General features: G+C 43.1%; 1 protein-coding gene across 1 annotated transcript; it reads right to left on the bottom strand.

The window, feature by feature from the left end:
• Positions 1-37,210: 37,210 nt before the first annotated feature.
• LOC124551149 (GILT-like protein 1) lies at positions 37,211-142,044 on the bottom strand. Its single transcript, XM_047126113.1, has 6 exons — positions 141,889-142,044; positions 126,112-126,279; positions 112,029-112,202; positions 43,667-43,813; positions 41,130-41,192; positions 37,211-37,351 (listed from the first exon to the last, which is right to left on the bottom strand). The coding sequence occupies exons 1-6, from the start codon at positions 141,946-141,948 to the stop codon at positions 37,289-37,291; spliced, it is 675 nt and encodes a 224-aa protein (XP_046982069.1). The 5' UTR covers positions 141,949-142,044; the 3' UTR covers positions 37,211-37,288.
• Positions 142,045-142,250: the final 206 nt, after the last annotated feature.

The raw sequence follows: 142,250 nt of genomic DNA, 5'->3' as shown, positions 1-142,250 counted from the left end.
TTGTCATTTTGTTCGTCCTATTTGCTGTCCACATTTTACGTAACACATTAGACTACATTCGGTATTAAAATTACACCTTTAACAAAACATTTTTCATTTATTATTGATGTATACATGTTTGGACACCTATGTGTCATCTTCAGTGGGTCTATCTTCATTCCTCTAAAATACTTCACAAAAGATTTGACTGGTTTACTGTTTTAGACCTTAAAATATGACTTGTGCATTCCTATCCGAGCAAGATGACATAAGTCTACACACCTGTTACATACATTCAAAAGAGACTTCGTAGCACATAAACCACACTGCAGTTGTAAGAGTCGAAATACCTTAATGGAAAGCATTGGCTGAGATGGGAGTGAGTCACGGCTGTGGCCTACCCCTGATGTTATTCACTTTGAACACTGAGCAAGCAGTTCAGGAAACAAAGGAGAAAACTTGGAAACTGAATTAATTTTCTGACAGAAGTAACAGTGACTTGCAGATTTGCTGATGACACTGCAATTCTGCCAGAGACGCAAAAAGAATTGGAGGAGCGGTTTCACGGAATGGATAGTGTGTAGCAACGGAATGGATAGTGTGTAGCACAGAAAGTTTCCCGCTGCCACGTTTCACGTCCGCTTGAGCCATGGGCTGTTCTCACCGATACACCTGTTGGTTGATTCGGCCTTACGTCACTGCAACACGGAGGAGGACATCGACTGTGTTACTGCGACACCATGGGCAGCAGACATCATCTTCCTATCAGTGTGACGTCACTAATCGCACTGCATCGAGATAAATTTCACTTTTTGGCAGATGAACGCATCATCGTTTAATTGTTCTGATAAACCATTGTAAACATTTTGTATGAGTCTTACTACTGGCCATTAAAATTGCTACACCACGAAGATGACGTGCTACAGACGCGAAATTTAACCGACTGGAAGGAGATGCTGTGATATGCAAATGATTAGATTTTTCAGAGCATTCACACAAGGTTGGCGCCGGTGGCGACACCTAAAACTTGCTGACATGAGGAAAGTTTCCAACCAGTTTCTCATACACAAACAGCAGTTGACCGGCGTTGCCTGGTGAAACGTTGTGATGCCTCGTGTAAGGAGGAGAAATGCGTACCATCATGTTTCCGACTTTGATAAATGTCGGATTGTAGCCTATCGTGATTGCGGTTTATCGTACAGCGACATTGCTGCTCGCATTGGTCGAGATCCGATGACTGTTAGCAGAATATGGAATCGGTGGGTTCAGGAGGGTAAAGCGGAACGCCGTACTGGATCCCAAAGGCCTCGTATCACTAGCAGTCGAGATGACAGGCGTCCTATCCGCATGGCTGTAACGGATCGTGCAGCCACGTCTCGATCCCTGAGTCTACAGATGGGGACGTTTGCAAGACAACAACCATCTGCACGAACAGTTCGACGACATTTACAGCAGCATGGACTATCAGCTCGGAGACCATGGCTGCGGTTACCCGTGACGCTGCATCACAGACAGGTGCGCCTGTGATGGTGTACTCAGCGACGAACCTGGGTGTACAAATAGCAAAACGTAATTTTTTCGGATGAATCCAGGTTCTGTTTACAGCATCACGATGGTCGCATCCGTGTTTGGCAACAACGCGGTGAACGCACATTGGAAGCGTGTATTCGTCAGCGCCATACTGGCGTGTCAGCCGGTGTGAAGGTATGGGGTGCCGTTGGTTACACGTCTCGGTCACCTCTTATTCGCATTGACGACACTTTCAACAGTGGACGTTACATTTCAGATGTGTTACGAGCCGTGGCTCTATCCCTCATTCGATCCCTGCGAAACCCTACATTTCAGCAGGATAATGCACGACCGCATGTTGCAGGTCCTGTACGGGCCTTTCGGGCAGATCTCTCACCAACTGAAAACGTCTGGTCAATGGTGGTCGACTAACTGGCTCGTCACATTACGTCAGTCACTACTCTTGATGAACTGTGGTATCGTGTTGAAGCTGCATGGGCAGCTGTACCTTTACAAGCCATCCAAGTTCTGTCTGACTCAATGCCCACGCGTATCAAGGTCGTTATTACGGCCAGAGGTGGTTGTTCTGGGTACTAATTTCTCAGGATCTATGCACCCAAATTGCTTGAAAATGTAATCACATGTCAGTTCCCAGTTCTAGTATAATATATTTGTCCAATGAATACCCGTTTATCATCTGCATTTCTTCTTATATATACACTCCTGGAAATTGAAATAAGAACACCGTGAATTCATTGTCCCAGGAAGGGGAACTTTATTGACACATTCCTGGGGTCAGATACATCACATGATCACACTGACAGAACCACAGGCACATAGACACAGGCAACAGAGCATGCACAATGTCGGCACTAGTACAGTGTATATCCACCTTTCGCAGCAATGCAGGCTGCTATTCTCCCATGGAGACGATCGTAGAGATGCTGGATGTAGTCCTGTGGAACGGCTTGCCATGCCATTTCCACCTGGCGCCTCAGTTGGACCAGCGTTCGTGCTGGACGTGCAGACCGCGTGAGACGACGCTTCATCCAGTTCCAAACATGCTCAATGGGGGACAGAACCGGAGATCTTGCTGGCCAGGGTAGTTGACTTACACCTTCTGGAGCACGTTGGGTGGCACGGGATACACGCGGACGTGCATTGTCCTGTTGGAACAGCAAGTTCCCTTGCCGGTCTAGGAATGGTAGAACGATGGGTTCGATGACGGTTTGGATGTACCGTGCACTATTCAGTGTCCCCTCGACGATCACCAGTGGTGTAAGGCCAGTGTAGGAGATCGCTCCCCACACCATGATGCCGGGTGTTGGCCCTGTGTGCCTCGGTCGTATGCAGTCCTGATTGTGGCGCTCACCTGCACGGCACCAAACACGCATACGACCATCATTGACACCACGGCAGAAGCGACTCTCATCGCTGAAGACGACACGTCTCCATTCGTCCCTCCATTCACGCCTGTCGCGACACCACTGGAGGCGGGCTGCACGATGTTGGGGCGTGAGCGGAAGACGGCCTAACGGTGTGCGGGACCGTAGCCCAGCTTCATGGAGACGGTTGCGAATGGTCCTCGCCGATACCCCAGGAGCAACAGTGTCCCTAATTTGCTGGGAAGTGGCGGTGCGGTCCTCTACGGCACTGCGTAGGATCCTACGGTCTTGGCGTGCATCCGTGCGTCGCTGCGGTCCGGTCCCAGGTCGACGGGCACGTGCACCTTCCGCCGACCACTGGCGACAACATCGATGTACTGTGGAGACCTCACGCCCCACGTGTTGAGCAATTCGGCGGTACGTCCACCCGGCCTCCCGCATGCCCACTATACGCCCTCGCTCAAAGTCCGTCAACTGCACATACGGTTCACGTCCACGCTGTCGCGGCATGCTACCAGTGTTAAAGACTGCGATGGAGCTCCGTATTCCACGGCAAACTGGCTGACACTGACGGCGGCGGTGCACAAATGCTGCGCAGCTAGCGCCATTCGACGGCCAACACCGCGGTTCCTGGTGTGTCCGCTGTGCCGTGCGTGTGATCATTGCTTGTACAGCCCTCTCGCAGTGTCCGGAGCAAGTATGGTGGGTCTGACACACCGGTGTCAATGTGTTCTTTTTTCCATTTCCAGGAGTGTATATATATACAGGGTGAGTCACCTAACATTACCGCTGGATATATTTCGTAAACCACATCAAATACTGACGAACCGATTCCACAGACCGAACGTGAGGAGAGGGGCTAGTGTAATTGGTTAATACAAACCATACAAAAATGCACGGAAGTATGTTTTTTAACACAAACCTACGTTTTTTTAAATGAAACCACGTTAGTTTTGTTAGCACATCTGAACATATAAACAAATACGTAATCAGTGCCGTTTGTTGCATTGTAAAATGATAATTACATCCAGAGATATTGTAACTAAAGCTGACGCTTGAGTACCACTCCTCCGCTGTTCGATCGTGTGTATCGGAGAGCACCGAATTACGTAGGGATCCAAAGGGAACGGTGATGGACCTTAGGTACAGAAGAGACTGGAACAGCACATTACGTCCCCATGCTAACACCTTTTTATTGGTCTTTTTCACTGACGCACATGTACATTACCATGAGGGGTGAGGTACACGTACACGCGTGGTTTCCGTTTAGAATTACAGAGTGGAATAGAGTGTGTCCAGACATGTCAGGCCAATAGATGTTCAATGTGGTGGCCATCATTTGCTGCACACAATTGCAAGCTCTGGCGTAATGAATGTTGTACACGCCGCAGTACATCTGGTGTAATGTCGCCGCAGGCTGCCACAATACGTTGTTTCATATCCTCTGGGGCTGTAGGCACATCACGGTACACATTCTCCTTTAACGTACCCCACAGAAAGAAGTCCAGAGGTGTAAGATCAGGAGAACGGGCTGGCCAATTTATGCGTCCTCCACGTCCTATGAAACGTCCGTCGAACATCCTGTCAAGGGTCAGCCTAGTGTTAATTGCGGAATGTGCAGGTGCACCATCATGCTAATACCACATACGTCGACGCGTTTCCAGTGGGACATTTTCGAGCAACGTTGGCAGATCATTCTGTAGAAACGCGATGTATGTTGCAGCTGTTTGGGCCCCTGCAATGAAGTGAGGACCAATGAGGTGGTCGCCAATGATTCCGCACCGTACATTTACAGTCCACGGTCGCTGTCGCTCTACCTGTCTGAGCCAGCGAGGATTGTCCACGGAGCAGTAATGCATGTTACGTAGATTCACTGCCCCGTTGTTTGTTAAACCTGCTTCATCGGTAAACAGGTAGAACTGCAACACATTCTCTGTTAATGCCCATTGACAGAATTGCACTCGATGATTAAAGTCATCACCATGTAATTGCTGATGTAGCGACACATGAAACGGGTGAAAGCGGTGACGATGCAGTATACGCATGACACTACTTTGACTCAGTCCACCGGCTCTCGCAATGTCCCGTGTACTCATGTGTGGGTTCATGGCAACAGCAGCTAACACACCAACTGCACCCGCTTCTCCTGTGACGGGCCTGTTACGGACCCTTTTGCGTGCTACGACCATACCTGTTGCATACAGTTGGCGGTAGATGTTTTGCAATGTGCGGCACGTTGGATGCTCTCTGTCCGGGTACCGTTCTGCATACACCCTGCAGGCTTCAGCTGCATTTAGTCGACACTCGCCATAGATGAGTATCATCTCCGCCTTTTCAGAGTTCGAATACACCATGGTCACAGTTCCTACAACACTACACTATCACAGACGTCTGGTAACACGGTTTACTACAGTTGGTCTGCGTGCGGAGACGAATGCAGAATAACAATAGCAGCAAGCACTACATGCGGACACTGCGACAGCTAGACCAAACCACAACAGTGCACTACAGCCACACTCGTAAACACGGTCGTCATCGTAAACATGTCCTTGCAGATGCTGCTCGCAGACCGTGGCCCGTGTTTGTTACAACACGCAACTGAACGTCGGAGGTTTCAAGCGTCTACTTTAGGTTACAATATCTCCGGATGTAATTAACATTTTACAATGCAACAAACGGCACTGTTTACGTATTTGTTTATATGTTCAGATGTGCTAACAAAACTAACGTGGTTTCATTTTTAAAAATGTAGGTTTGTGTTAAAAAACATACTTTCGTGCATTTTTGTATGGTTTGTATTAAACAATTACACTAGCCCCTCTCCTCAGGTTCGGTCTGTGGTATCGGTTCGTCAGTATTTGATGTGGTTTACGAAATATATCCAGTGGTAACGTTAGGTGACTCACCCTGTATATGTGTGTGTGTGTGTGTGTGTGTGGGTGGGTGTGTGTGTGTGAGAGAGAGAGAGAGAGAGAGAGAGTGTGTGTGTGTGTGTGTGTGTGTGTGTGTGTGTGTGTGTGTGTGTGTGTTCTCTGTGTGATGAATATGATTGGATGTACCTTTTAAAATCTAACATACTTAAATTATAACATATCAAATATTTGAGACTGGCTAAATGAATAATGTCTGAAAACAACAATAAACAAAAAATGGGGATCAGTAAAAGTATAACAAGGATGATGTAATGTCGGTGAATGAAATCAGACAGTGAGAATTACACAGACATCAAAAAAAGTTTTGCTTCACCTCGGTTCGGAGGGTACCGGAACTTCCACAGAAAATTAGAATGGAGATCAACATAAACATCACTTCTGCCCTTTTATTGGTCATGAAAACCACACATTACATGTTGTACCACCACACAGCGAGATGTTCAGAGGTGGAGGTCCAGAATGCCGTACGCACCGGTACCTCTAATACCCAGTGAGACGTTCTATTTCACTGATGTATGCCTGTACTCGTCGTGACGTACTATCCACAAGGCACTTTTGGTCCAGATTGTCCCACTCCTCAACGGCGAATCGACGTAGATCGCTCAGAGTCGTTGGTGGGTCACGTCGTCCATAAACAGCTCTTTTCAATGTATCCGAGGCATGTCGATAGGATCATGTCTGGAGAACATGCTGGCCACCCTACTCGAGCGATGTCGTTATCCTGAAGGAAGTCATTCACAAGATGTGCACGATGGGGACGCGAATTGTCGTCCATGAAGACAAATGTCTCGCCAGTATGCTGCCGATATGGTTGCATCATCGGTCGGAGGATGGAATTCACGTACCGTACAGACGTTACGGCGTCTTCGAAGACCACCAACGGCGTCCATCGGCCCCTCATAATACCACCCCGAAACAGCAGGGGAACTCCAACTTGCTGCACTCGCCGGACAGTGTCTAAGGCTTTAAACCTGACCGGGTTGCCTTCAAACACGTCTCCGACGATCGTCTGGTTAAGGGATATGCGACACTCATCGGTGAAGAGAACGTGCAGCCAGTGCTGAGCGGTCCATTCGCCATGTTGTTGATTGATCTTGTAATTTTCAATTGGAGGCGCAGCGAAATCTCTATTATTACCAGTTACCACAGATGATTAATTCTTCATATCAGAATGTGTGTCTGTTTTGCTATTTTTATTTCCCAATTTATAAATTGCTTTTGTTGTTCTGGTTTCTTTGAAGCCAGTAATAAAGGTCTACGCTGTCTAAGATATTACATGGTGTGTCTGTTCTATGTAAGTCGCTCAGATAGATTTTAGACCATTCCAGAAAGCATTTGTTCTTTCCGAACGGCTATGGACTAATGTGAATACTGAAGAGCTTTGAATATCATGCAAGTATCCTTGTGGCTGTTCTAATGGTTTGCTGCAAACAAATTTTTTTTTATATTACCTTATTATTGCTGCAACAACTTTTTTAAAATATTGGTAGTTGGTTTGTTAAATGTTTTGGTTAACTTATTAAAAAGCAGTTAACTTTTATGGTGTTGGGTTAGAGGTCAGAGTAATTAATTCTACCCTGAGACTTACGAGGGTTGTCCAGAAAGTAAGTTCCGATCTGTCGCGAAATGGAAACCACTGGGAAAATCCGGTAGAGCTTTGCACATATGTGTTGGGCAGTGTCTCTAGTACGTCCGTCGATCGTGTGGCGTCGCTCTTTTCAGTTTTGAATGAACAGTGAGCACGTAAAGACGCGTATCGAATAGCGTCTCCCGCCAAGTATGACGGCCTGGTTAGAGATTTCGCCTGTGTCAGGCAGCCCACATAACTGTCGAGCAGTTCCTTCGTCGTGCCAATTCTCGGCCGCACACTGCAGGGGCAATGGAGATGCTCCTGCAACGTTTCCGACCAGAAGTATTTGATCACCCACAATACAGTCCGCAATTGGCTCCCCATGAGTCTCATCTCTGCTCACAAGAACCGCTGGCTATGAAGACAAAATTTTTCCACAGACAACGAGCTGCAGACCAGTGCAGATAACTGGCCGAAAGCACAGGCGGCTGCTTTCTATGACGAGGATATTGGAAAGTAGATACAACACTACGACAAAACTCAGTTGGAGAGGCGAAGTAGGAGGAAGGTGTACCTAACTGCTCCAAATAAACCGTTTCTGGTTTTCACTGTGGTTTCCATTTCGCGACCGATCGGAACTTACTTTCTGGACAACCCTCGTATCTATTTGATGCACAGCTGTGTGTTGGAATTCCGTCTAATGAAAATAATCTGTGCTGCGTGGAGCCGTCGTTAGTAAGTCTTTTGTCCCCCATTGCTCGTGCGTGCTACGCAGGGTCGGGCCCCGCTTACTTACGCCTCGTCGGCTTACTCAGCCAGGCTCTTCACGTCATCTGGTGTGCGTACGCTCGGCAGCCCTCGCCGCTGTCTGACCTTCTACATCTACATCTACATCCATACTCCGCAAGGCACCTGACGGTGTGTGGCGGAGGGTACCTTGAGTACCTCCATCTGTTCTCCCTTCTATTCCAGTCTCGTATTGTTCGTGGAAAGAAGGATTGTCGGTATGCCTCTGTGTGGGCTCTAGTCTCCCTGATTTTATCCTCATGGTCTCTTCGTGAGATATACGTAGGAGGGAGCAGTGTACTGCTTGACTCCTCGGTGAAGGTATGTTCTCGAAACTTCAACAAAAGCTCGTACCGAGCTACTGAGCGTCTCTCCTACAGAGTCTTCCACTGGAGTTTGTAACCTCCCCGCAAAAATGTAATAAATGAATGATGATAATAAAAATGTGTCAGAATGTTAACTTCCCTACAAAATTAAAGAATGATGATTGATCATAAACCCACAATAATATTGATTAGATAATGAACCATGAACCGTATGTAACATCTCAACAGAAATAATTAAGCCTGATAAATTTTATAAGGACAGCAGCGCTGACCTTCGGCCCTGTATTCAGAATAAAAAAGCAAAAATTCTTACCTCAATAAAAAACTGTATCTATATCTGCTCTTAATTACATTCTTCTACATAGATTCGTGCAATGCTGGCGTATATATAATTTTGATTCTTGGAGGAAATGCATAGGAAATATTCTTTAAATTGAAATGAATGTTTTTCTTTAAAAAAGTTACTTTATAAAAAAAATTATTATTGGGGCGTTTTTTGAACAAATTAATTACAATTAACATGCATTACTAGATGTGCGCAATGCTGCGTCTTTACCTTCTATAACAATATACATCGTCCCGAACCGTGACCGGAGTCGCGAGAAGAGCACGCCGCCGACGCATGCCGACTTCTGCTCAGTACAACCATCCACTCGATACTACTGTCGACTGACTACAAGTTCTCCCGACTCGCTACACACAACAACTGTTCCTGCCGAGTCGCTACATGCAACAACTGTTCCTGCCGACTCGCTACGTGCTACTACGATAAATAACTCTCTGGTCAGAGATTCTGTCATGCCTCGCCATCGCTGGTAATGAATACATACGTGTTTCATAACCCTCCACTGCGGGGGGGGGGGGGGGGGGGGGGCAAAAATTTGGAAGCGGTGGTGAGTCATTTGGACTTGCCATGAGCAACAAATTTTTCTTAACTAACTAACTTTACAATCACAGAATATACAGATGTAGAACATGAAGTAACTATAGTGCACATGCACCGAGTACAGAACATATCAGGTAATGACAAAATATATATACAATGAGTACAAAACATATTAACAAATGACATAAGTGCACATGCACTGAAAAACTCTTTAGCGTTTTCACAACAAATAAACATAATGAGTACAAATCATATTGACAAATAACATAAGTGCACATGCACTGTAGTTCAGAACATATCAGCAAATCAAGAAAAAATGTATATACAATGAGTAGAAATCATGTTAGAAAAATGACAAAAGTGCACACGCACTGTAGTTCAGAACATATCAGCAAATCACAAAATGTATAGGCCATGAATACAGATCATGTTAGCAAAAAATGATTTTCACTATGTTACAAGAATTAGGATAGGAAAGGGAAGGATTGCATCATGGTTGTAGCACTTTAGGTTGCACGCAGCTGCACTGAAAGTCCATATCTTTCTACAGAAGCACAACACCAAGTGAGACAATCTGAAGTTCTATTCCCAGAAGTATTAATCAGCGTAGCCAAGACACTGAAATGTCGTAGTAATATTCCATGTTATCATTTTGGCAGTACATTAGGTACACCAAACAGTGGGACCATGATAACATCTCCATCGCTCACGGTGGTGGACAGCATGTCAACACCACGTTCTTGTAAAGTACACCAACGTAGAATTAGTGCAAAAACCAAATATAGTGCTCCATGATCATGAGGATATACAGGACAAACGGATATTGCAGTAATTCCCGGTAATTAGGTCAGAAAGTGAAGGACATTAAGTCACATACTAGTCTTCATTGAGAATTACACTAGTAGTTGGTGGCACTCATTGCCCAGTTATTGAACATTTCTGTACCATGTATGTAGTATTACAGAATAATGTTCATGAGTCGTTTTACAGAGAACATTGGCACTCATTGCCTAATTATAAACCATCAGAAGTCATCATTGAAAACAGGAGCCAATAAATGACACAGTATTACAGAATAATGTTCATGAGTTGTTTTACAGAGAACATTGGCATTCATTGCCTAATTATAAACCATCAGAAGTCATCATTGAAAACAGGAGGTAATAAATGACATAGTATTACAGAATAATAAATGACATAGTATTACAGAATAATGTTCATGAGTCATTTTACAGAGAACATTGGCACTCATTGCCTAATTATAAACCATCAAAAGTCATCATTGAAAACAGGAGGTAATAAATGACATAGTATTACATAATAATATTCATGAGGCGTTTTACAGAGAACATTGGCACTCATTGCCTAATTACAAACCATCAGAAGTCACCATTGAAAACAGGAGCTAATAAATGACGTAGTATTACAGAATAATGTTCATGAATTGTTTTTACAGAGAATATTGGCACTCATTGCCTAGTTATAAACCATCAAAAGTCATCATTGAAAACAAGAGGTAATAAATGACATAGTATTACAGAATAATGTTCATAATTAATCTAATTATAGTAATCATTGGCATTCATTGGCCAGTTACAAAGCATTTTTTTTTTCTGGCAATGCATTGCGTTGGGTAATTACTGGAGAATGAAAATATTTGCTTTTGAGTTGTTGCTGCAAATGAAGATGTGAAACGTCATTCGTCATGACTCAGCTGTAGCAAGATTATGAAACAAGTAGAGTATATGTAATCACATTCATAAATGACATAGGTTTAATGAACAACTGCTTCTAGCACATTAATTTCATAAATAATTTCTCCTGCAAAATATACAAAAATGGATTATTAAACTGAAAGAAGAAACGCATTTTATGCTGAAAAGTAGTGAACTTCGAATTAACAGGTAGTGAAATGTGTATAAAAAAAATGTGTTCCCTAGCTGTCCTTTCCAAAACCTTCAGTCATCATACTATGCAATATAACACATACTGTCAAAACGAACTGCAACAAATTCTGAAATAACTACATAGCACAAATACATAACTTCAACATTATCCTCATCTGTAAAAAAAAAAAAAAAAAAAAAACTTCATTATCCATCACTTCATTATCTATATTATCATAACTCCATTATTATCATCACCGGTAAAGAAAAACTTCGTTATCCATAGTAGCATATTCTTCATCACTATTAATCACCATTCATTATCATCTGCAAAAAAAAGTCACTTCATTACTCATTACACAACTATTCCTTATTTCTAGCATATTTTATCACTAAAACTAAGATGTGTAGTTCTGTCTGACAGCCTGCATCAATCGCCTTGTATTCTGAAAGAAAAAATTAGTTAAGACTGCTATTCTACGATGTGTATAGTATATTCTTGTTAATGCTTGTTAATCCTGATCCATTTACTCTTCCTCACGAGCTTGTTGCATCTTCTTTCATTCATTCCGTGGGTGAAATTCCCATTTCTGTTTAATTTATTTCTTGTACACGTTATTTCTTTCTGAAAATGATGAACAAAGATTAATGTCTTGCATTTAAATCATATACTCACTAAATAAAAACTGGTTTATAGTAACATAATTGAGCATACAGCATAGCATGACAGAAAACGTAATATGTGAAAAAGACAGTGTTCAGATGCAAAAAATGTACACAGAGTATCACAATGTAGCAGCAAAAAAAAAAAAAAAAAAAAAGAAAATGTAAAAATAGTCACGATGTTGAGATATCATAAGGCAAAAATGTCAAAGTCAACTGGTGTTTGCTATATCTTAACTATTTCATATTGCATACAAACAAAACAGGAAAACAATCATACATACATAAAAAAGTAATGACAAGAAATGTGACCTTCTTTGTGTTTAGCTTGTATGTTGTGTAGTTAATAGAGGCGAGAATTAAAGACTTTAATGGAGAGAGAATTTAATAAAATTAATATGTCACTAGATAAAATTGCATAATTATTCATAAGATACGTAAGTTTCTCTGAAAAAATGTGCACAGTCTGATGTGTAATGACAAGAAGAGCGACCTGCTAACCTCACCTTGCCGGGCACTTGCCAACGAAAAATACTACAATCATCAGTAAGTAGTCACATAAATATAATTGCATAAATGGTCAATAAAATGTGTAAGTTCATCTAAAAAATATGCACGGTCTGATGTGTAACGACAAGAAGAGCGACCTGCTAACCTTACCTTGCCGGGCACTTGCCAAGAAAAAATACGATAATCATCAGTAAGTATTCATGTGAATATAATTGCATAAGTGATCATAAAAAATTAGGAAATGGCATTACAGTATGATAATTCATAAAGTATCTTCATTCAATAAAAGGTTTGATATTCGATATGTGGTGGTTTCCTTTGGATTTTCTGGTTCTCAAAGATTCGACGTGTACAACATTGGGGTGAGGAATGCTGCGAATCCGATATGGACCTGCGTATAGAAGTTCAAATTTACTGCACCTACCTTTTGCTCTATTGGATAAATAGTGTGTACGTACTAATATCTTCTGTCCAATGTGTAAGTCACGGCGTGTACAAACCTGTTTTTGCTGTCTTCTCCGGCGCTCTGCGGCACGTTTGATGTTGTTCAGCGCAATGTCAATTATTTCATGGTGTCGTAGTCGACGAGATGTAGAAAAGTTTACTATTTCTTTAATTTTGTTATGTGGTTCAACATTTTTCAGTATAACAGACGGAGATAGCATAGTAGATTAATTTGGTATGGAATTAATTACATCCTGGAATGAGAATATGTGTGTGTCCCAATCAATATGTCTTTTGTGGCAGTATATTCTACACAGTTTACCAATTTCTTTCATTAATCGTTCACAAGGGTTCGAAGAAGCATGGTACTTGGATATATAGATCGGAGAAATGTTCCTAGCTCGTAACATACGTGTCCATATAGCAGATCGAAACTGTGATCCACTGTCGGAAATTACTTTCAACACATGCCCTACATGAAACAGAAAATGTTTTATAAATGCTTTCGAAACGGTTTTAGCAGTAGCTTTGCGTAACGGAGTGAAGGTAACAAATTTTGAAGTGAGTTCAACAGCGACAAAGATGTAGCAAAAACCTCTATTAGTTCTGGGAATCGGACCAAAAATGTCTACAGCGCCCATATGTCTCAATTTAACAGGTACAATGGGATGTAATGGAGGAATATGTGAAGTTGTGTCTGACTTATCTTTCTGGCAGATTTTTACATGACGCTACAAATCGTCGTATACGTTTCTCCATGTTGGTGAAATAACAGTTCAGTCTCAGTATAAGAAAACATTTTCTGGCTCCGTAATGTGCGTAACTTAAATGAGTATACCAGATTAATTTGTTAACAAGTTCGTCAGGAATGCATAATAACCAATTGTTGCTGTCAGGATGAGAGCGGCGAAACAGAATGTCATTGCGTACAGTGTAATGGTTTCTAATCGTAACAGTTTTTCTATCTTGCCAAAGGTGTTTAATCTCTTTCCATACGTTGTCTTTACTTTGCTCTTGTGCTATGTCCTGTAATGACGACGAAATGAAATTTTCAAACGCAACTTGTTGAATGTACATGACGCTGAAATTTGCTTTGCGGAAGTTGGTTGCGATGTCTTACTAATTGTTGCTGAGAGAACGAGATAGTGCGTCTGCTACAACATTTTGTGTTCCGGGAATGTGAACAATTGTGAAATTAAATTCCTGCAAGTAAAGTTTCCATCTGCTTAATCTGTCGTGAGTAAATTTAGCCGAAATTAAAAATTGTATCGCTCTGTGGTCTGTGTAAACGGTGGTATGTCTTCCGTAAAGGAAATGCCTAAATCTTGTAAAAGCCCAAACAACACATAATGTTTCAAGTTCTGTAACGGAATAATTTCGTTCAGCAGGTGACAGAACGCAACTTGCAAAAGCGATGTTTTTAATTACTGTAGAGCCATCTTCTTCAATTTCCTGAAAAATATGTACGCCTAAAGCGGTGTTAGAACTGTCGTTGGCAATGGAAAAATTTCTAGTAAGATCTGGGTGTGATAAAAGTGGTGCATTCAACAAAGCATGTTTCAAATAACATTCTCGTGAACAAGATTCTCCGTGTCAAAATTATTGCTTGCGTTACTGGAATATGCAACCTGTACTGTATCTAGTCAAATTCTATCTGATGTGCTATTATTTTCGGGAGGATGCTGTGGCATTTCAACTATTTGTACTGTTCTGTTATTTCTTCCTGACATATTACGGTCTGGATAATACCTACTGTCTGGTTCATTCATGATAATATGTTGTTGCTGATGTTCTTGCTGCTGATAAGATTGACTGTTGTTAAATGTACGCTGAAAATTGTGCTCATTATTTTTACGTCTGTCATGATAGTCACTTCTATACGGCGCATTGCGATAGGAATTGAAATAATGTGTTTTTCTGCACGTAGTTATTTCCTTGCTGCCGTGCGTTACTATTTGTTGGAGCTGAGACTATACGTGCACGCGGTGAAACATTAAAGCTTGGTTGACCTTGTGCATTACATTGTTGGTTAAGTATGCTAACGGCTAGTTTTGATGCTGTTGCGGAGAAAAACGTCTATTGTTACCAAAATGCGTTTGCTATTGCTGATTATTTCACACATACTGATGATTACGATTTTATCTGTTATTAAAGTTACGGCGATAGTTGTCATTTCTGGAGTGTCTAATGAAAAACTGACACTGTCGGTAAAATTTGTTATATCGAGTCTTCTTGACTCATTCTTAATTCTAGATAGAGCAATAGCTAAAGAGCTGTTTTGATGGATATGAAGGATAGTAGAAGAGAAGGCAGCAGTGCAGAAAACTAAAGATGAAACAGCACTACTACGGCTCGGGGCCCTGTGCACGCTACGGCACATATTCATTAAAGCGTAATGAATCCCCTGAGGCCCATTACGTGCTGCAAATAAATTTTAGCTTTTGCGTTACAGGCAATGGCGGTAAAAATTCGAAATCAAGTTGCTGTATCCATGCTAATGCTAGTTTCTGCATTATAGGTAATAGTGGTGAAAGTACAAAAATAAATCGACGTATCCAGTTCAAAGCGTGTACCTGTGTTCTGTCATTATTAAATTCCTTAGATTTTTTTACGGATAAAAATTGCTCGTAATCTACGTTCTCGTCACTGAATTTGAGAACACGTTCAGGTTTGTGTGAGAATCTGTTTGTCTGTGTCATTTCTGATTTCAAGTTGCGTAGTTTTTCGGATTTTAAGTCGTGTAGTCTCTGTAAATTGCTTAAGTTACACTGGCTGTGTGAGTGTGACAAATGCTCGCAATGTGGCGTATTCTGTGACGTGTTATTAACTGAAATATTTTTCATTTCTGTCACTTTAATACGTTCGTCAATTTGGTTGTTCTGTTGTTCACATTTCTTATCGACTTCCGTATCCAGAGTGTGTGAAAGTTCTGGTGACTTTAAATTAAACTCGTCGCGTATCTGTGTTGCGTTTTCTGAACATTGTTCAGTGACTGCATTAATTTCATCTTTAAGTGATTCTGTTGTGCTTACACGTGTACTACTTAATTCCTGTACAACAAATGTAATTTCTTCATTACTGTTCCTAGTATGAGCCTTACTTTCTTCACATGATTGTTCTTTCGTGTCGTGACGTTGCACGGTAACTGCTGTAATCTGTTCACTAACTTGTTTGTTTTGTTCGTTAAGGTTGTCGTGTTTTTCGTTCGGCTGTTTTAGACTTTCAGAAAATTGTTTGTTCTGTTCTCTAAGTTGTTTGTTCGATTCTTTAATTTCTTTGAGAAAGTCTAGCAATAATGCTATAATTTGATCCTCAGTAATATTACCTACTCTATTCTCTGTACTGTTTGATGGCGTACCTGCAATTGTCACGTTTTGTGTGACCATTTGGTCATTCTGTAATTCACAAAAAGGTTTGCCCATCGGATGCGCACTGTTAGTCACTACCTCGGAATTAAATAAATCCGACGCATTCTGATTACACTGTTCGTTTTCATTAGAGAAATTTGTCTGTTCGTCACGTGAATTTTGCAAACCGGTTGTGTTAAGCTGGGCAGCGCTCATTGCAACAGAACGCCCCGCGTCATCAATTGTCGTTAAATTAACAGAGGACACAATTGAATTCGTCTGTTCATCACTGGAATCAAAATCATTATTAGTGGTCGGTACGCACTGATTGTCAGTAAACTGAGGATTGTCATCATTACACTGCGTGTCACAAGTACTATCGGTCAAGTTATTTAAGTCGGTTATTTCACTCATTATACCTCGCGATGTACTGTTAACAGTTTTTCGTGGATTTTTACACAAATCACAATTATTCGCAAATGAAACAAAGACAATGCAAAATCCAACAAATACTGTTACAACAAAGAACAACAAATTGCCGATGATCTGTGGAACAAAGATTGACAAATTAGAAAATACGTTGCGCCAAATGCTAATTATATTTAAGTAAATAAGAGCAGATATATGACTACTTATCAGAAGATTCACAAAGAAATACGATCCTGGCCGGATGTCGCCAAATGTAACCTCCCCGCAAAAATGTAATAAATGAATGATGATAATAAAAATGTGCCAGAATGTTAACTTCCCTACAAAATTAAAGAATGATGATTGATCATAAACCCACAATAAAATTAATTAGATAATGAACCATGAACCGTATGTAACATCTCAACAGAAATAATTAAGCCTGATAAATTTTATAAGGACAGCAGCGCTGACCTTCGGCCCTGTATTCAGAATAAAAAAGCAAAAATTCTTACCTCAATAAAAAACTGCATCTATATCTGCTCTTAATTACATTCTTCTACATAGCTTCGTGCAATGCTGGGGTATATATAATTTTGATTCTTGGAGGAAATGCATAGGAAATATTCTTTAAATTGAAATGAATGTTTTTCTTTAAAAAAGTTACTTTATAAAAAAAATTATTATTGGGGCGTTTTTTGAACAAATTAATTACAATTAACATACAATACTAGATGTGCGCAATGCTGCATCTTTACTTTCTATAACAATATACATCGTCCCGAACCGTGACCAGAGTCGCGAAAAGAGCACGCCGCCGACGCATGCCGACTTCTGCTCAGTACAACCATCCACTCGATACTACTGTCGACTGACTACAAGTTCTCCCGACTCGCTACACACAACAACTGTTCCTGCCGAGTCGCTACATGCAACAACTGTTCCTGCCGACTCGCTACATGCTACTACGATAAATAACTCTCTGGTCAGAGATTCTGTCATGCCTCGCCATCGCTGGTAATGAATACATACGTGTTTCAAGTTTATCTATCATCTCCGTAACGCTTTCGTGATTATTAAATGATCCTGTAACGAAGCGCGCTGCTCTCCGTTGGATCTTCTCTATCTCTTCTATCAACCCCACTTGGTACGGATCCCACACTGCTGAGCAGTATTCAAGCAGTGGGCGAACAAGCGTACTGTAACCTACTTCCTTTGTTTTCGGATTGCATTTCCTTAGAATTCTTCCAATGGATCTCAGTCTGGCATCTGCTTTACCGACGATCAACTTTATATGATTATTCCATTTTAAATCACTCCTAATGCGTACTCCCAAATAATGTATGGAATTAACTGCTTCCAGTTGCGGACCTGCTATATTGTAGCTAACTGATAAGGGATCTTTCTTTCTATGTATTCGCAGCACATTACACTTGTCTACATTGAGATTCAATTGCCATTCCGTGCACCATGCGTCAATTCGCTGCAGATCCTCCTGCATTTCAGTACAATTTTCCATTGTTACAACCTCTCGATATACCACAGCATCATCCGCAAAAAGTCTCAGTGAACTTCCGATGTCATCCACAAGGTCATTTATGTATATTGTGAATAGCAACGGTCCTACGACACTCCCCTGCGGCACACCTGAAATCACTCTTACTTCGGAAGACTTCTCTCCATTGAGAATGACACGCTGCGTTCTGTTATCTAGGAACTCTTCAATCCAATCACACAATTGGTCTGATAGTCCATATGCTCTTACTTTGTTCATTAAACGACTGTAGGGAACTGTATCGAACGCCTTGCGGAAGTCAACAAACACGGCATCTACCTGTGAACCCGTGTCTATGGCCCTCTGAGTCTCGTGGACGAATAGCGTGAGCTGGGTTTCACACAATCGTCTTTTTCGAAACCCATGCTGATTCCTACAGAGTAGATTTCTAGTCTGCACAAAAGTCATTATACTCGATCATAAAACATGTTCCAAAATTCTACAACTGATCGACGTTAGAGATATAGGTCTATATCTATAGTTCTGCACATCTGTTCGACGTCCCTTCTTGAAAACGGGGACGATCCGTGCCCCTTTCCACTCCATTGGAACGCTACGCTCTTCTAGACACCTACGGTACACCGCTACAAGGAGGGGGGCAAGTTCCTTCGCGTACTATGTGTAAAATCGAACTGGTATACCATCAGGTCCAGCGGCCTTTCCTCTTTTGAGCGATTTTAATTGTTTCTCTGTCCCTCTGTCGTCTATTTCCATATCTACCATTTTGTCATCAGTGCGACAATCTAGAGACGGAACTACAGTGCAGTCTTCCTCTGTGAAACAGTTTTGGAAAAAGTCGTTTAGTATTTCGGCCTTTAGTCTGTCATCCTCTGTTTCAGTACCATTTTGGTCACAGAGTGTCTGGACATTTTGTTTTGATCCACCTACCGCTTTGACATAAGACCAAAATTTCTTAGGATTTTCTGCCAAGTCAGTACATAGAACTTTACTTTCGAATTCATTGAACGCCTTTCGCATGGCCCTCCTCACATTACGTCTTTCGCGCTGTTTCCTCCAACTGCTTACTGTAGCTGTTCAAGTGAAGTTTATACTTGGAATAATTCTCGATTTGTATCCGTTAGCTTGTGAACTTCACCTTAAGCAAATTTTGACCTGTGTTGGGATGCCAACATATACCTTAATCTGTTTTAATTATTCTTGTGTTATAGAAAAAAAAGTGTTTAATCTTCAATTGATGTGTGTTCCTCAGCTTAAAACTGTCATGCCTAGATACTGGAGCTAAATTGTTTTTCATTGTTTCAAGTGTGATTCCAGCGTTTTTTTTCTAATCAGTCATGTATAAATCATGTTTTATTTTCACCATTCGGTAATTAATGCCCTTCTAATCTGTTCTCGTACTGTTGTATAAATTTACTTCTGCCTTTATTACGGCTTTACACTTATTAAATTCTGTATCTTATACAGGGTGTTACAAAGAGGTACGGCCAAACTTCCAGGAAACATTCCTCACACACAAATAAAGAAAAGATGTTATGTGGACATGTGTCCGGAAACGCTTAATTTCCATGTTAGAGCTCATTTTAGTTTCGTCAGTATGTACTGTACTTCCTCGATTCACCGCCAGTTTGCCCAATTGAAGGCAGGTAATGTTGACTTCGGTGCTTGAGTTGACATGCGACTCATTGCTCTACAGTACTAGCATCAAGCGCATCAGTACGTAGCATCAACAGGTTAGTGTTCATCACGAACGTGGTTTTGCAGTCAGTGCAATGTTTACAAATGCGGAGTTGGCAGATGCTCATTTGATGTATGGATTAGCACGGGGCAATAGCCGTGGCGCGGTACGTATGTATCGAGACGTGTCCAGAACGAAGGTGTCCCGACAGGAAGACGTTCGAAGCAATTGATCGGCGTCTTAGGGAGCACGGAACATTCCAGCCTATGACTCGCGACTGGGGAAGACCTAGAATGACGAGGACACCTGCAATGGACGAGGTAATTCTTCGTGCGGTTGACGATAACCCTAATGTCAGCGTCAGAGAAGTTGCTGCTGTACAAGGTAACGTTGACCACGTCACTGTATGGAGAGTGCTACGGGAGAACCAGTTGTTTCCGTACCATGTACAGCGTGTGCAGGTACTATCAGCAGCTGATTGGCCTCCACGGGTACACTTCTGCGAATGGTTCATCCGACAATGTGTCAATCCTCATTTCAGTGCAAATGTTCTCTTTACGGATGAGGCTTTATTCCAACGTGATCAAATTGTAGATTTTCACAATCAACATGTGTGGGCTGACGAGAATCCGCACGCAATTGTGCAATCACGTCATCAACACAGATTTTCTGTGAACGTTTGGGCAGGCATTGTTGGTGATGTCTTGATTGGGCCCCATGTTCTTTCACCTACGCTCAATGGAGCACGTTATCGTGATTTCATACGGGATACTCTACCTGTGCTGCTAGAACACGTGCCTTTACAAGTACGACACAACATGTGGTTCATGCACGATGGAGCTCCTGCACATTTCAGTCGAAGTGTTAGTACGCTTCTCAACAATAGATTCGGTGACCGATGGATTGGTAGAGGCGGATCAATTCCATAGCCTCCAAGCTCTCCTGACCTCAACCCTCTTGACTTTCATTTATGGGGGCATTTGAAAGCTCTTTTCTACCAACCCCGGTACCAAATGTAGAGACTCTTCGTGCTCGTATTGTGGACGGCTGCGATACAATAAGACCATTTTCTTCATTTGTGTAGCCTGTTGTTGTATAATTAGTTTATTAATGCTGATAATGTCCATGCAACAATTGAAATGCTTTTTCTCATCACGGTGAACCAATTAAAACATTGTTATTTGTGACTGCTTTTCGACTGTTTCTGACTTGCAGTGGAAATATGTTGTTCACATGCATGTAGTACAGTGTCTCGTATTACATTATTACATACATATCAGAGTAATCACAGTGAAACTTCTATACTTCAGATCTTGGACGCTTTTTACCACAAGAACAAAGGGATCACACCTGTGGAGATTATCCCTTTCTAAATTTTTGTAACAGATCGTACAGATACGCTAGCATACTAGGCAGCGAGAATATGACCTTACTTTACTTTCCTGCCTTGATTCTTAATCATATGATTTTATAATATTCCTTGCTTCCTTATTCACTACCCTCTGTCCCTTCTTGCGATCTGCAAACATCACGGAGACATATGGTTCAATTCCAGCGGCCAATGGCTCATCAGTTACTGAAGTATACATTTTTTTTGACAGAAGAAAAACAAAACAAAACTATGCAGATATAAATAACAGAAAAGTGTAACGTGGTAACGAAGAAAGCTGGAGCGTTTAAATGGCGAAAAACGGAACACTACCCAAAGGCAATAAAATTCAGTACACAGTAAGGCAAAATTTATCATATAATGGTCGGTATTATTACGAAAGTAGGGATATCCTAAAAGAGTGTTATGATTAGATATATTTAATTTGTTGAAATGTGCTGCTGACAAAGGCAGATCTACTTTCATGACAATGTTTTTCTAACTCCATCTCACAAGGCACACTTGGCTAACTTGTGCATTCCTCTCGCGCGCCTTATCCTCCGCTGCTGACAATACACTGACCATTGTGTTGTGCGACAGTTCAATTGTTTATTTTTCTCAATAAAAACTATTTTATTCGCTATCACGCATTGTCAGTTTGGCAAGCCCTAGGTGAGTAAACAGTATCTGGCATGTGCCTATCATTCCGCCTGAAGGAACGCTCGTCATTATTTTAATACTGCTCAGATCAAGAGAAGGAATAAAATCCTTTGGTAAGTTTCCATTCCCGTCGCTCAGTGTTAAAAATGCCATGGGTTACGGGGATTCCACCAAAATTCCAACAGAATTGCCAATCTGTTTTTGTGTGAGTTGTTAACCTTTTCTCATTCGAAGAAGCATCACCATTTATGAGTAAAGGCCACATTTCTCTTGGTGACTGGTTTAATTGTACTTCCTTTGTCACAATGTAATTTGCCAAACTCATCTCACAGCAGCTATTGAGACAGAATTCCGAAACGTAGGGCCTCATTAAACAAGTAATTGGCAATTACAGAGCTCAATAGCTTACGAAAAACCTCATAGTATCGGTTTGCCGTAAAATAAAAAAAGAAATTTCATGTTTATTTTCATACTAGGAAGCTCTTGTTTCGCTAGCTGTCGATGACTCTTAAAAAATTACAGTCACTGGAGTGAAATAAATAAAAAAAGAAGTATAAGTAGTGATATATCGCCGTAGATAAGAAAGTTCCGTGTGTTTAATAATTGGCAAAACACTCTCCTCCTTGTGTGCTATCATTCGCCAAACTTTCGTTTCGATGTCTCGAGCGATTTAGGAGATACGAGAGATGTTGCAAGTATTTCATTCTCGCAGGAGTGAGATCGGAAGTGAGCGCGCTACATGGGATCCATTTTCTCGAGATCGGAGGCAGATAGAGATCTCCTCCCAAGCCTAAACAAAAATTCAGCATGTTAGCTGAATCTCATACGCAGCAACATATGGTGTAACACGCACCAAACGCAAAGTCATAGTGACCCCTAATTTTCGTTGCAAACTTTTTGGGTTTTGCGTAGCGTCTTACTAAAATGTGTACATCACAATAAGAATGCTTATTAGCGAGGTGATGGGCACGAAGCTGACATATAACGCTACAAGTAAGGCAAAAATCATATATTTTCACAGAATAGTTTCTGTAAAATCGTTTGAGAACGGTAAGAGGTTGCGCGCGCTTCGGTTCAGTCAGTGCAGAGCGTCGCCAGTCGGCGCGTGCGAAGTATGGTGTACGCGTCGCAATATGCGCTGGACCCGCGCGACCCGTGCGGCACGTGCGTGTCGTGCTATAGTGTCGTGTCACGTCACACGTGCTATACGCTTCTCAATTTGCGCCTAGCCTGTGTGAGGACGCCACCAGTGGAACACGTGGTCCCAGCGGCCAATAGCGGCGCCCCCGAGAGCGTACTTAAGCGCCGGCCTCTCGCTCATCCAGCTCCTCCACACCTATAAATCCCTCATCCGCCCCATCCTTTGTTATGCCCATCCAGCATGGATCTCCGCTCCCCCTACCTTTTATAAATCCCTCCAAATCCTTGAACGCCATGCTCTCCGCCTCGCCTATCGCATCCGTCTCCCCTCCCCCACGCGGATCCTCTACGATCTCATCCCCTTCCCCCACCTCCTCCTTTTCCTTGAGAGGATACGGATCCTGTACACCTCCCGCAAACTCGATCCTCCTCACCCGCTCGTCTCCCCGATCCTCTCCCACCCCCGCCCGCTGCCGCGCCTGTATTCGCACGTCCCACCCGGTCTCCATCTCTCCACCCTCCTTACCCTCTCCCAAGGTGGCTTCCGCCAGCTCCCCCTCCCTGATGATGCCCTCCTCCCTTCCATCTACCCCTCCTACCAACTTTGATCCTCCCGCCCTCCTCCTGTACTTATTCCTCCGGGCACCCTCCCTCCCTCCTCTCCCTTTTCCCTCCCTCCTCCTTTTCTCCCCCCCTCCTCCCCCGGGCCTCCCCTCCCCTGTTCCTCTCCTCCTGCCCCCGACTCCTCAGCCATTGGCATCCTTTTTCTCCCCTCTCCCCCACCTCCCCCTTCTACCCCTCTTGGCAGGTCCCCGGACTCGCACACGTTACGTGGACATTCGCGCGCCGGAGGTCGCCGCCATCAGTGTTTTGTGTGTTTAGTGTTTAGTGTTTAGTGTTTAGTGTTCACCGTCCCCTCCATCGTTCACCAGTGCCATCATCATCTTCAGTGGTTGTGTGTCGTCTCATCAGCTAGCAGTGTGGATTATCGACGAGTGTGAACGGCTCCGTGATTGTCTCTCTGTGTCTCCTGTTTTACTGCCCACCGCTCTGTGACTTATGTGTCTTCTCCCTGTTTTTGCTGCTTGTGTCTTCTATGGCTGAAGAGCAGCGTAGTGTGCTGCTGACAGCCTTCCTGTTGTACAGGTTTTAAAATAACAATAAAGTAAAAAAAAAAAAAAAAAAAATCTCATTCAGCTTCCAAGACCCAGGCAATCATCGTAGGTCGTACCACTCGCTCCTTCCGGCTCCTGGATTTTTCCCTTACTGTCTGCGCCTGTCCTATCCGCCTCACCCCCACCCTCACCTACCTTGGCCTCACCATTGACCGTCACCTCACCTGGATCCCTCATCTCTGCTCCATCCAATCCAAAGCCCACAACCGCCTCCATTTCCTCAAACTCCTCACTGGGCGGACATGGGGTTGCACCCCTCTACCATCCTCCACACCTACATATCATTAATCAGTCCCATCCTCTGTTATGCCAGTCCTGCTTGGATATCTGCCCCCCTCCCCCCCATCCAGATCCTTGAGCGTCATGCACTCCATCTCGCCTTCCGTATACACCTCCCCACATAGATCAACTATGACCTCATTCCTTTCCCCCATCTGCTCCTATTCCTCGAACATATCTGCTTACTCTACACCTCCCGCCGCCTTGATCCCCCTCACCCCCTGGTTCCTCCTGTCCTCTCGAACACCCTCTGCCGCACCTTCAATGTTGTGTCGCACCTTCAATGTTGTGTCCCCCCTACCCTCCATCTCTACACCCTTCATCAACTCCCCCTCCTGGATGATACCCTCTCTCCCTCCATTTATCCCTCCTATCAACTCTGATAATCACCACCCCTCCTTTCCTCCATCCTTTCCTGGGCTCCCTCCCCCCCCCCCCCCTTCCATCCTCTTTCTTCCCCACCTACCCTCTCTCTGCCCCCCTTCTCTCCCCGAGTCCTTTTGCATTTCCCTCCTCTGCCTTTTCCCATTCCCTCTCGCGTCTGCCCTGCCCCTCCCCCCCCCCCTGCTTATGTCCTCTCCCTCCTTTGGTTGCCCCCCTTTCGTTTTTCCTCTCCTCCCTCCTTGTTTTCCCCCCCATCTGTTCAGGTCCCCCCCTCCTGCCCTTAGCTATGGTGTGTCAACTTTGGGCCGACATTTTAGTGCAGTGTTTACAGTGAGTGTTCAGTGTTGCGTGTCTTTTCGAAGTGTTGCGAACGGACGCCATTCTGTTGCTGGGTGGGATTTTTATATCTCTTGCGAACAGAAACCAGACTCTCGCCATGTTTACCTGTCTGTTTCCTGTGTATTTTATTAGCTTTGCCAACCCTTTGCTGTATATTTTAACTTCCCCCAATTTTCCGCCGTTTTACAATTTAAGTCACCGTTTTATCGCCTTTTTTATTGTTTCTTATCTTCTTACGTTTTAAAAAGTCTGTAGGCTGCAGAGCAGCGTAATAAGTTGCTGCCAGCCCGCCCCCTTGGGAGGGGGGGGGGGGGAATCGAAATTCAATAAAGGAAAAAAAAACTCATCCAGTCAGTCTAATCTCGCTTACGTCGGTTTACACTTCGCTTGCGCTAGACTGCTTTCTTCCTGGTTCGTGCACGAGGTTGTTTCCTTGTGACTCTGTTGTTCGGTCTTGTCGTATTCGTTCTGTCCTACGTTGGTCGTGTCGGTCGTATTCCGTTGTTGTTCGCGGGCCTCTCCGCGGGTCCCGCCGCGCCTTCCGTCAGTGCTACCCCGCGACCGTCCTGGTCGCAGTTACAACATAAATAATTTCTAATATCCTTCGGGAAAGAAACTTCTCTGATGGTTGACAGGAAGTAGCATTTTACAGCAGGTACTGCGAGCAGCAGCAGAAGACAGCTTGTGGATCCAAAAAGTCATTTGTTATTGTTTGTCTGCATTCATTCTGCCCCAAGTGTTGATTCTTGGAGCCTTAATGAGTACGGCATACACACCGACACTGTGAGTCCCACCAGGTATTGGACCGTAGTTCTGTCTTTCCAGCAGTTTAGCTACCCAGCACCACCGCTGCAATACCACTTCACTGACGATGTCTCGACTAACCAGTCGTAGCAGGCCAGCCGCTTCGTCCGCAGCTGCTACAAGGAAGACGGCGAAGCGAGCTGTGTCGTGCCTCACAGGGACCTCGGTGTGAGTTCGTTGTGAGCTCTGGAAGACGGGAAGGCGGCTGGACTTACGTCTGGGGACTGCAAATTGTGGAGCCGATCGGGTGAACTCGGTTAACTTCGGTTCGGCAGACTTCGGGTCTGCAGACGACGAACTCCCGCTACAACATGGCTACCACAGCCGACCAGCTGCTTCTAAAGAATGCCACCCTGCATTTATCCATTAACTACGAGGATCACAAACAAATTCTGCGAATGTACGAGAATGTGCACCGAAACGTTTGACTACTTCGCCAATGAAGTGAAGACACGCATTTATTATCTAACCACAAACTTTCAATAGCCGACAAATATATAAGAGTGCTAAATAAAAGAATGTTGATTAAAGTTTAATGTAGCATCCGTAGCGTAGAGGAAGCGCGTGTGGTTTGGGCGCTGGCTTTGGTTAATGCGCTGCGGTTCGAACCCGGTCAATTTCAAAAAAAAATTTTTAACCCTTTACGTTGTAATCCTTTTCGTTTGTTCTGTGTACAAAGTTTTATTCATAGTTTTTACATTGCATATCAAAGTATGTTTGTCAGGTGTGGCTAAAGTACCTTTGATATGCCTCATTTGCTTCACATGAAGTCACGCATCATTCGTGGCATATCAGATGTATCTTTAATCTATTTATTTCTTACTTTTAGATAATAAATCATTTCACAAAACATTTGAGCGATTTCATATTTTTCAAGTTTTGATCAGAAAGTAAGATCTTATTCACACCGCAATAGCCGTCCTAGCGTCTGCTTTTCTCGAAATGTCCTAAATTTAAAACTTGATTCGAAGGAAGCCTTTTCGACATTGCTATTTCATAAGCCTGAGGTGAAGTATTTGTTAATAGGTTGCACTGGACTGAAGAGTCAGAAGCACCTGGCAGGCTTTATGAAATAAAGTAATTAGCGTAATGAGCCTATTATTAGAGTAAGATCTACACATTACGTGTTAGTACTCGAAATATTTTAAAAATTGGACGGTCTGTTTCTATAATATCAGTAGTAGTGACATAGAAAATGTACTCGCTAAAGATACTTCGTATTAAGAAATTGGTAGCTAAGTGCAAACTGTGTTTACTGGAATTTACAAGTACTTTAGTGTAATAGTGCGAGTTCACAACATTAATTGCCTGTGCCCTCTGATTGCCATTTGTGTTTTCTGATGATAAAGAAAAAGCAAATGAAAATCATCGCTGCTAATGATAAAGGCTTTAAAATGTAAAGGAAACCGTCAAAGCACAATTTTTACGTGGTTAGAAACATGGTGAAGTAGAAGACAGTATCTTTCTTTGATAAGATTTATAATCTTAATTGCCACAGATATGCAATTTAAATTGCACATAAGACGTACTGTATCAGATTGTTCAGATGTATATTAAAATTTCATCAGTTACCATTTTGATGAAATTTGGTTTGAATTGTTGACAAGCCTAAAGTTTGGTGTGTGGGTAAATCATTGTCAACACAATTCCTTAATGGCAACATTTGATACATCCACAATTATATTCAGGGAGAATGGTTTTGAAATATAATCAGTAGTGTGGCCATGTAGATAAAACAAATCTATACTCTGTAACTTCTCAGCTGATTTTCATTCTGAAGAGTATGACAGAGGTTATGCCCTCTGTGCTGATTATTAGATTTTTTCCGCACTCCATTTACATATGGAGTGCCTCTTTAAAAAGCCTCGAAGAGTGCTGTAAAAATTTGCAGATATGTATCAGTATATATAATAGAATGAAGAATTACCCACCTTTTGCTACGTATTTCATCAATCAGAAATGGAGAGGCTAAGGAGGTAATTGATCTTGCTCCTCATATCCAATATACGAGAAAAACTTCAGTACACCAGTCAATTAAAAAAAAAATGTTTTATTTGTTTTTGTAAAAAATGTAAGAGAAGCCACTGACAGGCTAACATGTTAACTTTGATGAGAATGACTTAATACTAAACACTGGAAAAACTGTAGCTATGGATGTTCACTCAGCACTAACAAAAAATCTGATATCACCAAATCTAGAGCTATATGGACAGACAATTGCCAAAACAGCCTGTACCAAATTTCTTGGACTTCATCTACAAGACAACTTGAAATGGAAAGCACATATTAAGCAAATGAACAAAAAATTACGTACTTATTGTTTTGTGTTACATACATTAAAAAATTGTACCAGCTACAACACTCTTCAGTGCATATATTATGCAGTTGTAAACTCTCACCTGTGGTACGGGATTATGTTCTGGGGAAATTATGGAGATGCCATCAAAACACTCGGAATTAAAAAAAAAAATTTAAGAGTAATGGAAGGGATAGATAATAGCAAATCATGTAGACCACTATTTCAAAAAAGTATGATCCTCCCACTTCCTTGCATATATATACGTGAAAATATAAAGTATTTAAAGCAGAACTTACATACAAAAAGACCACTCATCACTCAAAAATCATGCAATGCACAGCTATGATACAAGACAAAAATTGGATGTGCATGTTCAAAGCGCCAACACAAAGTTATTTCAAAATGGTCTTAACCATCCTAATATCAATCTATACAATGCCTTACCAGATACCATTAAACACATACAAAACATTGGTCACTTCAAATATAAATTGAAGTTGTACTGGGCTGATGACTGCTTTTACACAGTAAATGAATACCTAAAAAAATAAATTTTTCTATGTTAACCCAATGCAGTCTCATTCAGAAAAACGTTTGTATTTTATCTCTCTGTATATAGTGTAACAACATTTATTTAAGTATTCATCATTTATTAATATATTAATGTGTTTTATTGTGTAGAAATGTATATCATATGTAAAACTGTTAATATTAACATAAAAATCCAAATATCTCTTGCACATTGTGCAGCTGTAGATGTAAATGGAACAATAAATCAATAAAGCAATTCAAGAATAATAGGGTTCTAAACATTCACTCAAGAACTGTGTATAGTCTCCATTCCAAGTCTCGATATTGAGGCTCAAGACCCCTCCTGCAAAGTGTATATCAGTCACTGCTCTATCCCTCATTTTGAGGTGTTGGTAATAGTCCAGTGACAATATTTCTTCTTTCCGAGATGTCAGGCTTCATGATTGGCACACACGTTGTTTCCCATTTCCTTTTGGTGGCCACAAACCTTTTCTGAGGCTCAAATCGAGAAACTTTGCTTGATGAAAGGGCAGGTAATTTAGTTGATGTAGGCTGCATAGCTTGAAGAGTGGGTATCAGAGAGGACAGACATTTGCTGATGACTTCACATGCCTCTTCAGATGTGGCTTCATTCAAACATAAATTAAACTGTTGCAAAAGCTTTTCTTGTTTGTGTTCCAGGCTTTTAAAGTGTCTCAGTGTGACAGGGTTTTGCAACTCCTTTATTATGACATCCTGATTATCGCCACTACCTGGCTCACAGACAATCAAGTCAGTGTCCGAGGACTCAGGTTCGCTATCGACTTTTTCAGCTGTAAATGTGCAAACTAAATGAATATGTTTGCACATGTTGAATTTGATAGCTGAATCAACGCAACTACAAACGTATTCATGAATACAAGCATTGCAGTCAGAGCAACGTAGCTCACATTTGCATAAACTGCCTTGCAATTTTTTTACAATGTATGTATCCTCATTGTTTGCTGATACTACTTCCCACTCTCTATCTCCACAAATAACATTTTCAGGTTTCAGCTGCTCTGATGATAGATGCCGTTGCCTTATGGTTGATAATTTGTTCGTCAGTTTTCCTTTATTCAAATGAATCAACCTATCACCCAACTTGTCTCGCAAGTAGCGCATAAGTGCGTGGATGGCCACATCCAGTCGCTTGGGCTTCTTTCCCTTCAAATATATGTGTTTGATCACACCGTCCATTCTTTCTAAATGCATGTTGGTGTTTGGAGTGTTGTGCTGTCGGTAACAATATGCCCAATTTGTAGATGTGGCCTTGTAGGTTTTTTCAAAATACATCCCAAATTCCGAAAGGTCCTGTTCTGTTTTCATGTAGTGTATAGCCTCTTCTAAAATTCCCTGAAAACTGTCTCGGTTGTTGTGCTCCATTAATGTTCTAATTAACTTATACACTTGCACTTGATTTTCGTGTCCCTTTACCCTACACAGATTTTTTCTCCACGCTCTGTCAACGTGCCATGAACAGAACAATCTTTGCTTAGGTGGAGTCATTATCTTGCACCAGGCATTGAAAAATACATCTGCCATGTCAGGCATCAACACATTTGTATGTACTGGGACTTGCAGTGTGTTTCTTATGACACTTAAAAAAACTTCCATAACTGGAAGATCTCCTCTATCGGAAAACATGAACGAACATGGAAATCCCTGCCATAATTCATCTAACACTAATAACGTTGTCAATTCGAACGCATAGTCATTTAAACCATGGGTGCTGTCCATACAAACACAGTTACCTCCAAATTTCAACAACATATCTTTTTGAGGTTCGTTCATTATTATTAAAATGAAATCTTCATTTTGCAGATTGTATTCTTGTGATGCAACACCTTGTGGTTTGTAGTACTGGACAACAGATCCTGTCTCCTGCATCTCCCTCACCCACGATTCCACACTAGTACAATCGTTTTTATGTCTTATAGCCTCAGACTTCAGGTTGTAACTTTGTGCTACATTGTGGATATCTTTTCTTGACAGCAAGTTATGACGCTGCAAACCACTGTCTTGAATCGGATATCTAAGGGAGTCGAGAATGTGATCAAATGGAATTTTCATAGCAATTTTCTTTGCTATTTCCTCTCTTTCAAATTTCGAAAGCCTCAAACGTCCCATCTCCTGCTGATGACCCACATGTGTGCTACAAAAGATAACTTTCACTTGGCCTGATGGATAAAGTGTCACATCCATTCTAGATGGGCAGTGACCACCAATTTTATTACTGCCCATTAGTTTTAAGTGACGCTTATTGCTTCCACGGGGTCTGTAATTTCCATCACGGTGGCATTTAAAATATAACTTGCTGCTTCTATCCGCACTTTTATTACATTGTCCTCTTGCATGTACAAATTCACTCACAGTATCTTTTTCTAATTCACGTTTCCATTCATAAAATTTACTTTGATCACAAAATTCATGATTTTCTTCGCGGATAACTAGATCATGGAGCAATGAATAATGTTGAAGCATTCCGTTTCTGTTTGAGCTGCCAAAGTCACATAAAGCACACAGTACTATATTTTTGCGTTCTGTGTTATGCACAGCATTCTCATGACGCTTTAGAGCATCTCCTCTGGGAGTGGAATACCCGCACAAAACACACGTAAATTTTTCACCAACAGCAACCGGGTGCTTGCAGCGGATGTGGCGATATAAGTTTCCATTGTTGCTATAAGTTGCAGTGCACAAATTGCAATTGTATTGCTCCATATTTCTAATGAGAACCGGTTCACACAATAACAACAACATGGTAACAACAACAAAAACAAGCGAAGTAACGAACAGTACACACAACACAGCCGAATGTAACAGCGACTGTCAACTGTAAACTGTCAAGCTTCCACTGTCTGCCACCAGACGGGCTACGAGTGGAGCAGATCCGGAGTCAGCCGAACCGAAGTTAGCCGAGTTCACCCGAACGGCTCCACAATTTGTTGTCCCCAGACGTAAGTGGCGGCTGGAACCCGGCGATACGGACTGGTGATGGCTGTAGAGTGCAGTGTTGCCAAGTGCTTGGGTGGTCAGGCAGCAATCGCAGGTTTGAGGGCCAGTCGCGGTGGTGGTGGCTGCGTAATAACACGGCGTTGCTCTCACGACAGCGACTGACACAGACTGGATGTCATGCCGTAGCCCACTTGTCTCGACCGTCACTGGTGGACCTTCAGGGAGTTTAAATACGGCAGCTGACGACGCGGAAGGAATACCGCTGCAGCATTTGTTCATGCTGTCGAGCGCTGGCACGGAAGGTTACCGAAGGGTGGTCAGTTTCCTGAGCCTTCTTTGACTCCTGTCAGGGGGTTGGCGCGCAAGTGGCTGCTCGGTGACAGATGGTTTTGTAAGCATATGTCGTTGACTTGCAGCAATTGATACCCTGAACTTCCCATTTTGTCTCTGGCGCTGGGACCTGGCTTCAGTTGGTGCCATTACAGTACGCGTACTGATATTTGGGTGGGTACACAGAGAAATTAAGTTATTTAATCAGTTAGTTACATGTTCCATGGACCATTTTGCACGACAGATTGTATTGATGTGGAACGAGTCATTCGACATTCACATTGCAAATTAGTTTGTACGTATGATTACTTTCTGAACATTTCAGAGTTTCTTTACTCAAAAAGAAAAAAAGACATACAGATGTGACTTAGTAACTCCTACCCTACCACCTTTTACATATTACTGTAACAGTCCTTTTTATATGGAATGAAAAGAATTGTCAAGGAGAAACTTTCTCAATTTGTCTTCAAATTTTACTTTGCTTCCTGTGAGACGCTTTACACCACTAGGCATCTGATAAAAATTTTTTTGTTGCAGAATTTTGCATCCCTTTTGAGCTAAAGGCAACTGTAAAGTGGCGTAATGAATGTTACTTTTCCTTTTGGATTGTAGTTATCTACCTCATTGTTCCTTTTGAACAGTACTGGATTGTTTGTAACAAACCTCATGTTGTTGTTGTGGTCTTCAGTCCTGATACTGGTTCCATGCAGCTCTCCATGCTACTCTATCCTGTACAAGCTTCTTCATCTCCCAGTACCTACTGCAGCCTACATCCTTTTGAATCTCCTTAGTGTATTCGTCTCTTGGTCTCCCTCTTTGATTTTTACCCTCCACGCTGCCCTCCAATACTAAATTGGTGATCCTTTGATGCCTCAGAACATGTCCTACCAACCGATCCCTTCTTCTAGTCAAGTTGTGCCACAAACTCCGCTTTTCCTCAATTCTATGCAGTACCTCCTCATTAGTTATGTGATCTACCCATCTAATCTTGAGCATTCTTCTGTAGCACCACATTTTGTCTAAACTATTTATCGTCCATGTTTCAATTCCATACTTGGCTACACTCCATACAAATACTTTCAGAAACGACTTCCTGACACTTAAATCAATACTCGATGTTAACAAATTTCTCCTCTTCAGAAACGCTTTCCTTGCCATTGACAGTCTACATTTTATATCCTCTCTACTTCGACCATTATCAGTTATTTTGCTCCCCAAATAGCAAAACTCCTTTACTACTTTAAGTGTCTCATTTCCTAATCTAATACCCTCAGCATCACCCGACTTAATTCGACTACATTCCATTATCCTCGTTTTTCTTTTGTTGATGTTCATCTTATATCCTCCCTTCAAGACACCATCCATTCCGTTCAACTGCTCTTACAAGTCCTTTGCTGTCTCTGACAGAATTACAATGTCATCGGAGAACCTCAAAGTTTTTATTTCTTCTCCATGGATTTTAATACCTACTCCGAATTTTTCTTTTGTTTCCTTTACTGCTTGCTCAATATACAGATTGAATAACATCGGAGAGAGGCTACAACCCTGTCTTACTCCCTTCCCAACCACTGCTTCCCTTTCATGTCTCTCGACTCTTATAACTGCCATCTGGTTTCTGTACAAATTGTAAATAGCCTTTCGCTCCCTGTATTTTACCCCTGCCACCTTTAGAATTTGAAAGAGAGTATTCCAGCCAACATTGTCAAAAGCTTTCTCTAAGTCTACAAATGCTAGAAACGTAGGTTTGCCTTTCCTTTATCTTTCTTCTAAGATAAGTCGTAAGGTCAGTATTGCCTCACGTGTTCCAGTGTTTCTACGGAATCCAAACTGCTCTTCCCCGAGGTCGGCTTCTACTAGTTTTTCCATTCGTCTGTAAAGAATTCGTGTTAGTATTTTGCAGCTGTGGCTTATTAAATTATTGTTCGGTAATTTTCACATCTGTCAACACCTGCTTTCTTTAGGTTTGTAATTATTATATTCTTCTTGAAGTCTGAGGGTATTTCGCCTGTTTCATACATCTTGCTCACCAGATGGTAAGAGTTTTGTCAGGACTGGCTCTCCCAAGGCCAGTAGTTCCAATGGAATGTTGTCTACTCCGGGGGCCTTGTTTCGACTCAGGTCTTTCAGTGCTCTGTCAAACTCTTCACACAGTATCGTATCTCCCATTTCATCTTCATCTACATCCTCTTCCATTTCCATAATATTGTCCTCAAGTACATCGCCCTTGTATAGACCCTCTATATACTCCTTCCACCTTTCTGCCTTCCCTTCTTTGCTTAGAACTGGGTTTCCATCTGAGCTCTTGATGTTCATACAATTGGTTCTCTTATCTCCAAAGGTCTCTTTAATTTTCGTGTAGGCAGTATCTATCTTACCCCTAGTGAGATAAGCCTCTACATCCTTACATTTGTCCTCTATCCATCCCTGCTTAGCCATTTTGCACTTCCTGTCGATCTCATTTTTGAGACGTTTGTATCTCTTTTTGCCTGCTTCATTTACTGCATTTTTATATTTTCTCCTTTCATCAATTAAATTCAATATTTCTTCTGTTACCCAAGGATTTCCACTAGCCCTCGTCTTTTTACCTACTTGATCCTCTGCTGCCTTCACTACTTCATCCCTCAAAGCTACCTATTCTTCTTCTACTGTATTTCTTTCCCACATTCCTGTCAATTGTTCCCTTATGCTCTCCCTGAAACTCTGAACAACCTCTGGTTCTTTCAGTTTATCCAGGTCCCATCTCCTTAAATTCCTACCTTTTTGCAGTTTCTTCAGTTTTAATCTACAGGTCATAACCAGTAGATTGTGGTCAGAGTCCACATCTGCCCCTGGAAATGTCTTACAATTTAAAACCTGGTTCCTAAATCTCTGTCTTACCATTATATAATCTATCTGATACCTTTTAGTATCTCCAGGGTTCTTCCATGTATACAACCTTCTATCATGATTCTTAAACCAAGTGTTAGCTATGATTAAGTTGTGCTCTGTGCAAAATTCTACCAGGCAGCTTCCTCTTTCATTTCTTAGCCCCAGTCCATATTCACCTACTACGTTTCCTTCTCTCCCTTTTCCTACACTCGAATTCCAGTCACCCATGACTATTAAATTTTCGTCTCCCTTCACTATCTGAATAATTTCTCTTATTTCATCATACATTTCTTCAATTTCTTCGTCATCTGCAGAGCTAGTTGGCATATAAACTTGTACTACTGTAGTAGATGTGGGCTTCGTATCTATCTTGGCCACAATAATGCGTTCACTAAGCTGTTTGTAGTAGCTTACCCGCATTCCTATTTTCCTATTAATTATTAAACCTACTCCTGCATTACCCCTATTTGACTTTGTGTTTATAACCCTGTAGTCACCTGACCAGAAGTCTTGTTCCTCCTGCCACCGAACTTCACTAATTCCCACTATATCTAACTTTAACCTATCCATTTCCCTTTTCAAATTTTCTAACCTACCTGCCCGATTAGGGGATCTGACATTCCACGCTCCGATCCGTAGAACGCCAGTTTTCTTTCTCCTGATAACGACATCCTCTTGAGTAGTCTCCGCCCGGAGATCCGAATGGGGGACTATTTTACCTCCAGAATATTTTACCCAAAAGGACGCCATCATCATTTAATCATACAGTAAAGCTGCATGCCCTCGGGAAAAATTACGGCCGTAGTTTCCCCTTGCTTTCAGCCGTTCGCAGTACCAGCACAGCAAGGCGGTTTTGGTTATTGTTACAAGGCCAGATCAGTCAATCATCCAGACTGTTGCCCTTGCAACTACTGAAAAGGCTGCTGCCCCTCTTCAGGAACTAGCCGGCGTTATTTTATTATTAAATGCTTGTTTAATCTGCTGAGTGGGCATGTAAATAGCACTCTCAGTAGAACAACCCTTTGGAAACCCAAACTGTGATCTACTGAAGATATTATCACTGTTGCGGTAAGATACTATTCTGGAATAAGTAGCATGAAAAATTTTGGAAAATGATGTCAGCAGTGAAACAGGTTGAGAGTCGTTAAAGAGTGGTTTGGAAAAGGGATATTTAAGTCTCTCTGGAAAAATGCCTTGAGTTAATGACGCATTACATATTTCAGGTAAGACTGGGCTTATTACAAGGGAACAAATCTTTAATGCTGAAGTGGAAACACTACCAAAACCAAATGAGCTTTCATATTTGAGAGAATGCGCAATTTTCTTAATTTCAGAATCAGAAGTTGCTGATACATTCATGTGATTGAATTTCATGAGAATACTTTTTCAGCATACTGCTGTGATTTTTCTCTTGAACTTTTTGTCCCTAAACTTTCTATTACATTTAAGAAATGATTATTAAATATGTTTGTTACCTGTCACTCATCATTTATTAGCCTTGCATTCAGTTCAACAGTGATACTATCTCGTTCTGTAGCTGGTCGTCCCACATCTCGTTTCAGTACATTTCATATAGCCAGTCCGAATTACTGATTTCTGTCATCATTTAGTGCATGTTCCTTGATTTTGTAATTACCTTTCCTAGTAATTTTGAGTATTTTTTGTGTTGTCCAACTACCGAAGGATCCATACTTGTTGTTGCTGAAAGATACGAGTCACTTTTCCTTTCACAAGAGACTTTAATCCCTCTAGTGATCCATGATTTTTTACATGGCTGTTTGGTGTCCTTTCTGATTAGCTCATGCAGAAAGACAACTAGGTATTGACCCATATTCGGAGATAAGAGCTTTATGTCGCTAAGTAGCAAAAATATGGGATTCAGTGATAAGTGTGGTATTGCCCCTCCCCTGTTGCCACCTAAATTAATCTGTTTCACATGCAACCCATGGTAGCGTTTGTGTTGTTTGCAGAGGGAGACCAAGCTCTGGCACCAGTAAGTCAAACTAGTCTCCTAATGACGATTACAACAACACATTTTCGAAGGGTTGGATGATGTAGTGCACCCTTGCAGTAGTCTCTGTTTTGCTTTAATTCGGTATCCTTACTCGGTCCCAGATTATATACACTGTAAGCAGTTCCATGTATTCTTTTAAAGGTTCGAATATCGCTAAATTGTTGCTGAGCCTTATGAATAATTTTATATGTAGCAAAGAATGAAATAGCAACTATGAAGTTTATAAAAATCATTTTATTTTAAACAGTTTTACAAGTTGAATTGGCAGTCTGTTGTAGACATTCAGCTCCTCGTCTTCTATTCTTCAGTGTTAGCCAATGAAGTGTCAATTGGCTGAGGACAATTTGGAGGTATCGGATCCTGAAAAAAATTTTGCACGTTGTCAGTTATTGATAGACCATAGTTGACAGTCCTCTCAGATAACCAGAATACCATCAGTAAAAATAAGGTTCCCTTATGTCTCCTACAATTTTGATGTCTCCGGTCGATTCCAGTGGAAATTAACTCATACAACCAGCCCAATGAGTTAACACACTACAATCCACCCTTTCGTTCCCTAACATTGGCAAAAACTGGATGCATTTATGCAACACTTTTAATTATTTTTAATATAATAAAGTTGGGACAAAAGTCGTGGGATAGCGATATGTACATATACAGATGAAGGTAAAATCGCGTACACAAGGTATAAAAGGGCAGTACAATGGTGGAGCTGCCATTTGTAGTCAGGTGATTCGTGTGAAAATGTTTCCAACATGATTGTGGGGAATGATATAGGAAATTAACAGACTTTGAAAGCGGAATGATAGGAATTAGACGCATGGAACAATCAATTTCGGATATCGTTAGGAAATTCAATATTCCGAGATCCGCAGTGTCAAGAGTGTGACGAGAATACCGAAATACAAGTATTACCTACCACCACGGACAACGCAGTTGCCGACGGCCTTCACTTAACGTCCAAGATCAGCGCGTTTACGTAGAGTTGTCAGTGCTAGCAGACAAACAACACTGTAAGAGATTACAGCTGAAAGCAATGTCGGACATACGAAGAACGTATCCGTTAGGGCAGTGCGGCGAAATCTGGCGTTCATGTGCTATGGCAGCAGACGACGGAAGCGAGTGCCTTTGTTAACAGCCTGCAGCGCCTCCTGTGGGCTGGTGACCATATCAGATGAACCCTAGACGACTGGAAAACCGTGGTCTAGTCAGATGAGTCCTGATTTCAGTGATAAGAGCTGATGGTAGGGTTCGAGTGTGATGCAGACACCACGGAACCATGGGCCCAAGTAGTCAACAAGGCACTGTGCAAGTTGGTGGTGGTTCCATAATGGTGTGGGCTGTGTTTACATGGAATGGACTGGAAATGGTTATGTTCAGCTACTTGGAGACCTCTTGCAGCCATTCTTAGACTTCATGTGCGCAAACAAAGATGGAATTTTTATAGATGACAATGCACCATGTCACCGGGCTACAATTCCTCGCGACAGGTTTGAAGAACATTCTAAACAATTGCAGTGACTGGTTTGGCCACCCAGATCACCCGACATGAGTCCCAGCGTACATTTATGGGGCAGAATCGATTGTGTTTACTCGTGCATTTCGTAGTATACAACCTTAATCTCGGAATGACAGTCCAAAGATAGGTTCTGTTAGTGATATATTCACGACGTTGGTTCTTGTATCAGAGGTTAACCTCAAAGAATTCATGTTGGTTCTTGACTCGACTGATTTAATACATGAAAATATTAAGTCAAGAAATGAACAGTGTTTGAATCTAGGCTTTGTCAAGCAAGTAACAGTCCAGCATGTAATGCACCCAAGGATTATAGTGTTGTTTGCAACAAGACGAAATTGAATTCGCAAAATCAGCACAAAGCCAGCCAATGGCTAGGAAGAACCATTGTAATATTAGACATAATCAAAAACACCCCAAACGTCTGTACAATCCAGATTACATTCCATCGAATAATAATAATAATGATGATGATAATAACAATCACTGGCAGAATAGATGGTAGTAACAAACAAATGAAAATGATTGAAGGAATCAGCCACCAGTGATTACAGAGGTAGTCAATGACAGTAATCAACCAACTAGCGCAAAACTGGAAGACTGAAAGCAACTGTATCTAGCCCAGATATGTTGACCACAGACTGGGGTGAGAGTTGTGTTAGGACAGTCAACTTGTTAACGAACAACTCTGGCACAGATATCCAGCATTATTGATTGTTAAAATTTTAACAGGTTATATACCAATTTTCACCCCAGAGGTCTGTCTGTATTGCTGTTTTGTTTCCCCAGCTCTGAAAGCAGATAAACAGGAAGTCAGTTGAAAATAACTACCAGCACTGCTAGTGTCAAACAAGGCATCTACATTTAAACATTAGTCAGTGCAATACCAACTATTTGATTGTTCCGTGTCTGGAATATGATGATGCATGTTCCAGGAGCAAGATTTTCTGATGTTTGTTTAAGAGTATATTGAGGATCTTGTCAGATTAGGTATCAATAATATTAAAGATCACTCTGACAAGCTGAATTTGGGGGCAGTTTGAATTAATTATTTAAATGTAAAGAGCATTTGTGAATACAAACTGACCTGCATATGTGATATGACTAACCATATTCACCTTTGTAATGATGAGATAATCAGTGGAGCTTATGTTGCAAGTTAAAGGAAACTGGTATGGAAGTGTGATGATTATCCAACCCTGAGAGACATGCTGCTAAAGTAAAATATTGTAATCATTACTATAGATCATTTGCCCTGTTAATGCGAAAATTGCATCAAATCCTGAACTTTGCATTCAAAGCAAAAAACTGTGCAATGTTGAATTCTAACAACAAAAAAACGCCATTGAACTGATGAATGTTAATAAGATTACTTGTTACAAATCTTATGAATATTAATGATTTTACAACAATGCAATATTGACTTTATATGTGTATATCGAAATCTTTTATGAATGTGAATTAAAAATACTTCCACCTGGAATCCCATCGCAACCTGATCAAAAAGAGCCAGTCCTACAAAAATAAGTTATTGCAGAAAAAAATGATAAATGTATGACCTTCAGGCAAAGGAATTGTGATAGCACTAAAATTTAACATTTAAAGATTCCTGCTCCTATTGTGGCCTATCTAATGTCTTACAAGAATTTTATGTTTTTTTTTTCATAAGTCAGAATAGCTATTGTTTGAGTGGTTGCGGAAAGAATGCAGAGTGTGCATTGTTATTGCCATTGAATTTCATCTATTTCACAATTTCTTACAAAAGAAAGTACTTGCTGTGGCTTTGACGTCATTAGGGATAGATATATTCTTAATTAGAGGCATATGCTGCCATTTTTGTTGTAGTGCATTTGTTGTATTTGCACAATTAATACTGACATTCTAGTTGTTCATCTACAACAAAGACAGGCGTGATAAAATATCAGTGGTGAGAGTAATATATGTACTCACTATTTTTATTCCTTTTCCTGTTGTATGACATTGTTTGTGTACAAGTTTCTAGTTCGTGGTACACTGCCTTAGAGCCTGCAACTTTGGAGACTATTTCATTTTGTTTTTTGCTAGTAACAATTTACACAAAGAATTTATTGACACTAACTGTTAGCCACACAACTATTCATGCATTGTATAGAGCATGAAATTATGCTAGAATTATGTTAGGAAACCTGCCGCATATCACCTGTGTTATATGTGAAGAGAAACATGTTTGAATCATCTAGCACATTGAGTGGCAGGAAATATCCAGAAAATAAGTCTGTGGTACCCTGCCCCCTCCCCCCAAACAAGCACACACTTTACATTACATCAGACAGATCCAGATCTCTTTCCTGTTTGCTTTTTGTTGACACTAGAGGAAAATTGTCTGGTTCCTACTTTCCAGATATGACGAGTGTTTGTGTGTTTTAATTGATATAACTCTACCTGATAATGGGAATATCAATAATATTGACTAATTACAATTATTACTGAATTTCAGTTAATATTCATAATAATCTCTCTTAGGTGTGACAAAAAATGTTTGCATTTAAGTATCTTTGATCTGCATTAGTTGTCAAAAGAGCAAAAGAGGATTCACTGGAACACTGATGTGCAACAGCTCAACACCAAGAATATAGCACTCACCGACAACAGCTTACAAATTTCACCCCAGAGGTCTGCCCGTATTGCTGTTTTGTTTCCGCGGCTCTGAAAGCAGATAAATAGGAAGTCAGTTGAAGATGATTACCAGCACTACTAGTGTCAAAAAAGACATCTACGTTTAAACAATATATCTGATAGTTAAGTCAGTAATTTCTCATTTGATTAAAAATAAATTGAAAAAATAAGGACTGAATATTGCTCTTAATAAGAAAATATCTGCCATATGGGCTGCACTGAAGACCCAGAACCTCTTAGTGATACACTGATTTGACCTTAAACGGGTTAAAATGCTAGAGTAGGACAAACACTAATGAACAAGTCTTCAGAGGGGAAATTTATATATGACATTAAAAATGATGTTCTTACTTCAGGAGAATGTTCTGTGAAAAACAGCATTATTAAAGATATTTTAAATTCGTCCTTGGAACTATTAGAGAATGTGCAGTTATACAGGGTGTTTTTAAAATAAATGTAAAAAAATGAGAGCGCTGGTAGGGTGGCTCATAACAAGCAAGTTTCACATAGTAACCATGTCTGCATCACTTAGTGTTCGGCACTAGGCCTCATTTAACAGTGTCACACACTGCCAGGAGGATAGGCATACAACCCACCATATGAGTCAATATGGTATCAGGTATTCCTGATGGGACAACACCATAGAGTTTCTTCTGGCATTTTCTGGAACGTGAACAGATTGCAATTGGCAGTCCAAATTCCTGTTTGGTCCAATGTCGTACAGAGGGCAGTTACTGTGCATACTGTAGAGTCTGGTTCGTCCTGTGTCAGTGTGTCAGCAACACTCTTGTGTTTCGTAGTGTGCAGAGCTGATGGGAAATGGAGCACTTTTCTTGGGAGGAAAGATCAGACATGCACTGGGCTTACAGTGTGGCAGCTGGAAATGCTCACACAGCTCAGTGGAGGAACATTTATCAGTTTCCAAATAACTGAGTGCCAGGTCCACAGATGTTCACTGCCCTCCACAAAGTCCTAAGAGAGACAGACACGTGAGGTGAGTTGTCTGGCGACAAGGTATCATAATCGTGCATATGCATTTTGGGCCTACATTAAAACCCGATGCATTAATTTTGTGGTACAGATGCAAAGGCTGCACAGACACAGTCGTCAAAGCCTGCACGGAGACCAGAGTTTGAAGAGGTGGCATTAGCACTGCTGCAAAACATATCCGCAACAACCTCGTGAAGTGTTGCTTGAGAAATGGGTGCAAGCTATTCCACTGTCTGGTGTATGCAAATGAAGATGATTTGCACCCTTACTGCCTTCAGAAACTTCAAGCCCTTAACCTAGAAGATTTGATGTATCACAATGAATTCTGCCAGTGGTTTTTGCATAAGTGGGGCATTCAGCCTGAATTCCCACACTGTACTTTTTCCAGCCGATGCATCATTTACAAGGGAAGATGTGTTCAACAGCTACAATGAACACCAGTAGGCACTGGAAAATCCGCATGCACCCTTGTTTGTAGTCACCGAGAATGCTTCGCCATCAGCATTTGCACTAGTTTGGTAGGCGAAAATCTGATTGATCCATACATGCCTCCCGACAACTAAAGGCAAATAAACATTAATCTTCTTAGGGGAAACATTGCCAAAGTTATTGAAAAATGTCCCACTCAATGGGTGACAGTGTATGTGGTACCAACATGATGGTGCATCTGCATACTTCACTCATGTGGTGCGAAATCATTTGGTGAGACTCTTGATGCGCACTTGGTAGAGCGTAATGGGCTGTTGGCATAGTCTGCACCTCCTCTCAACTTGAGGCTCCTTGATTTTTTCATCTGGGCACATTTGAATCACATGTTGAGATGGATGAGGAGTTGATAGCGCGAATTATGGCAGCATCTCATGCGATCCCCACTTCATCACTTGGCATGGCCCCTAAACTTAAACAGCTTTGTTGAGGCTCTCCAGTTGTGTAGGAATAGCAGCTCAACATCGAAGGAAACGGTGGATCCTGCTTGAAACCCAGGCAGAGGCACTTTAATCGACAGAAACATAAACCAACGTCAGGGTTTCAGGTACGGTTCCCCATTTCACTCGATGCCTAGGCGCTATTCCAGTACAGCTGGAGATCCTCTGCAAAGCTGTTCGAATTTAGCGGGAATACCAAGGGAACTGAGGCGTGAATGGGAATTTTGATTAAGGAGGGAGGTATGCTAAGGAAGTCCGTGCAGTTGTGCAAAGCTACTGTGCCAGAGTGATGTAGTGGCTAGAGCATCTGGCTAGTGAGCAGAAGACCTGGGTTCGAATCCTGGCCACAGTACAAATTTTAAATCGTCGCTTCAGTATGCACATATTCATCAGAGATGTTTGAAAAGGTTTCTAGAACCATATAGTTTCGTTTTATTCAATATCTGTTCCGTTTCATAGTTCTTACACGAACAAAGAAAGATCACCATCATCACTATAATCAAGCAATTGCACCAAAAACAAAATATTTTAAAAAGTAATTCTGGTCTCTGCCCTGTAGCCTACAGAACAGTCGGGCCGTCTACTCACCCCGTTGAGCGTGACCGTGGGCACGCCGTGAAGCGGCGGGGTCAGCTCTTCGGTCACGTCCCCGTTTCGTTTCAGCAGCAGGCTGCCCCTCGAACCTCTGGAGCACTCCAGTATCGGCTGCCAGTTGATCCCCAGGTCGCCGGCGCACTGGAAACAAATCCGACAGTGAATGACAGTAAATTTCCTTGAGGGAGAAATGCTTGTATCCACAAATCAACATGGATATCCAAAGAAGCGTTCCTGCGAAACTCAACTTGTCCTTTTCTCACACAATATAAAGAATGGTTGTAATAAAATTTTCTCTTCAAGAGAGGGCCCCCATGAACAAGGAGTGATCCAAGGACAATGAAAATTTACAGAAACATTTGCAAGGACATGCGGAAGAGAAATAACAAATGAAACACAGTTTTATTTCCACATGAGAGGTTGTTGTTGTGGTCGTCAGTCCTGAGACTGGTCTGATGCAGCTCTCCATACTACTCTATCCTGTGCAAGCTTTTTCATCTCCCAGTACCTACTGCAGCCTACATCCTTCTGAATCTACTTAGTGTTTTCATCTCTTGGTCTCCCTCTACGATTTTTACCCTCCACGCTGCCCTCCAGTACTAAACTGGTGATCCCTCGATGCCTCAGAAAATGTCCTAGCAACCGCTCCCTGCTTCTAGTCAAGATGTGACGCAAACTCCTCTTCTCCCCAATTCTATTCAATACCTCCTCATTAGTTATGTGATCTACCCCTCTAATCTTCAGCATTCTTCTGTAGCACCACATTTCGAAAGCTTCTATTCTCTTCTTGTCTAAGCTATTTATCGTCCACGTTTCACTTCCATACATGGCTACACTCCATACAAATACTTTCAGAAACGACTTCCTGACGCTTAATCTATACTCGATGTTAACAAATTTCTCTTCTTCAGAAATGCTTTCCTTGCCATTGCCAGTCTACATTTTATATCCTCTCTACTTCGACCATCATCAGTTATTTTTCTCCCCAAATAGCAAAACTCCTTTACTGCTTTAAGTGTCTCATTTCCTAATCTAATTCCCTCAGCATCACCCGACTTAATTCGACTACATTCCATTACCCTCGTTTTGCTTTTGTTGATGTCCATCTTATTCCCCCTTTCAAGACACTGTCCATTCCGTTCAACTGCTCTTGCAAGTCTTTTGCTGTCTCTGACATAATTACAATGTCATCGGCGAACCTCAAAGTTTTTATTTCTTCTCCATGGATTTTAATACCTACTCCGAACTTTTCTTTTGTTTCCTTTATTGCTTGCTCAATATACAGATTGAATAACATCGGGGATAGGCTACAACCCTGTCTCACTCCCTTCCCAACCACTGCTTCCCTTTCATACCCCTCTACTCTTATAGCTGCCATCTGGTTTCTGTACAAATTGTAAATAGCCTTTCGATCTCTTCAGAATTTGGAAGAGAATATACCAATCAACATTGTCAAAAGCTTTCTGTAAGTCTACAAATGCTAGAAACGGAGGTTTGCCTTTCCTTAATCTTTCTTCTAAGATAAGTAGTAGGGTCAGTATTGCCTCACGTGTTCCAACATTTCTGCAGAATCCAAACTGATCTTCCCCGAGGTCGGCTTCTACACATGAGAGGGTAACATTAATTATAGTTGGTGTCACAAACAATGGCGGCCGAGTTTAGGTTCGTTGTGCGCATCCACGTCACTCAACCTCCGATAGCCAACGAGCGTTGAGTAGTGTCGTGAGTGCTTTGCTGTGGATGTCGTACCCAGTGTGAGCATTAAATGTGATCTTAGCGAGTTGTTTAGCGAATTATTATTCTACTCGTTGCCAGTTGTCATAGCTGATAGTGGTGGTAAGCGACACCTTCTACGCAAGCGAGAGACATAATTTGAGGGATACACGCTTACATCCAGCGGAAGAACGTACGAGGTCTGTTCAAAAATTCCCGGAACATTCGTAATTTCGCGCCAATGGTGTGTCGGAGCGACATGCGGTTGGCATCCCTACACACGCCTGTGTTTAATGTGTAACTGCAGGAAATTTCATCGTTGCATGTCTGTTAGTTATTGTCCAGTGTTGTATTCAGTAGAACGTGGTATCACACAGACTGCGAATTTCAAGATGAGAGAGTTACAGGACTGCAAAGCGTCTGCATTAAATTTTGCATGAAACTCAAGGTAACGTGTACAGAGACACACCAAATGATGCAGGAAGCCTACGGTGATGAGTCTTAAGTCGTATTCAGTGTTACGCATGGATCACACGGTTTAAAAATGGCCGGACGGAAGTTAAGGGTGACCCTCGTTCAGGACGACCGACATCTACCGACGACGGTCATGTCAGGAAAGTCAACGTGTGTGCGTACCAATCGAACACTGACTGTCAGAGATTTTAGAAGAATGTAACATTTCAGTTGGATCATGTCATGAAATCCTGACACAGTATCTTGGAATGCATCGAGTTGTCGCCGAGTTCGTCCCACGGCTCGTGAGTCAAGACCAGATAGATCTTCGCCTCGCAATCTGTGAAGAGCTTTTAGATCGCACAGATGAGGACGAGATGTTTCTGAAGAGAATTACAACTGGTGACGAGACGTGTGCGGTCTCATGAGCCTTGTCACGGTTTGCGCGGCTCCCCCCGTCGGAGGTTCGAGTCCTCCCTCGGGCATGGGTGTGTGTGTGTTGTCCTTGGCGTAACTTAGTTTTAGATTAAGCAGTGCGTAAGCTTACGGACCGACGACCTCAGCAGTTTGGTCCCATAAGACCTTACCACAAATTTTCAAATTTCTATGGTTATGATGTTGAGACCGAGGTTCAGTCTTCATAATGGGTCGGGAAAGGTTCAACACCAAAAAAAGCTCGTCAGGTCAGGTCAAATGTCAAAACCATGATGATAGTTCTCTTTGACTTTGAAGCATTAGTTCATCATGACATGTTACGAGGAAAAAAAAAAAAAAGAAAAAACCGAAATCACTGTGCTGCCTCATCCCCCGTACTCTCGAGACCTGACCGCTACGGACTGTTTTCTTATTTCCGAAGTTGAAAACCCCGCTGAAGGGACGAAGATTTGCAACGATAGGCGAGATAAAAGAAAATTCGCAGACGGCGCTTCGCGCGATCCAGCAAAAGGCGCATCACGATTGGCTCTGGAAGTGGAAACAGCGTTGGAAGCGGTGTATGAATTGTGGAAGAGAGCACTTCGAGGGAGACCGTGCACAATGAGCAAAAGGTGAGCGCAGAAAAACTTTGTGGACAAAGTTCTGGAATATCTGAACAGACCTCGTACATGCGTCTAGCGCAACTGTCGTTTGGAACAGGCAACGATGCAATCGCGTCCGTTTCTCGACCTGCGCGAATCGTTATCTTCGTGGATCGTCCCCTAACTGCGTACCACCATGGTAGTAACTAAAGAGCCTGTACATACGCTCTCTCCTAATAACGCAACTAGTGTTTTTTTCGTTTCTGAGCAAAGAAATGTAGATGTCGCCCTCCAGAGTTGTTAAGAAAACGTCTGGGAGACTTGGAAGAAAGAAAACAGTGAATATAATGAAAAACAATATAAGATTTCCGTATGGCACGAGTACTATTGAAAAAGAGTTAACAGCAGGGAAAACTTTATAACATTGTGAACTTACCAATCTCCCATAAAAAATTTCCGAAATATAATTCTCCACTGTGTGCTGCTTGCAAATCAGTGGTAAATATACAACAAAGCCAGAAAACTAAGCTGTGAATTTCAATGATGAGAGGGTAGCAGGAATTTATTAGATATACTGCAAGTGCGAAAAAACTTTAAACTCACCTTCCCATAACTTTTGTCTTTCTTTATCCTAATATACCTTTTCTCTGAAACCACTTATCCCAGAGCAATGAAATTCTAGCAGTCAATTGTCTTAGTAAACGTGCGTGAAGTGACATTTTTTAGCTTTCAATTTATATTATAAAGGAACCGATGACCTTTTTTATTTTAAAAATTTGCCAGAAAATGGGTCATAATTAATACATTTTTCAAAACTACAATTTTACTATACGAGACTTAAAAATTTCAAGGTGTAAGCAAATTTTGTAAATGCATGTGAAAAGAATTTCAGTGTTCTACTGTTAATACTTTGAGAAAAAGTACATTGAAAACGGACAGTTTAACGTGGTGGAGATAGAAAGTAGCTTCTCGCTTTAGTGAGAGGGTTACGTTTTAAATTTTTAAATGCGGTGCTTAATTACATGTCACATTGAAAATCAAATTTTTGTTGTCGTTGGAAGCTGATTGATAGGCAACCTGCAAATGAACTGTGCACTGTGAACCACGAAGCAGTTTAGCCGAATATACTCTGGAAGGCAAAAAAAGCCACGCCAAAAATGAATTATCCGAATGGGACGGAAAACGGCGGATGTGATGTAAGCGTATGGACAAACAAATGATGACAATTTCATAAAAATGTATGATTTGATAAAAAGAAAGAGGTTGACAAATTGATCACGTCAAAGGAGATAACAGGGTGGTCGGAAACTCCCATCACAAACTTCCAGGACATGTAGAGGGTAGTGTGAGTACAGAACATTTTGAATAGGAACCCGTGTCCGGAATCTTATAGTTTCCGGTATACGACAGATTCAGTTCAAATGTGTACCTCGTCAACGTCTGCTTAAGCCGTCGGCACACGGACCGTGCTGTCGAACGTGAACGCTGAGCGTGCCAAGTTCAACGTGCTGCTGGACGCCCAGGAACGATGCGACTCGTGCACACGGTACGTGGGCCCCAACGTGGTATACGCGATCGCAACGCACTCCAGCGGCAGTTTGAGGGATGTTTCTAGTTCGTAAATCACAAAGGGCGCGCTTAAAATTCCCACGTTAGCTCTATTAAAACACACATTTCCTCCATCTTCCTCGAAAAGGAAAGTACCATTTCCAATCAATAAGGACACAGGCTTATAAAAAGTTCCATTACAAACAGTGCAGTACAAATTTGGAACACTTCTCCATATAAGATAAACATTATTTCATCATTCCCACAGTTTAGTAAAACCCCAAGGTCAGTCTTACTTGATCACTGTTCCTACCCAGTAGCAGAATCTTTGCAACATGTGAATTACGAAGCGTAAAGGAAAAAGGACAAAAATATCTTTATACAAGTAGCGCAAGCTGTCCTGTAGATAAAGCCAATCGAACAAAGTCACCCCTCAAAACAAGGTGAACTTATATTTACATAACATCAAATATTATAGTCTAATATTAAACTAATAATAAAGCATCAGAACCTAATAAAAACGCGAATGTTAGGGAAAAAAATTTGGATTTGTTGAGACGCGAACCACTGCCTCAACAAAAACTCATTATTGGACAGAGATGCCACTTCTTTTTTTTTTTTTAATTCATTTTGTTTGATATTGCTCGTAGCGTTTGGTCTGGGCGGACGTCACAAGACATCCGTTCAAGTGGATCGTTGATTCTTTGACTCAGTTTTTCTATTACAGAGAGCATGCAGCCCTCTGACCGAACACGCTGAGCTACTGTGCCGGCGAAACTCATTACGCTAAACCAACTACATGACACTTGTACTTAAACGTATTATGTTAGGGCTTACTGAAAATGTTAATTGTAGATAATTATGTTACTAACTGAAATTTAATTATAAGAAATTGTACCAAGAACGATGCGTTTTGGGTTGATCTTCAGTGTGTCGCTGCCTTCAAATAGCCTACTCTCATAATACGCAACTTACAATAATTCTTTTACCACGAATATGATGTTTCTCATTATTTTATTGGAACGAATCGCACAGCTAACAACGGAATTTCCAGTGATTCTCTATTTGCTGGTGCTCAGAAACGGCATATATACTTATAGACTTGAAATGAATGCCAATCTGGCGCCTCACAACTCTGTACTGAAGGGAGACGGCGTGCGTGTGCCGTAGGCGGTGTTGTGCCATCTCATTGGTCAACGCTCAGACGCACGCTCAGAATATCTGACCTGCCAGATATCGCTCTGCACGTTCAGAAAGGTTCCCGCACGTGCTGTTCCACGCTATGACGTCAGAAACTCGGCACGCTCATCGTTCAACGTTCGGATGCACGGTCCGTGTGCCGACGGCTTTAGGGCAAGAGAAACGTCCCAGAGTTCCCTGTCCTGGTATGCAACAGGATAGACACGATGATGTGTACTACGTCAAACGATCCCCAGATGTCACTTATTGTCCGCTTTGCTGTGAGACCGAGTCAATACCTGTGCATCAACGATAGAGGAAACATGGTGCAGTACACGTTTGCGGAATACACAGACATGCTGCTTCTGTGTGGCGAAGCTGGAGATAACGGAAGAGCTGCTAGTCGGCTGTATCACGAACTTTTCCACACCGTCACACTCCATCGCACAAACTGTCTGCCCACGTTACACAACGGCTACGAGAAACGGGTACCTTCACCGTGAGGAGGCAGGGCTGTGGTGCTCCACGGTGTCGCATTGAAGATAGCGCGTCAACGAGTTTGCGAACAATTGCGCGTGCAATGGCTGTTAGTCACAGTACCGTCTTGGACGTCCTGCACGAGCAACAATTACATCCGTACCACTTACAAAGGGTACACGCTATTGGTCCAGCAGACTTTCCACAACGCGTCGCCTTCTGCACACGGTTCCTGCACCGTTGCATCGACGCGCCCCTGTTTCCACGTCGAGTTCTCTTCACAGATGAATGTAGGTTCACAAAGGATTGTGTTCTGAATGCTCGAAATAGTCATGTCTGGGCGGACGAAAACCCTCATGCCACGCATGTTCAGGGATTTCAAGACTGGTTTGGAATTAAGGTGTGGGCAGGTATTCTGGACGGTCATGTGATTGGAGCATACCTCCTTCCATCCAAGCTCACGGGTCCCGCATATTTAATCTTCCTACGACACGTAATGGACCCGTTCTAGGAAGCTGTGCCATTGAATGTCCGTCAGGGATTAATGGTTCAGCATGATGGAGCACCACCTCACTTTTCACTGGCTGTCCGGAGACATCTCAACAGACGGTATGGTGAAAGATGGATAGGCCATGGTGGTCCAACCGCGTGGCCGCCACGATCACCGGATTTAACCCCTATGGAATACTTCTTGTGGGGTCGTATGAAGAGCCTAATTTATGAGACACCTGTACGGACAGAGGAAGATCTGTTCACACGAGTTCTGGCCGCTGCACAAGACACTGAAGAGACACCAGGTGGGATGGAGAGAGTGTACCAGAACATGCTTCGGGGGTACAGTGTGTGTAACAACGGTGGTGGTCGCCACATCGAGCCGCTGTTGCGGTACGTTGCGACTTGTGCCGTAGGTGCAGGGTTCTTGTTGTTGTCGACTAATGTAAACCATAAAGTGTAAGTTGTAATGCAAATGCGTAAGCAATAACGGAACGAGTCAGTATTCTTTTCAAACGGATTGCAGCAATTGTAGTGGGTCACGCCGAAGTACATTCCTCACGTGGGTGTGGATGAGATAATCATCTGCATTGAAACTGTCGTAGAACGGAAACGATACGTTTCTGGACATGGATTCCTATTCAAAATGTTATGTACTCTTTAGCCTCTACATGTCCTAGAAGTTTGTAACAGGAATTTCCGACCACCGTGTATAGTGCCAAATTTCGTCCACTTGGCGCGTTACATCGTCAAACTACCGAGATGACTGGAGAGCGCAACCCATAATGCTCCAAACGTTCTTAGTTGGTGTGAGATCCGGTGACCTTGCTGGTCAAGGTAGGGTTTGGCAAGCTCGAAGACAAGCAGTACAAAGTTTCGCAGTATGCGGGTGGAAATAACCTTGCTGGAATGTAAGTGCAATATGGTTTGGCATGAAGGGCAACGAAACGGGGCGTAGGAAATCATCGACGTACCGCTGTTCTGTAAGGCTGCCACGGAAAACAACCAAAGGGGTCCTGCTATGAAATCAAATGGCACCCCAACCCACTGCTCCTGGTTGTCGGGACGAATGGAGGGCAACACGCATGTTGGGGCGTCTCCAGACGCGTCTTCGGCTTGGAATCTCATTGAATGAAGTAGAGGTGTCTTCAGTGATGGGTCCCGTCTCGAATAGACCCCAAATGACCAGTAACGATGTGTTTGGATACGCCACAGACAGCGGTGAGATATGATTCTAAGTTCCGCCCGCCATACTGGCTGACAACCAGGAGTGATGGTCTGGGGTGTCATTTCATTTCATAGCAGGATCCCTCTGGTTGTTTCCGTGACACCCTTACAGCGCAGAGGTGTGTTGACGATATTCTATGACTCGTTTTGTTGCCCTTCATTGCAAGACATCTTGAGATTACATTTCAGCAAGATAACGCACGCCCGCGCACGGCGAGAGCTTCTACCCCTCGTCTTCGTGCTTGCCAAACCCTTCCTTGGGCAGCAAGTTCGCCCAATCTCTCCCCAATTGAGAACGCTAGAAGCGTTATCAGCAGGGCCCTCCCACCAGCTCGGGATTTTGGAGATCTATGCCCCAGTGGGACAGATTTTGGCACGCTATGCCGCAGACGGGCATCCAACATCTCTGTCAATCACTGCCTAGCCAAATAACTGCTTGAATAACGGCAAGAGGTGGACTATCGCGTTATTGACTTGCTCAATTTGTGAAGCTCTTTCTCTTTAATGAATCATCCAATGTTTCTGAAATTGTACCGATTTGTTTGTCTGTACATGTACACCACATCTACCGATCTCCGTCCCACTCGCAAAATTTCTTCGTGGTGCGTCGTTCATTGGTAGAACAACTAGAAGGTGCAACAGGTCTACTAAAGAGACTGCTTATTCCACGCTTGTACGCCTTATTCTGGAGTACTGCTCTGCGGTGTGGGATCCGCATCAGGTGGGACTGACGGATGACATCGAAAAAGTACAAAGAAGGGCAGCTCGTTTTGTATTATCGCGAAATAGGGGAGATAGTGTCACAGACATGATACGTGAATTGGAGTGGCAATCATTAAAACAAAGGCTTTTTTCGTTGCGTCAGGATCTTCTCATGAAATTTCAGTCACCAGTTTTCTCCTCCGATTGCGAAAACATTCTGTTGGCACCCACCTACATAGGGAGAAAAGATCATCACGATAAAATAAGAGATCAGGGCTCGCACAGAAAAATTTAAGTGCTCGATTTTCCCGCATGCCGTTCGAGAGTGGAATGGTAGAGAGACAGCTTGAAGGTGTTTCATTGAACGCTCTGCCAGGCACTTCATAGTGAATAGTAGAGTAATCACGTAGATGTAGATGTAGAGAGTGTATGTCACATCCCCTGGCTCCTATATAACTGTTTGTGTGTAGTTTCGTGGTTTTGTGTAAGCTTTTCATCTATATTTTTCTCGTCATGTATCCTTTATTTACGATTAGGCTCTCACTTACTTCCATTGACGACTCATTTGTAGCTGGCCAAATTAAGTGAAAAAGAGACAGTCATCTTCTGGGGGATGCAGAATTGAGCAGACGCAATGAGAAACGCGCTCACACCTCTGTAACCGATTTGCTGAAACAAACTGGTAACTATTAAGTTACCTTGACGTCGACTACATTTATTGTCAACCTGTTCGTTCATTTTATATTTATGTTGATAGTAGGATGTAAAAAGACAGTTATCCAATGAAGCAACGAAAAGATACACTCCTGGAAATTGAAATAAGAACACCGTGAATTCATTGTCCCAGGAAGGGGAAACTTTATTGACACATTCCTGGGGTCAGATACATCACATGATCACACTGACAGAACCACAGGCACATAGACACAGGCAACAGAGCATGCACAATGTCGGCACTAGTACAGCGTATATCCACCTTTCGCAGCAATGCAGGTTGCTATTCTCCCATGGAGACGATCGTAGAGATGCTGGATGTAGTCCTGTGGAACGGCTTGCCATGCCATTTCCACCTGGCGCCTCAGTTGGACCAGCGTTCGTGCTGGACGTGCAGACCGCGTGAGACAACGCTTCATCCAGTCCCAAACATGCTCAATGGGGGACAGATCCGGAGATCTTGCTGGCCAGGGTAGTTGACTTACACCTTCTAGAGCACGTTGGGTGGCACGGGATACATGCGGACGTGCATTGTCCTGTTGGAACAGCAAGTTCCCTTGCCGGTCTAGGAATGGTAGAACGATGGGTTCGATGACGGTTTGGATGTACCGTGCACTATTCAGTGTCCCCTCGACGATCACCAGTGGTGTACGGCCAGTGTAGGAGATCGCTCCCCACACCATGATGCCGGGTGTTGGCCCTGTGTGCCTCGGTCGTATGCAGTCCTGATTGTGGCGCTCACCTGCACGGTGCCAAACACGCATACGACCATCATTGGCACCAAGGCAGAAGCGACTCTCATCGCTGAAGACGACACGTCTCCATTCGTCCCTCAATTCACGCCTGTCGCGACACCACTGGAGGCGGGCTGCACGATGTTGGGGCGTGAGCGGAAGACGGCCTAACGGTGTGCGGGACCGTAGCCCAGCTTCATGGAGACGGTTGCGAATGGTCCTCGCCGATACCCCAGGAGCAACAGTGTCCCTAATTTGCTGGGAAGTGGCGGTGCGGTCCCCTACGGCACTGCGTAGGATCCTACGGTCTTGGCGTGCATCCGTGCGTCGCTGCGGTCCGGTCCCAGGTCGACGGGCACGTACACCTTCCGCCGACCACTGGCGACAACATCGATGTACTGTGGAGACCTCACGCCCCACGTATTGAGCAATTCGGCGGTACGTCCACCCGGCCTCCCGCATGCCCACTATACGCCCTCGCTCAAAGTCCGTCAACTGCACATACGGTTCACGTCCACGCTGTCGCGGCATGCTACCAGTGTTAAAGACTGCGATGGAGCTCCGTATGCCACGGCAAACTGGCTGACACTGACGGCGGCGGTGCACAAATGCTGCGCAGCTAGCGCCATTCGACGGCCAACACCGCGGTTCCTGGTGTGTCCGCTGTGCCGTGCGTGTGATCATTGCTTGTACAGCCCTCTCGCAGTGTCCGGAGCAAGTATGGTGGGTCTGACACACCGGTGTCAATGTGTTCTTTTTTCCATTTCCAGGAGTGTATTTGCCGCCAGTCCCAGTGAATGTATGAGAAAAAGCAAATTCAATCCATTCTCTATCTTCTGAATTTCCCCTGCTTCTATTGCCATCCACCTGAGAGTTTCCATGTCCTCTTTTGCATGTAGCCTCTCATTTTCATCAATTTTATTAATGTTCTATGTCATTGCACGGTAGTAACAGACCGAATAAGGTTGTTGTAATGAGAGTATTTGTGCTGACAGCTCAAAATACTTTCCACTTGATTCCTATGCATGTTGGGTTACTTCCCTGGGTGGCCTGTGCGAGGCGAGCAACGGAGGACGCGGCACACTGCGTTACCGGTTGGGAGTTGCAATTCTCCGAATACTGGTAGGGTCATACAATGGCCTTAACCGCCTGGCGGAACGACTGACGTCGGTCGAGTTTGGCCTGTTGTATGCAGGGCGAAACGACCTGCGAGACGTCTGAGTGTCGCCCCAGTTTATGTGTTTACCATTCCGTCGGGTCTGGAACGAAGATTCCTGGCACCGACTGACTGCATTGTCCTCTTGATTCTGCGACTGCTTGTGGGGTGTGCCCTGCTGGGTGCGACTGTCTGGCACCGGATGGCCGGTGGTCTAGGCATGTGATTTTCGTAGCCGGTCAAACGGCAACTTCAGTGCCTTCGGCTGAATAGCAGTGGCACGATTGGTCAACTTAAACTGAGGCTGGTTGACGTCATAAAGCCCTGCTCGAAATTGGAGGGAACGGTCGCTACTGGTGCGAATGATGTTCTGAGACAGTGTGGGGGAATTTTGCAATCAGAACTGAATGCTGATTAGCAGTTTTCGAGGACGGTAGGGAGTTGAGCAATGTTGGCTTCGCTCTTGCACTGTGTGGGCACAGGGATTCGGGATCTGATCTTCGTTGGAGTCGGACGGTCTTGCGACTTAGTCGCACTTTTTTTCGGGCAGCCTTCGAGGCCAGGTGTTGAAACAGAGTTGCTGCACACCAGAAGTCGGCGCCTACATCATCAGGACGCTGCCTACCGACGACCTGCTACAAAGTTCAGGATTGGTAAAGTATTTAGCGGCTCCAGCATTGTAGGACATATAAATTTTATACTGAATCCCAGTGGCATAGCGTGGTTGTAAAGGTTGGGGAGACTACAGTTATTATAGGGAGACAAAATAGTACAATAAACAATAATTTAAACAAATGAAACAAAGAGCATCAAATAAAACAACAACAACAACTACTACTACTACAACTACTACCACTACCACCGCCACTAATAATAATAATATTAATAATAATAGCCGGCCGCTATGGCCGTGCGGTTCTAGTCGCTTCAGTCCGGAACCGTTGGACTGCTACGGTCGCAGGTTCGAATCCTGCCTCGGGCATGGATGTGTGTGATGTCCTTAGGTTAGTTAGGTTTAAGTAGTTCTAAGTTCTAGGGGACTGATGACCTAAGATGTTAACTCACATAGTGCTCAGAGCAATTTGAACCATTTTTTGAATAATAATAATAATAATAATAATAATAACTAACTTGTTCAAGAAAGGATGACAAATTTGTAGAACTCCAGCTGCAAGAGAAGAAGCACTTATATTTTCTTGTACACAAGTGCAATGTGCCTGTCTTTTCTTTACATGAATAACTCGGTCTGCAAAGATCTGATCACTGGATGGCTCTCCAAGTAGCGTCTTTTCTATTTCTAACGTGCTCAAACACGACAGCCGGGTGTTGGACATTGAATTCCTTCACTTGTTTAACCCATGCTTCGTTCTATGCTTGCTATGATTGCGGGTAGGGTCAAAACCAAAAGCAGGAACTCCGTTGTTTCTTCATAAACAGAGTTTAAATCATTGTTGACAATGTACTTTAAGAGGATTCTTGGAGATAAGTGTTTTTTCTCATCAGCGTATATGTTACACAGTTCATGCTCAAGTTGTTCGTAAAAAGGATACTGTTCTAATAACTGAAGCAGTTTCAACTTTGGGAATTCTTTTTGATAGTTTGGGGAACACTTTTCGTTCAGAAGTTCAACAAACTGAATTTGGGATAAAGTCTTTAAATCTTCTTTCCATCTGAACAACTTGCAAATTCATTATCTCGTAAGTTAATGCCCTGAGAGGTGTCTTTTGACTGTCACAGGATGGTAAGTTGCTATTCAAACACAAGCTAAATTTAATGCATTTATCAAGGAATGTTTCCGTTCTTAATTGTCATAAGTTTCTCAAAACAATTCTTCTTTCATCGTGGCAAGCAATTATACTGACAGATTTTGACTGAAGAACAGTAAAGAGATGATCGACATAAACAAAGCATCCTCGGTAGAAGCAAAGCAAGTAGACAAACGTAGGATCATCCATTCGTCGTTTCATTCCCGCAGCACAGCTCAAAGATTCTGCGTCCCATTGAGACTCTGTATAATCAATTATATAACTAAAAGCGCCATATAACTCTGAGAAATGACTAAATATTGTTGAAACTGCCCTGGAACGAAAGTTTCAGCGAGTGTTGCTCGCGTACGGCAGTTTAAGTCCTTTCTCAGTTAGCAATACGATTCGTTTTGACGATTTGCTGAAAAACGAATGGAATGTAGTACTATCACTTAAAAACATGCGTACTTGTCATATGATTTTGGAGGCATGTAACGGTACCAAATTCAGGTGGTGTGCGTAACAATGAATAAACAGCACATAGAGACAGTACTGCTTCACCAGTTGTTCTAGTCCTGTTTCTCTGCCCTCCATTTACTGAAGCGCCATCATCCGTTTGACTAACCACTTTTCCTTCCACATTCCATTCTTTCAATGCTGCATGAATAATGTTTGACAAACCTTCAGCAGTTTTATCTCCAGAAACATCGTAAAACCCAACGAATCTTTCCTCAATTTTGTTTGCAATACAGTACCTGAATATTATAATCATTTGACTCTTGCATGATGTGTCTAATGTTTCATCAGCCTGAATCGAAATGAAATTGCAGTTCTGAATTTCAGATTTTATTCTCTCATTAACTGCCAAAGTTATCATTTCTATTACATCATTCCGTATATCTGGAGAAGTTCCTTTAAAGGTTAAAGATGATGGCAGATGGTCTCGGATTAACTGATCCCCTTCAACTAGTAAATCCAACAATTCAGATAGTTACCGTAGTTGCTAGAGGATTCGTATTCTCGATGGCCGCAGAAGGCTAGTTCTTGTTTACAAATAAATACAATTGCCTGAATAAGACGAGCCAATACTCTCCTGTTGGATGCAACTTGTTCATTTTATTTCGTTGCCGTCAGAGGAGCGCCTTCAGGAAGGGCGTGCTCAATTCTACTTCTGCGCAATAACTGGAATGATACTTTGTTCTGCAGGTGACGTTTTGATATCTGATGCTTTTGTGCTTTCCTGTCAAAGTTCTTTATTGTACAAATGCCCTCACTGCACCATTCGTTTTCACAACCGAAGACATATATAACAATATAATCTGTTATTAACTGCATTCGCAGTCAGCCAAGTATACTTTTCGTACCAGGCTGTCTGAAAATTGCGTTTTTGTTTGGCTTCACTTAAAACTACACTGAGTATAGGAATAGGTCATTTGTCCTTCAATTCGCACTTTTTTCGTTCGTTAATGTAGAAAAAGGCATTTTTAATAAAGATTCTATAAGGTGTTCAGTTGCTGGCTCACTCATGTTGGCGACACGACGAAAATATGGACTAAAGTCATACAAGAATGACTATGAACACAAACCGCGCGATTGTTCACTTCCGTGTTAAAAGCCAGCGTAGAAGCGGCAGAGACTAGTCTCGATATCTACATCTACATCTACATCCATACTCCGCAAGCCACCTGACGGTGTGTGGCGATACCTGCCAGCAAGTGCAGCGCACCAGCCTTCGTGGAAGAGAGAAAGTGGAGGGGAGCCGAGAATGCCACTAAAGCACAGGGGCGCACACAGCCAGGTGACGAGGTAAGGGAAGGGAGGCAGAGACTGGGAGCAGTCTTGAGTCGAGTCTCAAGCGAGCAAATACACCAATACTCAGGATGCGGCGCGGGCTACAAAACTGATGTCTTCGCACATTTAGAGCTCTTAGTAGTATTGTTCGTGGAAAGAAGGATTGTCGGTGAGCCTCTGTGTGGACTATAATCTCTCTGATTTTATCCTCATGGTCTCTTCGCTAGATATACCTAGGAGACTGGAATAGAAGGGAGAACCCTCCGCCACACACCGTCAGGTGGCTTGCGGAGTATGGATGTAGATGTAGATGTAGAACAGCATTTGTGAAGTGGTCCGCCGTGTTTGTGTGTCGCCTGCAGCCGGGCGGTAGGTAGCAGTCAATGTGGCAGCACTAGCCACAACAACAGACGTCAACAACCAATCAGTTTCAGTCGCAGTCAGTGATGTGAACAGTCCACAGGAACGACTCGTGGTTCGGACTGCACGTTAAACTATGAGTCCCCTTTGCCCTGTTGGGTAACTGTGGTAGATTAGCGACACGCGAGTCACCAAACTGGCGTCCAATAGAAAGACTCGTACATGGCTAATGAGCCACACTAGAGAAAATACGGAGTGTTCAAACAGTCTCTCCGCAGTGTCGTATGAGTGTTAGCCGCGCGTGCCGTGTCCCGCAGTGAATATACCGATTTGAAACTCACAAGGGGACCCTCCATATTGTAAATCACGGATTTTTGATGCGCTTCAAATATGTTGTAGAAGCACTTACTCTCGGTACCTGGCTACCCGGTTTTTTAGCGACGGGCCTTAGTTTTTGAGAAAATCGATTTTGAAGTTTATTGCCGGCTTTGTATACCCGTAACACTATATGTATTTCGAGCAAGTCAGAGTAGCGCAGCGGTTGAGGTTCACGGCTACAGCGCTGGAGGTAACTGTGTTCGAATCCTGGTCGTGTATTATTTTCTTTTTTCAAAATCGCCTGAATTTTTCAATTTTATTTCAATGAATATCAACAAATAGTGTAAGATGTGCGAAATTATAAAGATATATTCAGTAATTAATTTTTTCAAATATTCATTCCGTTTGTGGTTCGCAGTTGGAGTTCCAAATTTTCGTACAATAGTCGCTTCTTGTATTACCTGAAATCGGTCTCCGCCCATTATCGTCCCCTCTCCCGTGAATGCCGTTAGCCGTAACGGGAACCCCAGCTCCTAGGATAATGAGGATGCGAGTAGCATTCCTTTACGTTCGCATCTAACTACAGCGCCAGTTGCTCGCAAAGCGTCTCTAGTGCTATGTGTTAGAAAAATTCTGTGAAATGGAAGAACCAAGTGTTTCTGCAGTTGTTGTGGTCTTCAGTCCAGAGACTTCAGTCCACGAACAATACGAGACTGGAATAGAAGCGAGAACCGATAGAGGTACTCAAGGTACCCTCCGCCACACACCGTCAGGTGGCTTGCGGAGTATGGATGTAGATGTAGATGTAGAACAGCAGAGGGTCTATGGCACTACCCTGCTTAACGCCAGATATGACTTCTGTTCTCCTCGATGATTTACCGTCTATCACTACGAACTGTTACCTCTCTGTGAAGAAATGACGAATCCAGTCACACAACTGAGACGATACTCTATATGCACGCAATTTGATTAATAGTCGTTTGTGAGGAACGGTATCAAAAGCCTTCTGGAAATCTAGGAATATGGAATCGATCTGAGATCCCTTGTCGATAGGAGTCATTACTTCATGGGAATAAAGAGCTAGCTGCGTTGCACAAGAACGATATTTTATGAATCCGTGTTGGTTATGTATTAATAAGTCATTTTCTTCAAGGTGATTCATAATGTTCGAGTACAGTATATGCTCCAAAATCCTACTGCAAATTGAGGTCAGTGATAGGGGTCTGTAATTCAATGGGTTACTCCCATTTCCCTTCTTGAATATTGGCGTGATCTGTGCTACTTTCAAGTCTTTAGGAACCTGATTGATGTGCCATCTGGACCGGAAGACTTGCCTCTCTTAAGTGATTCGAGTTGTTACGCAACCCCTAAGATATCTGCTTTTACATCACTCATGATAACAGTTGTTCTGGTTTCGAATTCTGGAATATTAATTTCGTCTTCTTTCGAGAAGGAATTACGGAAAACTGTATTTAGTAACTCCGCTTTAGTGGCACCATCATCGGTAACATTTCCATCGCTATCGCGCAGTGACTGTATAGACTGTTTTTTGCCACTGGTGTACTTTATATACGACCAGAATCTCTTTGGGTTTTCTGCCATATTTTGAGACAATGTTTCATTGTGGAAACTATTAAAAGCATCTCGCATTGACGTCCGCACTAAATTTCGAGCTTGCGTGAAACTTAGACAGTCTTGGGGATTTTGCGTTCTTCTGAATTTGGCATGCTTTTTTCGTTGCTTCTGCAGCAGTGTTCTGACGTGTTTTGTGTACCCCTTGCCTAGCAGCTGCTGACGAGAGGCACGGAGGCCGAGGAGTGGTTCGTTTGGATGTGATTCTCACAAATTGTTGACTCACCGGCCGGAGATGCCGGTCACGTGTGCATGAGTTGTGCCTGAGTGATTGTGTGAATGTGTGTGTGCTCTGTGTTTTCTGACAAAGGCCATGGCCGAAAAATTAGTTGTGAGAGTGTGATTGTCTTTTCTACGTGCCTGTCTGCAGCTGAGCGATCATCTTCACGGTGAGTTGCTACCTATCCTCATTAGTACGAGGGTGAGTCAAGTGAAAACCTTAAATTTGTAATAACAAATAGAAATTTCACGCCGTTATCTTGTAAGCTGGTAAGCGTGCTACAAACAGCGTCCAGAATGCTCTGTAGGTGGCAGCATAGTGCAGTATCAGTATAAAGATGGCCGCCCCACTTGCGACTTGTACCAGGGAAGAACAGCGTTCTGTTATTCGGTTTTGGCGTAGTGAAGGTGTAAAGCCTATTGAAATTCATCGCCGAATGAAGGTTCAGTGCGGTGATGCATGTTTGTCACAGCAGCAAGTCTACGAATGGAGTAGGAAGTTCGAAAATGGTGTGACTTCAGTGGAAGATGCTCCTCGTCCAGGTCAGGCACAACGAGTTGTGACTCCACAGAACATTGCAGCAGTTGAAGCCATAGTGAAGGAAAACCGCCGAGTGACACTGAATGACATTGCAGCATGTTTAACGATTAGTCATGGGTCAGCACGCCACAATGTGCATGATGAGCTCCAGTTTCACAAATTGTCTGCAAGATGGGTGCCACGGCAGCTGACTCATGAAATGAGAGAACGACGTGTTGATGCTTGTGAAGAACTTCTTCGGCGCTTTGAACTACAAGGTGATGGCTTCCTTGGAAGAATCGTTACTGGGGACGAAATGGGTTCACTTCCACATACCGGAAACGAAGAGAGCGAGCAAGGAATGGCGCCATTCCTCATCACCAAAAGCAAAGAAGTTTCTAACAGAAGCATAAGCAGGGAAGGTTATGCTGACTCTCTTTTGGGACGAAAAAGGCGTCATTTTGGAGCATTACATGCCTAGAGGGACCACTGTCACCAGTGCATCATACACAGATCTCCTAAAAAATCATCTGCGGAATGCAATCAAATCAAAGCGACGTGGATTGCTATCAGCAGGTGTCCTTTTGCAACATGACAATGTAAGGCCCCACACTGCCCGTACCCAACAGTTGCAACAATCACAGACCTGCGGTTTGAGTGTCTTCCTCATCCATCAAACTCACCACATCTCGCCCCAAGTGATTTTCATATGTTTGGACCACTCAAAGACGCAATGGGAGGAAAGAAGTTCCGTTCTGATGAAGAAGTACGCCACGTGGTGCATGACTGGTTGCGCGGACTACCAAAAGAATTTTTTCTAAAGGAATTTATGCACTTTGTAAGCGCTGGAGGACTTGCATTGAGCGTGGGGGCGATTATGTTGAAAAGTGATACAGCTTTGTACCACTTCTCCACAATAAATAATATTTTTAAAAAATATTTAAGGTTTTCATTTGACTCACCCTCGTATTGATTCTCAGAGTATCTGTGCCAGTTATCTGCTGCACGGATTGATCGACACGGTCTCATTTCACGAACATGGTGCCTGTGACACGTGAATAGCTGGCCACACGACTGCACTTCCACGACGAGCCAAAAGCGCAGGCCATTTCTGTGGGTTTCTCTAACGGATCTGTCCTGCCGATCTGAAGCCCATCATTTCCCACTAACGTGCGGGCCCTTCCCGTTAGATCTAGTCTCACCGACATGCCTGCAGGACAGGTCTGTCTGTGTGTGGCGTAATGCGGCGGATTTTCGAGGTTTATACAGGGACCCAGGACTGCGGTGGTCTTCGGCAGGCAAGAGGCCACAGACGATGGGTTTCAGCAATTGTGACAGTCTCACCGCAAGTACATTGTACAGTGCAGAGTTTTATAATCATTTTATTTATTCTAGTACATTTTGGCACTTCGAAAATAATTTATACATTAGAAAGTATGGACGATAAGAAGAAGAAAGTTATGGCGGTCGATAGCGGTTTGTATGCTATGTACTCATATATTTCTCGAAAGAAAAGTCACATAAGCCGGCCGCGGTGGTCTAGCGGTTCTGGCGCTGCAGTCCGGAACCGCGGGACTCCTACGTTCGCAGGTTCGAATCCTGCCTCGGGCATGGGTGTGTGTGATGTCCTTAGGTTAGTTAGGTTTAAGTAGTTCTAAGTTCTAGGGGACTTATGACCTAAGATGTTGAGTCCCATAGTGCTCAGAGCCATTTGAACCATTTTTTTGAAAAGTCACATAATACCTGTAAAATAATAGATATCACACAGTGACTAATAACCAACAATACCGAACATAGTAGAACCAGCATTTTATTGGTGGTCACCTATAGTATTGGTTTACACAACTCTTCTCTGCCTTCCGGGTTCGATTCCCGGCGGGGTCAGGGATTATCACCTGCCTCAAGATGACTGAGTGTTTGTGTTGTTCTCACTATTTCATCATCATTGATGAACGTGGCGAGATTGGACTGGGCAAAGGCTGGGAATTTGTATGGGCGCTGATAGCCTCGCAGTTGAGCGCCCCACAAACATCATTATCATCTTTCCTGCCTTATACACCTCTTTCAAGAGGCCTACTTTTTTTTAGGTTATTTCTGAAACCATTGAAGGTATTTTAAATCTGTCCTACTACTCCAAGGAAATGGGTATTTTTGTCACAAATGTGTTTCGTTTTATTGAAATAAAATAACAACAGTGGTCTCAATGAAACACATATACCATTTGCCTTGCTTCCTCCATCTAAAAACTGTTCATTATAAAATATCCTGATTTTATCACTCAATATTTTTGGGGAAAGAAATATGGATGTCCTTGCATTTTTTTTTGTCAACTTATGTCTTTACTTACCCATGAGATCTCAAAATTTGTTACGGAAAAATGTTTGACTTTTCTGAAAATCAGGGAAATATCCAGGGAGTTTCACATGGGGAAACTTGTGGCATCCCTGTAACCACAACTTCGTGTCGTGCAATGTATGCGACAAAACGGCGGTCAACAACCAGCGACAGAACTAAAATCACGATCGTTTTGTTCACGCCTATTAGTGCTTACCTCTACGAGCAAACTCAAGACAGAAAAGTCTCAATTTCAGTTCTAAGCAACATACTGTAATACCTCTAGCTGACGTTGATTGTTCACCCTACCAACCGATAAGTTGTCCTGTTTGGCACTTGGTTGCAGACTGTGGACGATAAAGCAGATTCCAAACAAAACAAAAAAGCATGATAGCAAGTAAAATAAGAGCAAAAAAATGTTCAAATGTGTGTGAAGTATTATGGGACTTAACTGCTAAGGTCAGCAGTCCCTTAGCTCACACACTACTTAATCTAAATTATCCTAAGGACAAACACCCATGCCCGAGGGAGGACTCGAACCTCCACCGGGACCAGTCGCACAGTCCATGACTGTAGCGCCTACACAGTTCGGCTAATCCCGCGCGCCTAAAATAGGAGCAAATAAAAAGTCAATACGGTAATGAAAATCACTTGGCGAACTATTTGAAATAAAGAAAACTACATCTGAACTAATTAATTGATTAAAAGTAATAATGAAAGTTTTTTGATTAGATTTGGAAAAAAACAATCTAACTTAATTTGACGTGATTCAAATCTACGACCTTCTAGGTGGCAAATTTATACGCTAACCCTTGCACTATGCCAGTCTGCTTCGTGAAGCTGTTGCATTTTTAAGTATGGTGTCCTAGTAGCAACGATGAATTGCGGCCTTCAAAAATTTGTCTTCACATAATGTTGTGCGAAGCTTATAAAGTGTGTTTCCATAAGAGCGTCCAAGAATGTAATAGGACACAGACAATGCTCCACTGAGCAATTTGGGGTAGGGGACCTGCGGACGGAGAAGCCAGTTTGAGATGATACTAATAAAATAACAGTACTGCGTATTTTTTTTATTTAACTGTAGATACCATAATCGACAATGAACGTACCATTTGTACTGTATCTTACGAAATGTGCTGAAACTGACGGCGTCAAGCTCAATGCAAGCATGATATCGGCTAATAAGATTCTGACGCACACTGACAAATATCCCTGGTGTCTTTCGAATCACATCACAGGCAGCTACAATTCTGGCAACTAATTCCATCTCCGTATCGAAATGTATATGTGACACTGAATCGCGTATTGTGCGGAAGGATTCAGTAGTGTTTGGTTAGTGCTGTGTATGATACGCATTGTGTGTGTGTGTATGTGTTTTGGTGTGGTTATCACGTGTAATGAAATACAAGTAAAGGGGCCTGACCCAGGACTCGGGATGCAAACAACAATGAGAAAGAAAGCCAGACAGCTTGAACTGACCAATTGTTGTGGCAGTTTGGCAACGGCGAACGGATCGGCCGTGACTTTGAGCGCTCTGATTGGAGGAAACCAACTCCAACGCATGAAGTATCAAATAGCAAGTAATTTTAATCGAACTATAGATTATAGGTAAATTGAAAGTCTCTGTAGTTCTGGCGGGATTCGATTCCGCGATCTCTCGGTTTGCAGGCGCGTGTTTTACCACTAGACTAGGGCTGCTGATATAATATCGATATATCCCTATTTATTTCCTAAAGTATCGATTTTAGATAAAATATCGATATGAATTGCCAAAAGTTTCATCCGATATGTTGTTGCTGTTGTTGTTGTAGTCTTCAGTCCAGAGACTGGTTTGATGCAGCTCTCCGTGGTGCAAGGTTCTTCATCTCCCAGTACCTACTGCAACTACATCCTTCTGAATCTGCTTAGTGTATTCATCTCTAGGTCTCCACGATTTTTACCCTCCGCGCTGCCCTCCAATACTAAATTGGTGATCCCTTGATGCCTCAGAACATGTCCTGCCAACCGATCCTTTCTTGGAGTCAAGTTGTGCCATAAATTTCTTTTCTCCCCAATTGTATATAGTACCTCCTCATTGCTTAGGTGTCCGCCCCGACAGCTGAGTGGTCAGCGTGACGGAATGTAGTCCTACGGGCCCGGGTTCGATTCCTGGCTGGGTTGGAGATTTTCTCCGCTCAGGGACTGGGTATTGTGTTGTCTTCATCATCATTTCATGCCCATCCGGGGCGCAGGTCACCTAATGTGGCGTCGAATGTAATAAGAGCTGCACCATGTCGGCCGGAGCTGCCCCGTAAGGGGCCTCCCGGCCAATGACGCAAAACAATCATATCCATTTCATTAGTTACGTGACCTACCCATCTAATCTTCAGCATACTTCTGTAGCACCACATTTCGAAAGCTTCTATTCTCTTTTTGTCTAAACTATTTGTCGTCCATGTTTCGCTTCCATAAATGGCTATACTCCATACAAATACTTTAAAAAACGGCTTCCTGACACTTAAATGTATACTCAATGTTAACAAATTTCTCTTGTTTGGAAACGCTTTCCTCGCCATTGCCAGTCTACATTTTATATCCTCTCTACTTCGACCAAATAGAAAAACTCCTTTACTACTTTAAGTGTCTCATTTAGTAATCTAATTCCCTCAGCATCATCCGATTTAATTCGACTACATACCATTATCCTCGTTTTGCTTTTGTTGATGTTCACCTCATATCCTCCTTTCAAGACACTGTCCATTCCGTTCAACTGCTCTTCCAGGTCCTTTGCCGTCTCTGTCAGAATTACAATGTCATCGGCGAACTCCAAAATTTTTATTTCTTCTCCATGGATTTTAATACCTACTCCGAATTTTTCTTTTGTTTCCTTTACTGCTTGCTCAATATACAGATCGAATAACACAGGGATAGACTACAACCCTGTCTCAGTCCCTTTCTAACCACTGCTTCCCTTTCATAGCCCTCGAGTCTTATAACTGCCATCAGGTTTCTGTACAAATTGAAAATAGCCTTTCGCGGCATGTATTTGACCCCTGTCACCTTCAGAACATCCTCCGATATATCGATATCAAAATGGCAATATGGAGTACCGATATTTTTATTTTAAATAAATGTTTTCACAATTTTCTGTAAATATATGAAGTTGATCTTTTGAAATTGTAGTAGGACATAATTTTACTTTCATTGTGTGAACGAATCTTACTACCTTCCGCGCTTTCATGATGTCCAATCCTTTTGTTCGACTGTGTGAAGCAAGTACATGTGGCACAAAAGAAAAACTCTGATTGCACTAACGGGTGGCGGTGCGAATGGTATAACAAGATTTCCAGTGTGAAGGAATAGCACACCAGTTGCGTTAAAAACAATTTTTAACGCAACTAGTGTGCTATCTCTTCGTTTTGCAACATAACTGGTCCGCAATTACTTCACATCGGCATTCTTCAGAAACAGATGCTGAAAATGATGACCAAAATTCTAGCCGGCCTGAGTGGCCGAGCGGTTCTAGGCGCTACAGTCTGGAACCACGCGACCGCTACGGTCGCAGGTTCGAATCCTGCCTCGGGTATGGATGTGTGTGATGTCCTTAGGTTAGTTAGGTTTAAGTAGTTCTAAGTTCTGGGGACTGATGACCTCCGGGAATCGAACCCGGGACCCCGTGCGCGGGAAGCGAGAACGCTACCGCAAGACCACGAGCTGCAGACACACCACATTAGTGCCCACTCTTAGATTGGAGATTATCTAAGTTGTTGTTGTAGTGTGAACAACAACAACAACAACTTAGATAATCTCCATTCAATGCGACGGCCTGAAGCTACCATACTGGGAGGACCTGTATGCTCACTCTATTGGTCGACGCTGCATCAATAACCCCCCCACAATCCAAGTACTGTTCCCCGGTGGACTGCATCCTGCGTTGGGCCAATTAGACGGAAGGCGGAAGGTGTGAGATCCGGGCTGTAGGGTGAATGAGGAAAAACAGTCCAGTACATTTTTGTGAGCTCCTCTGGCTTGCGCAGACTTGCGTGAGGTTTTGCATTGTCACGGAGGACGAGAGGACGAAAACGCTGTAGTCGTTTCGTCATTTCCTGAGGGTGGCACAACGCACTTCAGAGTTGATCCTTGCCCTATGAGGGAGGAAATTCACCAGAGTAACCCCTTCAGAGTCCCAGAAGACCGTCTCCATAACTTTACTGGCTGAGAGTGCGACTTTGAGCTCTGTGATGGTGTGTCACCGCTCCACGAATTGCAGTTTTCTTTCCGGTTCGAATTTATGAATCCATGTTGTAAGTAGGCTGTTCAGGTTTTTATGTTGGTGACGCCACGTAGCGCTCTGTATTAAAATCGCTGAATGCGCTGTGTGCAGTCTGTGGCTTGTCGGACTCATTGTTGGAAGTTTTTAGCCAGTGTAGTGTTGGGCAGTTGGATGTGGACAGAACTTAGCGTTGGGCAGTTGGGTAACAACCTTGGGCAGTTGGAGGTGAGCCGCCAGCAGTGGTGGATGTGGGGAGAGAGATGACAAGAGCTTTGAGATGTTATTATGACCGGAGATCAGGACGCGTGCCCGTCAGAAAAAGAAATTTTTTAAACGAGATGGTCCATTGATAGTGACCGGGCCAAATATCTCACGAAATAAGCATCAAGCGAAAAAACTACAAATAACGAAATTCGTCAAGCTTGAAGGGAGAAACCAGATGGCGCTACGGTTGGCCCGCTAGATGGCGCTGCCATAGGTAAAACGAATATTAACCGCGTTTTTTTTTAAATAGGGACCCCCAATTTTCATTACATATTCGTGTAGTACGTAAAGAAATGTGAATGTTTTAGTTGGACCACTTTTTTGGCTTTGTGATAAATGGCGCTGTAATACTCACAAACGTATAAGTGCGTGGTGTCACGTAACATTCCGCCAGAGCGGACGGTATTTGCTTCGTGATACATTACCCGTGTTAAAATGGACCGTTTGCCAATTGCGGAAAAGGTCGACATCGTGTTGATGTATGCCTATTGTGATCAAAATGCCCAACGGGCGTGTGCTATGTCTTCTGCTCGGTATCCTGGACGACATCATCCAAATGTCTGGACCGTTCGCCGGATAGTTACGTTATTTAAGGAAACAGGAAGTGTTGAGCCGCATGTGAAACGTCAACCACGACCTGCAACAAATGATGATGCCCAAGTAGGTGTTTTAGCTGCTGTCGCGGCTAATCCACACACAGTAGGTGTGCACGAGTATCGGGAATCTCAAAAACATCGTCGTTGAGACTGCTACATCAACATCGATTGCACCCGTACCATATTTCTATGCACCAGGAATTGCATGGAGAACGTCGTGTACAGTTGTGCCACTGGGCACAAGAGAAATTACGGGACGATGACAGATTTTTTGCACGCGTTCTATTTAGCGACGTAGCGTCATTCACCAACAGCGGTAACGTAAACCGGCATAATATGCTCTACTGGGCAACGGAAAATCCACGATAGCTGCGACAAGTGGAATATCAGCGACCTTGGCGGGTTAATGTATGGTGCGGCATTATGGGAGAAAGGATAATTGGCCCCCATTTTATCGGTGGCAATCTAAATGGTGCAATGTATTTTGATTTCCTATGTAATGTTCTACCGATGTTACTACAAGATGTTTCACTGCATGACAGAGTGGCAATGTACTTCCAACATGATGGATGTCAGGACATAGCTCGCCTGCGGTTGAAACGGTATTGAATATCATATTTCATGACAGGTGGATTGGTCGTCGAAGCACAATACCATGGCCCGCACGTTCTCCGGATCTGACGACGGTGGATTTCTTTCTGTGGGGAAAGTTGAAGGATGTTTGCAATCGTGATCCACCGACAACGCCTGACAACATGCGTCAGCGCATTGTCAATGAACGTGCGAACATTACGGAAGGCGAACTACTCGCTGTTGAGAGGAATGTCGTTACACGTATTGCCAAATGTTCAAACGTACCTACGATCTGTATTTTAATTTAAAAAACCTACCTGTTACCAACTGTTCGTCTAAAATTGTGAGCCATATGTTTGTGGCTATTACAGCGCCATCTATCACAAAGCGAAAAACATGATCCAACTAAAACATTCATATTTCTTTACGTACTACACGAATATGTAATAAAAAATGGGGGTTCCTATTTTTAAAAAAAACGCAGTTGATATCCGTTTGACCTATGGCAGCGGCATCTAGCGGGCCAACCATAGCGCCATCTGGTTTCCCCCCTCAAGCTAGACAAGTTTCGTTCTGTGTAGATTTTGGCCCGGTCACGATCAATGGACCACCCTGTATATATCATGACTTTTGAGCACTATTAAGGTAAACACATTGTTCTCTATCAAAATATTTCATCTGCTAACTATATGCCTATCAGTAGTTAGTGCCTTCAGTAGTTAGAATCTTTTATTTAGCTGGCACTATTGGCGCCCGCTGTATTGCAGTAGTTCGACTAGCGAAGGTTTTTGTGTGGTAAGTGATTCATGAAGGGTATAGGTTACTGTTAGTCAGGGCTATTTCTTCCTTTTTTTTTGTGTGTGGTTATTGAAAGTCGGATTGCGTTGCGCTAAAATATTGTGTGTCAGTTTAGAACTGATCAGAATAAGTAAAGAGAAAACAGTCTCTGTACGTTCAGTTTCACTCTGGAGTTTTAAAATAAAGTAACTTAGAAGTTTTACCAGCACAGTCATTCTTTACATTCAAAGGGGAAGTTTCATAATGTTTTATCATCTATGACGATGCTCGACAAAAAAAAAAAAGTGGCACGATCAGCCTCATAAAGCGCAAGCAATTCCTCACAAATGGTCCCGCATCGCTGTTTATGTCTTCTGTTAGAAATCCAGCGGCCACACACCTTTGAGTACCCCAACTGGTGAACCGATGGGTCAGCACTACCAACAAAGACGTCCAGTTGAGCATCGAGGTGATCCGTTGATCATCTCGAATGGGAGCGTCCACACATTCCAACATTGCAGGAGGACAGACGCCTCGCCCAACGATTCATCGTGCTTTTGTTCACTGTCAAGTCTCCCCATACAATCTGGAAGCGCCTATGAATATCTGCGATGCTCTGGCTTTCCGAGAAAACAAACTCAATGACAGTCTCCGATTGGAATGCACCTCCGTCACCCGTCTATTCTGAAGGCAGTTCATAGCGCAGCTACCTATCGGAACGTCAAGAAACTACAGGGGTCGAAGCTGGAATATTCTACGATGTCCCACAGCAAATTCCTTATTTTTTCAACCTAAATTTGCCTAGAAAAAAAATGTGTTGCATTACTTACTGAACGCCCCTGCAGCCAGTTTATGAAATATTTCAAGTCCATGGTTCTGATTGTCGGGTATATTCCCTCTTTTTCGTTGTTTATTGTTGCTTCTTGTCAGCTACAACCAATACAGGCACAAGTTTTCTTTTGAATTTTCGTAGGGTTACCATACGTCCGGATTTCCCCACGATTTGTCCTGTGTTGCGGGAGGGGGAGACTCATACTAAACTTTCCATACTCCTTCATTGAGAACAATGAGAAGCTACCGAAAATCGACAAGAGCGTCTCTTTAATGCGCTTTACAAATCGTTCTTAGTTTCTTGTGTCATTTGTGTCATAGCTGATGCTCGGTACGAGGCGTGTGCACGCTGACTCTGTCTACACACTATGTGCCCGGAAAAACAACCAGATGTGTCTCAAATATCCGGGGTTTTCGAAGTCTGTGCGGCGTCGACAGTTTGAGTGATGACACACGTAGGTTGTTGACATCTTAACCTTGTGAAATCTCGCTGCAACCTGATATTACTGATGGTGTTAGGGCAGGTCGTTTAATGAAAATGAAGCATTATGAAAAAATAATACTCGAAAGAACTATTTTGATGAAAAATATTGCACGCTATAAATAAGATACAACAATGTAGTAAATAACTACCAATTATATAAACTTTCTAAAAAAAAAACAAAGTAAAACAAAATCAGTATTTTATTGTTTATGACAGCTATTGTATATTGGTTATTTGCTCCTCATAAATTATTAAGTGCTAAAATAATTTACATAATAGTAAAAAGGGGATTAAGCGTTGAGAAAATATCCCTTTCCGGAAATTGTGTTTTTCTTATAAATTTACTTTGGTTCAAATGGCTCTGAGCACTATGGCACTTAACATCTGAGGTCATCAGTCCCCTAGAACTTAGAACTACTTAAACCTAACTAACCTTAAGGACAGCACACACATCCATGCCCGAGGCAGGATTCAAAAAAATGGTTCAAATGGCTCTGAGCACTATGGGACTTAACATCTATGGTCATCAGTCCCCTAGAACTTTAGAACTACTTAAACCCAACTAACCTAAGGATATCACACAACACCCAGTCATCACGAGGCAGAGAAAATCCCTGACCCAGCCGGGAATCGAACCCGGGAGGCAGGATTCGAACCTGCGACCGTAGCGGTCGACGGTTCCAGACTGAAGCGCCTAGAACCGCTCAGCAACTCCGGCCGGCAAATTTACTTTGGTTTTCCTTTGTTTGACCAGTGCAAACTAATTCAGTATGTCAATGACGTCACGTTTAATTGCTGTGTCGTATTCTCTTGGCATGGTAGCTAAATATGAAACTCCACTTTCACACTTACTTTGACGTTAAGTAACTTATTGTTATTTTTAATTTGCTGAAACAGTATTCAAATGATGTTGGAATAAGTGTCTCTTACCCACAACTTAATTCTCAAACTGTATTTCTTTCTTGTGTTTTTTTTTCAGTTTTTGCGCCGTCTGTGCCTATTTGCTTTGGGGGTGGGGGGAAGGGGGACGAATGTCTATGTCTTTTTTGCTATCCTCTCGGTACGCCCCTTTGTAAGGGTCGCTTCAATATATTGACGGTTTGACAAACCAGCATTGTCAATAAATATTGGCTATAGCGCAGTGGGCGAGAGTTGACCCCATAAGGGTCAGGTAGATTTTACGCTATTTTTTGCTGTCGTGACGTCACTAGTGGACTTTCGACTATCGACTTTTGCGAGCGAGCGACTCCTGTGTGAACTGTGTGCATTTCGATTAGTCATTTACTTAGTAGTCTGGATGCCGCACTGTGCTGTTTCAGATCAATGGCGCAATGAAAATCACAAACACGTCACCTTATCATTAAGTGCCCGTTAATAACACAGCAACGACACAAGCCTGGAAGAAATATTATGATAAACAGGACTTGAGACAATAGTTGTATGGCGAAGCCTTAGCGTACGGATAATATCGTGGTTGGAGTAAAAGGATCTGGGTTCACAAATCACTCAACATGATATATGTCGCCTACAGAGGTGCGACAACACTGAGGCGTTGCCATGGAAACGTATACAAGATACAGTTACGTGATTGGCTGAGGTAGCGCGAAGCAGCTACTCCATGCTCACAGTAAACGCAAGGAATGTCGATTCCGGTTCTATAGACGCGGTTCTCTAGTCGCGCTTGAACCGTTAGCCGAACAAGCAGTCCAGCTGTTATCTGTGTGTATGCGGTCTGTCCCTGTGCCTTTAACGACCCTGCCAGCTGTTTGTCTGCTCGGGGCAGCTGACCACGACCAGCTTGGGTCTGCACGTCGTGCCAGGCCTGATGTAAACACACGAGATGATTGGTCAGAAGTATTAGTGCACCTACACTGGTGTTGTTACGCTTTTGGGGGTAGGTCCCATTTATACATAGCATATATTATTACTAACAAGGGAACCTCCGCATCGCACCCCACTCAGATTTAGTTATAAGTTGACACAGTGGATAGGCCTTGAAAAACTGAACACAGATCAATTGAGAAAACAAGAAGAAGTTGTGTGGAACTATGAAAAAAAATAAGCAAAATATACAGACATAGTAGTCCAAGCGCAAGATAGGCAACATCAAGGATAGTGAGAGGTCAGGAGCGCCGTGGTCCCGTGGTTAGCGTGAGCAGCTGTGGAATGTAAGGCCCTTGGTTCAAGTCTTCCCTCGAGTGAAAAGTTTACTTTCTTTATTTTCTCAAAGTTACGATCTGTCCATTCGTTCATTGACGTCTCTGTTCACTGTAATAAGGTTAGTGTCTATGTTTTGCGACCGCACCGCAAAACCGTGCGATTAGTAGACGAAAGGACGTGCCTCTCCAATGGGAACCGAAAACATTTGATCACAAGGTCAACCGATTCCTCCAGAGGAAAACACGTCTGATATATTCTATACGACACGGCTGACGGCATGTGCGTCACATGACAGGAATATGTTGTCGACCCACCTAACTTGTACACTTGCGAATGGGTAAAAAGGTTCTTCTACCTTGCCCGATTTAGGTTTTCTTGTGGATGTGATAATCACTCCCAAAACAGTGATGAAAACATAAGAGTTTGTCACATAAACTGCAACAAATGAATGCAACAGCTTCACAGTCGCACAGTTTTCTCTGTGCTCTGTCAAAACATACGTTTTTAACGTTTTCAAATTTTTCCGTGTGTAGACCGTCAAATCCTGCATATGTCCAAGCAAATCTGAACATGTCCTGGAATTTTGGAGAGCGAAGTTGATTATGTGTGAGTGCCTGAACTTTGATAATTGTCTGAAAATAAAAATTAAACTTTTTACTCGAGGGAATACATGAACCAAGGACCTCTCATTCCGCAGCTGCTCACGCTAACCACGGGACCATGGGGCTCCTGAGCTCACAATGCCCTTAATGTTGCCTATCTTGCGCATGGACTACTCAGTTTGTATATTTTGTAAGTAGGCTGTTTAGGTTTTTTTATTGGTAACGCCACGTAGCGCTCTGTATGAAAATCACTGGCTGTGCTGTGTGCAGTCTGTGGCTAGTTTGCATTGTTGTCTGCCATTGCAGTCTTGGGCAGTTGGCTGTTAACAGCGCGTAGCGTTGCGCAGTTGGGAGGTGAGCCGCCAGCAGTGGTGGATGTGGGGAGAGAAATGGCGGAGTTTGGAAATTTGTAGGACTGGATGTCATGAACTGCTACGTATATTATGATTTTTCAACACTATTAAGGTAAATACATTGTTTGTTCTCTATTAAAATCTTTCATTTGCTAACTATGCCTATCAGTAGTTAGTGCCTTCCGTAGTTTGAATCTTCTATTTAGCTGGCAGTAGTGGCGCTCGCTGTATTGCAGTAGTTCGAGTAACGAAGATTTTTGTGAGGTAAGTGATTTGTGAAAGGTATAGGTTAATGTTAGTCAGGGCCATTCTTTTGTATGGATTTTTGAAAGTCAGATTGCGCTGCGCTAAAAATATTGTGTGTCAGTTTAAGCACAGTCTTGTATAATTTTTCTAAGGGGACGTTTCATGTGTCGACCCTTAGCCGAGGATACCTCACTGAAATCTTCTGATTTTTTTCTTGTAGTTTGTGTAATTAGTGTAGCTTTTGTTTATTGCTAGCGCGTAATTATAAAGAGAATTTACTTTGTAGTTGTAGTTTTTCATTGTTGTACACAGTTGTGGCATGCATGTAGATTTGCACCAAGTATTTCGCAGCTGCGCTTGCAATTAACTAGATATTATTTTCAATGCTATGTTAATGTGTTTTGTTATTTTGCTCTTCAAATTGTGCTTTTCTGTGTTGTCGTGTGAAATATTGTGACAATAATGGCGTGTGAATAACGTAATACTAGGCTCCAAAGTAAATTGAGAAATGACAGTGAAGACGAAAGCAGTGTGTTAGCGCCACCGTGTAATGAATTAACTAATGTTCAGCATAGTAATTTGGTAATTGTGCATAGGGAAATGCGGCGGGCGGCAAACAATGGCGTAGACAGTGAAACATGTAGTGAACAGGGAAGCATTATCGATCGATCGGTCGGCAACACCTCGCCTCAGGAATCCGGAATGATAGGACACAATCTTGCAAATACTGCAGATTCAGGTTTTGCGTCCTCACCGTTTTCTCAAATAAGTCAAGACACATTTTTCTGCTTTTCAAAATGTGAATGTTGCCGGTGAAAATGCACTGCCAAAAAGCATAGAGAAACACATTACAGACACTAATACATTATTATTGCAATTAATGCAACAAATGGAACAAAATCAGAGAAAAACACAGCAAAAGCTTCAAAAGTTAGACACAATGGAACAAAATCAGAGACAAATACAGCAACAGTTAGACACAATGGAACAAAATCAGAGACAAACACAGCAACAGTTAGACACAATGGAACAAAATCAGAGACAAACACAGCAAAAGCTTCAAAAGTTAGACATTACACTTGAGCAAACACGTGAAGATTTAACTACTGAGTTACATAACATTGAATCGAAATGTCAAAAAGCCTGTAATGACGTAAAAACACAAATTTGCGAGCATTTTCAACCTATTTTTTCGCGGCATGAAAATGCATTACAGAATCACGAAGCAGCCATAAAAGAACTGCAAATTATTGTTCATGAAAATCATGAGACCTTGCAAGCTAAAATTGACTCAGTTGCATCTACCGATTCGGTTACACAACTTGCAAAAGCTCAGGAAAACTTAAAGGACACAGTAGATACGATTTCAACACAAATGGACACTCTGAAACTTGGTTCAGAAAAACACACAGAGGAAATAATTTCACTATCGGATAAAGTAGCCGAACTTTCAGATCAGTTCACTAACTTATCTACAAAGGAATGATGATGATCTGAATGACACAAGACCTGTAGCTTTCACTGACACTGAAGAGTATGAACAAATTAGAAAATTCAAACAAAATCAGTACACAGTACAAAAGAGCAATCCGGGAAGTACAAGATCAGTTGGCACAAGTAATACAAGAATTACATATTTCAGAGGACACTCGCTTTCAGTACGGGAAGAAGGACATAGAAATACGGAACAACCACAAAATAATAACACAGGACACTTCGGAAATTATGAAAGACATTGGCAAGGCGCATTGAATTTTGAGATGGAACCGCCGAAACGAAGTAACAATGAGCGATGTGCGACTCGCCGACACGATGATTTTGGCTATAAGCTGTTCATTACTACACGTAAATTCAAAACATTTAAGAATTCTGGCAACGACATTCATCCACGAGCATGGCTTCATCAATTCTTTCATTGTTTTCCTCCCAACTGGTCATTGTAGCACAGATTAGAATATATGTGTGGCTACTTAGAGAATGAACCAGCTGTAAGAATGCGATCGGTCATTCACGATTGTCACAGTGAAGGAGAATTTTATCATGCCTTCCTCTCAGCATATTGGTCCCAAGCTACACTAGACCGAGTAAAACATAGCATCATAATGATGAAACATTTCGAACAATCTGAATTCTCCAGTCTTGTGAAATATTTTGAAGACATTTTGCACAAGAATCAGTACCTGTCAAACCCATACAGCCCCTCAGAACTCATCCGCATTTGCTTAATCAAATTACCTGAACATTTACGACATATTATTTTGGCAGAACGTTGCAAAGACGACTCTGAAGCTTTTCAGGGACTCTTACAAGAATCAGAAGTTGACACTGATAATCGCGGAACACGAAAACAGGAACACAACAATTACAGGTCACATCCGTCGCAATTCCGCGATGAAAGAAATAATAACTGGACACGACAAGGCTATTCTCACAACACAAATCGTGACCAAAACAGACACCACCCGTATGACAACCGTTGGTAGAGTAGTAATAACTACAGGGAAAGATCACCTCTCCGCGGTAATGACTATCACAGAGACAATCAGAGAAACAGACAATATGGGAACCAAAATAAATATTATCAAGGGAGACAGAATAACTTTAGACGCAACGGACCAGCGCACAGTTACGATTCAGGGAGAAGTTCTCCACCACGTGACCGACAAGAAAGTAACTATGGAATCTACCGACATGACGACAGCGATATGATCGTAACGACAGACCTGAATTGCATCAGAACTGGCGGGATTCAAACAGAGCAGGGCCCTCTCGACAAGGTGAATTTGTAGAAGTTATGTCTCCAAATCCCAATAACGACGCACGCCAACAAAGAGACAGACAAAGACTCGCACCGCAGGCAGCCACGTACGCCGGCTGGCTGGGAGAAAAATAACGTAGCTATACTTGAGAAAAATTCCAGTACTCTTTACCGACGTATACCGCATGATAATTACGTTCAAGTTGAAACTCTGAGTACTATGAAGAGTAAAGGATTGCACCACATTTCACATGTAAAACCGTTTATTGAGAGATAATCTGCTTTTTAACTTAGTCTTTGCCATAAAATTTTTCACTTCACATTTCTAGTATGCTTTGTCAGACTTAAGAAACTGTTAACATGCAACAATGTTTGAAGTTAAATATCCAGTCAAGAACCAAGAGAACATATTTAAACAGAAATTACGAATGCATTGTTATGGTGAACAGACGACACAGTGTTATTGTGTGTGTACATTCTTGCTTGTTAGTTGCATGATTACGTAACGACTATAAGACTTACATACTTACAATATATACTGGTACTGCTAATGAGATTTTAATGCAACATTTTGGTTTACTTGAAAATACATTCTGGATTTAAAGTACTTTCTGAGAGATACCAGATGACACAATGGTTAGTTTATGTGACAGCTACACGATTTTATCACGACGCTACTAATGAGTGACAATTTACAATGTTGCTATTTCATTGTTTCTGTTTTATATCTGCACAGTTTTTCTGTATTATTCTGGAAAGTAAAACATGTTTTAGTAGTAACTTTTGTGGTATAGCTACAAGGAGACAGCCTTTTCCGTAGCACAACAATACGTTACAGCACAGTACTTTCTTCATCACGGCAATAAGCGTAATAACTAAGATATCTATACGCAAAGCATTTCACTTTTGTTTATCATGAGGTAAGTACACTGACTTCTGCAGAACTTAGCTTTCGGAGGATGATAACTACGACACTTCCACAGAGATTATCTTACAACAAGACGCACAGTTTAGCGCTACAGTACACGTATTTGAGTGATTAATTTTGTACTTAAAACATTTATTTTTAAAAATATTTGAAGTACAATGATACAAAGTTTTTCTGTGATACATTTCATTCCATTGCAATAATCTGTAACACCTGAGGGTATAATTACATTAATCCTCAGGGGGGTACACGCTTACTTTGTGTACCATGTGTGTGGCAAACACTAGGAGCCCTAGCTAATATGGTATTTGCTTATACAACTTTACACATCGGTACCATATTTCTCCAACACAGAATTACACAGCTATCTGATTACTTAACTGAGAGAGACAAACGTTTTTTTTTTACTACGTCAGTGACAGATGTTTACGCAATCAGACAGCTGGATAACTTCATACTTATGAAATTGTATTTCGTCTGTACTTTGTGAACTGTTCATATTTTTTTGGAACCATTTTGATACTATGAGAGCTCTGAATGATATATTTGGTATGGGATCACGATTTTTAAAGTATGTTTGAGGTAGATGACACTATTGAAATGAGCAGAGAATTTGTTTTAGGTTTTGAAATTATTGCAGAAAGCTACGACGATTTTGAGATTTGACTGAGGTGTTATGATGTTATTATTATGACGATGATGTGTATTATGCTGTTGAGGTATGTTTATGATCAATAAGCTCTTGTTATATGAGGAATTTGATTATGCTACATATTTATTATGATGAAATATTGAAGAAGTGTCGACAAATATGTATATGTGTAATAAGGTAAGGAGTAATAAGTAGTGGTTAGGAACCCTGACTTGTGAAAAAGGATGTTGGAAACCAAGAATCTTACTTTAAGAGTTATGAAATGTGTATAAATGCGTGAATGTATTACAATACCGACGAAAATTTTTGGACACTGTTATATTTATAGGATTTTGTTTCTACAGATTTGCAATGCAAATTCTCGAGTTGTGAAATTTTTATATGAGACTGTCACTGTAGTGCAAACTGGTGTCGTAAATATTTCGGTAAGAAAGTTAAGTGACCACCTTCACGTAATGCGTCGTGGGCACCCAGCTGCACGACAGTCGCCTGGAAAAAAGCCATTAGTGTGTGCCTTTCAGAGGCACAGGTGAAGAAAAAAAAGGCCATTATCCTCGCTATTGACATTTCTTTGTCGAAAGCATCACAAATACGACATGCTCAAACTTGAAAACATATGATTACACTGTGGAGCTCTCAATTTAAGATATTTACTAAAATGCCTAATGAAATAATGAGAAACATTTTACATCTATTGTCTTTCTAGTTGAGAGATTTTTTTGCCTTTGGAGACGCCATTTGCCTAGTGAATGACGTTTCATATGTTGCTTTATATATATATTTGCTCATTTCGTTTAATATCTAGTTTCTAGCTGCACTGCAGCATTGCTTCAAATAAAATTTAATAGATGTACTAATGTAAATATTTTCTGTCTACAGATCCATTAAACAACAATTTTATGATCTACTTTCTGAAAAATAGACATTTCCCTTCACAGGAATTGCATAAATAATTTTTTAACGATTTGGTAACTTGTCTGCTAGAGTAAATTATCGTGATGCATCACTCTAGTGTTAAGATGTGACATAGGTATTAGACATTTTTACTGTAATATTTTTTCTGCTTGAGCTTTGTCATGTTTAGATATAAGTTATTGCATTTGCTGCTGCTGTTTGCCAGGGATAGTGCTACTAAATTTCACTTTGTGTTACTGTGTTAAGCTAGTTTTACTACTGATTTATTTTTCTTGTTGCTGCACATTGGCTCATATTAGTTGTAATGTTGCATTTGCTTGGTAATTTAGATTTACTGTAGCGTGCTTTGCCAATTTCCATTTTTTTGTCATTGCTGTTTGTGTTAATTGTTTTGTGCTACTGCATTGCCTCATCCCTTAGTTTAGCATCTGAGCTCAGTAGATTTAAGTTAGCTTAAGATGGGGTAGGCTATATGTGACAACGAGTTGTGATGAATTGGAAGAAATGCAATGAGAAGCTATAAGAAAATGGTTTGGCCAAAAAAGAATTTTGAAAGAGGATGTGAACAGAATACAGAAAGCATGCTTGGATAAGATTCTTTTGGTGGAAACAAATGTTGAAATAAGGGGAAAGATCTACAGAACGAAGTTTTGGGTTGAACTGCAGTACCAAATGTCACACTGAAAGCGAACCCTGTCTTTCCTTTTGAATTATTCTGCTATGTGTTTATGTACCCTTGTGTATTTATCTTTTTCCTGTCTTTATGTGTTTAGCTAATAAGATTTATGTTGTAGAATTTTTCAAATACTATGTTATTTTCTTTGTAAAGATGTTTAGACATTATCTGTTCTGTTCTGTTTCAATGCTCATGTGTGAAGTTGATGTTTCGAAAGTTATTCTGATCTTTTATGTATGTACTTATGTCATAATTCCTGTAACACTGATGTATATGTATATTTCTATTCTTTTGTAAAGCCTGTATTACTACAAATGTTATCTTATTGTTATGTTCTTTAATGATGTATTTTGTACCTTTGTTATTGTATTCTCATGTTATAATATTGTAATTGACACCAGTTCATCAAATTAAGTAACTTGTAAGCATTCATTTCACTGCACACATTTCTGTTGGTCATAGTAATGCACAATATGTGAGAAGTTGGGGCTGTTAGTGTTTGCACGTGTGTTGATAATTCAGCAAGGGACTGGATAACAGCATTGCTGGTTCTAAGGACAATTCCAAAAACTTTGTGAGTGCACAAGTTGTGGTTTATGGACTTGATATATTGTCCGCAAAACTCTTCGATGGTGATTGTGCACCTGCACAGTCGCAACAGATGACTGCTGGCCATCTCTACAAGGACTGAAGTGGGCCTGCACCTTCGATGACTCCCCAATACAATTATTTCTACAAGGACTGCAGTGGGTCTGCACCTCTGGTGGCCCACCAATACCATACTCTCTACCAGGACTACAGTGGGTCTGCTCTGTGATGACCTACCTACCAGTATTCTTCAAAACTTCGACTGACTCTGCTGTGGGTTTGCTCTGTTGTGGCCCATTACCTGGCTGCATGTCGAGAGTCAGCACTGTCTTTCCGTTGGAAGGACACCGCTACTTCTTCAAGACTGCATGGAAATCCACTACTTCCATGTGCATTTTCGTTTACTAATGAGACTTTATGTAAGAAAATTTTAGCTTTTGACCAACATTGTATCAATAAGTGTATGGATTTGATATTTTTGTTATTGTAATTATGAAAAATTTTATCAAATCATTATTGGCCACTGCCCAAAACAATTTGTAAAATTTTTTGTGGGGGGCATGGGGACTATGTAAGTAGGCTGTTTAGGTTTTTTTATTGGTAACGCCACGTAGCGCTCTGTATGAAAATCACTGGCTGTGCTGTGTGCAGTCTGTGGCTAGTTTGCATTGTTGTCTGCCATTGCAGTCTTGGGCAGTTGGCTGTTAACAGCGCGTAGCGTTGCGCAGTTGGAGGTGAGCCGCTGGCAGTGGTGGATGTGGGGAGAGAAATGGCGGAGTTTGGAAATTTGTAAGACTGGATGTCATGAACTGCTATGTATATTATGATTTTTCAACACTATTAAGGTAAATACATTGTTTGTTCTCTATTAAAATCTTCCATTTGCTAACTATGCCTATCAGTAGTTAGTGCCTTCCATAGTTCGAATCTTCTATTTAGCTGGCAGTAGTGGCGCTCGCTGTATTGCAGTAGTTCGAGTAACGAAGATTTTTGTGAGGTAAGTGATTTGTGAAAGGTATAGGTTAATGTTAGTCAGGGCCATTCTTTTGTAGGGATTTTTGAAAGTCAGATTGTGTTGCGCTAAAAATATTGTGTGTCAGTTTAAGCACAGTCATGTATAATTATCCAAAGGGGACGTTTCAATTTTGCTTATTCTTTCATAGTCCCACACAACTTCATCCTGTTTTTTCGATTGATCTGTGTTCAGTTCTTCAAGGCCTACCCACTGCGCCAACTTATAACTAAATCTGACGGGGGTGGGATGGGGAGGTTCCCTTGTAAGTTACATTAAACGAAACTTTAAGGAGACCACACCCTGCCTATCTAACCCATGTTAATTTAGGCAAGTATTTGACCCTTTTCTGAAAAAAACTATTTGATTCAGGACCTTAATATTTTTGCTGTGTTACATGATGCTAATAGAATCAACTGTACTAAAATCTGCTTTATCGAGTTTTATAGTTTTTAAGAAATACTTTTTTAAATTTATTAACAAAAAATATTAATTTTTTTCTGTAGAAAATATCTTTTGTGAACTTCCTAATAGGGGAATATTCATGAATGTAGTACCAGAGGGGGCTTTTATGTTATGCAGAGTATCTGAAAATTTCATTCATTTATGTATGCCTAAAAATACAGTTTTAGGAGGGCGGTTCCAAATTATGCTGCTGAAACATTCATTTGGGTTCTGTGTCTGCCCATGCAGATATTTCCGTAGAAGGTCAGGATGGGCCAAGTTTCTGATGGTTCAAATGGCTCTGAGCACTATGGGACTTAACTTCTGAAGTCATCAGTCCCCTAGAACTTAGAACTACTTAAACTTAACCAACCTAAGGACATCACACACATCCATGCCCGAGGCAGGATTCGAACCAGTGACTAGTTGTCACGAGGTTCCAGACTGTAGCTCCTAGAACCGCTCGGCCACCTAGGCCGGCCAAATCTCTGAAAATAGGTTTAATTGCTGTAGTAACAGTAGCAGGAAGAGAATCCGAACATCCATCATTTTCTTCCACTACTTCCATAGCAGCCAGTTTCATGCTTTCCTCACTGAACTCACATACAGCGTTCTCTAATATTGCAGTCAGTTTTTCAAATGCATTTGGTGATTGATGTAAGTTCATCACTGAACAAAATGTTCTCCCTGCAGCCATGCCCTTGCCAATGGCTCGTAAGGCTTAAACTAATCTAGTATTGTTTTCATAAGGGCCACTGGTTTTGAAGAACTCATTTAGTGCAAATTAAATCCAAAGCAATTGCTAGGTCTTTTCTCCCACTGGCACTATCACAAATTTTCACACTCTGTGACTCACCACACTGTCTACATGGTACAAATTTAGAAATTACATCTGGTAATATTCTCAAATCTATAATAATGTTACTGCACCCCTTGTCACTTACAGTAAATTCGTTGTAACTGTTTTGAAATGGTGAGAGCTTCTTTTATGATGCACTTGTTGAAGGATCACAATTAGAAACATCGTTGCCAGGCGACATAACCTCTTGTACAGAAAGCTTTCTAAATTTGTTTCCCCTAAATTGTTGTTTCTTGAAAATGCCTTCACGTTTCGTCATCTTCAATAAACACAACAAAACACACGTAAACAAGCACTGTAAACGTAAGTATAACAACTACTCGAAATCACACTTGACAACACTAACCGCGAGTTTGAAAGCATGTTGTTTACAAACAGCAGAAACAAAAGAATACCTACCGTTGCATTCCAATGATAGCCAACACACTCGGGAGTAAAAAAAAATCCCTAACGTGCAATGTAGGGGATATAAAGATCTAAAATATATGCAGAAAAGTGGGTGACAGAAAAATTGGCGTGGCACATAAACACACCACGTGGTAGAAAAATTCCATTTAAATGCTCGAAAAAAAAATTTTTTTCAGCAAAATCCTTTTCTGAGTACTTAAATTAAACCTTGATCTATCGAAAAAATCGATTTTTTTCCACCTGAACCACGGTGTGGTCTCCTTAAGATATTCTAATGTATTAACAGCCATCAAGTAACTCTTAGTCTGACGAGTCAGTAGAAGGAGATACCAGCTGTCAAGTACTATTACGTTGGTGTATAAGTTCGTAGCATTTTTGTTTTGCGCGTTAGTATTCCGGTAGCCAAGGGTTTATTTATCGGTTGTCATTTTTTATTTGTAGTTCACTGTTACTTTTTGAGTTTACATATTGTCACTTTGTCATGTGGAGATAGTGAGTGGAACTGTGAACGCTAGAAAATGGAGAGCCAAGTGGAGAAATCGGAACGTTTCCGACATATTCTTCTGTTTTGAACTCAGTAGAGGCAGCGAAGACACCCAGGAAACATTGCGCCGTCTATGGGCGAAATGCCACTGGATAGAGGACGGCAAGAAATTTGTTCTCTCGTTTTAGGGAGAGATTTACTATATTTTGGTTCAAAATTGCATTTTTGGATCCATAAAAGTTTTTAGAATCCACCCCTGAAATGGATTTTCGAAATGACGTTTTTTCTATCGCGCGGTATGGTAACTTCAAATCTACTAAACCGATTGACATGACTCTTTGTTTCCGTCGAAGCTAACTAAACTGTCTAGGAGTTGTACCACTTTTATTCCGATCCATCAACTATAAATATTTTTACTTGGCCGACGAAGTCGAAAAATCGATGGAAAAAAGCATTTTTTTTATATCGGCGCCATTTTGTTTCCTATGGCACAAATAACTTAAGCGAGGCACAACTCCTAAAGAATCTTACATACTTGGCTACCGTCAACTCAATTTTGATTTCAAGCGAGCTGGCTGACCTGTGACATACCGCGCGTGGAGGTCTACGTCGAAATTTTGTTTCGTTCCGACAGCACTTTCGCCTTTGCTCTTCGACATTTCCGGTCGAAAAAAGATCCAGTTTTTAGAGGAAACATCAATAAACATTTTGACCAAATTTGACATTGATATCTATAACACATCCTGAGAAAAAAATTATCAAAGAACATGCTTTTTTTGGGCCAAAGATAGTAAACCTCCCCTTAAGGAGGATCGTTTTGACATTAGTGACTCTCCACGTTCAAAGAAACCTTCCGGGTCTGAAGAAGATCGTTTAAACGCATTGATCCACAATGACCCACGCCAGTTTGCTCGAGAAGTGGCAAATGTGGCAAATGTGATGAAATGTGGTCATTCCACCATCATGCGACTCGGTGTGCAAAATCTGTGCGTATCCATGAAAGATAATGTTACGCATCTGGTGGAACAGCAATGGTGTGGTGTACTACGAATTGCGTTCCCGAGGTTTAACCATCACTGCTGACATTCATTGTCAACAACTGAGGCCTTTTGCAGACGCAATCCGAAAACAACCATCAGGAAGACTACACGAAGTGCTGCTACTCCACGATAATGCCCTCCCGCATTCTGCTAGACTGGCAGAAAACACTATGCAGGAGATGAACTGGGAAGTAATTCCGCAACTACCGTATTCACCTGATCTTAGGCTCTCTATCGAACTACCTTCAAGGAATTTGCTTTCCGGATGGAAATGCGCTCCGAACATTGCTCGACGAGTTCTTCGCCTCAAAACCACGTGATTTCTACAGTCGCATAATCGAAAAGTTACCCCAGCGTTTGCAGACTGTTGTAAATGGCGAAGGAGATTATATTATTGATGACTGAAGTCTCTGTTACGTGTATCTGTTTAGTTTATTTAACGTATGGAAAAACGCTACGAACGTATACATCAACCTAATATACATTTTCGAGGTCAAAATCGATCCAAGTGATTACTCACCCTCCCAGTAGCTCCAGACTCAGAAGCCATACCGTCATGACTCACCTGCCTTGTATCGTAGGTCCAGCTCGTGAAAAACGAAACATATCACCATGTCATCTGAATCATGGCAGTAGCTGATACTAACAGAATATTCAGAATAGAATAAAAGCAAAGCAACTTACATTGGCCATGTGAGTATTCTGGAAATGAAAGCATTCTTTCGGTTGTTGCTGTTATCAGGTTTATTCAAATATGGCCATGAAGTTAATGGGCAACTGATTGAACCGGCAGAGATATATTCAGAAAACGATGTACCTAAAGCAATTTATGTTCCTGTTGCTTGCTTTCAGATTTGATGATGTGAATACTAGGATGAAAGAAGAACTAATGATCGTGCTGTTTTCATCTCAGAAATATTTCGAAATTTAATTTTTAGAGGAAAATGTTTCTCCAGCATTTATATGAAATCGAAACCTGCAAAATATGTCGTCAAGATTATGTGCCTTTGTGCGCTAAAACACACTATTTACATTGTGCTTTTATCTATACAGACAAAGCAGTTTCTAAAAGAAAAAAAATCTCCCAATTCCAACACAAAATGCACTGCACGTTGCGGAATCTTTCTCTGGAACAAATAGAAATATAACTGCCGATAACTGGTCATCTTCTGTTGAGGTGGTTGACAAACTGGTCGAAAATGGTGTGGTTGGAACGATGCGCAAAAATAAAAGGAAAATACCACCAGAAACTTTACATAATAAACGACGTGGGGTAGAAACTACGGTACCTAGTTTCGTGAAGGATAAAACATTGGCATCAGAAGTCGCAAAAAAGAATCGAAGTGTAGTGGTGATCTCATCAACTGACTGTGACAGTTCAGTCGATGGGAACAGTGAAAAATCTGACAGTTGAATTTTACAATACCACAAAAGGTTATGTTGATACATTAGATCATTCAAGTTATTCAATCTCTAGAAAAACTCGACGGTGGTCATGCAAAGTTTCTTCAGCAATACTGAATATTGCCAGCGCAAGTGGATTCGTTTTATGAAAAACGTCAAACAGTGAAAACATATGAAATGTAGACATTACATAATACAAATTGGACTAATGATAATGCCATTTATCACAGAAAGAAAGATGGTGTACTCTTCATTTTCAACAGACTTGAAAAGTAGGCTAGATAATATTTTAGGGGCAGCTGATGAACCACAAAACGGTCTATGACAAGAATAGTCATCTTCCACGAAAATGGTTCACGAAAACGACGAAGATGTTATTTATGTAGCTCTAAAACGCACATCATACAACCACAAAATGCGCTAGATTCTTTAATTTCATCTGGAAACGACATTAAAACTATATTGTGTAGCAAGTGCCACACTTACTATAGTTACTGACATCGGCAATGTTTGTAAACTTTCATGTACGGTTTCATTATTTTTGTTTCTAATTGATGGCGCACAGAGCCCCTATTTATGTTAAGGGGAAATTATGAAAAACGCCATAGTATATGCAGGGTTTTTAATTTAAGACTTTTTTATTATTATGTTGTCGCCTTCAGTCCGCCCCGATAGCTGAGTGGTCTGCGCGGCGGTCTATCACCTCGAGGAGCCCTGGGTCGGAGATTTTCTCCCCTCAGGGACTGTGTAATGTGTTGTCCTCATTATCATCTCATCATCATCAGTGGAAGGCAACGGGAAACCACCACTGGAATCACTTCCCTAGACGCTCATGCGGTCGACCTCTCTGACGAGGCTTCTCCCATGACACGACCTGCCGTAAGGCAGAACACAAAGTTTTTTTTTTTAGTCGTCTTCAGTACGAAGATTGGTTTGATGCAGTTCTCCATGCTACCCTATCCCGTGCAAGCTTCTTCATCTCTGAGTAACTACTGCAATCTACATCCTTCTGAATCTGCTTAGTGTATTCATCTGTTGGTCTCCCTTTTTCCCTCCAATACTAAATTGGTGATCCCTTGATGCCTCACAACATGTCCTGCCCACTGATCCCTTCTTCTAGTCAACTTGTACCATAAATTCCTCTTCTCCCCAATTCTGTTCTGTAGCTCAACGTAAGCGACTAAAATTATCTGTTAAATATGAGAAACAAGACTTAGAAAAAAATAACACAATGTAAAATTGTTGCTTGTTAAAAGTTGATTTACATTTGAAATCTAGATCTACATATACGTGTACTTGATTACTTTGCGATTCACAATTAAGTGACTGATAGAAGGTTCATCGAACCACTTTGAAGCTACACTGTGTGATAAAAAGTATCCGGACACCCCCAAAAACATACGTTTTTCGTATTAGGTACATTGTGCCATCACTTACTGCCAGGTACTCCATATCAGCGACCTCAGTAGTCATTAGACATCGTGAGAGAGTAGAATGGGGTGCTCTGCGGAAGTCACGGACTTCGAACGTGGTCAGGTGAGTGGGTGTCACTTGTGTCATACTTCTGTACACGAGATTTCCACACTCCTAAACGTCCCTAGGTCCACTGTTTCCGATGCGATAGTGAAGTGCAAACGCGAAGGGACACGTACAGTACAAAACCGCACAGGCCGACCTCGTCTATTGACTGACAGAGGCCGCCGACAGTTGAAGAGAGTCGTGATGTGTAATAGGCAAACATCTATCCACACCATCACACAGGAATTTCAAACTGCATCAGGATCCACTGCAAGTACTATGACAGTTATGCGTGAGGTGAGAAAATTTGGATTTCGTGGTCGAGCCGCTGCTCATAAGCGACACACCATGTCGGTAAATGTCAAACGACGCCTCGTTTGGTGTAAGGAGCGTAAACACTGGACGATTGAACAGTGGAAAAACGTTGTGTGGAGTGACGAATCACTGTCCACAATGTGGCCATCCGATGGCAGGCTGTGGGTATGGCGAATGCCCAGTGAACGTCATCTGCCAAGTGTGGAGTGTCAACAGTAAAATTCGAAGGCGGTGGTGTTATGGTGTGGTCGTGTTTTTCATGGAGGGAACTTGCACCTCTTATTGTTTTGGGTGGTACATTTTTCTTTTAAGCACGATCTTGCTTCCCATTGTTGAAGAGCAATTCTGGGATGGCGATTGCATCTTTCAACGCGATCGACCACCTCTTCATAACGCACGGCCTGTGGCTGAGTGATTACACGACAATAACATCCCTGTAATGGACTGGCCTGCACAGAGTCTTGACTTGTGTCCTATAGAACACCTCTGGGATGTTTTGGAACGCCGACTTCGTGCCAGGCCTCACTGACCGACATCGATACCTCCACTCAGTGCAGCACTCCTTGAAGAACGGGCTGCCACTCCCCAATAAATCTTCCAGCACCTGATTGAACATATGCCTGGGAGAGTGGAAGCTGTCATCGAGGCTAAGGGTGGGCCGACACCATGTTGAATTCCAGCATTACCGATGGAGGGCGCCACGAACATGTAAGTCATTTTCAGCCAGGTGTCTGGATACTTTCGATCACACAGTGTATTTCTCAACTGTTCCACTTTCGAAAGGCGCGCAGAAAAAACGAACTCTTAAATCTTTCAGTGCGAGATCTGATTTGTCTTATAATGATGATCATTTCTCCTTATATAGGTGTGCGGCAAATGAATATTTTCGGAGTCGGAGGAGAAACTTGGTGATTGAAATTTGAGGAGAAGATCCTGCCGCAGCGAAAAAGTTTATTTTTTTATTTTTTTTATTTTTTATTTTTTTTTTATATACCTGCCACCCTCAATTCACGTATCAGGTCCTTGGTGCTCTCTCCTCTGTTTCGCCAAAGTACAAAACCAACTGCCCTTCTTAAAACTTTTTCGATGTGCTCCGTCAATAGCATCTGATGCGCATCCAAGACCGCACTGCAATACTCCAGCAGGGCCGACAAGCGTGGTGTAAGGAAGCAATCTGTTTGGTACACATGCTGCATTTTTTAAGCGTTCTGCCAATAAAATGCAGCTTTGGTTTGCTTCCCCACAACGTGATAATAGACGCGTAAAACGTCTCTTGCGATTTTCTCGGAACTGCCAGAGTAGTGCACCTTATTACTTGCCCTTTATGTCATTTAATCGCTTACTTAAGTTGTATACAGTCTGAAATATATCTGTGATCCCAACGTCGTGGTCTCCCCCTGTGAGACGATACTCGGTAGGCACACAATTTGTTTAGAATACGCTTGTGACGAACAGTATCAAAAGCGTTTTAGAAATCTAAAAATATGGAACCAGTTTACATCTCCTGGCCAACAGCACTAATTACTTCGTGAGAATAAAGAGCTATGTTGTGTTTCACAGGAACGATATTTTCTGGATCCGTGTTGACTATTTGTCAATAAATCGTTTTCTTCGAGGTAACTCATGATCTTCGAACACAGTATATGTTACAAAATCCTACTGCAAATCGACGTTAGTGATATGGATCTGTAATTCAGTATTCCCGTTTCATGTGTATTCGTGTGACTTGTGCAACTTTCCAGTATTTAGGTACAGATCTTTCGACGAGAGAGCGCTTGTGTATGGCTACTAAGTATGGACTATTGCTTCAGAATACTCTGAAAGCAATCGATCTGGTATACAATCTGGACCTGATGCCTTGCCTTTATTACGTGATTTAAGCTGCTTCGCTTATATCTACTTCTAAATAATAAAAATTGTTTTAGCACGCTCCTTATGCATTTACGTATCGATTATGCCTTTATTGGAATTTTGTGGCTGATTAGAGCGTCCATATGGACCTGCGATTACATCTACATCTAGATATATACTCCGCTAGCCACCAAGCATTCGCGCCAAAGTCAAATTTCTCCCCCCCCCCCCCCCCCCCCCCCCCACCACCCACTGTTCCAGTCGTGGATCGCGCGAGGGAAAAACGACTGTCTGAACGCCTCAGTACAAGCTCTTATTTCTCTTATCTTGAATGGTGATCACTGCACGATTTGAAAGTTGGTGATAATAATATATGCTCTACATCCTCGGTAAACATCGGATTTCAGAATTTAGTGAGCAGCTCCTATCGCTTAGCGCGCCGTCTTTCTGCAAGTGTGTCCCACATCAAATTTTTTCTGAGATTTGTAACGCTCTCGCGATGGCTAAATGTACCAGTCACGAATCTTACCGCTCTTCTTCGGACCTTCTCAATCTCTTGCATCAGACCCAACTGGTAAGGGTCGCATACAGACGAACAATACTCCAAGACTGAACGAACTAACGTATTGTAAGCTATTTCCTTTGTTGAACGACTGCATCGCTTCAGGATTCTACCAATAAACCGCAATCTAGAGTTCGCCTTGCCCGTTACTTGTGTAATCTGATCATTCCATTTGAGATCATTTCGAATAGTCATACCCAGATAATTGACGGATGTTACCGCTTCCAGAGACTGGGCATTTATTTTGTACTCGTACATTAATGGGGATTTTCGCCTTGTTATACGCAGTAGGTTACACTTAATAATATTGAGAGATATCTCAGCCGGCCGGAGTGACCGTGCGGTTCTAGGCGCTACAGTCTGGAGCCGAGCGACCGCTACGGTCGCAGGTTCGAATCCTGCCTTGGGCATGGATGTGTGTGACGTCCTTAGGTTAGTTAGGTTTAAGTAGTTCTAAGTTCTAGGGGACTGATGACCTCAGAAGTTAAGTACCATAGCGCTCAGAGCCATTTGATAACTGTCAGTCATTACACCACGCATTTATTTTCTGCAAATCCTCATTGATTTTTCATAACTTTCGTGTGATAATACTTTCCTGCAGACTACAGCATCATCGACAAACAGTCTAAGGCCGCCGTCAATACCATCAACCAGATCGTTTAGGTAAATCGTAAAAGGCAGAGGACCTATTACGCTGCCCTGGGGCACACCTGAAGTTACGCTTGTTTTTGTTGAAGTCACCCCGTTCAGGACGACACACTGCTCCCTGTCTGTTAGAAAACTATCTATCCAACCGCATATGTCATCGGATAGACCGTAAGCGCGCACTTTTTGTAGCAAGGGACAGTGCGGAACTGAGTCGAACGCCTTTCGGAAGTCGAGAAATATGGCATCGACCTGGGAGCCGGTATCTAGGGCCTGTTGTATATCACGCACAAAGAGGGTCAGCTGTGTCTCGCATGACCGCTGTTTCCTAAAGCCGTGCTGGTTTCTCCAGATGAGCTTCTCACAGTTGTGTTGAGCAAAATAACGTTTCTGGTTAAGGGTTAAAGAGGCTGATTTTTATCCCGACGATTTCACGAAAATATATCCAAGCCGCGGACCCGAACTGCGCACGCAGCGTTTTCGCAACCAGTCTCGCGCTCCCTCTGTGCATCGTGGCTGCGATCCGTCCCCCACCTACCCCACCCCTCACCATGTGTGTAGTAGAATATGGACCCTACAGCTGCCCGAGGCCGCGCACAATGTATTCGGGAGGCCCCGCTGTTCGCTGTCGCTATTGTGAAACCCAACACGCTGCCAGCTGTTCCCCTTAAGGGGCCTGCACACGTTCAATATTTGACAATGCTAGTTTGTCAAACCTTCAGTATATCGAAGCGACCTCATGCTATCAGATCATTGACAAAAACTGTCAATTGGCAACACGATTTTACAAGGTTAGGATGTCTAACAGCCAAAATAAAGCATGTGCTGCAATTACAGGGTGGCGCACGAAATGTGTTATGAATTGTTTCTTTCACTATTTACGACGCAAATTAGATATCCCGCTGGGATCTCTACAGCAGTACCAGTAGAGCTTGGAAAAACAATTGAGTTACGAAATGAAGTGTAATTCACGATACTGCCGCTAGGAGACTAGTAAGCAGCAATGGCTGACGGGTAGCATTCATCTCACGCTAGGTGAGGAGCATGGAGGTAAGAATTATTCTTACCTCCATGGTGAGGAGAACCCTACGTCATAATGACGTAAGGCTACGTCATCGTGACGTAACTAACTTAAATTGACTAAATGAGTACGTACACTCCTGGAAATTGAAATAAGAACACCGTGAATTCATTGTCCCAGGAAGGGGAAACTTTATTGACACATTCCTGGGGTCAGATACATCACATGATCACACTGACAGAACCACAGGCACATAGACACAGGCAACAGAGCATGCACAATGTCGGCACTAGTACAGTGCGTATCCACCTTTCGCAGCAATGCAGGCTGCTATTCTCCCATGGAGACGATCGTAGAGATGCTGGATGTAGTCCTGTGGAACGGCTTGCCATGCCATTTCCACCTGGCGCCTCAGTTGGACCAGCGTTCGTGCTGGACGTGCAGACCGCGTGAGACGACGCTTCATCCAGTTCCAAACATGCTCAATGGGGGACAGATCCGGAGATCTTGCTGGCCAGGGTAGTTGACTTACACCTTCTAGAGCACGTTGGGTGGCACGGGATACATGCGGACGTGCATTGTCCTGTTGGAACAGCAAGTTCCCTTGCCGGTCTAGGAATGGTAGAACGATGGGTTCGATGACGGTTTGGATGTACCGTGCACTATTCAGTGTCCCCTCGACGATCACCAGTGGTGTACGGCCAGTGTAGGAGATCGCTCCCCACACCATGATGCCGGGTGTTGGCCCTGTGTGCCTCGGTCGTATGCAGTCCTGATTGTGGCGCTCACCTGCACGGCGCCAAACACGCATACGACCATCATTGGCACCAAGGCAGAAGCGACTCTCATCGCTGAAGACGACACGTCTCCATTCGTCCCTCCATTCACGCCTGTCGCGACACCACTGGAGGCGGGCTGCACGATGTTGGGGCGTGAGCGGAAGACGGCCTAACGGTGTGCGGGACCGTAGCCCCGCTTCATGGAGACGGTTGCGAATGGTCCTCGCCGATACCCCAGGAGCAACAGTGTCCCTAATTTGCTGGGAAGTGGCGGTGCGGTCTCCTACGGCACTGCGTAGGATCCTACGGTCTTGGCGTGCATCCGTGCGTCGCTGCGGTCCGGTCCCAGGTCGACGGGCACATGCACCTTCCGCCGACCACTGGCGACAACATCGATGTACTGTGGAGACCTCACGCCCCACGTGTTGAGCAATTCGGCGGTACGTCCACCCGGCCTCCCGCATGCCCACTATACGCCCTCGCTCAAAGGCCGTCAACTGCACATACGGTTCACGTCCACGCTGTCGCGGCATGCTACCAGTGTTAAAGACTGCGATGGAGCTCCGTATGCCACGGCAAACTGGCTGACACTGACGGCGGCGGTGCACAAATGCTGCGCAGCTAGCGCCATTCGACGGCCAACACCGCGGTTCCTGGTGTGTCCGCTGTGCCGTGCGTGTGATCATTGCTTGTACAGCCCTATCGCAGTGTCCGGAGCAAGTATGGTGGGTCTGACACACCGGAGTCAATGTGTTCTTTTTTCCATTTCCAGGAGTGTATATGTGTACAAACGAAGTGGTAGGAGTTGTGTGATATGCTCATTCCAGCTGAATGAATTGTTAAATGTAATCCCAATAATTTGCGATGTTATTGTGTATTTCATGAACATAATTAATGTCTGAGCGAAGGAGGCATAACGAAATAAAAAAAAAGCTTGTCATTCTTATTAAATCAGATGAATCGTCCATAAATCATGTGGACAGAAAAGTGAAGTAATTAATTATTAAGCTGCAATCCAAAGAATGTGGGATGTTATTATGTGTTTCGTGAACGTAACGAATATCTGAATGAAGGAATCATAACCATAACGAAAGTTAAAAAAGTGTCTAGTCATGTTTTCAATCCGATTAATATTGAATAAATTATGTGGGTAAAAACGTGAAATAGGAAGAAATTAAAGTGTTTCGTATTTTTATAAAATCCAATGAATTATAAATAACTTATGTGGGCAGAAACGTTAAACTGAGAAATTGAAATGGTTCTGAAGATAATTCCGAATGTTGCTAGAAACATTAAACCGTCTAGTTCCATTTAATTTTGCCTTCGTGTTGTAAATCAACTAAGAAAGATAGTGAAATCTTTCAGACTATCTTCATGGATCTGCTCGAAAGTTCTCCCATCTCTGTTAGAGCCCATGTTCAGAACGACGTACACACTAGCAACACCAGACAATAGGACAATGAAAGCACATAAACAAATAACAATGCAGATTCAAGACGCACTCAACAGTCGATATATACAGAATGCACACAACAGTCGATAGGACAGCTCGTGAAACTCATGATGACGCGTGCCTACGTCACTATGACGTAGGCACGCGTCATCATGAGTCACTATGACGTAGGCCTCTCCTCACCTAGCGGTGAGATGAATGCTACCCATGGCTGACAGTGGAAGACTGACGACACAGCAACGATCGGCAATTGTGTTACTTTTTCATGAAACGAAAAGCCTTGTTGTGACTAAGAGGCGTTTTCGACAACAGTTTAACACACGATGGGTCCCTTGCAAGAAGACCATCCACAGGTTGTACGATACATTTGTACAGGAAGGAACAGTATTGGAAGCGAAGCCTGTTTGTTCGCCTGAGAATATTGAAGCGGTACGAGTTGCTGTACAGAGAAATCCCGGGAAATCGTGTAGAAAGGCAGCAGTGCAGCTGGGAATATCCAGACGCTCCGTTCAACGCATTCTTAAAAGTTAAAAGTAACCTCCATATGTACCCATACAAGATGACCTGTGCACAGAAGCTCACTGAAGAACACAAGCAGCAGAGACTCAGTGGGCGCAGGATAGGGAAGAAACTCTCAAGAACGTTTGGTTTTTAGACGAGGCGCATTTTCATTTAGACAGTGTGGTTAACAAACAAAATGTATGCTTTTGGGCCACTGAAAACCCACAAGTGCTTCATGAACGATAACATTATGCTCCGAGGATTACAGCGTGGGCAGCAATTTCCAGTCACGGACTTATTGGACCCTTTTTCTTTGAAGAAACTGTGAACAGCGAGCGTTATTTGAGCATGTTTCGCAATAGCTTCATTCCACAGCTTCTTGCTACTGCCTTGCCCTTCAACACGCAGTGGTTCATGCAAGATGGAGCAAAGCCACATACTGCAAACACTGTGATGGAGGTTTTACACGAGCTTTTCGACATGCGGATCATTTCACTTAGGTTTCCAAGTCGCTTCAATGACGGACAAAATTGCTCCCCCCGGCCCCCCTCCACCCCATTGGCTAGACCTCAATTCATGGGGGCACCTAAAGGAAAAAATTTTCCCGAAACGTCCACGTGATTTAATGGAGCACAGAAAACTTATTCTTCAAGCTTGCAGTGAAATTACGGAAGACATGTGCCGTAGGCTAATCACTAACTTCAGTGTTCGTTTGAAGGAAGTTAGGAAACGAAATGGTGGACATATTGAGCATGTGGTGAGTTAGAACAAATCTCCATGGACGGCTCTTTATTGTAGTATATGTTCCTTTCAGATTGTATTGACAATAAAGTTTATATTCAAAAACAAAATGATAACACATTTCGTGCGCCACCCTGTATATTAGCTATAGTTTGGAAGCAACAGAAGAGGGAATGCGTCCGCAATTGGTTGACAAAAGGTGCAGTCACGTGTTAATTTACTGACAAATCAGAATCACGCACCCGAAAAATTTCATAAATTATTTTCCGATGAATTCTGCATCGTATGACAAGTTACCAGGGTTGATGATAGATAAAACAGAGAAGCAAAATACAGAGTGTATCAAAAAGAATCAACCTATTTTTAAAAAATCATAAATATTATGTTATTTCAGATATGTTCATGAACAGCGTACTGTTGGAAAGAGCAAACTCTCGAGTTTTATATGGTTCCCGCTTGCTAGCAACAATGTGCGCCCACGTTAAGTTCTACTAAAAATGGTGTCGGGACAACGGAAAGCTTTTTGTGTTCTACGTTTTCAGTAGTACGGGTCAGTAATAACTGTCCGGCGTGACTTTCGTATTAAGTATGGTGTGGATTCTCCTGCAGCACAGAGCATTAGACGATGGTATGAACAATTCCCCAAAACAGGTTGTTTGTGTAAAGGCAAATCAGCCGGCCGTTGTGGCCGAGCGGTTCTAGGCACTTCAGTCCGGAATTGCGCCGCTGCTACGGCCGCAGGTTCGAATCCTGCCTCGGCATGGATGTGTGTGTTGTTCTTGTTGCCCTTCTCCCCCATATATAACCAACTGTAGCAGCTAACTAAACTAAGACTTTTCTTGGAACCATTTTATTTTTAAAATGATAAAAGGTAAAGTACATTCAGTTTGCGCGTGAGTGTGTTTTAGAATGAATGACGGAGGACTTCGTGGTGCTCCGCAAGTGTTGCCCACAACTCCTTCTCAGATAAGAAAGCTAACTACCTACACTGGGGTAGACACTTGTTACAAAACATGCTTCCCCTGCATTACTGCTCTCCACTGCGATACTTGCTTGACCTCCACACTGCAACCTCATTTAAAATCAAGCAAGTTCAGATGTGTGCACTGTTCGTAAATCACTTAATTGCTGCTCCCCTTACTCCTGGAGTGGCTGAAATTGGACGACTTCCGGCTGTCAGTGCTCTGTATCTGACCACAGCCACTAATAGTAATAATAATAATAATGATCGACATAAAAGTTTTCTGGGTATGGCACCGCGTCATAATGTATAAAACTACTGCTGCTGGAGAAAAACCAATGTTTCGCCCACAGTTGCAGTGGCCTTCTTCTGGGTCATACCCAGAAAACTTTTATGTCGACTGACTCTTGCCGCGTAAGCCTAGGCAATTATAAATAATAATGATAATAATAATACTGTGTACAGCACTATGATAGCCCTTATTCATTTATTGCTATGTCGTGATGTCTATTAAGGGGGGTAGGACGTCAAACGGGCCGACTGGGCGCAGGAGAGGCACCACAGGACATTTTATTTTCTACTGTCTATACTTTTACAAATAAATTCATAAAACTTTGTCAGCATGACCAGGAAGGATTCAGGATTCACACTCATAGCAGTGGAAGTGCAAAAACATAACAAAATAGTTTTTTTAGATATGAAATATCATTATTTCACTTACTGCATTTGTTGCTATAGGTACATTTTTCTTCACAAGTAAGAGAGATTCTTTGATGAATTTTGCACAGCATACGAACCATACTTACAGGTGTATGAAACTCTAGAATTTTCCAAATCTATTAAAAACTGTGGTAAAAATTGAGCTAATTAACTAGAAAATTTGATTTTTTTCTAAACATAAAGTTTAAAACATAACAGCTCATTCATTTTTTCATAAATTAAATAGATTCTAGAGTTTCAGACACCTGTTAGTATGGTTTGTATGCTGTGCAAAATTCATCGAATAGTCTCTCTTACTTACGAAGAAAAGTGTACCTATAGCAACAAATGCAGCCAATAGTAAATTTCACATGTAAAAAAAATATTTTGTTATGTTTTTGAACTTCCGCTGCTACGAGTGTGAATTCTGAATCCTTCCTCGTCATGCGGACAAAGTTTTATGAATTTACTTGTAAAAGTATAGACAGTGGAAATTAAAATGTCCTGTGGTGCCTTTCCTGCTCCAAGTCTGCCCGTTTGACGTCGTACCCTCCTTAATTCATTTATCTGTTTCGAAGCGAGTAATGAAGCAATTTCAGGACTACTGCAGTTATTGTCTACAACTTGCAGAAGATATTTTTTGAGACATTTAGCATTTGTTATGTATATGTCTCACTTTTATCAGCAGCGATGTACAGGACCAAGCACAACATTTGTATGTAGTGGATGGACTACTGAGAAAAAGCAATTATTGATAATTTGTACAATCAGTATTAGGCTCTTACAAAATTCTGATGATAATAATAATGATCTTTTGAAAATAACTTGATTTCGTGACTTGATTTCGTTCAGTTTTTACCCCTACAAAATTTCATTTTACGACTGAGGGGGTAATTACGTCCTGGTAGTGAACCACTGATATGCATCATATGTGTAGTAACCAAAAACTGTACTATAAAAGTGACAATAACGTCTAACTTGCAACCAAAAAGTAATTTCGTGATTTTTTTTTTCGACGTAGATGTAATCGTTCGTCCTCAATACACCCTGTGGGCCAAGGGATGAGCTTTCTGACACCTTCGTCAAACGAAGCCCCCTACTACCTTTCTGACCCATCACTCGACAGCACTCTGGTACTCATCGTCAGTAGAAAACTAGTTTCACTCACAAACAACTTCAGAGCTGTGGAAATATGAGAATCTGAAGAAGCCATATCGGGGCTGTGAGTTGGGTGGTTGATGATGTTCCAACCGAATAATTCCAAGAATAGCTCAGTGGCGTTACCTGTGCGGGGAAAAGCACTGTCATGCGAAAACGACGCTCCCTTCATTAACAGACACCTTCTTTAGCTCTGCATCGGCCTACGCCGTTTTTTAAGGACTCTGAGCACTGTGCATTATTAATTATTTCCTCCTTTGGTACTATTTGAGAGGTGTAGGCTATGTGCTGGCAAAGCATTTCACCCTTTCTCTTCTCTCACTATCGTACAACACAAACCTAACACCAAAAAATCTCCCTCATACAGCCTTGCCACTCGCGGATAATGTATCTGCAGTGATGAGAACTCCCTTGCACAGTAGGCTGAAGGCCTAACTAAGTCCTTCACAGACAGGCACTACCCACCAAACCTAGTGCACAAAGCAGATTTCCCATACCTTGGCACAACTGAACTATATCCTTGTAGGGCTTTGGTTATCTCTCATCCTCCCCTGAAATGAGGGACGTACTGCTCAAGGTTCTTCCTACCCCTCCTAAAGTGGTGTACTGTCGCCCGCTGACCTACATAACATCCTAGTGCATCCCTATGCTGCTCTCACTCCCAATTTCTTGCCACATATCCTTGTGGTACACCAAGGTGCACAACCTGCCCAGTCCACCCACCTAACACCACCTACTCCAGTCCTGTCAAAAGCTTGTCCTATCTCAGCAGAGGCTGGCCCACTGCTGCAAACACTGCACAAATTTTTATGTTGGTGTGACTGTGAATTAGCTGCACACAAGGATGAATGGCCAGAACAGAGTTGACCACTAGATGTCACAACATATAGCGTAGCATAATATGCTCAGTTTCAATGGCTGCTGCACAACCGCTCCATCTGGATTCTCCCCTCCACCAAGAGCTTCACTGAACTACACAGATGGCAGTTATCCTTACAACACTCCTTTCGCTCCCGTAACCGTCCTGGCATCAGTCACCCTCAACCTGGAAGTTTCCCCTTCCTCCATCCTGTCACCCCCTCCCAATTCACGTGCCTACACCAGAGTGTGCGCCGCTCCTCACTGGCCCCTCCAATCGTGCTTTTCATGCATACCCTACATACCTGCCATTCCTCTCTACCGCATACCTAACCCACAAACTGGCCACCTGCTGCCCAGCCATTAGCCACCCTGTCCAGTCCCTCTCTCTGCCTCTCATCTCCCTCTCCCTCTATTCACCCCATCCAACACTACCCCACCACAACCTGTCCTCATGCCAAGAAACAAAGGATTGACATTATTAGCCCAGTTGGCACCAGGCAGGGGCAGAGGTATATATATATATATATATATATATATATATATATATATATATATATATATGTGTGTGTGTGTGTGTGTGTGTGTGTGTGTGTGTGTGTATGTGTGCGCGCATGTACTTACTCTAGCCCATCAAGAATTATTCCAAAATCTAGCAGGTTTTCTGTCTTTTGTGTGTGACTATCAACAGCTCAGTACTTCTGCTTTTCGTTTAGTGGTATCCTTTAATCCAAAACTATTTACATTATAAAAGAACTTTATTACAACGAACATAATATTAAACTATGCATGCGTCCATTACACTCAACTACACACCACAAATACACACATAACACGACTTTCACATATCTGCAAGGAGAGAGGCCAGTGTGTGCGTGTGTGGGGGGGGGGGGGGGGCGGGGGAGAAAGGACACCTTTTCCACTAGGATCCTGAAGCCATCCTGTGGGATATGACAACAATACCAAATGACACTTGCATTGCATACAATCATTTTTTCCTCGCTTTTTACGAGGAAAGACTAGAAAAGAAAATCGATAATATTAGTGCAATGCACACATTGCATGGTAGCTTGTGGAGTATACAGTCTGTTTGAAACAAAGTGTCACATATTGCTATAAGTAGTAGTATTGATCAAAACTAGAAGAAAAGTTCTTATATTGATACATCTGTAAATAAATTCTTGTTGAGATGTGGGACAAATATTCCTCTCATTCCCAACTGTCTGTTATGTTAATGTATAAATTATCACCTGTGCTGTCATGGCCAGTTCAAGAACATTTCTCCAATGAAGCAACTTCTGAGCTGCACCCCCCTTACCCTTTCCCTTTCCTAATACACTTTCATACATGTCAGTTTCCTATACTAATTCTGACAGTAGTGGCACCCCTGGTGCCCTTCTCAGCTTGGCAACCCAAGTGGCAGCTTGTGTCACTTGGGCTTAAAATGAGCCCTGAGTGTTGCATGTGGTTACCAAACATTGTGACAAATCCTTAAATCCTTCTTTGTACTGAATCACACATTCTACCAAACACATCTGGCTCCAGTTCGATTGCATCACATGCATTCCTCTTGCACTCCTGTAAGTTCTGCACATTAATGGTGGGCCAGGTGTACACCAATACCTTTAAGTGTCCCCACATTGAGAAATCCACAGATTCAAGTTTAGCGAATGGAGAGCCCATAGTACTGGACCACCTTTCCTTCCCTTTCCTTTCCTTTTCTTTCCATTCCTTTCTGCACATGGGATGTTGCAGTGAGGCACTGTTGCTTGATCCCTAGAAAATTGGGTGGTACCTCGACGTGCATAAATCACAACTATTGTCTTTCTGCAAGAGTAAAATTCTCCAACAGCAGTGGTAATTCCTTGCACAGAAATCGGTGGTACCCCACAGCACCTGTTTAATCTGTTTGTTGAAGTGTGTGGCCCTGTGAGTCTGTCACTCACAATTCCTGGCCATACATTGATACTGAAGTAATACTGATGCCTCACCTGTATGACTGCTTGAGGATTTACGTCTGCCTAAACATGCATATTGTGGTAATTTACTGTGTCAGCTCTTGTGAACCCTGCCTCATCTGTTAATAAAATGCACATTACGTCACAAATAAAATAGCCCATTTCTCAACAGGTATTAGTTTTCGGACATAATCATATTGCAACATCCCTTCTAATTTTGACGAATATTTCCTCTTGTAGGAATATGTGTCACTCTCTTTTTCAACACCTCATACATGTCGATGGAGACTGCAGTTGTAGCTGTCTCTGATTATCTAGACATGAGCCAAAGTAATACCACTCCCTTCATACTGGTAATAAAGAGTGCAGGTAATCAGTGATCAATTCAGAGGGAGGCATGGGAAGAAAGATTCCCAAGACATTATATATCTCCATCCCCCCTGAGAAATTCGTATCTATCAGTTACACTGATCAGCCAGAACATTACGACCACTTACCTAATAGCCGGTACATCCACATTTGGCACCGATAAAAATGGCGATGTGCCGCGGCATGGACGCAATGAGGCCTTGATATGTCGCTGGAGGGAGCTGTCATCACATCTGCACACACAAGTCACCCAATTTCCATAAATTCCAGGGGGGGGGGGGGGGGCGATGAGTCTGACGCCAGATTCAGTGACATCCCAGATACATTCGATCGGGTTCAGATTTGGCGAGTTGGGGGGCCAGTACCTCAACTGGAACTCATCAGTGTGTTCCTCCATCACACTCCTGGCCTCATCACATAGCGCATTATCTTGTTGAAAAATGCCACTGTCATCAGGGGACATGATCGTCATGAAGCAGTGCATGTAGTCTGCAACCAGTGATGCTCCTCGGCCGACTCGGTGCACTGCACGAGCTCCGTGGACCCAGGGATGCTGACGTGAATGCTTCCCAGAGCGTAATGGAGCCGCTGCCAGCTTGTCTCCATTCCGCAGTGCAGGTGTCGAGGAGTTGTCCCCTTGGAAGACGACGGATTCGCGCCCTCCCATCAGCATGATGAAGAAAGTACCGCGATTCATCAGTGAAGGCAACGCTCTACCATTGCGCCAACGTCCAGTGCCGATGGTCATGTGCTCTTCAGTCGTAGTTGCCGGTGTCGTGGCACATGCGTGGGTCGACGGCTGCGGTGGCCCATCGTTAGGTGTGTTCGGTGCAGTGCCTGTTCAGACACACTTGTACTCTGCCCATTATTAAAGTCTGATGTTAGTTCAGCCACTGTTCACGGTCTGTGCTGTTTTACCAGTCTCCCCATTCCTGGGTGTCCAATATTGGTTTCTGATGCACAACTGCAGGTTTACTCTAACCCTTGGACCTTCACATTGAAGATGAAACACAGACATTTGATCGGGATTGAATACAAAAGGCACCATGCTAACTTCTGTCCAAGGGAGTAATGCTAGAAACGGTCTGTGGTTTGATCTATTCCTGGGAGTCCAGTAGTTGTTTCCGATGCACCACTGCAGGTTTACTGTAAGCCTTGGACCTTCACATTGACGATGAAACACAGAAATTGCACCGGGATTAAATACAACAGGCACCATGCTGACTTCTGTCCAGGCGAGTAACACTTCGAACGGTCTGTGCATTGATCCATACCTGGGAGTCCAGTAATTGTTACCGATGCACAACTGCAGGTTTACTGTAACGCTTGGACCTTCACATTGACGATGAAACACAGAAATTGCATCGAGATTGAATACATCAGGCAAGTCCGCAGCTCGTGGTCGTGCGGTAGCGTTCTCGCTTCCCACGTCCGGGTTCCCTGGTTCGATTCCCGGCGGGGTCAGGGATTTTCTCTGTCTCGTGATGACTGGGTGTTGTGTGCTGTCCTTAGGTTAGTTAGGTTTAAGTAGTTCTAGGGCACTGATGACCATAGATGTTAAGTCCCATAGTGCTCAGAGCCATTTGAACCATTTGAACAACAGACAACATGTGTACTTGGGTCCAGGGGAGTAACGCTTCAAACGGTGTGTGTTTGATCCATTACTGGGAGTCCAGTATATGATTCCGATGCACAACTATAGGCTTATTGTAACTCTTGGACTTTCACATTGACGATGAAACACAGAAATTGCATCGGGATTGAATACAACAGGCACCATGGTCACTTCTGTCCAGGAGACTAACGCTTCAAACGGTCTTTGCTTTGGTCAATTCATGGGAGTCAAGTAGTTGTTTCCGATGCACAACTGCAAGGTTCACTGTAACCTGTGGACCTTTACATCGACGATGAAACACAGAAATTGCATCGCAATTGAATACAACAGGCACCATGTGGACCTCTGTCCAGTGGAGTCCGACGTCTGTAATGAGGTGTGACTGCCCAACACCTCGATGTCTGGACGTGCTTTCACCTCGGTTTCGTCACTTGTTGAAGTCACCACAGCACTCCTCGAGCACCCGACAAGTCGTGCAGTTTCCGAAATGCTCGTGCCATGCCACCGAGCCATTACAATCTGCCCTCGGTCAAACTCAGATAGATCGCGATCCTTCCCCATTCTACACGCGGATAGCATGTTCACTGATGCACCGTGCATGTGTCTGACTAGCACCCATCCTTGCCAGCTGACGCAGCTATCGTCTGGACGGGTTTATATCGATGGTAGGTCGGTGATCATATGTTGTGGCTGATCAGTGCATGTGTAATATTAAAAGTCAAAATAATGTACGAATTTAAATAATCGTCGGGTCTGATGTAATGTAACAACTAATAAGCTTGCATTGTTTTGACAAATTTCAAGTGTACCGGCAGCAGCTGTATAAGAAGTTTGGAATCAACAATGGACATGTCGTGATAACTCTGCGTATAAATGGTACGTGCAAGAAAGATCCGTCTCTATACAAAGACTGGAGCTAGCTATAGACTTCGACAGTTGTTGTAATTCATTTCTCTGATTAATTTAACCTTCTTGTATGTGATGTATGTTAGTCAATAGCTTACTGTGGAAGAGTGATGTGATTATGCAATCTGCATGCGGTCTTCATCAATTCGTCGGATGAAATGAAATGTCGTGTGACGAGGGCCTCCCGTCGGGTAGACCGTTCGCCTGGTGCAAGTCTTTCGATTTGACGCCACTTCGGCGACTTGTGCGTCGGAAATGAAATGATGATGAGTGGGACAACACAACACCCAGTCCCTGAGCGGAGAAAATCTCCTACCCAGCCGGGAATCGAACCCGGGCCCTTTGGATTGACATTCCGTCACGCTGACCACTCAGCTACCGGGGGCGGACAATTCGTCGGATAAAAAAGAACCGCTAGTGGCGAAATACAATGTCGAAACAACAAACTTCATTTGCTTTCTATTCTAATAAAGGGCAGCGGAAGAAACAGACCAATGTGAGTCTAATGAAAGAAGTACTAGTGAATGTGATGGTGAATTGCTTACTGAATATTCAGTTACTCTCACTGCGTTTTCGAGCGAAAAACTGTTGAACGCGAGGAAAACCGGCAGAAATGGGAGTGAAGCTTCTTGCAAATTGTGAGAAATGCACAAAAAAATAATGTCGAAACTCTACAAAAAAACGGGAGGAATGTTCATTTCTGATCGTTTCACCAAATGTAGGAAAGCTGCGGGAAGTGCAGGAAAACCGGAAAAGCACGCTTAGTCAGAAAAACATGCAATAGCTGTTGTCCTTTAAAAGTGTAAATTTTTTGCTATTAAACACTCCAATTCATGTGCAGATAATCAAAAAAAATTAAATTGAAAAAGTATTAAATCGCCAAACAGCGTCTTTAATTGAAGTGTGTATTTCCTCAGTAAGGAAGAAATACCCCACACAACAAAATATGAGCCTTTGTTTCATAAGACAGTCGGTTAAATTTCAGCGTCGAAGGGCCACACACGTTAGCAAATATAATGCTTCAGAATTATTAAATTGCGCTGGAGCTGTTCTAGACAGTCAAAATGAAACCATTTTCCACGATAAATACTTTTCCTTTACGGCAGATCAATCAACAGGTGTTTTTAAAGAGAACTGTTTTTGCTACTTTGTTAAGATGCGCCATCCCCGTCTTTTGGAGTGAAGGGAAAGATTTTACGTCTGATTGAACTGAAGAGTACAACAGCTGAATCTATATTTACAACAATTGATAATGAACTAAAAAACGAAAACTTTCTTACGACAACTACTAAGATGCTCTTTCGATTGTGCTGCTAATTTTAGTGGTTCTGTCACTGCGGTATGTGCTCGGTTATCAGATGTTTATGCTTTTCAATTGCTGTCACCAAATGTAGAAATAAACACTCTATAATGAAATGCACGTTACATGTTGTTAAGCTCATTTTGAAACATTTTCATGCTTCACCTAAACGAGAAAATGTATTGTGTGAAATTCAAAGTACTTTAGAACAAACGTTTTTAAAAATACTCGAAGCTATCCACATCAGTTGGATGAGTACCTATTGCACAGTTCGTGCTATATTCCTGTGATACAGGTCCATTATGATGGCATGTAAACATATGAACAAAAAATGTTCAAATGGGTGTGAATTCCTAAGGGACCAAACTGCTGAGATCATCGGCCCCTAGACTTACACACTACTTAAACTTATTTACACTAACTTATGCTAAGAACAACACACGCACCCATGCCCGAGGGAGGACTGGAACCTCCGGCAGGAGAGACTGCGCAATCCGTGACATGGCGCCTCAAACTGCGCGGCCACTCCGCGCGCTAACATATGCAGAAGGACGGTGTGGATTTAGCAAATTGGCGAGAGGAATCTTGTTAATTACAATTTCACTTTGAGTGATATATTAAATGCAGTCTCAAACTTAAGTAAAGTTTTGCAAAAACAACTGCTCAGAATTTCACAACTCCCTCTACTTGTTTCTGTCTCTGGAATATTTAAGACACATCGAGTCATCGGCTGCCTTTACCATTGCGATGAATATAGTGCGGAAAATGCAAAACTAAATAAAATTAAAAACTACAAGTGTACCCAACAGAAGTTAACGGTGTGCCATTCACGCAGAACAAGGAACGAACTATGAAAAACGTAAAAAAAAAAGAACAAAAAATACGGAAAGACTTATTAATGAAATTGAGCAACTGTTCAATGAAAAGGCTCTGAAACTGATAAAACTAGAGGCATATTTTGAAAGTTTTAAAACATTTCAAGAATTTAGTGATAATGATTGTAAAGATCTGTGTTTGATGTTAGGATTTAAAAATGTGGACGCTATTATTGCAGAATTGCATTCTTTGAAATATATTGCTCATAATAAGTCACGAGATTCGTCTTCTGATATTGCTTCTTTTATCGTAAGGTCGGACATTGGCTATCAAGTGCTATCGATAATCGTTAAATTTGTGCTGTGAATTCCTATTTCCAATTCCAGTGTAGAAAGGTCATTCAGGGATGATGACAAAATTAAGAAATAGGATAGTTCAGGATATGTTTCGAATTTGTGTAACGGTGTCAGCAGAAGGGGACAAGGAGCCCACAAAAGCTGTTATTGTTGATGTGACCAACAGCTGTGCTGTAAAAAAGTCTTGTCACATAAATTTGCTGTAAATGTAAGTTTCCATACGATAGTATTATTTTACTGATTCTCATAATTTTATTCTTTAAGATAATTACCTTAGGCTATACCTACTTAGTACCTACACATAATTTCATTAAATGTTAACGATTTAGAGAATTTTTTACATATTAGTCCCGATGTCACTAAAATTTGAAACCTACGGCATTCATCCCGCCCCCCACACCCTACAAATCTTAATGTCCACCCCCCACCCCACCCCCCCCCTCCCCTTCTACAGACGAAAGGGTCTGTATTCATCACAGCAAATAATGTAAGGGGAAATCTTATATGCAGAAAACCAGGTGTAGAGTATGAAACCGGAATTTCCCTATAGATTAAATTTCCTTTACTTTACGTCTATGGTCACAAACTTATCTCAACAGATTACCAGTTGCGGTCTATAATGATCATCTTCAGATCTGTTTTTATAAAACAGACCTGAAGATAGTCATTATAGTCCGAAACCGGTAATCTGTTAACAAAAAGGTTGTGACCATAGACGTAAAGTAAAGGAAATTTATTTTATATTCGGGTCACTGTTTTATTCGCGACAATGTACCAGCTTGTGTTCTCTATAGGTGGTGCTAGCCGTCAGTGTACAGCCCGTGAGACCGCGTCTGCAGCGCCATCTGCTTCCTGTAACGGCTGACGATGAATGTCAGCACACAGTAACCCAAGTTTCATACATCGGTGACTGTTTCAAACTCGTAAACATATCGAGTTTTGTGCCCACGAACTACGATTTGCGAACAGCATTGGTTTTCTTGTTATCAGTTGAAGAGAACTGCTGCAGAGTCGCATCGAGTGTTTGTCGAAGCTTTCGGCGAACATACTCTTGCGGAAACATAGTGTTTCGAGTGGTTGAAAAAATTCAAAAGTGGTGATTTTGACGCGAGAAACGACGAGCGCGGGAAACGACCGAAAAAGTTCTAAGACAACGAATTGCAGGACTTATCGGATTAAGGTGATACTCATACTCAACAGGAACTCTCGGAACAATTGAATGTGACGCAGAAAGCCGTTTCTCTTCGGTCGAAAGCTATGGGAAAGATGGAGAAAGTGGGAAAATGGGTTCCGCACGAACTGAATGAAAAACAGCAAGCAAATCGAAATACCATTTTTGAAATGCTGTTCGCCAGATACAAAAGAAAGTCGTTTCTCTATCGAATAGTTACAGGTGATAAAAAATGGATATATTTGGAATCCTAAGTGTCGTAAATCATGGGTGGGTGAATCCAGGCAAACCATCGACATCCACTGCAAGACCAAATCGGTTTGGAAAGAGTACAATGCACTGTATTTGGTGGCATCAGAAGGGTGTCATCTATTAAGAGCTGCTAAACCCTGGTGAAACCGTTGACACTGATTGCTACCAACAGCAAATTATCGATTTTAATCGAGCATTACATGAAAAACTACCGGAATGTGGAAAAAGGCAAGACAAAGCCATATTGCTCCATGATAATGTCCCATCACACACAGCAAAGCGGGTTAGGGAAACGGTCGAGGCGTTCAGTTGGGAATTACTAGGGCATGCGGCTTAATCCTCAGACTTGGCTCCGTCTGATTATCATCTGCTTACATCACTGGGAAACACTCTCACTGAACAGCGCTTCAGTTGGTTTGAAAATGGCTTGCTGAGTGGTTTGCTTCAAAAGAGGAACGTCTTTTTTGGCGCGGCATTTATAGCCTGCCGGAGAGGTGGGAGAAATGTATAAATAGCAATGAAGATTATTTTGAATAAAATATTGTTTATCAGTTTCAAACAACAGACGTGTAATTATTGCAACCAAATTCCGGTTTCATACTACTATACGTGGTATACCCACCAAAACGTCTGTTTATGGCAGCAAAGGAACCGGAAGACGAGTTTTCTGTCATCGAGTGCTCACTGTATGATCACAGCCAAAGTGAGTCGATTGAAAGGTGTAAGACGTATGCGTTGCCGGCGATGGGCGAGGCATGGCAGAGTCTCTGACCAGAGAGTAGTATGTAGTTAGTTGTTGCTTGTCGCTAGGGCATTAGTCTTGAGTAGTCTGCGTGTCGACAGTAGTCGGCGCGTGCCTGCGCGTGTCGGCAGTCAGCTCTGGTCGGGACTCTGGAGGATGAGTATTATTGTAGAAGGTAAAGAAGCAGCCTTGCGCATATCTAGTAATGTATATTAACTGTCACTAATTTCTTTTTAAAAAAATGCCCCAATAATAATTTTTGTTATACACTCCTGGAAATGGAAAAAAGAACACATTGACACCGGTGTGTCAGACCCACCATACTTGCTCCGGACACTGCGAGAGGGCTGTATAAGCAATGATCACACGCACGGCACAGCGGACACACCAGGAACCGCGGTGTTGGCCGACGAATGGCGCTAGCTGCGCAGCATTTCTGCACCGCCGCCGTCAGTGTCAGCCAGTTTGCCGTGGCATACGGAGCTCCATCGCAGTCTTTAACACTGGTAGCATGCCGCGACAGCGTGGACGTGAACCGTATGTGCAGTTGACGGACTTTGAGCGAGGGCGTATAGTGGGCATGCGGGAGGCCAGGTGGACGTACCGCCGAATTGCTCAACACGTGGGGCGTGAGGTCTCCACAGTACATCGATGTTGTCGCCAGTGGTCGGCGGAAGGTGCACGTGCCCGTCGACCTGGGACCGGACCGCAGTGACGCACGGATGCACGCCAAGACCGTAGGATCCTACGCAGTGCCGTAGGGGACCGCACCGCCACTTCCCAGCAAATTAGGGACACTGTTGCTCCTGGGGTATCGGCGAGGACCATTCGCAACCGTCTCCATGAAGCTGGGCTACGGTCCCGCACACCGTTAGGCCGTCTTCCGCTCACGCCCCAACATCGTGCAGCCCGCCTCCAGTGGTGTCGCGACAGGCGTGAATGGAGGGACGAATGGAGACGTGTCGTCTTCAGCGATGAGAGTCGCTTCTGCCTTGGTGCCAATGATGGTCGTATGCGTGTTTGGCGCCGTGCAGGTGAGCGCCACAATCAGGACTGCATACGACCGAGGCACACAGGGCCAACACCCAGCATTATGGCGTGGGGAGCGATCTCCTACACTGGCCGTACACCACTGGTGATCGTCGAGGGGACACTGAATAGTGCACGGTACATCCAAACCGTCATCGAACCCATCGTTCTACCATTCCTAGACTGGCTAGAGAACTTGCTGTTCCAACAGGACAATGCACGTCCGCATGTATCCCGTGCCACCCAACGTGCTCTAGAAGGTGTAAGTCAACTACCCTGGCCAGCAAGATCTCCGGATCTGTCCCCCATTGAGCATGTTTGGGACTGGATGAAGCGTCGTCTCACGCGGTCTGCACGTCCAGCACGAACGCTGGTCCAACTGAGGCGCCAGGTGGAAATGGCATGGCAAGCCGTTCCACAGGACTGCATCCAGCATCTCTACGATCGTCTCCATGGGAGAATAGCAGCCTGCATTGCTGCAAAAGGTGGATATACACTGTACTAGTGCCGACATTGTGCATGCTCTGTTGCCTGTGTCTATGTGCCTGTGGTTCTGTCAGTGTGATCATGTGATGTATCTGACCCCAGGAATATGTCAATAAAGTTTCCCCTTCCTGGGACAATGAATTCACGGTGTTCTTATTTCAATTTCCAGGAGTGTATAAAGTAATTTTCTTAAGAAAAGCATTCATTTGAATTTAAAGAATATTTCCAATGCATGATCATTCCTTCCAAGAATCAAAAAAATATATAGCCCAGCATTGCACGAAGCTGTGCCGAAAAGTTTTTACGTAAGAGCAGATTTATATTCGCAGTTTTTATTGAGGTAAGAATTTTTTCTCTTTTTTATTCAGAATACAGGGCCGTGGCGCAGCGCTGCTGTCGTCATAAAATTTACCAGGTTACTGAATTTTTTTTATTATTTCCGGGTTTAGGAATTGAATTTTGTGGTTACATTAAATGTGAATGCATTTCTGCACAGAGATTACAAATGGGAGCCAATTTTGTTCAGAAGTTACAATATATAAAATTCATTTAATTATTATTTTTGTGCGGAGGTTACACTTGGTTCTTGGCTACTAATTTAAAATAATTCTGTGGGGAGGTTACAAAGGAACTCGGTACGGATGAGTGAATAGCTTACCTGCTCGCCAATGGCTTCAGGAAATGTCTCGTTTCGGATCGTGCACTCCACCAGCTTTACCACAGAGGTCTGGTCCTCGACGATGTCTATGGCACACGAGTGGATTTTGTTTCCCTCGCACTCCCGTGGACCGTGCTGGCAAGAGAAATTGTATCCTTCTGGCGTTTCAAACGTCTGTGGAAACCAAAGCAAAAGTTGAGAATACGCACAACGTGAAATAAACACATGTAAATCAAAACTGTAGAAATTAGCAATAAAGTCATTAAACTAGTCAATGAGTTTTTATATTTCGAGTAATTTTTTTTTCGTTTTATTTCGCTGCCGGCCGCTGTGGCCGACCGGTTCTAGACGCTTCAGTCCGGAACCGCGCTGCTGCTACGGTCGCAGGTTCGAATCCTGCCTCGGGCATGGATGTGAGTGATGTCCTTACGTTAGTTAAGTTTAAGTAGTTCTAAGTCTAGGGGACTGATGACCGCAGATGCTAGGTCCCATAGTGCTCAGAGCCATTTGAACCATTTTTTATTTCGCTTCCGGAGTTTGTTCTCTGTTTGGCCATCTAAAACACATGTTTACATTGTATACCGGTACTTAATCGCAAATTCATGGAATTAGAAGCTCAACCTGTCGCAATTTTTCAACACAAAGTTTTAATAAATACCACGATACGCAAATTACACAAATTTGTGTTATCAGTTCACACTATTTCTTAAATTTAAACATGAGCAAAGCATAGAAGTGAAAATATGAAGATTTTACCTATACTCTAAGGCACGGATGGCCAAGATTTCCCGTGCCCCGGTACGAGTGTCAAAGAGCGCAACCTCGCTGCACATTTCCCCCACCAGCACGGCACGCTAATTGCGCGTCGAGGGAGAAGAAGGGAAAACCACAAACACGCCGCATTTAAATGGCAGTGCTTGGTTTTATATTTCAGATACACTGAAGCGCCAAAGAAACTGGTATAGGGATACGTATTCAAATTGCAGAGATATGTAAACAGGCAGAATACGGTGCTGCGATCGGCAACGTCTACATACGACAATAAGTGTCTGTTGCAATTGTTAGATCGCTTACTGCTGCTACAATGGCAGCTTATCAAGATTTAAATGAGTTTGAACTGATGCTAGCCGGCCGAAGTGGCCGTGCGGTTAAAGGCGCTGCAGTCTGGAACCGCAAGACCGCTACGGTCGCAGGTTCGAATCCTGCCTCGGGCATGGATGTTTGTTATGTCCTTAGGTTAGTTAGGTTTAACTAGTTCTAAGTTCTAGGGGACTAATGACCTCAGCAGTTGAGTCCCATAGTGCTCAGAGCCATTTGAACAATTTTTTTTTAACTGATGCTATAGTCAGCACATGAGCAATGGGACAGCATTTCCGAGGTAGCGATGAAGTGGGGATCTTCCCGTATGACCATTTCACGAGTGTACCGTGAATATCAGGAATCCGGTAAAACATCAAATCTCCAACATCACTGCGGCCGGAAAAAGATCCTGCAAATACGGGACCAACGATGACTGAAGAGAATCGTTAAACGTGACAGAAGTGCAACCCTTCCGCAAACTGATGCAGATTTCAATGCTGGGCCATCAACAAGTGTCAGCGTTTGAACCGAACCATTCAACGAAACATGATCGATATGGGCTTTCGGAGCCGAAAGCCCACTCATGTACCCTTGATGACTGCACGACACAAAGCTTTATGGCTTGCCTGGGACTGTCCACAGTGACATTGGACTGTTGGTGACTGGAAACGTGTTGGCTGGTCGGTCGAGTGTCGTTTCAAATTGAATCAAGCGGATGGACGTATACGGGCATGGAGACAACCCCATTAATCGATGGACCCTGCATGTCAACAGAGGTCTGTTCAAGCTGGTGGAGGCTCTGTAATGGTGAGGACTGTGTGCAGTTGGAGTGATATGGGACCTTAGACACGTCTAGTTACGATTCTGACAGGTGACACGTACGTAAGCATACTGTCTGATCTCCTGCATCCATTCATGTCCATTGTGCACTCCGACGGACTTCGGCAATTCCAGGAGGTCTGAGTTTAAACACTTCCGCTGCCAACCATACTCTGAACATTATTGAGCTTATCTGGGATGCCTTGCACCGTGCTGTTCAGAAGAGATTTCCAGCCCCTCGTACTCTTACGGATTTATGGACAGCCCTGCAGGATTCATGGTGTCAGTTCCCTCCAGCACTACTTCAGACATTGATCGAGTCCATGCCACATGATGTTGCTTCACTTCTGTGTGCTCGCGGGAGCCCCACACGATGTTAGGAAGGTGTACCAGTATCTTAGGCTCTTCAGTGTAGGTCACAAACAAAACAAATTGTCAGTATTATTTAAGGACTTTTGGGTGAGTGAAGACATAATTTTTATGTGTTACAAACTGTCAGCATACGTACAGACACAGATAATTTCACAGAGCTTAGCGCTCAGGTTCCACGTAGTCGTGGCTTATTTAGTTTCATAATCGAAAAAAAATGTTTCACACAAATATGTCGATCGAACTACTTCAGCACTTTTGCAATCTGATTATGGAGACTTGGAAACGCTACACGAGGAAAGCAATGCAGATGTCGTAGACAGTTTTAACGTAAAAAGGTTTGTCATTAAAACTGGAATTACCGTGCGGGTCAATCAGTTAGATCGGCGCATGCACTGTGTGGCACTTTCAGTTGAACAGCCAAACGGTCTCGAAAGCGGTACGGAAAGAGGTGTAAGACTTGTCCTTCTAATTTTGTCAAGACCACAATGAATTGTTCAAACTTCGTGTTTTCTTTATCGCCGATGAGTTTAGGGAAGTGGGTTGTTTTTGACAGTCTACAGCGCGATTTTCTTTTTAAATGCATCCCCATCAAATCAGAAAAAGTTACCTTGCAACGTCTGACTGTGGACAGTTGCAGTCAAGTCCACTTGCAATGCTAAGTCTGCAATCCATTCTGGGTGTTCTAATTATCGATCCTGCAGTCGTTTCTCCTTCATACACTACTGGCCATTAAAATTGCTACACCACGAAGAGGACGTGCTACAGACGCGAAATTTAACCGACAGGAAGAAGATGCTGTGATATGCAAATGATTAGCTTTTAAGAGCATTCACACAAGATTGGCGCCGGTGGCGACACCTACAACATGCTGACATGAGGAAAGTTTCCAACCTATTTCTCATACACAAACAGCAGTTGACCGGCGTTGCCTGGTGAAACGTTGTTGTGATGCCTCGTGTAAGGAGGAGAAATGCGTACCATCATGTTTCTGACTTTGATGAAGGTCGGATTGTAGCCTATAGCCATTGCGGTTTATGGTATCGCGACATTGCTGCTCGCGTTGGTCAAGATCCAATGACTGTTAGCAGACTTGACTGGCTCTGAGCACTATGGGACTTAACATCTGTGGTCATCAGTCCCCTAGAACTTAGAACTACTTAAACCTCACTAACCTACGGACAACACACACATCCATGCTCGAGGCAGGATTCGAACCTGCGACCGTAGCAGTCGCTCGGTTCCGGACTGAGCGCCTAGAACCGCTAGACCACCGCGGCCGGCGACTGTTAGCAGAATAGACTGTTCGCAGAATATGAAATCGGTGGGTTCAGGAGGGTAATACGGAACGCCGTGCTGGATCCCAACGGCCTCGTATCACTAGCCGTCGAGATGACAGGCATCTTATCCGCATGGCTGTAACGGATCGGATCGTGCAGCCACGTCTCGATCCTTGAGTCAACAGATGAGGACGTTTGCAAGATAACAATCATCTGCACGAACAGTTCGCCGATGTTTGCAGCAGCATGAACTATCAGCTCGGAGACCATGGCTGTGGTTACCCTTGACGCTGCATCACAGACAGGAGCGCCTGCGATGGTGTACTCAACGACGAACCTGGGTGCACGAATGGCCAAACGGCATTTTTTCGGATGAATCCAGGTTCTGTTTACAGTATCATGATGGACGCATCCGTATTTGGCGACATCGCTGTGAACGCACAGCGGAAGCGTGTATTCGTCATCGCCATACTGGAGTATCACCCGGCGTGATGGTATGGGGTGCCATTGGTTGCACGTCTCGGTCACCTCTTGTTCGCACTGACGGCACGGTGAAAAGTGGACGTTACATTTCAGATGGGTTACGAATCGTGGCTCTACGCTTCATTCGATCCCTGTGAAACCCTACATTTCTGCAGGATAATGCACGACCGCATGTTGCAGGTCCTGTACGGGCCTTTCTGGATACAGAAAATGTTCGACTGCTGCCATGGCCAGCACGTTCTCCAGATCTCTCACCAATTAAAAACGTCTGGTCAATGGTGGCCGAGCAACTGGCTCGTCACAATACGCCAGTCATTACTCTTGATGAACTGTAGTATCGTGTTGAAGCTGAATTGGCAACTGTGTCTGTACACGCCATCCAAGCTCTGTTTGACTCAATGCCCAGGCGTATCAAGTCCGTTATTACAGCCAGTGGTGGTTGTTCTGGGTACTGATGTCTCAGGATCTATGCACCCAAACTGCATGAAAATGTAATCACATGTCAGTTCTAGTATGATATATTTGTCCAATGAATTCCCGTTTATCATCTGCATTTCTTCTTGGTGTAGCAATTTTAATGGCCAGTAGTGCAACTATTATGTAGTTTATTTTACGTTGACGCTGTGTAAGCGTTTAAGGAGACCAAACAGCTGAGGTCTTTACTCTCATACTCGCCCTCCAAGATGAAAGCAGTGTACCCACTACGTGTATACAGTAAATACTGGGTGCAAGTGTGACAAAGTGTTCTAATTATATGCGTAGAGTGTATCTGATGCAGAACATGCGAACCAGGTCAGCATTCTCCTCGTGGGACGTGGGAAACCGCCTAAAAACCACACCGGCTGGTCAACGCACCGATACCTCGTCGTTCATCTGCTGGCTGGATTCGATCTCTGCTGGCATACCTCTCCGTCCCGGAAATAGTCACGTTAAGATCTGCGGCTACCAAGGCGGGTTTTATTTTACGAATATGAAAATCCAACTGGGTGAAATAGAGAGTATGTCAAAGGATATTCAATAGCAGTTGGAAAAAAGGTGGGCTGCATTCTGCCTTGTGCAGGTCTCAGTATTATGACAATGGCAAGTGTCGAGTGTACATGCAGGAGTACAACGGAAAATTCGAGAAGTCAGTCAGAAAGCTCTATTCACACCCTGCGCTAATAATATGCATTCTCTAGTCTTCCCTCTAGCGTGACCTGTTTTGGGACTGTAGAGAAGTTATAATCATTGTTCTCGTCTTCTACATACAGATGGGAATTACTTGTTGAAAAAAAAAAGAAAAAAAGCTCGCTTGTAACGATTGTTTGGTACGCATTGGAGTGCTCATTACAATTCAGCAATAGCAATAGAAGGAAACTAGGAAACAGTTTTGAGCAATTTGGAAGATGCGCAAGATCCATTCAATTCATACATTGATACAAGATTTGCAGCACGCTTGCTCCTTCCATCTATATGTGATTTCACCTTTTTGACCTACATACGCTTTACGTACATGATACTGAAGGAAATAAATTTTGTCCAATGATATGTACAATTTCCAAAGATAACTTTGTATAAAGGACTCGCCAAATTGAAAATCCTGAATGAGGTTTTAATGACGGAACGAAGAACTATTACAGACAATGGTGTTACTTTTTGCACTAAAAATGCAATCATATGGATATTAACACTGACCGGACGAGGAAAAAAAGAGTAATTAAAATAATGGTGGGCGAAGTAGCTAATGACGTTGGATTACCGATACAGGAAGAAGTTCGTCGCTCAATGTCTGAATGCACAGATCAATTTATATAAGAATATTCGCACCGTGAAGGAAACCACCAAAAGTTTCCAAATTGTTGAAACAAAATTTGTGCTTAAAACTTCCGATGACGCCTTGGCTGTAGCATTAGGGAGCCTGGTAGAGATTTACGATGAGTACCTGCGAAACTACTGATATTATAATAGTACAAGCTTTGTTCCGAGACATATGAAATAAAAGGTACTTTTATTATTTCTTTGCTCTCTACCTGCTGGTTGCTGTGCTAAACGCTGATTCGTATTCTCAGCTATATCTTTATGTATGTATGTTACCACAGCACGGAGTACACACATTTTTTTTGCCAGTCTTTACTTCTGTGCCATTGATTTTTTACAAAATGTACAATGCAAATACATGAATTGTTAAGCAGACGCCGCGCGGGATTAGCCGAGCGGTCTGCGGCGCTGCAGTCATGAACTGTGCGGCTGGTCCCGGCGGAGGTTCGAGTCCTCCCTCGGGCATGGGTGTGTGTGTTTGTCCTTAGGATAATTTAGGTTAAGTAGTGTGTAAGCTTAGGGACTGATGACCTTAGCAGTTAAGTCCCATAAGATTTCACACACATTCCATTCCATTAACCAGACGTTAGGAGCATTGTTCACGTATGAAAGAGCTAAAGATGACGACATGGCGATCGTATTGGTTTTCCCACAATGACACGTAAATTCTATTTATGTCGTATCAGCAGCTACCTTATGTCTAAGTCATTCCCGTTTCCTTTACATTAATAGAGGTAACTTACGTAATAAGTAGTGTGTAAGCTTAGGGACTGATGACCTTAGCAGTTTTGTGCTTAAAACTTCCGATGACGTTTTGGCTGTAGCATTAGGGAGCCTGGTAGAGATTTACGATGAGTCCCTAAAGGAGCAGATCCTGCAAGAAGTAAAAAGGTGTTACAGGCATCTATGCGCATCAGATAGAAGTGTGTACGTCTCTGTTAGATATACAGCCATCTAACTAAATGGAAATTCAGTGAATCATTACCCTGCGGCAATGTTGTTCTAGAACATTCCATCCAGTGGAATCTTCGCTTGTACATCTACATCCATACTCTGCAGACTACTGTCAGGTCCACGGTAGAGGGCACTTACCACTGTACCTGTTATTACGGCTTCTTCCCGTACCATCCACGAATGGGGCGCGGGAAGAGTGATTGCTTGGTAAATGTCTCTGTGCGTGTTGTAATTAGTCTAACATTGTCTACGAGATCCCTATGGGAGTGATATGTAGGCGGTTGTATATACACACATCGGCAAAAGTGTTGTATCATCCCGACATGTGCTGCTATTGTGACTGTTCCTGTAATTATCGGAAGGTCACCGCTGACATTGTTTGTAAACATACACACAGTTACCATGAGCGCTACCTACGGTGGAACACCGCACTCGAAAGCAAATGGCTCTGAGCACTATGGGACTCAACTGCTGAGGTCATCAGTCCCCTAGAACTTAGAACTACTTAAACCTAACTAACCTAAGGACAACACACACATTCATGCCCGAGGCAGGATTCGCAGCTGCGACCGTAGCGGTCCCACGGTTCCTAACTGGAGCGCCTAGAACCGCACGGCCACTCCGGCCGGCACTCGAAAGCACTGAAACGTTTCAGTTCAAAAATTGTTCAAATGGCTCTGAGCACTATGGGACTCGACTGCTGAGGTCATTAGTCCCCTAGAACTTAGAACTAGTTAAACCTAACTAACCTAAGGACATCACACACATCCATGCCCGAGGCAGGATTCGAACCTGCGACCGTAGCGGTCTCGCGGTTCCAGACTGAAACGCCAGAACCGCGCGGCCACTTCGGCCGGCAAACGTTTCAGTTGAAAGTAAAGCACCAGTAAGGACGCATCAGAGACACCTGTGGAGCAGTGTAGTGGACATCCTTCATGCCACGAAAGTCAGTCGTGACCAATGATCGTATCCGCATCATAATATTACGCGCTGAAGAATCATCTATTGGGGAAGTCGCTCGACGTGTGAAAGTGACGTGTGCGGTTGGTTCCAATTTACGAGGTGCATTCAAGTTCTAAAGTCTCCGATTTTTTTTTCTAATTAACTACTCACCCGAAATCGATGAAACTGGCGTTACTTCTCGACGTAATCGCCCTGCAGACGTACACAGTTTTCACAACGCTGACGCCATGATTCCATGGCAGCGGCGAAGGCTTCTTTAGGAGTCTGTTTTGACCACTGGAAAATCGTTGAGGCAATAGCAGCACGGCTGGTGAATGTGCGGCCACGGAGAGTGTCTTTCATTGTTGGAAAAAGCCAAAAGTCACTAGGAGCCAGGTCAGGTGAGTAGGGAGCATGAGGAATCACTTCAAAGTTGTTATCACGAAGAAACTGTTGCGTAACGTTAGCTCGATGTACGGGTGCGTTGTCTTGGTGAAACAGCACACCCGCAGCCCTTCCCGGACGCTATTGTTGCAGTGAAGGAAGGAATTTGTTCTTCAAAACATTTTCGTAGGATGCACCTGTTACCGTAGTGCCCTTTGGAACGCAATGGGTAAGGATTACGCCCTCGCTGTCCCAGAACATGGACACCATCATTTTTTCAGCACTGGCAGTTACCCGAAATTTTTTTGGTGGCAGTGAATCTGTGTGCTTCCATTGAGCTGACTGGCGCTTTGTTTCTGGATTGAAAAATGACATCCACGTCTCATCCATTGTCACAACCGATGAAAAGAAAGTCCCATTCATGCTGTCGTTGCGCGTCAACATTGCTTGGCAACATGCCACACAGGCAGCCATGTGGTCGTCCGTCAGCATTCGTGGCACCCACCTGGATGACACTTTTCGCATTTTCAGGTCGTCATGCAGGATTGTGTGCACAGAACCCACAGAAATGCCAAATCTGGAGGCGATATGTTCAACAGTCATTCGGGGATCCCCCAAAACAATTCTCTCCACTTTCTCGATCATGTCGTCAGACCGGCTTGTGCAAGCCCGAGGTTGTTTCGGTTTATTGTCACACAATGTTCTGCCTTCATTAAACTGTCGCACCCACGAATGCACTTTCGACACATCCATAACTCCATCACCACATGTCTCCTTCAACTGTCGATGAATTTCAATTGGTTTCACACCACGCAAATTCTGAAAACGAATGATTGCATGCTGTTCAAGTAAGGAAAACGTCGCCATTTTAAGTATTTAAAACAGTTCTCATTCTCGCCGCTGGCGGTAAAATTCCATCTGCCGTACAGTGCTGCCATCTCTGGGACGTATTGACAATGAACGTGGCCTCATTTTAAAACAATGCGCATGTTTCTGTCTCTTTCCAGTCGGGAGAAAAAAAATCGGAGGCCTTAGAAGTTGAATGCACCTCGTACAGGTAGTGTTGAGGACTTATGCCGCTCAGGCCGTCCACGTTCGACAGGAACACAGGATGTTCGATATCTACGATCTTAGAGTGATACAGACCAAGGGCAATGTGGTCCAGAATTGAATTCGGCGTCAGAAGAAGCTACAGGACGTCGTGTCTGACATCAGAGTGTTGGGAGACGATTGTATGATGTCATCTCCGCTTCTGATGACCACCAAGTCGTATACGACAACGCCATGGACTGCGTTACAGATGGGCAAGAATTCGTGCAGACAGGACGCTCCCGGAGTGACGTCGGGTGTTGTTTACGGACGAAACTCGGATCTGTTAGTACCCTGATAAATCACAGACGACATGTCCGGAGATAACCCGGTAATATCGGACGCCTTCAACTCTGTGACCCACATGAAAGTGGTGGTGGAGTAATGTTCTGAATGGCATTACACGGGGCACCGTACAGCTCTCCTCATAGTTGAGGGTAATGTCACTTCTCCGTGGATCAGGAACGAGGTTGTGCAACCAATGTTGGGACCATATCGCCAACATTTTGGCGAAAATCTCATCTCGATGGATGTTAACTCGCGTGATCATTGCACGAGGGAAACTAAGGTTATAAGGCATGTAGCTTCAGCATGGAATGTCCGTGGGGGAAGTTGGTACCACTGCCACGTCGTGGAAAGCGAGCGGAAGGAACGGGCTTTCCCAACAATCAGTAGCTCGTCGATTGCTGTCGTGGTGACTGTCAGAAGTGAGCGCCATCATTCCGGCTCCCGCCAAGTGTGAAGTGCGCTCAGTAATTCGCTACCTAAATGCTAAGGGCATGAACGCCGCTCCGATTCATAGCGAAATTGTTTCAGTCTGTGGAGAGCACGAAATGTAAAGGCAGCATTTGACGAAATATGTACGGAATTTCAATTCTGGAAGGACGGAAATTCACGGTGAAGACAGAAGCGGAAGGCCGTCTGTTGCGACTGATGATTTGGAGCAGGAAATTGGACGCCTCTCTGATCGCCGTACGACAACTGACGACCTGCATGCAATTTGTCCCAACATTTCACGAACTGTTGTTCATGAAGTCGTTACTGATCGACAAAATCATCGCAAGTTGTGCGCGCGATGCTTACCGAAGCACACAAAATGAACAGTCAGTGCTGCTGGCGAATTTCTTGACCATTTTGAGAGTGAAGGCGAGGCTTTTCTCTACTCTATAGTGACAGGGGATGATACTTGGGCTTATCACCGTACTCTAGAGAGCAAACGACAATCAATGTAGTGGCGCCATACTCATTCTCCTTCAGCCAAAAAGTTCAAAACTCAGCAAACAGCGAGGAAAATCATGGTGTCAGTGTTTTGGGACTGGATAAGGGTTCTGTTCGTTGGTTGTTTTGGAAAGAGGTGAAACAATAAATGCTGCAAGATACTGTGAGACCGTGGAGGAACTTCGCAGAGCCATACAAAACAAATGTCACTGTATGCTAACAATGGGAGTCAGTCTCCCTCGTGACACTGCTTGTCCGCACACCGCCCGTGTAACACAAGAGCCATTGGTTGGGAAGTTTTTAGCAACCCCTCTCACAGCCCTAATCTTGCACCTAGTGACTGTTTACTAAATTGAAGGAACACTTTCGTGGAAAACACTTCTCCGACGACGACGAGGTGAAAATCGAAGTGAAGAACTGGCTGGAAAAGGAAGCGGGAGATGTCTAAAACTCAGGATTCAAAAAACTCGTCCCACGGATGACAAAATGTATTTAGGTAAATGGTGACTATGTGGAAAAATAATGCAAGACCTATACTACAATGCATGTAAATTTTATTAAAATACATTTTTTGTACTTCAGTTAATTCTTGTAACCTCACTGAGCCGTGCGCCGGCTGGTGTGGCCGAGCGGTTCGAGGCGCTACAGTCTGGAACCGCGTGACTGCTACGGTCGCAGGTTCGAATCCTACCTCGGGCATGGATGTGTGTGGTGTCCTTAGGTTAGTTAGTTTTAAGTAGTTCTAAGTTCTAGGGGACTGATGGCCACAGCAGTTAAGTCCCATAGTGCTCAGAGCCAATTGAACCAATTGAATTGAGCCGTGCACGGCTCGCGTTTATCCCACTTATTGTTTGTCATCTTGTATTACGGTACTGCCGCCTCGTCTTCTTATTCCATTTACTGGCGTCACTAACTTCCTGCCTTACTTGCCCGTGGGCGGCAGCAGCAGCGCGTATCGATAAGTGCAATGTCGTACCATCGCTGGAGCGACCAATAGTGTTTCCGGGTCGCCGTGTGTCTGGAGTCAGTTCGGGACGGACCAGCAGTGCAGTCGGGATGCAGCAGCAGTGAAGTCGTGGACGGAGCGCCGGTGAGGCGCCGACAGCCAGTGCTCGCTGACCCCTGGCGACACACATGAACTGTCCGACGGAGGGAGATTGGAGCGAGACGACCGTTGGTTGGTCGTTCGGTTGGTCGGCTCATCGGCCGACCGTTTCCAGGCCTGGGCAGTCGGTCGGTTGGCCTGGAGCAGCGAGGGATTCTCCGCGGGACGTAGTTTGGCCGGGGTCCCTGGCGGTCTCTACGCGGGTCGGAGTGTGTAGGGCTGTTCCCACTGCTACGAGGCCCGTGGCTCACCGATGCCAGACACGAAAGTTAAGTCTTTACTTAATCTACCAGCCAGCCCCAACTGTTCACATTGAGTCGTTTGAGTTTCGTTGTGGGCTGTTGGGACATCCTGTCGCTTGGTCCGTTGACTGTCGGTCAGTTGGGTTGTCGTCGGATCGTGAATGGTTGGCCCGACTGCCTATCTCACCTAAGCGAGCGTTAATGTTTGAATTCCAGGCCGACCCTCGAACATATGAGCGCTCTTGGGTGTACTGCCTTTTTTATTTGTTCTTGTTGTTTGTAGTTGAATGGCTTCTAGCCGATTTTTTAAAATTAAGGTTGTTTTGCCCTCAAGGTATAAGACTTTTTAGGCCTTCAGCCTAATTTAAAGAACTGTTTCACGTAAGACCTTTGGCATTTTAAAGGTTCTAATGTTGTTGAATTTTAAGTGTTGAGCCTTCAGCCGGTTTTGAGTTTGAATTGTTTTGCTCCTAGAGCCTTCACCCTAGTTCGAAGAACTGTTTCAAGTTAAGGCCTTTGGCATTTTAAAAATTTTAATGTAGTTGAATTTTAAGTGTTGGGCCGTCTGCCGATTTTGCGTCCCAAAGATTAAAAATAAAGGTAATTTTTCTCTGTAAGCTTGTGAGAAACATTAAGAACAACTCGTTGCTCGCCATTAACGTTGTACCTCGCGCACGTTTTACTACGAAGCAGGAAGCAGTGTCATCCATTTGCACGGTACGTATGAACAGCGGGACAATCAGAGCAAAAGTAGCGTTTACGGAGATTGGCACTGTAAACGATTTTTTAAATAAAAATTTCGTAGCTAAAGTATGATTACGAAAACCGTTGATGGCTGTTAATATTTCAGAACGTCTTAAAGTTTCATTTACAATGACATAGTAATAAGATATCTAATACGTAAGTAGGACCTACTCCCAAGAGCGGCACAACGCCAGTGTAGCAGAGCTACGGCTGCTGACCAATCATTGCGCTTGTGTTTGTTTACATCATGTTTATTCTTATGACGAACGAACTGTAGTATCTCCCAACCCAATTATTCAACAGGCCAAATGGACGCTGTGTGGGTGTCCATTGTCGAGAAGCAATATCACGCGTTTCCTTTGAGATCCACGACGTTTTTCTCTCATTGATGGCTTTACTTTCTTCACAAGCGTGTCTGAGTAGCGGGCATTGTTTCTTGTACGCTGATCTTCGAAATAACTACCAAAGGCTGCACCTTGGTCACCCCAAAAGACGGTCAGCATGGCTTTTCACGCCGCTGATTGCGTTCTGAATTTCTTCCGGACAGATGAGCTGGTGCGCTTCCACTCCCTGCTTTGTTTTTTGGACTCTGGTTCGAAATGGTGAACCCAAGTTTTATCACAAGTTCAACTATTTTTTGAAAAGGGTCACCTTACCTTTCATAGCGTTCTTTCAAGTCTGCACGCATTTTTGGTCTTTTTTTATGTTGTGTTAAATGTTTCGAGATGCAACTTACACCTTTTTTTCTGAACTTGAGCTTGTTACTCACAACGCTACGAAAGGTACCAACATTTACTGCAACTGGTTTCGCTATGTGTCTAATTGCAAACACGCCGGCTTCACGAATATCTCGTCAGTGCCGGTTTCAAGGGAAGGAGTTGACACGAATTGGCTGACAAATACGTTGCTCGTTAGTCGCTGTGGTTCGAGTGTTTCTATTTGTAAAAATTTCTGCCGTTTATACAGCTTTCATCATACTATAAAACCATTCGAGAAAGGACTTAAGTAGGATTTTCACCTTCAGACCGCAAAAAACGAAAATCATTCGAGGAAAGATTTCAGTCAGATTTTTACCTTGAGAAAAAAAACTGATCACTGAATGTTTTTCAACTAAAGTGGAAATTTCAAGTGGACATATCATCGCTAAATGCAATTTTGAAGTAATAAACAAAACAGTTTTTATCCGTCAGCTGTTCTCAGCTCATCCCAGTGATACCAATCTAAACTCGAGAAAGTACAGACCTCCTCCTACAAACCATTTCATTTCTACATCAGTTTGTCTCTTTCATTATCGAACGACCCTCGTACTTAACTACATCATCTGCCAAAGTTTGCGAGGTCATTAACATACGACATGAACAACAAGGGTCCCAACACAATTCCCTGAGGGACAGCTGATGCCTCTTCTACATGTGTCAACAACTCTCCGCATCTAACAAGAAATCCTCAATCCAGTCACGACCCTGTGATGGACGCCGTGAAATAAAGCCGTCTGTGCTGAAGTTAACAGTTTCAATCATCTGAAATACGACGAGCAATAGCTATTAAAATATTGAAATGGAGTAAATATTACTTACCTCAGCATTTCCATACGGGACCAGTTTAAGCTTGATCCGGTCTGGAGCTTTTAGATACGCCGGAAGCAAGTGCTCGATGACGAACCCCCGGCAGTGCGGGCAAAGCGTTTCATAGTAAAGGCCGACCTCCACTGGACTCGTGAGAAGTGTTGTGTTTACAGCGGACGCCTGTAACACAATATATGCCGTAACGACTGGTAATATACTGAGGTGACGAAAGTCATAGGCTAGCGATATGCGCATGTAGGATGGCGGTAGTATCGCGTAAACAAGGTATAAAAGGGCAGTGCATTGGCGCAGCTGTCATTTGTACCCAAGTGATTTATGTGAAAAGGTATACGACGTGATTCTGGCTGTAAGACAGGAAATAACGGACTTTGAACGAGGAATAGTACTTGGAGTAAGACGCATGGGACATTCCATTTGGGAAATCGTTAGGGAATGCAATATTCAGATATCCACAGTGTCCCGAGAGTGTCAAATTTTAGGCATTACCAGTCACCACGGATAACGCACTGGCATCGTCCGCAGCTTCTCTCTTGGGCTCGTGACCATATCGGTTGGACCCTAGGCGACTCGAAAACCGTGGCTTTGTCAGATGATTCCCGATTTCATTTGGTAAAGAGGTGATCGTAGAGTTCGAGGATGGTGCAAACCCTACGAAGCCATGGATACAAGTTGTCAACAAGGCACTGCGCAGGCTGCCAGTGGCTCCATAATGGTGTGGCTGTGCTTACATGGAATGGACTGGGTCCCGTTGTCCAATTTATCCTATCATTGAATGGAAGTGGTTATGTTCGGCTACTTGGAGGCTTCATGTTTCCAAACAACGATGGAGTTTTTATGGATGACGATGCACCATGTCACTGGGCTACAATTGTTCACAATTGATTTGAAGACGTTTCTGGAGAATTAAAGTGAATGGTCTGGCACACAGATGGCCCGACACGACTCTCGTCGAACATTTATGGGGCGTAATCGAGAGCTCAGTTCGTATACCAAGTCCTGCACCGGCAACACCTTCGCAGTAATGGACGGCTTTAGAAGCAGCGTGGCTCAGTACTTCTGCAGGGTACTTCCCGTGACCTGTTGAGTCCAAGCCACGTGGAGGCGCTGCAGCACGCAGGACAAAAGGGGGTCCGGCACGATGTCAGGACATGTTCCGCGACTTCTTTCACCTCAATGTAATTAGCAGCATACATATAGTGATAAGCTGCCTTACAGGTTAAAACGCACTGCAGAATGGCAAAGCCAGGGGTCTGAAACTGGGTTCCCTAAACTGATGCCGTGTTCCTTGGCTTCTGGAAGATATTCGGCACAGTTCCCACGATTGCTTAGTGAACGAAAGAAGAGTTTCCCCAGTATCCTACCACATACCTTTAGGTACGATGATCTTAAGGGAGCAAAACTCTCGAATTTCGAGTCCGCGAGAAAAATCTATACACACTTTAAGGAACGGAAAGTATTATGTGTTTATTTTACATTTAACACGAGGATGAGTCAAATGAAAACCTTAAATTTGTAATAACAAATCGAAATTTCGCGCCGTTATCCTGTAGGTTGCTAAGCGTGCTACAGACAGAGTGCAGAATGGGCTGTAGGTCGCAGCATAGTGCAGATACACACATACCGTCTTAGCATCAGTATAAAGATGCCCCCCCCCCCCACTTGCTACTTGCACCAGGGAAGAACAGCGCTCTGTTATTCGGTTTTTGACGTAGTGAAGGTGTGAAACCTATTGAAATTCATCGACGAATGATGGTTCAGTATGGTGATGCATGTTTGTCACAGCAGCAAGTCTACGAATGTAGTAGGAAGTTCGCAAATGGTGTGACTTCAGTGGAAGATGCTCCTCGTCCAGGTCAGGCACAACGAGTTGTGACTCCACAGAACATTGCAGCAGTTGAAGCCATAGTGAAGGAAAACCACCGAGTGACACTGAATGACACTGCATCATGTTTACAGATTAGTCATGAGTCAGCACACCACATTGTCCATGATGTGCTCCAGTTTCACAAAGTGTCTGCAAGATGGGTGCCACGGCAGCTGACTCCTTAAATGAGAAAACGACGTGTTGATGCTTGTGAAGAGCTTCTTTGGCGCTTTGACTGAGAAGGTGATGGCTTCCTTGCAAGAATCGTTACTGGGGACAAAACCTGGGTTTACTTCCACCAACCAGAAGTGAAGAGAGCGAGCAAGGAATGGCGCCATTCCTCATTACCAATACCAAAAAACTTTCGAACAGAACCATCAGCAGGGAAGGTTATGCTGACTCTCTTTTGGGACGAAAAAGGCGTCAGTTTGGAGCATTACATGCCTAGAGGGAGCACTGTCACCACTGCATCACACACAGATCTCCTAAAAAAATCATCTGCGGAATGCAATCAAATCAAAGCGACGTGGATTGCTGTCAGCAGGTGTCCTTTCGCAACATGACAATGCAAGGCCCCACACTGCCCGTACAACAGTTGCAACAATCACAAACCTGCATTTTGAGTGTCTTCCTCATCCACCATACTCACCAGACCTTTCTCCAAGTGATTTCCATATGTTTGGACCACTCGAAGACGCAACGGGAGGAAAGAAGTTCCGTTCTGACGAAGAGGTACGGCACACGGTGCATGAGTGGTTGCGCGGACAAATCAAAAGAATTTTTTTCTAAAGGAATTTATGCACTTTGTAAGCGCTGGAGGACTTGCATTGAGCGTGGGGGAGATAATGTTGAAAACTGATATAGCTTTGTACCACTTCTGCACAGTAAATAATATTTAAAAAAATATTTAAGGTTTTCATTTGAATCACCCTCTTAATTGATCACACATATTCTACAACCTTCAGTTTAGCAAATGGTTACTTTAAATGTTCACCGTTGGCGGCTATACACATAATAGAACGACAAGCGGTTGTCGCAACTACGTTAGTCAGCATTACAGTGGAGATCGCCCCACATGTCGCTGTAATCTCCTGTTGAAGTTCCTCCAGCGTGCATGGCTTACGTCGATAGACGTTATCTTTCACAATTCCCCACAAGTAAAAGTCCATAGGTGTTAGATCTGGCAACCGTGGAGGGAACTCAATGGACCGTCTTCGTCCATTCCAACACCCCAGAAAACTGTCATCCAGGAAAGCTCGCATGGCTAAGTGGTAATGTGGTGGCGCCCCGTCCTGTTGGTAGAAGACCTCTTCATCAGCTCCATAATGCGCACGTATACCTGGCAAAATTGATGTGCATAACATTTCCTGGTACACTTCTCCAGTGACAGTAGCATCAAAGAAAAAGGGCCCTACTAAGACCCTAGATAATAGTCCACACCACACATGAACCCCTGGTAGGCTGACCGTTTTATCCACATAAACATGCGGATTTTCAGGTGCCCAGTACAGAATCTTATGCCGATGCACGGTTCCATTAAGTTTAAATTGTGCCTCGTCACTCCACACTACCTTCATCACTAATTATTCGTCATCAGTTAAATTTGCTGATACCATTCGCAAAATTGCATTCGGCGGTCAGGATCGTCATCATTAATCGCGTGCAGTAATCGTGGAATGTTAACTTTCCACTCTGCAGCTTTCAAAATTCTTCGTACTCTTGTGCTGCTAACCCCCACTTCACGTGCACGTTGCGTAGCAGACTTCCGTGGAGAATTAACAAACGTTTCCAACACGAGAGCCGACGAAGCAGGACTTGTAGCTGTACGCTGTCTTCCTGATCTTCCCTTGTGAATATCACAAATCGTTCCATGCAGGTCAAACTCGGCAATGATGCGTTTAATTGTTAGGCGGGTTGGCGGTTCTGTTTCAGACTCCCGCCTCCACTGACGTTGCACTTCAATCGCATTGTCAAACTTGAAAAACCATTTCACAATAAATTTTCCCTACTCGAATGTCAAGTGTGCTCCAGCTATCTCGTTTTCTCAATACTGAGATGAAAGTACTAACATCTGCTGAGCCAAAGACTATACTACAGCACACTCGTAACTCAAATCGAACGACAATATCGGTATCTCGATAGAGCCTGACAAAGAGTGTATACATTTTTCTGGCGGACTCTGTATAAAAACAATCCAAAGGAGCGTGAAACGCCTGTTTTAGCTACTCATGGTTTTGAAAGCTGGCTGCGGCAGCTAGTACAGGCAATCAAAAATGCATACCTGATCAAGAGTATCTGGAGGTCCCTATGCACTGTGAAACTGATCAGTAGGTATCACGAGTGCGAACCCGGTAGTATCACAGGAGGGGTTTGGGGGAGTGTTGTGATGTGAGTAGAGGAGCAGCAACGACAGAATTGGTTGGTCAGGAAAGCTCAGTGACTTCGAATGCGCACTAATCTTTGGATGTCACCTGGATAACAGATCCATCAGGGACATTTCAATCCTTTTAAGGCTGCCCAAGTGGATTCTTGACGACGCACATGTGAAGTGGACACGTGAAGGAACGACAACCCAAGACCAGGCCAGCCTCACGTAGTGACTGACAGACTCAGCATTGCGGAGGATTGCTCTAAAAAACTGCATGAAATCAGTGGGAGGAAACACTCAACAGAATGGCGTACAGTAGTGGAGCATCTTCTAATAGTCAACGGTAAGCGGCGTTTGAGGTGGTCTAAAGGGCAATGAGCAGTGGATGACTGAAAACATGAGGTTTGGAGCGATGAGTCACTCTGTAGTCTGTGGCAATTCGATGTAGAGGTTTGGGTTTAGCGAATGTATGGGTAACGCTACCTTCCATCATGTGTAGTGCCAACAGTGAAGTGCACAGGCGGTGGTGTTACGTTATGGGGATGTTTTGTGTTTAGGGCATGGTCACCTTACAGCGCTTAAGAAAACGCAAAATGTGGAAGTATACAAACACATTTTACAGCATTGTGTTCTGCACAGAGGAACAGATGGGAGATGATGATGACAATGCACCCTTTCACAAAGCAGCATGTGTGAAGCAATGGTTTGTGGACAGTTATATTCCCGAAATGGATTGGCCTGCCCAGAGTCCTGACATGAAACAAACGGAACACTTCTGCGATTAATTAGGACGTCGACTTCGTTTTCGGCCTCAAATCTTTTCTGGCTTTGGCTCTTGAGGAATAATGGCCAGCCATTCCTCCACAGACATTCAGATATCTCATTGAATTTCTCTCCTGCAGAGTTCGAACCGTGATAATGGCGAATGGTCGACACATACCATATTAATGTCAAATAACAGATGGGGGAGGGCACCAAACAGTCAGGTCGTTCAGTTCCAGTACATTAGGGAAGGATGGGGAAGGAAGTCGGCCATCATTTTGCAAAGGAACCATCCAGGCATTTGCCAGAAGCAATTTAGGGAGATGACGGAAAAACTAAATCAGGATGGCCGGATGCGGATTCGAACTGTCAATAGTGGAACAAAGTTTGTACGAGCGCATTTGTTAGTGTGGGTTGCATACATTTGGGGCAGGTATGCACTCAGGGGCAAACACATTCTTCCCCTTTAACAGGTACTTAACTATTGTTCTCCTTTGACTGACAGGTCCTTAACCTATTGTTCTGCTAAAAAGATCCTTCCTTTTGATTGACAGGTCCTTAACCTATTGTTCTGCTAAAAAATCCTTCCTTTTGATTGACAGGTCCTTAACCTATTGTTCCCCTGCCCCCTCCCTCCCACCTCCCTCACACTCTTCAGGTAACCTCGCTGCTATAAGTATACTTTCAGGTCTGAGTTATTGGAACAGACAGTCTCATTCTTATCAATTTGATTGACTACTCAATTAAATTGATCAATTAATTAACCTCTCCCCTTCTAGTAAACCCCTCCCCTCCCCTCCTGGAAATTGGCGGGAAAAAGACTCAGTTGATCGGTCATTTGGAGGGAGTTCGATTGTAGTGTATGAAATATTGTTTAAACAATTTAGAAAACATGTGGATATTGTATATTTAAATAGTATATGGGATTCAAGGCAGTGTATGGAATATATGGAAATTGGGAGCTCTTTGGTGGAGATGAAGAATCTCATAACAGGAAATACAAGGGTATATTATTTATTTACAAAAAAAAATCAGTTTGTGGGGGTTGGATTTCTCTTGCTCATCGTTCTCTGCTGTTTGGAAACATGTAGGTCTTGTAAGAAGTAATTACATGGGGCAAACATTTTGCATAACCTCATGTTCGGCACTGTACTGTAGGTGTCTTAACCTAATGTTTGGCCCTTTGTCGACACTTAACCTAATGATCTGTTAAGTGGTTTCCCATGTCACCCCCTTTTCCTTAAACTATTGTACCGCCTTTATTACCAAATTAAGCAATTAGTTATGTCCTCCCACCATTTTCTGGTACACTTTTCGAATTTCACATGCTTTTGAAAGCCATTTCTGGCACATTTTTCTTTGTCACTCACCCCTCTTAAACTACTGCACTGCATGTTACATAAAAATTATGCAAATTAACCTAATGTTCTGTACATAACATGCTGTTCAGCTCCATGTCACCCACTCACACACGCCCTCCCCTTAACTATTGTACTGCTAACACCACGTTGATATAAAAAATTTATGCAAATTAATTAAATCGATATTCTTCACATGTATGAGGTACTATTTCTTTAATTCACAGCATCCTATTAGTCAGTGAAATCGATGTAATATAGTTTAAACAAAAGATCGCTAGTAAAAACACACCCTGTCACCCGATGCCCGACACCGATGTCGACGCTCCCAACTCCGAACACGTCCCCAGGAGTCGAAGTGCACCCGCAACCATTGCGTAGTGACGACGCGGTCATCAGCTGCAGAGTCACATACAGGTGTCTGTTCAGGTCCCACAAGCATGAGGTGGCGACATCCCGTTCATACTCAAAAATGGTTCAAATGGCTCTGAGCACTATGGGACTCAACATCTTAGGTCATAAGTCCCCTAGAACTTAGAACTACTTAAGCCTAACTAACCTAAGGACATCACACACACCCATGCCCGAGGCAGGATTCGAACCTGCGACCGTAGCAGTCCCGGGGTTCCGGACTGCAGCGCCAGAACCGCTAGACCACCGCGGCCGGCCCGTTCATACTCGACACCTGAGAAATTCCTGTCAAAATACATGTTCACCCAGGCACTGTTGCTGGCGTGATGATGCCGAGCTGCAGCTCCAGCGCTATAGAAATCTGTTCCAATGCTTCCCAGAAAACCGCACGGTGCATTGTTCCTAGCGATCGTAACAGGACATGCGAGACACGTCGGCTGCACGCTTGTGTTTATGTGCCCAGAGAGGCTGACACATTGCCACGAGTGTGTTCATAGTATGACTGGAACTTTTGGTGTCCTACAGCTACTGGTCTGGAGATGTCCTCATACCACAATGTTGGATGAGGGACAGCATCACACCAGAGATGGATGGTCTGCTTTAACTTGTCTTTGAACATATGAACAAAGAATACATCACCTTACACTCAGAACATACTATAGATAAACCCACAAAAGTTGTCTACAGATCATCAAATACATACAAGACTCATAAGAATATTGGGAACTAGGAACATATTTACCAGTTTAATTACAATTAAATATTATGATTGCTGCTGCAGTCTGACATCAATCGATGTACAGGTAATGTCTCCTCTTGACGGCTGTGCTTCTGTAACAAATCTCTGTATCTATAGTACACATAATTTTCCACATAAAAATCTCTCTCTCATACCCTCAGCGTTATCGATGTGCTGAATCTGCACAGTGCCCAAAAAAATTATGGTATGCCTACACTCACACCGACTATATGTCTCAATTCTCCTCAGTCCTAGGAAATTATCTGACAAAGTCTTCGATACATCACTTCTGGAAGATGCTGCATGCAGCCAAGTTTCTCTCAAACAAGTGTTATGAATGGCAGGCGTCCAGCAGTATGTGATAACGAATAACCTTCCACGCAGACGTAATGGCTGAAAAGACAGTGTACTGTAATCAACATCACTATCAATAGACCAACAAGGAAAGTGGGAGTGTATGCTTAGGGGTGTCGATGAAGGGACGTATTGTTACAGCCAAATTGCCCATCCTGTTTGTACACTATAGCAGATCCAGTTGAACACTTGCATTGCTACATTGTGCAACTGTTTACGAAATGAATCTATCACCACTTCCGTTCGGTTATACTCCTCAGAGTGTAGAAATCACAAATCTCCAATCTATCCTCCCATTACGACTAGACATATGTATTTCACTTTGTTTTCAGGTGAATAGTAGTTTGATTACTTCCCACAAATGTGTGTCGGAACATAAGCCACGGTACCTTTATGTTCAAGCAGCAGCATAACATTTTTGAGTATCAATTGCAGGTGAATAAAAAAATTGTGATACACTTGCACTAGCTGGGTGTCGTTTCCGCACTGCAAAAAAGCCTCCCACCATTACGTATTTGTCAATGAATAAATGGTATAATTACAATTTTAAAAAGTCCTAGAGTCTTTTGGTTTATCGATTTCACCACTTCCACGAAACCTTTTGGTATTTTCGATACTTGTATACTTTTATATATATTCAGACCGCCAAGTCGGGGTTTGTGTCAGTGCATACCATGCATAGCTTCCACCACACAGATCACACAATTTTCCCCTGACTAAGAAATCATTGTGAGCCATTGAGTAACTAGAAACTTGGGACATCTACAAAGCCACTCTATGCTGGCTGCATTTACAAGTATCGAAAATACAAGAAATACCAGAAGGTTCCGTGGAAGTGGTGAAATAGATAAACAGAAAAGACTCTAGGAGTTTTTTTAAATTGTAATTACATCATTTATTCATTGAAAAATACGTAATGTTGGGAGGCTTTTTCTCAGTGCGAAAACGACACCCAGCTAGTACAAGTGTGGATGTATCATAATTTTTTTTTATACACCTATAATTGATAGTCAGAAATGTTATGCTGCTGCTTGAACATAAAGCTACCGTGGCTTAAGTTCCGAGATACGTTTGTGGGAAGCAATCAGACAATTATTGATGTAAAAACAAAAAGAAATACGTATGTCTAGGCGTAATGGGAGGATAGATTGGACATAGTGAATTGTGATTTCTACACACTGAGGAGTATACTGAACGGAAGTGGTGATAGATTCATTTCGTAAACAGCTGCACAATATAGCAATGCAAGTGTTCAACTGGCTCTGCTATAGTGTACAAACAGGACAGCAATATGACTAACAATACGTCCCCTCATCGGCACCCCGAAGCGTACACTTGCATTTTCTTTGTTGTTCTATCAATAGTGATGTTACCTGTTGATTACAGTACACCAACCCGTGTCAGTGATGTCTTTTCAGGCATTATGTCCGTGGGTACGTTATTCATTATCACATAGTGCCGGACGCCTGTCCTTCATAACACTTGTTTGGGAGAAACTTGGAAGGATACAGCACATTCCAGAAGCACTAAATCGAAGACTTTGTCAGCTAATTTCCTAGGATTGAGGAGAATCGAGACATGTAGCCGGTGTGAGTGTAGGCATACCATAATTTTTTCGGGTACTGTACAGATTCAGCGCATCGATAACCCCGAGGGAATGAGAGAGATTTTTATGTGGAAAATTATGTGCGCTATAGATACTGAGATTCGTTCCAGAACCAAAGCTGTCAAGAAGAGACATTACCTGTACATCGATCAGACTGCAGCAGCAATCATAATATTTAATTGTAGTTACACTGGTAAAAATGTTCCTAGTTCCCAATACTCTTGTGAGTCTTGTATGTATTTGATGAACTGTGGGCAACTTTTGCACGATTTATCTATGGAAAGTTCTGAGCGTAAGGTGATGTATTCTTTGTTCATATGTTCAAAGACAAGTTGAAGCAGTCCATCCACCTCTGGCGTGATGCTGTCCCTCATCCAACATTGTGGTGTTAGGACATCTCCAGGCCAGTAGCTGTAGGACACCGAAAAGTTCCAGCCATGCTATGCACACATCTCGTGGCGATGTGTCAGCCTCTCTGGGCACATAAAGACATGCGCACGGCTGCCGATGCGTCTCGCGTGTCCCATTAGGATTGCTAGCGACAATGCACCCTGAGCTATTCTGGGAAGCATTTTAACAGATTTGTATAGCGTTGGAGCCGCAGCGCTGCATCATCATGCCAGTGCCTAGGTGAACACGTATTTCGACAGGAATTCCTCAGGTGTCAAGTATGAAAGGGATGCCGCCGCCTCGTGCTTGCGGGACCCAAATGGACACCTGCGCGTGGCTCAGCAGCTGAGGGGCGCGTCCTCACTACGCAGTGGTTGCGGGTGCACCCCAAGTCCTGGGAACGCGTGAGGAGTCAGCGGCATCGAGGTCAGTGTCGGGCGTCAGGTGGCGGGGTATGTTTTTCACTAGTGATCTTTTGTTTAAGCTATATTCCATCGAATTCACCGACCAATAGGATGTTGTTGTGGTCTTCAGTCCTGAGACTGGTTTGATGCAGCTCTCCACGCTACTCTATCCTGTGCAAGCTTCTTCATCTCCCACTACCTACTGCAACCTACATCCTTCTGAATCTGCTTAGTGTATTCATCTCTTGGTCTCCCCCTACGATTTTTACCCTCCACGCTGCCCTCCAATACTAAATTGGTGATCCCTTGATGCCTCAGAACATGTCCTACCAACCGATCCCTTCTTCTGGTCAAGTTGTGCCACAAACTTCTCTTCTCCCCAATCCTATTCAATACTTCCTCATTAGTTATGTGGTCTACCCATCTAATCTTCAGCATTCTTCTGTAGCACCACATTTCGAAAGCTTCTATTCTCTTCTTGTCCAAACTATTTACCGTCCATGTTTCGCTTCCATACATGGCTACACTCCATACAAATACTTTCAGAAATGACTTCCTGACACTTAAATCTATACTCGATGTTAACAAATTTCTCTTCCTCAGAAATGCTTTCCTTGCCATTGCCAGTCTACATTTTATATCCTCTCTACTTCGACCATCATCAGTTATTTTGCTCCCCAAATAGCAAAACTCCTTTACTACTTTAAGTGTCTCATTTCCTAATCTAATACCCTCAACATCACCCGACTTAATTCGACTACATTCCATTATCCTCGTTTGGTTTTGTTGATGTTCATCTTATATCCTCCCTTCAAGACACCATCCATTCCGTTCAAATACTCTTCAAGTCCTTTGCTGTCTCTGACAGAATTACAATGTCAACCTATAGGATGCTGCGAATTAAAAAAACTATCCTACACATTTGAAGAATATCGATTTAATTAATCTGCATAAATTTGTTACATCAACGTAATGTTAGCGGTACAATAGTTAAGAGGGGGGGGGGGGTTACATGGAGCAGAATTTGTAAAGAACAATCGCAAACTTCAGACAGCTACCAAAGTGTAAACAAATATAGTTTCAAGTAAAACAATTTTGTTGATCTTCAGCTAATAATTGTTATATAGAAGTTTTTTGGTTGGTGCATGCAATAAACTTGTTTTTTTGATTTAAATAAATTGTGTCAGTCGTATTAATTTTGTTGGATCAAAGTCTCCCTTATTTTGACAAAAAAAGTTGGCAACCCTAAGTATAGAATAGAAGGTGATTGAACGAAACGCACAGTGAGGCAAGAGAAACATCACCATTATTAAAAACAGTAATTAGAATGAATTCACCGAGATTTATGATGGTCCCCTGGACATTGCAAAGGGTGGTACATGGGTTTTAATAGGGTGTGTAGCCACTACGGATGGTTGTTGACACTTCCATATCGAAACTATGAGGAACGTTCAATAAGTAATGCAACACATTGTTTTCTGCAGCAGGTTGGTTTTGGTCAGAATTTCAATACACCATATTATTCCTCACTCACTTGACCACAAAACCTTATTTTTCAAGTTAGTCTCATTCAATGCAACGGCTTTACTCCATTTTACTGGGAGGGGCTATATGCTCGCATAGTACCATTCTACTGGTCGACGTCGAAACCGACATTTAGTTGCACCAATAACCCCCCATCATAGACTTACTGCTTCCCATGGAGTGCATCCTTCATTGGGCCAAACACATGGAAGGTGCAAGATCCGGGATGTAGGGTGGATGAGGAAGGACAGTCCAATGAAGTTCTGTGCGCTCCTCTCGGGTGCAAAGATGGTGACGAACACACTGAAGTCATTTCTTTAATTTCCTGAGGATAGCACAATACACTTCAGAGCTGATTGTTGCACCGTGAGGAAGAACATAAACCAGAATAACCCTCTCAGAATCTCAGAAGACCGTCGCCATGACTTTACTGGCTTTGAACTTTTTCGTCAGAGAAAAGGTGGGGTGGCGCCACCCCATGGATTAAGTTTTGTTCCCGGTTCGAAAAGGTGAACTCATGTTTCATCGTCTGTGACAGTGTTCGACAAAAAGTTGTCAGGATCAGCCTCGTAGCGTGCAAGCAATTCCACACAGATGGTCTTTCACTGCTCTTAATGGTCTCGTGTTAGGGGGCGATGAACCCAGCGGGCACACACCTTTTAGTTCAAATGGCTCTGAGCACTATGGGACTTAACATCTGAGGTCATCAGTCCCCTAGACTTAGAACTACTTAAACCTAACTAACCTGAGGACATCACACACATCCATGCCCGGCGCAGGATTCGAACCTTCGACAGTAGCGGTCGCGCGGATCCAGACTGAAGCGCCTAGAACCGCTCGGCCACAGCGGCTGGCACACCTTTTGGTACCCAAACTGGTGGTCGAGTGTGTCAGCACTACCATCAGGGACGTCCTGTTGAGCAGAGAGGTGTCTGATTGTGATCCGTCCATCACGTCGAATGAGAGTGTCCGCACGTTCCAACACTGCAGGAGTGAGCAGCTGTGAGCGGCCGGCCAGCACGCGGAAGATCTCACAGGTTTGCGCGACCTTGCGATGGTGACAGACGTTTCGCCCAACGACTCATCGTGCTTCTGTTCGCTGCCAGGTCTCCATAGACGAGGGGTTCCCAACCTGGGGCTAACTACCCCCTGAGTCGTAATATGAAATTTTCTGAGAGCTAAAAATTAAACTATTCGATTCTGTTTCAGTAATGAACTAGATTATTACTAATATCTCCATTTTGTAAGACTGAAACTGATTATATAATTTATCAATAATTAATTTTTCTCAATTAGTAGCATTAATGTGGTAGAGGTTACAGGTACCTGACATAGTCCACCTGTTACACACATATGTTATGCTTTGTCCCATACATCGGTGATGATAAAAGCGAGACTTATACATGTAACAATGCTAAATATCTCAAGAAAATATCTTCTCAAAGTTGTAGATAATATATCCAGTACTCCAGAAATTGCTTTGTTACTCGCTTCAAAACAGGAAAACTACACTACTGGCCATTAAAATTGCTACAGCAAGAAGAAATGCAGATGATAAACGGGTATTCATTTGAAAAATATATTGTAATAGAACTGACATGTGATTACGTTTTCACGCAATTTGGGTGCATAGAGCCTGAGAAATCAGCACCCCGAACAACCACCTCTGGCCGTAATAACGGCCTCGATACGCCTGGGCATTGAGTCAGAGCTTGGATGGCGTGACCAGGTACAACTGCCCGTGCAGCTTCAACACGATACCACAGTTCATCAAGAGTAGTGACTGGCGTATTGTGACGAGCCAGTTGCTCGGCCACCATTGACCAGGCGTTTTCAATTGGTGAGAGATCTGGAGAATGTGCTGGCCAGGGCAGCAGTCGAACATTTTCTGTACCCAGAAAGGTCCGTACAGGACCTGCAACATGTGGTCGTGCATTATCCTGCTGAAATGTAGGGTTTTGCAGGGAGCGAATGAAGGGTAGAGCCACGGGTCTAACACATCTGAAATGTAACGTCCACTGTTCAAAGTGCCGTCAATACGAACAAGAGGTAACCGAGACGTGTAACCAATGGCACCCCATACCATCATGCCGGGTGATACGCCAATATGGCGATGACGAATATACGCTTCCAATGTTGTTCACCGCAATGGCGCCAAACACGGATGCGACCATCATGATGCTGTAAACAGAACTTGGATTCATCCGATAAAATTACGTTCTGCCATTCGTGCACCCAGGTTCGTCGTTGAGTACACCATCGCAGGCGCTCCTGTCTGTGATGCAGCGTCAAGGGTAACCGCAGCCATGGTCTCCCAACTGATAGTCCATGCTGCTGCAAACGTCGTCGATCTGTTCGTGCAGATGGTTGTTGTCTTGCAAACGTCCCCATCTGTTGACTCAGGGATCGAGACGTGGCTGCACTATCCGTTACAGCCATGCGGATAAGATGCCTGTCATCTCGACTGCTAGTGATACGAGGCCGTTGGGACCCAGCACGGCGTTCCGTATTACCCTCCTGAACCCACCGGTTCCGTATTCTGCTAATAGTCATTGGATCTCGACCAACGCGAGCAGCAATGTCGCGATACGATAAACCGCAACCGCAATCGCGATAGGCTACAATGCGACCTTCATCAAAGTCGGAAACGTGATGGTACGCATTTTTCGTCCTTACACGAGGCATCACAACAACGTTTCACGAGGCAACGCCGGTCAACTGCTGTTTGTGTATGAGAAATCGGTTGGAAACTTTTCTCATGTCAGCACGTTGTAGGTGGCGCCACCGGCGCCAACCTTGTGTGAATGCTCTGAAAAGCTAATCATTTGCATATCACAGCATCTTTCTCCTGTCGGTTAAATTTCGCGTCTGTAGTACGTCATCTTCGTGGTGTAGCAATTTTAATGGCCAGTAGCGTAATAAATTGACACCACAACTCAGCAGTTAACTACACAAAGACTACTACTGTGCTGTAGACAGTATTGTTATTATTATTATTATGATTAGAGGGATTAGACACAAAGCATTTACAACCTGAATTTATTATTATTATTATTATAATTAGAGTGATTAGACACAAAGCGTTAACAGCCTGAAGTTTTCCAATTTTTGCCAGTTCAGAAGTAGGGAGAGCACCAACCAAGTGAGTTATTAACATAACGTATAGTGCACCATCTAAACTTGTTTAAATGGGGTTGCAGTGTGAAGGTCAAGCAAGTACCACAATGGGGAGGAGTAATGCACGGAAAGTATGTTTTGCAACAAGTGCCTACCCTCACTGTGGATAGTTAGCTTTCTTATCTGAGTAGGAATTGTGGGTGGTACTCGCGATGCACACGAATTCCTTCGTCATTCATTCTAACCCCCCCCCCCCCCCCCCCCCTCCGCAGCCACCACCTCTCGTACACAAACTAAATATCATTCATCTAACATCATTTTAAAAATAAAAGTCTTCCAAGAAAAGTCTTTCATTCTACAGCTTAGTTAGGTGCTAATGTTTGGGATAATGTGGGGAAGGGGGCGGGGTAGTAGCCAATGTCTGATTGCACTCAGGGGTAATGGTCTAGAAAAAGTTGGGAACCACTGCCGTAGACGTTCCGAAAGTGCCTGTGAATATCTGCGATGCTCTGGTTTTCCACCAAAAGAAACTCACTGACAGCGCCCTGCTTGGAAAACATCTCCGCTACAGGCGACATTCCGAAGGCAACGTATAGCGCCGCCATCTCTCGCAAATTCACGAAACTATAGGGGACGATTCGGGGGTACTGCGATATCTCCCACAGCAAATTTCGCATTTTTTATTTTTTTTATTTATTTTTTTTTCAAATGAAATTGGACGAGGAAAAAACATGTGTCGCATTATTTATTGAATTCCCCTCTTAAGTTTCCTTTCATTGTCTCGAATAAAAATTCGTGGAGAAAGAAACGGTTTTCACTTTTACAATGAGACTGGTATTTCGCACCGAGGAAGGCGTTGCAGCGTACTTACCTGTGCGTGAAGCAAGTTGGTAAGACCGAAGGCAAAGAGCACAGCCAGTGGCAGAAGCATTCTGGTGGTTAATACAGCGCGCGGAGCTGCGGGGTCCTCTATTTATGTACCGCAGGCCGGCCGGCGTCCGTCCGAAGCCAAACAAAACCAAGCCGACTATTTTCTATCGACGCGACTATCGCATGACCCCGATACATCGCTGTAGCGGCCAAGGCCCACTGCGCTTACGCCTGCCCGGGAGCACGTGGTCTCTCACGTGCCGATAGCAAAACACTGCGTCCCGGGTGTGTTGATCCCACATTACACTCGCACATGGAGAGGATGTAGCGAAAACTGATGCGGCCGAGGGTGGCGACATGGCC

This window comes from Schistocerca americana, chromosome 9 (genome assembly GCF_021461395.2).
Source record: "Schistocerca americana isolate TAMUIC-IGC-003095 chromosome 9, iqSchAmer2.1, whole genome shotgun sequence".
Taxonomy (NCBI): Eukaryota; Metazoa; Arthropoda; class Insecta; order Orthoptera; family Acrididae; genus Schistocerca; species Schistocerca americana.
This window is presented reverse-complemented; position numbering and strand designations above follow the sequence as displayed.

Coding starts and splice junctions, on each gene's coding strand:
- LOC124551149 (XM_047126113.1), bottom strand. CDS start 141,948: ATGCTTCTGCCACTGGCTGTGCTCTTTGCCTTCGGTCTTACCAACTTG. Junction 112,203..126,111: donor TCCCGTATGGAAATGCTGAG/GTAAGTAATATT, acceptor TGGTTTCCACAG/ACGTTTGAAACGCCAGAAGG. Junction 43,814..112,028: donor CTGAAGCCATTGGCGAGCAG/GTAAGCTATTCA, acceptor ATTTGTTTCCAG/TGCGCCGGCGACCTGGGGAT.